Below are 116,570 nucleotides of genomic sequence, written 5' to 3' on the forward strand. Positions count from 1 at the left end.
TAGGCCAAAAGAAAGTCGCGTATTGATATGACATTCGTTTATTTGTTAATGATGAAAAAGGACATTCATTTTATAGTTCAACCTCAAATGGTTTCTTCATTTTATAAAACAAGATTAACTTTTTTACTCGAAATTTTTTCTCTTTTCAGGCCTACCGATAATTTTAAGCTGAAATTTTGCTTCAAGGCCTTATCTTTTCCATTTACTAAAAAAAAATGTTTGTAACAGCTTTTAAATAAGAAAACCATCAAATTTAAAACTGCTATCTAAAATAATATGTGTATAATTTAGTGATAAAAGGCAATCTTGAAAATTTTCACTTTTTCAAGTTACCAAAATCAATATCAAAAATGATATTTTTTGAAATTATGACAAAGAAAAGTAAATCCCACGAATATAAGCTTCTCTAGTCTTAAACGTGAGTTTCATATTTTCAAAAATTTTCATCTGCAACTATTATTAGAAGCAACTTCAGCATAGACTAGGACAAGCAGAAACAGGTAAGAGCTTTTACACGTTTCAGTCTGTCTTTATTTTTTATTAAATAGAATAGCTTTATCATGTCAATGTCATGATGCCCACAAAAATCAAACTCATGATCAACTACGACTAAGTGGAACTCGAACTCAAGTCGAGCTCTATAAAATAGGCTCAAACCTAGCTTGATGATACAGCATTGATCTCAATTACAACTCATTTAACATGTTTAATTGCTACCTGTTTTAACTATTTTCTCATATCATTTCACTATTCATTTATATAATTGAGCCGAGTCAAGTTTATACGAATTAAACAAGTCAAGATTTTTGAGGATCGAGTTCGAGCGGGGCAGATCAAAGCTTTGTCTGTGTCTGATCCTTCCTTCGTAGAACTCGCCAGTCTGCTGCTAACTTAATGATTTTGCTACACCATCTTCCCCCTCGTTGTTGCACGCCACCACCTCTACCCCACCATTCCCCCGTTCCGATCTTGTCGTTTTCCTCCCTCGTTTTCCTCTCCTCCTTCCATAGCCCTCTGTCCCTCTCACTCTCTCATTCTTCGAGCCCTCTGAAATCAGCACGATGGCCGCCGCCGGAATCCCTGCACCCACCAACACCGCCTCCCCTTACATCGGCCTGAAAGCCGCTCCTCAAAACCTCCTCCCCCTCAAAGACTCCCTTCATTGGAGCCGGAAAACCGTCTCCAATGGTGCAAGAGCCCACTGCATGAAGGTACTGTTACCCTCCCTCTCTCTCTCTCTCTCTCTCTCTCTCTCTCTCTCTCTCTCTCTCTCTTTCTCTTTTTGTGACTCTGTTCTCTTTTCCTGATCCTCTTTAGTTTTCAATTCCAGACATGGAACCCGATCAACAACAAGAAGTTTGAGACCTTCTCCTACCTCCCCCCTCTGTCTGACGAATCCATCGCTAAGGAGATCGAGTTCATTCTCGCAAAGGGATGGGTACCGTGTTTGGAGTTCGACGAGGTAAAACTCTTTCAAAAGACAGACCACCCATCTCCTCTTTCACATCCATTTCTTTGATTTTCCTTTACATCTCTAACACGATCCAGTGATGGCTTTGTCGGGATTGTTGTTTTTCTTTTCTCCCTCTATCTCGCCCTCTTGTAAAGGTTGGGCATGTTCATAGGACCAACAGCAGGCGCCCCGGCTACTACGATGGTAGGTACTGGACTCTGTGGAAGCTGCCCATGTTTGGTTGCACAGAGTCATCTCAGGTGTTGGATGAGATCCGGCAGTGCAAGGAGATGTTCCCCGGCGCCTACATCCGATGCATCGCCTTTGACAGTGAGCATCAGGGACAGTGCATGTCCTTCCTCATTCACAAACCCCAAAACGCATGAGGCTCTTCAAGTAAGATTCCCCTTTCCGCTTTCTGCCTGGAGTCCTCGCCTCTGCTGCTTCTGCTGCCGCTTCCTTTTGCTGTTGTCTTGCCAACTTACCACTTTTAGTTTTGTTCTTGCGTGTACCGCCATGGCTCGCTACGGCCAGTTTTTGAAGCTTTCAATAAAGATTCAAGACCTTGGTGTCTGTTATTATGATCATTTGAGTTCTGCCCAAGTGAAATCGGCTTATTATAGTTGTTAATGCCTAATGGCTTTCCTCCATTAACATTCTTTTCCGCTTTTGATTGTATTTGGGAGGGGCGTCCTGTTTTTTTGCCATTGTTGGTGTCTCTGTTGCGCCCAGTGGAATAATGTGGGCATCCTCGGAACGACAGCACATGCATCTCCATGACCTCCATCGCAGCTGTACCAAAACAACTTTAATCACTGATCATGTGCTTCTGACCTGTGAGCCCCTGGTTTTCGTTTTTGCCGGCAAGGCTATAGAATCAGAGGAGGCTGGTTCGGATCTAAGAACTAGAGAGGGAGGATCTCAATGGAAAACAATGTGCACTCAAAAATCAAAATCTGATAGCTAGGGGCCCATGGCAAAGTTTTGGTTTGCACAGAGATTCTTTGAAACTGTGGGCCTACTGCTTCTATGGACCTGTAGATGTCTTTGTTCTAGGTGCCCAAAGAAGAGGAGGACAGTCCTGGGTTTCAGTCACTATCAAAGTGTCTTTGGTGCTGGGGACAGTTCCGAATCCCTTCGTGCTTTAGTCCCTGTCCGTGAATGAGCCAAGTTCGGCTCGCATAGAAAGGAGCTAACAGAGGTGCCCGCTTATAAAAAAGTAACAGAAGAAAAAGGAAAGTTGCGGTTTACTTAGAACATAATCTGCTTGCTTGTGTGAAGGTTTGGGCGTTGAACTCGGCTCCTTCGTTTTTGATATTGGGTTACTGAACTTTTGACCTTCATATAGATATTTTTTTAATTCAAAGAGACTCTAAGAGACAGTAGTTAGGTAAGATGTTGGCAGCTAGGAGTCAAATTCATACTTAATTAAGTGCAAACGGACATGCGTTTGAGTCTTTTATGTTCTGCAGATTTTTAGATATAAGTGGCAATTGGTGAGAGGTGAATGCCACCTTCTTTCCTCCAATTTTTTAGGGTTTAGGGTTTTGTGAACCTTGGCAGTTCTACTGTATACTACTGTTTAATTGTTTATAATTTAGAAGAATAGTACACACGAGAATTGAATTAATGACCAAACTCTATTATACTATTAAGAAAATAAAATCAATTAACAAATAGGAACTCACTAATTGTGAAGAATATGCAGAAAGAGTATGTCACGATTGAGAACGGGGAAGGCTGACCTTGGGTTGTAACAAAAATCTCACAAACGAAAACGAAAAGCACTAATTTCTTGTTAGACTAATCTTTCTATTTCACCTTAAAAATAGAAGATTGGTCAGTTTCGACAAAAGAACTGGAGATGGGAGCTCAACGGAAAACAACATACACTAAGAAATCAAGATCTAATCAATTGGTGGGCCGTCCCAAAGTTTTGGTTTGTACAGACGTTCTTGGGAACCATGGGCGGCAGATCTGCTGTGACTTGTAGCTATCGTTGTTCTGCATGTCCAAAAAATGAAGAGGAGACTGCAATGTTTCATTCATTGTTGCTCCAAGTTTGCCTTGTGTCGAGGGGCGGAGGGAGGGGGGGTCCGCTCGGGCCATGGCCCGGGTGAGCCCAGGAATTTTTTTTTTATGTTGAAAAAATCGAATTTTTTTAGTTTGGTCCGACCGGTCACTCCTCGTCGCTCCTCTTGGCCCGACCCTGGCCTGACCCGCAAATCGTCTTGGCCTGACCCGCAAATCGTCTTGGTCAGACCCCTAGAAAAAATCCTGGCTCCGCCCCTACTTGTGTCTACCTCACATAGATACCGTTGCTATGAGTGCAGCAGTTTTGAAAAATATCAGGACGATACAAAATCTCACAAAAATTGAAAACAAAAACAGTTTAATGCATTTTGAATAAGGTCTAATGTATATCACAAAAAATTCATGTGGATAGCTGGTTAGATTAGATAAGCGCTATGCTTATGGATTGTAATCTTCTCACCTACCACAAACTCTTGAGCTCGAACTCCAAGAAAGAAATGTTGGCAGCGATGAGTCACATGCATCCATCACATGTGATACCACAAGGCCAGGTAAGAAGTGGTGAGCCACATGCATACTTAATTAAGAGTGCAAACAGAAACCTGCCAGGGTTGGATCTTGAATTGCAATAAAGAATATCTCACAAATGAAAAAAAAAAAAGAAAAAACTAATGGAATGTAACTAAGATTTTTTTTTTTTTTGTAGCTATGAAAAGGATAAATGCCAACTAGTATTAGATTAATCTTTTCTCCTGTTTGTCCCTTACAAAAGAAGGAAAAAAAAAAAAGCCAACTTGTCTGAGACTCTGAGGAGCCTTAACACCCACAGGAATGTCAATTCCATCAGCTTCGTTAAATCTTTTAGAGCATCTCATTGAAGACATATAATATATATATATATATATATATATATATATTTTTCAGTTCTAATTAATTATTATAAATTGTAAAAAATGTATTTGCATATCTGCCATCCGAGTGATCAAGTTATGCATAAGTTCACATTCGTATAAACGAACGCCAAAAGTGACACTGTAGATTTGCGGTAAGGCGATGTCATTTAGAAATTTCTTATAAAAAAAAAAAAAAGGTGTCATCAGCTGGTTTTGGAATCGAATCAGCGAAGTGAATTGGCCGAATCAATTATGAATTAGCAAAAAGACATTTGAAATTTTATTTTTGAAAAAGAAAGGGAAAAATATATTTAAAAAAGAATTTAAAACAAAAATATTCTCAAAAAATCTTAAAAAATAGTTAAAAATGACACATGGCACTTTTGGATCGGCCAGCGAATCAGCTTGAAATATCATTGTGGCAACATATTGGTTTCAAAATAATAAACTCATTTGTTTTTCATTCTCCATGTCGTTCACTCTTTTGACATGTTGGATCTGTGTTTGTGGATCATGAAACCCCGATCATACGTTTGCACATCAGGTGGGATTGGTTCCCAGAATTCCAGCTGATTAGGGTTCCAAAATAGGTCCCCGATCCAGATCCAAAATAGCTAAATGCATCAGAGCTTAGGCTACAATCCAATTTAATCAAATAAACAATTGTGAAATCCTTAAACAGATCTGAAACCATTTGCACCGGATTCATTACCGGATGGTGCAGGCACCGTAGTTCAAAAGTGCATCTCTTAGCCCCTTAGAAAAAAAAAAAAAAATCGACCTTCTTAACTAGAACTTAAAGGGCATGCACATTAGAAAGATGGAAAAACAAATGCTCGAAAATCTTTATGAGATGGTAACAAGTATCTGGATATGAAATGTATGTGTTCCATCTCAAAGGATTCTACGAGTCATTGGACGTGATTGGATGCACGCCCGAAACAATCCTTTGGAACCAAAACATCGTTTTTTGGTGTGTTTGCAAACAGAGTTTGAGGGAAAACAAATTTCCTCGAGAAAAAACTTTTTTCTCTTGAGAGTGAAAAACTTGGTTGGGGGCAGGCTTTTCACTTAAAAACCAGTTTTGAGATACATGGACGACAGCCTAGCTCGTTGAGCAGCGCCAAAGGCAGAGCTAAAAATTTTTCATGAGGCATGTCGAATTAAAGTTTTTAAATTTTGATTAAGGCTGAAATATCATTTTTCAAAATTTTTATATAAAACAAGTAAAATTTTTTAAAATTTACATGTAAATTTGTTAAAAAAATTTGAGGTAGGTTTAGGCCCATGCAGGCCCTTCCTTGGCTCAACCCCTATGCAGGGCGCAGCCACGTAGAAGGCAAGTCATCAGTTCAATTTTCATAGGTGCTACTCCCTCAAACTTTAAACGGTGTGATCGCAAGACTTTAGTTAACATGTGTATCGTACCCCACCCAAGTCCCTGTGCAACCCAAGACTGTAAAGGCAGGAAAATAAACTTTAAATTAACTGTCATTTAGCTTTAATGAGTTTCTAAAAGCACCTTCCAAAACCCATTTTTGTTGTCCAAAGAGAAACCAGGTTTCAAAGAGTGAAAGCAGGGCTTTGTTATATGTCATTCAAATACACAAACCAGATTTTAAAACTCACTAAAATCAATGGCAGAGACATATGGGGGCTACTGCCCACACCATCCCATTAAAAATTTCACTATCACTGCTCGTGTGCACAGGTGCGTGTGTGTGTTGATGCACCCATTCCATTACTATGAGCTGTTAATCTTACACTGCCATCAATGATATCAATGGATTGGATTGCAGTGGATTGGATTCCAACATGTATACCAAATCCAAACCACATTAAAATATTTTAAGAACAGACTTTTAAATGGATTGCCATAGGATATTTATCTAAAGCTTATAAGTTGGATCCAAACCCAAATATGATAGGCTATTTGTTTTGGTCGGAAACCAATTGGCCCTGTAATAAACTATTATGTTAAGTAGTTATTTTAATTCTAGAAAAAAAAATTGGACTTGTAAATAACTAAATAGTTTTGAGTATTTTCGGCATATTTTATTATAAAATTTGATTTTGTGAAAATTCGAACCCCCTTGCAAGCGCTTATGCTTTCCCATGGGCTTGAGATCCAACTAGTTCATCATCAAAGGGCTTTAAATAGAAGTTCATAAGGACCAGAGTGTCTCCCCCATTAGTCCACTCTCAACTCAAATCTAGTCTTAGTTTGAAAGGTGAAACATTCTTTACTCGACCTAGACGGTCAATCCTGAACTCGGTCTAGACCTGACTGAGCCTACCATTTGTCCTCCAGAAACCTCAGGAAATATGTGATCGCAATGTTCAAAAGTTGAACGCCATAATGATTCTCAAGTAACAAAGTCTTGGTTAATTTGGGGCTCTGCAGGGAAAGGCTTAAAATGAACTGGGCTCGAGCCATTATCCAATTCATTAGTATCATGCCTTAAGGGCAACCAGGCAGTTTACACTCAAAAGATCTAAAGTTCGAATCCCGTGATTGCTGTAAAAGGTGGCAAGCATGACGGAATCAGTGTAAGTGCAATCACTAGTTCAAGTAAGGTTGCATGTACCGGATCCCAAGCAATTTTGAGAAACTTTAAAGGCTGGCACTCGACCATGTGTGTGTCAACATATAACAACAACAAGATTGTAATCTGGTGCATGTATTCATTATTTATGTTTATAAATTATTAAATTATTTAGAAGTACTAAAGTAAACCAAATGTAATTTTGCTAGTTCTCGCACTACCTGTTCATAAAGTCCAGCCGTATTGGCATCTCGGCGCGTTCGTGTGACACATGTGTTTCATAGGGCCAAGAACTTTGTTCGGGTACTCGGCCCATAACGAGTCCGACTTAAGCCAGCTATTCAACCCATGAGCCAACCCGGCCCACTGGCCATTGTTGAGGGCTTGAGTCAACCCAATACACTTTTGGATTCGGTTTCTTTAGGTTAGCGCAATCGGTTGGGTTGAGTGGCGCATTATAGCTAAGTTTTGAGTTCAAATCTTGAAGAGTGCTATTTTGATGATATTGCGAGATGTTGAAATTGAGATTAGAGATGTTTTTTTGGAGGCTAAGTAGACTGATTCTTGTCCCTTACTCTTCCCATCATTTCTTCTCTCTTTCTTTCTTTCTCTCTCTTATCCTCCTCTACAAGATGCCGTCTTGGTCTCCAACTTTCGCCTGTCATCAGCGGGCACCCATTTGGATCTTTCTTTCTTTGAAAAAAAGAAACTTTCGGTGGATTGTCAAAAGTCTTTAGTATAATAAAAAGGGAAAATATACACATAAAGGTTGGCATGAGGCTAGGTGTGTCATGGACACCAAGTTGGTGGTCAAGCTAGGAGCTGGACATGGGCTGACAAGAACTCTAAACCTGCTCAAACCCACATTTGTCGAGCCTTATTAAAACCTGTTTCTGCTTAGAGCAAAAAAGTTTTAGCTAATCCATCTTCTTGTTGCAATTGATTGGATGTTTGTAATGCTACACAACATTGACCTATGTTTAGTGTGAAGTTTTAGCGAAGGGGCACCGATCCTTCTTATTGTTGCAATTGATTGGATGTTTGTAATGCTACGAAACATTGGCCTATGTCTAGTGTGAAGTTTTCGCTAAGGGGCACCGATCCTTCTTATTGTTGCAATTGACAGAACATTGGCCTATGTTCTAGTGTGGGCACCTCATTTGGCTAGACCTAAACGTATCACATGATAAATAAAAATTTTATAAAGGTTTACTCATGTTGGGAATTTATAAACGTTTACTCGCCCACACCAGCCCCATGGTAGCTCTGCTGACCCAACATTGAACATCGGGATTCTCCACTTTCATGGAATTTTTTATTTTTTTTTTTCACTTTTACCAATTTTTTCCTCATAGCTGGGCTTGTTTTGTCATGGTTATTGAATTGGATGGCTTGAAGATGGAGAAGTGTGAGGAGACGGCATCTTCTGTTGCCAAAACCCCATTGGGGTCTCTTGCCTCGCAAGTTGGCATCTTCTTTTGCCAAAGGTGATCGCCGGAGCAAGGAAAGGAAAGAATATAGCTGCATTTATAGATGAGGATGGCGCTTTCTATCCGTGCTGTTGCTTAATTCAAAGAGAACCAACAATGGATGCTCTGCTCATGAAGCTGTCTTCCATAGCAGAGGCCGCACTCGCAGACAAGAAGTTTGACCCCAACAGAGTGGAAGAGCTGATGAAGGAGTTCGAGAGAGAATCCATGGCGTCTTTGGCTGCAATGGAAGAGCAGGCAATGCAGGCCAGCAAAGACGCAGAAGCTTCAGTCAGAAAGGCCCATGCGTCGTGCATCAAGTCATCAATGTCCAGTACATCTGATTGATTACTGAAATGGGTTTTCTTACATGATTAATCTATCCTTCACCCTCTGCAAACTGTTCAGCTGTGAAAAGAAATATGTGCATGCTTGAACATTTCGTGAATCAAATACGTCAATTATTTATACATGTAAAGAGAAAATGCATGCCCAACCAAATGTATGTACGGTTTACACGGTTATATTTTGAATTCCATAATATTTCGAGTTTAATGAGGCATTCTGCCTTGTACATTCTTGTGTTCATGTACTCTTCTACTATTTAATGGGCGATTAGATCGAAAACTCTAATCTCTGACTAGGGATGATGATACAGACGCAGGAACAAGCGAAAAGGACCATATGGTGCTTTTATAATAAGCAAAAATGAATGGCTCTCATACAATCAACATTTTGGTAAAAAAAAAAAAACATTTTTCATAAAAATAAGTTATGTTTATAAAGATTTATAAGCATATTAGGATGTTTATATGTTCTTTAAAATAATTCTTTTAGAAAAAATTTAAAGGGACTGGTTTCTATCCCTGACCTAAGTGCCTGGTTTTACCAATTTCTCTCTCTCTCTCTATATATATATATATATATATATATATACCGGCCACCATCTATTGGATGAGTTGTTTTAAATTTTGCGATGCTAAAAACTGGTGCCAATGGTGCATTTTGTTGTATATGACAAATGATTTGTTGCTGTTGAATGCATCATTTGTGATACTTTTGACCATTCAAAATTTAAATAACTCATCTCATAATGAATGTTGGGCATGTATATATATATATATATATATATACACTCACTTAACTTTTGATGGCAGCAGCTTAAATATCTTTATTTGACTGCCTAAATTACATAGATGAAAAAAACCAAGCTTATTCATGTGCGTGATGTCACCACAAATTTATCATGCTTGTGAAAATCATATATGCAACTCACCGACTTGTGGTTGCTGAAATTAATTATGCGATGCAGAAGACCAACTTAGCACGGAATGTGAACGACAACTATTCAAGTCACGTCTGCAACAAACACGCAATTTTAGTGGCTTCTCACCAACATTGGGTGCTGCAAAGGCGCGTGGATTGTGCAACTCATTTTCTAAGGGTTGACTTCTTTCCCCACATCTAGTCACAAAATTTCAATAAAAAAGTGACGGGTATATATATATATATATAGAGAGAGATATATATATATATATAGAGAGTGAGAAAAAAAAAAGAAAGAGGTGGACGAAGTTAGAATACTGAGTAGAATTAAAGGTTCTAAATTTTAAGTAGGGTTAAAATATTATTTTTTAAAATTTATATATATGAAATTTTGAAAATTTACATATAAATTAAAAAAAAATAAAATGAGTCCAGAGGGCTCAAAGGGGCCGTGGCCCCGTATTGGCTCTGCCCCTATACATATCCATGTGGTGAGGTCATGATTGGAGGGAGGGCAGGATGGCTGACGGATTTCACCTTAATCCATATATACACAGGCACATAGTTTAGTGCTTAAATTTAAAAATTTAAAAGTCAATTATGCCATGTGGTGGACAGTTCAAATTTAAAATTTTATTGCTAAAAAACTATAAATCATGAGTAAAATCACACTAAATTGTTCGTTGCTATATTTCTTAGCGATAAATTTTTAAATTTTAACCCACTTGCAATATCCAACAACATTGAACTTATATATATGTGTGTGAAAAATCAATGATGCTATGTGCCACAAAGTTGTTGGATGGCACAAAAAAAAAAACTATAAATAACTAAAGCGGCCAAAACTATCGCCGTACTATAGACTATAGCTAATATCAATTTAGTAATTGGTCTTTACTAACAAATTTTTTTATTTTATTCATCCAAATAACATTTGGTACATAACAACATTGAATTCCTGCACATATATATATATATATATATATAACTTCAAATTGCGCAACATGCAATTGTAAAAGCAAAAATATTATAAACTGAAAAACACACAATGCACAAGTTGGCGCGAACTTTTCCTTTTAACGATCATATGGCAAATTTTGTAAGATATACTGCAGCCTTGTCCACGCTTGCTGCTTTTGCCATGAAATTGCTCAAAATTTTCACATTTAAAAAGTTGAACGTCCAGAAGAGATGGTTAAAGCCCATAAAACGATATTATTAACTTATATTCATACATTCTTTTTCAGATCACTTGTTATTCGAATCGGCATTTTGTGTCCAAATCCGAATCTAATTAGAAGAACCCAGAAAAGACTCAATTGGACCTCAACCCTAACCGTTTGAATGTCTAGACGTTAACATCTGGCCCCTTGTTTTTCACCAGATTATTCTACCTGAAAAGGATTTGAAGATGTAAGGTTTTCAAATCTTTGATATAATCCTTGTATATCTTAAGCATAGGATTTTTAAATCCTTATTGAAAATCAATAATCTAAAATCTTTGAATTTAAGATCTTATGATCTTAGATCATCTCATATTATTAAAAATCAAGAATCTAAAATCTTAGAGTTCAATATCTTATGATCTTAGATCATGTCATGTTAATTAAAAATCAAGAATCTAAAATCTTAGAGTTTAAGACCTTATGATCTTAGATCATCTCATATTATTAAGAATCAAGAATCTAAAATCTTCGGCTTTAAGATCTTACGATCATCTCATACCTAAGGTCCAAGGTAATCAAGAACCTTTTGAATTTCTCTAAGGGTGACGTGAATTGATTGCTGAAGAGGTTTCCCTACAATCACGTCACGACATTCTTCTCGCTTTCTTTCCAAAGTTTTATTTTAGGAAATAACCCTTTGCTTTTGTTCAAAAATGAGTTCCCTATTTCCAGATTGCCAATAAGCCACTTCTATTAAAAGACACTTAAACTATATATATATATATATATATATATATATATATATATATATATGTTTTGCCCATCTGAATAAAAGAAAAACACAGAACCAGCCGAATGAAAAGAAGAAAATGTAGGAAATGCATAAACCATGCAAAAACTTTTCCAATTTAGCGATAAGAGTTTATTTTTGAAAGAAAACTTATGAACCAAGTTATTTGTTGTGGCCCGCAAGGCGGTCATGAAAGTGGGACCCACAAACCACCCCCCAAAAAAGGTAAAACGAGCCCAATATGCGGGTCGGCTGTACTTAGGGGCAGAGGGAGAGGGGAGCCCGCAGGGGCCTTGGCAATTTAAAAGGTTTTAGATTAATATATATATAAATTTTGAAAATTTTTTATTTTGGTTCCTGTTAAATTTTAAAACTATAATTCGGCTCCTGCGACAAAAAAGTTTTAGCTCTGCCCCCGGCTGTACTACGTGTCAATAGGAAGGGGTCTGCTTTATGGGCATAACATGAAATATACCAGGAAAGATTAGGGCCATTTTAGACATATAATTTTTTTTAGAGTTTTTCATACTGCCTTTTATCATACTCTGGCAAAAGAAAAAAAGGGATAATACAATTGTTTGCCCAATTTAACTGAGTTCTTTGATTTGAGTTAGCGGATTGTGTGTGTGTATAGAAATAGTCAACAAAGTTTTCCGAAATATTAAGCTCATTTTTGGCTCTCAACTGAAGAATCTCTTTTGTTTTTGCAGGTCAATGCAGGGAACCAGGGGTATTTGTTTTGACATATGAAAAAGACTATAAATACAGAAAGCCACTGAATTCATATATTTGAGCCTTTTTATTTAAATTCATTGTTCGTTCTTGCATCGCATTGCTGACACTAGTATCTTCCAAATAGTATTTAGGAGATGTGACATGAAGTTCATTACCACGTCTATCATCATCTATATTATTTTTAACGTCGGCAGCATTCAATTTTAAATGTTACAAAACATCATCAATAGAATTGTCAACATCTTTTGATGATGGCCTTTTCTTTAGTTTTACTGCTCGTTTGTTGTAGTTATTCCTGATATTTCCTCTTGCTGCTTTCTTTGGGTATCTTTCACTTGCCTCTATCATCTCTTTGTTTCAACTGTCAATCTCCCAATTGATTCTTTTTGTTCAAGGATTTGAATTTCATAAGAGTCTTTTTAGTGAAGCTACAACAATGGTTAATCTTCTGCGTGTAATAGTGATTGTATAGCAAAGAAATTGCCTTTCAAAACTCTATTGATCTATGCCATTGTAAACCTGTTCATTCATAGCATTAGGAAACCTACCATGCTGCTAAGAGCTTTATTGAATGAAATTGCTAAATGTGTTTCTTGTTGATTACTTGGCGATTAATGTCATGAATTATAGGTTTTCATGCTGTCAATGCTAATATATATATATATATATATGCATATATATATTAATTTTGTTAAAGATATTAAAAACCCATATGTTGGCAAGCTGCATTAAAATTTTGACAATAAGCAATTCGATGCAAGTCAAGCAAGACACGTGAATCGAAGGGTGAAACTCAAAAGCATGTGCTAGCAGCTTAAAAAAGGAGCGCGGCAGCTCGATCCACGCTTGTTCCTTTTTCTCGAACCGATCTCTGACAAGCTTCCTCTGAGCCGAATCGATCAAGGAGCTGCATGGTTTGTTTAGGACCGCCGCTAGATGTACCCAATAAAACCAACAAAAAGGCCTCTTTGGTATAGGGCGGCAGATTCGTTGGCTGTTCAACTGAAACCAGAGCTTTTCTTCTCTGCCAATTTGGTCCACCGTCGCCAGGCCCATTTGCTTCCACTTCTCTTTGGATGGGGGAAGGTGGCTGAACCCCAATCGCCAACTCCATCGGCACGATGATGTCATCCTGACGCGTCCTCCTCATGTGATGTGAAGAATTGCTGCCCATCGAAACTTTCTTCTTGTGAGAGAGGGAGAGAGAATATGCCATCCTAGTTCCCTCCCGAATAACTGAGATGCTGAAGCCGGTCCCATGATCATTCTCTTTACAAAAACCGAAGCCTCTCTCTCTCTCTCTCTCTCTCTCTGTGCTTTGCGTTTCAGGTTAGCACTTCTTTCGCTCTTTCTCTCTTTGATTTCACATGGGTTTTGGTCTTTGTTTATGTGCATGTTGCAGTGCTTGGGAATTTCCTTTCATGTTTCTGCTGCTGTTCTTGTTTGATGTTATTTGAGAGGTTCAAATTTGTGGGGAATAAAGACGAGATGAGGTGGGAACATATGGGTCGAATATATTCCAATTTTGTTGTCCTCAAAAAGGGTTTTCGGTTGTTGCTTTGATATTGCCGTTCTTGATTTCAAAAACGAAGGTGGGTGGTTTTTTAATTCTTTGTTCAGAGGATTCTACTGTCGCAAAAGTGGAATGCTTAAGAGGGAAATTCCTTTTGCTCTCCTTAATGGTGTCTGAGTGGTCATCATGGTAGGAAGGAGGGTAAGGGAGGTTTCGCTGGACTCAAGGGTCGTGCTTCGCTTTGTTAACGATGACAGTCTCTTTGTACTGATTTAGGGTGCTTGTTGTCGTCAGGGAATGGTTAGTTTCTGTCAGCTTTGTCTCTCCTCAGGTCCTTCTTCTTTCCTTTTCACTTTCTCCTAATATTTTGGTGCTCATCAAATGGAAAGAATTCGATGAACTCATGCTTTTTCTTTTTGTTTCACAAGAATTAGTCGAAGAGGGGTTAGGAGTCTCTAATGATAAAGTCACACTTGTGTTCTGAAATGCGCCTGATAAGGTGGTGTTTACCGGGGTGTTTCTCTCTTATTTTGGTTTAATTTGCATGTCCATTGGTGTTTTTAGTTTGAACTTACACGCGCTTAAAGGTACTATGTTAAAAGCTGGGGGTCGTGGAAGAAAAGTTTCTTCTCATCTAGTTAGTGTCGTTTCATATGAAACCAAGTTATTTATACAAACTGTCACTTCTATGTTATCAGATCTTTCTATATACTTGCTTAGCAACTCGACAAGCTGTTGTTTCTGTTTTTCCGGGGCATTAGTGCTTTTCCTAGAATGCTAAGTAGGCATGTTTTTAAAACTGAAGTGCAAATTGATCGCTGCTGCTTTCTATTGTTCAATTTCCTTCCAAATATCATTTGACACCTTTTTGAAATTGTTACTTTTTTCCTTATTTCTTCTCATTTACTCATACATCTTTTGGTCCTTGGCCGCACTTTGATTAAAACCTGGACATGTCGTTTCTTGCAGATAGTTTACCAAGAAAGGAGCACATGCTTCTAAGTTTACTTTATGGTGGATGATCTCCCTTCCAACAACAGTTCAAGTGTTGGAAGTTGCATGAGCTGATTCAAGAAGACATTATATCCATGAAGCCGCCAATGGCTCCTTTGTTGGATACCCTCAAAATGGAGCGGGTCCGGACAATTTTGAATTACAGATATCCTTATCCACATGAACATTCACAGCATGCGATGATCGCTGTGTTTGTGGGTTGCCTATTTTTCATCTCCTCAGATAACATGCATACACTAATACAGAAGCTGGACAACAACATCAAGTGGTGGTCAATATACGCATCTTTAATTGGATTCTTTTATTTCTTTTCAACACCATTTGTCAGGAAAACTATTAAGCCGAGTTACTCCAATTTTAGCCGTTGGTAAGTATTCAATCAGTAATGTCTTTATATGATTCTCATGATCGATTGGTTAATCTACTTCCTGAAGGAACTCAGTAATTAATTCCAGGTTGGAACTGCATTTGCATGAGCAGAAGTAATCTTTTGCTGTAAACATATTATTTTGCAGGTATGTTGCATGGATAGGTATTGCTGCTCTATACCATCTCCCCAGTTTTCAGTCAATGGGAGTCGATATGAGGATGAACCTCTCTCTCTTTTTAACAATATACTTCTCATCTGTGTTGTTTCTCGTTATTTTCCACATCATTTTTTTGGGCCTATGGTATGTTGGACTTGTGGCCCGTGTTGCGGGAAAACGGCCAGAAATCTTGACAATAATCCAAAATTGTACGGTAAGCACTGCACAGAATCTTCTGATTAGGAGGTACAATATATAAACTTTACTCATTTGATCTGTGTGCCTTCTGAAGAAGTGATGATTTTTTGTTCTTGCATGCAGGTTATAAGTATAGCATGCTGTGTTTTTTATAGTCATTGTGGTAATAGGGCTCTTCTACGGGAGAAATCTTTGGGAAGAAAGAACTCTGGCTGGTTTTCTCTTCCCTTTTGGAAGAGCGAAGAGAAACATACTTGGTTATCACAGTTTGTGCATATGCATGAATTGAAAGATCGAGTTTGTTCATCATGGTTTGCACCTGTGGGGTCTGCAAGCGATTACCCTCTTTTATCCAAATGGGTCTTCTACGGAGAGGTATATGGTGCTACTGTCCTTTCTTCTAAGAACGTTATGCCTGCTGCATGGTGCTTAGCTATGCAGTAATCATGCACTTTTCGTTTAGGTTTCTCATCTGTTTTTGAAGTTGATAATTATCCTGTCCTTTTCAGTTAGTCTGCAGTGGTTCCTGCACTGATCCATCAGATGAGATTTCCCCCATTTATTCATTGTGGGCTACATTCATAGGAATGTACATTGCTAATTATGTAGTGGAGAGATCAACTGGGTATGTGGCACTTGTAACTTTCAAATGCTGCTCTGCAGTTTCATTTACTAATGTTTTTTAGTTAAATATGCATAAATACCTCAGCATAGGAGAACTGTGGATGTGCATCTCCTGTCTGTGCCCGTCCACTGACATGGATTTGTTACCTCATGAAGCTTCCTTAATTGTCTCAAGTTAATCTGTATGAACTGGTTCATGTAATTGCTGAGCTCTGGGTTTGTTTTCTGCTTTATGTTATGGGTTCTCAGTCAAAATATTTTTCTGACCTTGTCTCTCTCTCTCCTTTTTCCCTACTTTTTTGGGTGCAATTGCAGCTGGGCATTAACACATCCCTTGTCGATGTCAGAATATGAAAAGTTGAAGAAACAAATGAAACCAGATTTCTTGGATATGGTTCCTTGGTACTCTGGGTAGGTGTTGTATATAGTTATGCTGTTATCCTAGTCAATTTAAAGACAGCTTTTATGATATGATAACTTAATTTTGTAGGACATCTACTGATCTGTTCAAGACAGTTTTTGATCTCATGGTATCTGTAACACTTTTCGTTGGTCGTTTCGATATGCGTATGATGCAGGTATTCTCTGTTTAACTGGATTAGGAAATATGTATTGTCATCAACTTTCATAATAACTGAACATTAGTACATCATTGGTGTTTCTATGGAAGTTTATGCTACTGTTGAATATGGATGAATCATCTTTACAACCGGTCATTTCTTGTTGTTCACTGCTTTAATGGTTTGATTGATGTTGCTTAACATGTTAGATTAACCCTTGACTTTCTCTTGTATTTTGGGAGCTACGACCATATCTTGCCGCCCATGTCACGTAGGTGCTGGGTGAGGGCACAGGTGCAGCGACTTTCAGAACAGGCTTGGTTGCAGATGCAGCAGGGGTGGGGGTGTGTGTGTGTGGGTGTTAATAATTAGAATAAAATTCAATTAATCACATTTTGATATTTCATAACAATTAATATTTGAACAGAAATATAGCTTAGCCCTGGAACCTTAAAAGGCAAAAAGGTGCATATATATAATCAAATGTTTAAATGTATTGAAAAAAACCATATGTATTGAGAAATATTTATATATACAACATATAATCTGCTTTATGCTTTTAGCTTTTTGGTTGAGAACCTAAAAGGCTAAAACAGACCATGTGAGTAATTAAACCATTTAGTTAAAACTGATTATGAGATTAATATTGAGTGATATCAATGTTATCAAAACATTCAAAACAGTAAATGAGATAAATATTGGATATTTAGTATATGTATAACAAAGGTTGAACATAAAGCTGATTATGTGATACGAATGAGTAAATATGTATAAACAAAAAAAGAAAATTGAATAGGAACAACTGAGAGGTGACAGTAAACACACAATCTACTGAATGGAACTTTTGATAAATACTCAATGCTACAATCACTGAATGGAAAGCCAGCATTAAGGGTTCACAGTTCACACCACACTGGAGTTAGAGAGTTGGCCACCAGTTTCCCAAAGACCTGAAGACAAAGCGGCATGAGAAGGAATAGAGACAAGCTGCTGGTTTCGACCTCACCGTTGTTGGGGTCACCCACAGACAAAGGCCAGAAAGAAATGGCCAAGTGCTACCTCAACCAAGGGATTGGTAGTCATTGGTTGTCAATCACCAAAGACAGACTAAAGAGAGAATAAAACTCAAACAGAATTGTTGCTAGTTTTTTGGTGCTTGATGGCCAGTTGCTGCCTCACCTACCCCATGGCTGGCTAGTTAATGATTGTCACTGGTCCTTGCCATTGCCAGTTTTTGCCTTTGGTCGCCCAAAGTTGAGGGATGAGAAGGACAAAGTTAGAACTACCGTTGAAACCAAGAGATCAAAAAAGAGATCAAACCTTAAAAGGGTTCATTTCTTATTTTTCAAAAAAAAAAGAAAAGAAAAAGATTCCACATAAGGACAACTTTAGCCTTATCTGGACTATGACCTCAACTGGCTTGCTATTGAATCAAGTCTGGTGCGAACCTACTTTGGACAAGACAAGGTAGGTGCAGTCAGCCACACTCGAGTTGCACTGATCGACTTGGGTACCAAACCTGGATTGCACCTGTAACTCAGTCATGGACTCTTGGCGCCTTTTTTTTGCATGCCCATGTTACATAAGTTGCTGTGATAGCTCAAATCTGTCAGAAATTATCCTATCTTGCTTTGTCTTATATAGTTCCAATTGATTGTTGACCTTGTAGGTATGCATCACTAAATTTCTTCTCCTCATTAGCACTTCACCAAATTTCAGTTGCCAGTTATCTCCAGCTTGATATATGAATAAATCTCTTTCAATGTTCATATGCATTTTTTGTTTACTGGCTTGCTTAACCAGGCTGCAATGAGCAAGGTCAATGACCAAAAAGGAGACCTTTTGTATGATCACTTCAGGGAAAAGGATGACTTCTGGTTTGATTTCATGTGTGATACTGGGGATGGTGGGAACTCTTCTTATGCCGTAGCTCGCCTACTTGCACAACCTTCAATTAAAGCTAAAGGCACTGGTCTTAAGTGTTCTCTACAACGGGGGAAGTTGCTTCTTATAGGAGGTGATCTTGCGTAAGTTGACACTGCCTCAAGCACCCAGAAGAACAGCAAGTCTGTGTCCAGATTAAGCAAAAAAATTGTGCAAGCATGACCTAAGTAGTCAAGAGCATGACCAGGCCAATGACCTAGTCCGTCGGTGGAGACAACCAGACTTTTTGTTTCTCTTATTGTTTAATATTTTAAATTTAAATTTTGAAATTCATTAGTAATTTTCAGTTTTTTAACATTTACATGAACCTTTGGACTGTTCTAATTTTCAAAATTAATTGTATAAATATTAAGTTTAAATTTTACAGCTTTTTTCTGTAACAATTAGGCAGTTAATCAACTATGGTGCAACCAGGACAAGGGTTCCTAATCCCTGACTTGGCCTTTTGGGGGTGTGTACATGCCAAAAATGCTTCTCTGTGTAGTTGAGTATAACCTTTTGAACAGGCATACCTACAATTTGCTTAGATTTTGAAAAATTAATGACATTTGTGAATATATTTATGCCCACATACTTCATGTGCTAAATTTTTAGGAAAGGTTATCCTTCTTCAAATGTATTTGATCTTTTGTGAAATGTATTTTAACAGGAGGTGTGATTGTTGTGGATCTGTTCTGCTTTTTATTTTAGGTATCCAAATCCATCTTCATTTTCCTATGAGAGACGTTTCTTTCTCCCTTTTGAGTATGCTTTGCAACCTCCACCTTGGTACAAGCCCGAGCACATAGCAGTGAACAAGCCAGAGATTCCTTGTGGCTTATCAGATCTGAAGCAATATGATGGTCCTCAGTGCTTTATTATTCCTGGAAACCATGGTTTGCTTCTCTTATGTTTCATAATCGTGCTAGTGCTAATTTTGATGCATACTTGGTTTTGGTTAAAATTTTCATGTCTAACATTTATAGAAGATTTCTGCAGAATCAACAATCCTTTCTATAATGTCATAATTTGACTTTTAAGTTTTTTACAATTTAGCATTTATATGACAGATTGGTTCGATGGATTACACACTTTCATGAGGTATATATGTCATAAAAGCTGGCTAGGTGGATGGTTTCTACCACAGAAAAAGAGCTATTTTGCGCTGCAACTTCCTCATGGCTGGTGGATTTTTGGCCTCGATCAAGCTCTCCATTGTGATATTGATGTCTACCAGTTTAAATTTTTTGCAGAATTGATAAAAAATGAGGTCTGCTCATAAATTTTCATTTTTTTTATGCTGTTTCTGAATCCTTATTTTTTAAAGCCTTTCAAGCAAGCACGTCACTTGGTCCATATGTCCGTTCTTTGATATGACATGTAATCTGACATCTCCTAAGCTTTTATGCTCATTTTTAAACCTGTGATAGACATGGTCAACATTGTGCTTGTACCTACAGCCTTCTCTAATGTGCCACTAATGATGGCATCTTCTTCTTCAAAAAAAAAAATAATGTTAATGACCTTATATACTCGGTTTCAGATTCTCTTTTTACCATTGGAACATTAATTCTTTCCACTTAGAAGTCATCTGTATTATCTTTTTTATTAAAAAGATATGAGAAATTGTCCTTGACTCCTTGTCATTTAAATGTAAATTTCTGATACAAGGTTGTTTAGGAAATAACTGAACAGCAAAACCAGGCATAAGATCCTTTAATCCAGGTGTTAAGCTGGATTTGCATAAAACCAGGTCTCTTCGGCATGCGTTCAATTCAGACACAAGTTTTGAAGCATAATGTTAATTTAAATGCTATTCTTGTCTTTCCTTTGAAACCTTGTAAGTGACACCAAACGTTTGTGCATATTTCAAGATGATTTGTGGCATTTTGCTGTTTTATTGTAAATTGCTTATTAGGTGTAGTAGTTCAAGCTCTCTTGGTCCTTGCAGAGCTAAATATGCACAGCAGGGGAAAAGAACTGCAGTTCTATAAGTTTCATATGAAGAATTTTTTGGAATTTAAAATATGAAACCGCCAATACCATTCTTAGAAGCACTCTTAAAAGTGTAAAAGCTCGTGCTCCATCTTGAACAAGTTGTGTTGCCTTCATATTATTATCCTTTACCAACTTGATTGTCTGTTGCGACATGATTAAGTTTTCCAGTCTCAAACAAATTAAGGATTATTGAGTTATTAACAAAAGCTACCCTGTTTGGTATGAACTTGCTAGCAGGTTGGAGAACACGACTCTGTGATTGTTGTCACACATGAACCAAACTGGCTTCTTGATTGGTACTGGAAAGAGACAAGTGGCAAGAACGTATCACACTTAATTTGTGACTATTTGAAGGGAAGATGTAAACTTAGAATGGCAGGGGACTTGCATCACTATATGCGGCATTCTTTTGTTCCTGGTGATAATCCTGTAAACGTTCAACATCTGCTTGTCAATGGTTGCGGTGGTGCATTTTTGCATCCTACCCATGTTTTTTCTAATTTCAAGAAATTCTGTGGAACCACCTATGAATGCAAGGCTGCTTATCCTTCTTGTGAAGATTCAAGTAGAGTAAGTATTTTATTTTGGTTCATCTTTGTTAAATTTATTATGCTGTAGCTTTTTCAAACTGTTAATCTCTTTCTTTTTTCTCTTCTCTAGATTGCATTGGGTAACATATTGAAGTTTCGGAGAAAAAACTGGCAATTTGATGTCATTGGCGGCATTGTTTATTTTATATTGGTGTTTTCCATGTTTCCACAGGTGATTCTTTCTCTTTTTATGCAATTTGCTTTGCAGTAAGTTCGTCAAAACTACTGTGACGGAAATGTTCTGACTAGTGTCGGACGTGTGGATTCTCTTTCGGTTTAAGTTTCATTTTTACATTCTGAATTAGTATGTTCTGCAGATTTTCATGAAGTAACTACACTGGTTTCAACTTTGTGCTCCTTAACTTTCCTGTAAAAAAGTTTACTGCTTTCCTGTAACTTTCTGCTCATTAAACTGCTCATTAAACTGTAACTTGATTTGATTTGGTATCAGTGTCCTGAACAATTACTACTGATAAGAGAATAGCAACATAATAGTTCCATGGTTTAGTCTTCATTGTCAAACATGTCCATTCATAGTTGAAATTGTCAAACTAGGACAGGGTCTGTGAAGTGGGAAATAAGTCCTTGAGTGAAGCTTAATTTATGAAGCAACCATTAAAAGCATGTTGAAGGGCTTGAGGTAGCAAACGAGAAGAATTAAGAAAGGCAAGCAGTTAAGAGCAATGCTTGAGCTTTTTTCTTTGTTCCGGGAGGGGTGGGTGGCCAACCCTGAATGACCATCTTGACTGGATTTTGATTTTGTAAATAGAAATATGACTTTTTATCAGAGATATTATGCTGCCCGTATCAAACCAGCTTCTCTAATACTTAGATACTTTATATGTAGCGTGCTGGAGGATGCGTCTGGTAAACATTGTCTTTAGTATAGGAGGAAGTACTCCTATTATGCAAGCTTTTAAATGTCTTCAGTCATGTTTAACTTCAAACCTATGAACCAGACCTGAATTCCTTGACTTGACTTTTTCCATGAACTTTTTTCATTATTCAACCATTTAAGACCATTTGGAAGATATAGACCCTCCTTTTTTCAAAATTATATCATAATGGGATTCTATTTGGGCGCTTGTCGTTGTCTTCCTCCTTTTCTCATGTTTACCAGAAGCGTGCTCCAATACTCATGTCTTCTATGTAAGAAACTTTATCTTTCTCTAGAAAATATGGGAAATGGTAGTAATATATTGAGAATATGTATGCAACTTCATTCTTAAGTCTTTACATGTTGAATCATTCTCCATTGCCCGTTCATTTTCCTTGATAACATGTCTATCATTATTTACCTCTATGGTTAGTTTTTTATATTCCTTCTTTTTGGGAGAAGAAAGTACTTTGTTGAGTTGTTCAGGATCTGAGATATATTGTGCATTTCCAGTGCAATCTCGATCATATGTTGCGGGAGGATACTTGGTCGGGTCACCTTAAGAACTTCTTCAGTATAATGTGGCAATCCTTCACAGACATGCTGGAGCACTCATATGTTTCACCAATGGGAATCCTGGCATTGTTAATAACTGCTTTTCTATTTATTCCTTCCAAAATGTCAAAAAAGAGGCGTGTTATTCTTGGGGTTCTCCACGTTTCTGTTCATGTGACTGCAGCAGTTCTTCTCATGTTGCTACTGGAACTTGGTATTGAGACCTGCGTACGCCACCGGCTACTTGGAACAGCAGGTATGCATCTGTCTGCTGTTTATAGCCGTAACGTAATAGCCTTATAAATGATCATTTTCTAGTCACGGTATGTTATCATCAGTTCAGAATCTCTCATTAGTAAAATAAGTGACATTTATATGATGAACATCATATGAACATTCTGGAAATATTGCATTATTTCCTTCATATTGAAATTGATTGAAGAAACTAAATACTTACGAAAGAAAAGCTATCTGTTTGCTTCACTGTCAACTTCTTCCTCTACGATTGAAAGCTTGTTATAAGTGAAGGACAAATAAAAGAGTATGCAGCTATATGAACCCTTGAATTTGACTGTAGCTCGGTCAAGGCATCTTGCATGCTGTGAATGTGGTTTGGCGTTCACTCATTCACCTGTTACTAATTCATGTCTGTTACTAAAGTGGAAAAAAAGAGTCCATATGTTGTATCAAGTCCTGAAAATAAGCTCTTGCTAGAACCATTTCAATAATGGTGTATCTATGTGGCTTAATGGATACTTGAGTGAAAATGTTGATGGGCATGTCATTCATAATATATATATATATATATACACGCATTGTGATGACAGAGATGCATTTGTGCAAGGATCAAGCACAATGTTTGATAAAAAAAGATTTATAGGCTAATTAGTGGATGCATTGATTTATTGCTGATAATTACAGATACCTGATATCATTACAAAAGATCAACATTAAGATATTTCTCAATTTAAGGTACACCTGTCTACACATGCTCTGTGATGAAGGATGTTAAGAAGGGTGTTTAATATTAGAGATGCTATCATCCAAGAGGTGTCCTGCTATCCAACAGACGTTCTGCAGTGGTCTTCTTAGACTATGGAGGAAGGGGTGCCTGTATATGGGGCCTCATAGCTACAAATTTTGCCAAAAGTTTATCAATATGACCATCCGATATTACTTGAGTTATTCTTTCCAAAAATAGTCCTCCTTTCATGTAGAAGATAATTTCCACCAATAAAATGTCTCAAATTCACATTGTGCTTCATGTATTAAAAGGGAGAAAACTGGAATTCCTACTTTCTTTTTACAAGAAATAACAGTTTAAGTTTGTGTAATATTCCTTTTTCAATGATGTAAATTTGAATGCAAATTTTCAATCTTCAAGCAAATGTCACATGGACAAACTCACCCCATGTACGGTGCATTCACTGGGCTGCAAGGGTAGGCAACAGTTTATGCATCCACTTCAATGTTCTGTAAGAGGAAACAAAAGTCAATCCACAAATTCTGACTTGATGATTCCTCAAAATTTTAGTCGCTGCTGCCTGTCCAGTATGCATGCCCTGCATCATATATTGTCAGATCAGCTCTTAATGTGGCTGACACAATTATGTTACCTATTTCTTTATTATCTTTATCACTTTGAGCTGAAATGCAATCTAACACTTTTTATCAGTTCCACTAATCTCATATTCGACTTGGTTTCTGAGGAAAATAATGGTCTAGACTCTAAAATTGTTATTCAAGACCTTTGCTTGCAAGGATATTCACATTTTATTTCTTTCTGCTAATAATTATGAGTTATGGCTTTCAGCTTTATAACTATGTAAATGTGCAGCCGACCAAATCTTTGCATCTTAATTTTTTGTACTTTTGTAACAAGGATATCCACATCCTCCCCTGTTTCAAAAACCATGCCCATGTGATTTAAAAGAATGACTTGAACAAGGTCTTAAGTTAACTGGCAGATTCTGAATTTGTGTCAGCAATCAATGAAAGGTGCTTAAAGAGGACCTTTAATCTGATCATATGAACCTTATCTATGACCTTGAATTACCACGAATGTAGTAATCGTGTGAAAAAACATGAAAACTCTTGCACAGTAGCATTATCCATGCAGAAATTCTCTTTTAGTTTTAATCCATTTCAACCTTTTAATGCATCAATGGTTTAAGCAGTTCCATTTTTGTTTATTTGCCCATGGTTGGCCTTATGGGTTCTCAGATCTACTTCTATCTCCCTGTTTCAGGTTATCATACTTTATATGAATGGTACCGGTCTGTGGAAAACGAGCATTTCCCCGACCCCACGGGCCTTAGAAGACGGATGGAAGAGTGGACTTTTGGTTTCTATCCTGCTTGCATAAAGTATTTGATGTCTGCCTTTGATGTACCAGAGGTAAGCCATGTATCCAGTTCCTCAACAGAGTTCTTTTGTAACAAATTTGAAATGGATGAATATTGCAGGTGATGGCTGTCACCAGAAATAGCATCTGTAGGGCTGGAATGGAGTCCATATCCAGAGGTCAGGCAATTATATATTACTCTTCCATCTTCCTCTATTTCTGGGTCTTCTCCACCCCTGTAGTTTCACTCGTATTTGGAAGCTACTTGTATTTATGCATTAATTGGCTGCATATCCATTTTGATGAGGCATTCTCATCACTCCGAATCGCAAATTACAAGGCCTTCACTCGCTTCCATATCACCAAAGATGGTGATCTTAACGTTTACACGCTTGCAGTCGACAAGGTAAAACTTCATTTGCATTTTGTCTCATTCATGATCCATTTAGAATTGGCATTTTCCTCATTTTTAAGTTGTATCTTACTTTTCATTACATTACATAAATAGGTACCAAAGGAATGGGAGCTGGATCCCCAGTGGGAGAGTGAATCCAAACAGCCATTGGCTCATCACAGGAAGTTTCCAAGCAAATGGTGTGCACCTGCACCTAACCAAGATCCAGTTAGCACCGCTCGCATTGTAGACCACTTTGTGATAAAAAGAACATGTTCAAAACCCATCTAAGGCAATTTTATTAGGTCTGACTAGTTTGTATATTGTTAGGTGGAAATTCCTGTAAAACAGTGGAACAGCACCACTTTCTACCATTGGGGAAAGGAATTAGAATCACAAGCTTCTGCTACTGAATAGCACCATTCTGAGTAATCAAATGTTGACATAAATTTCTTGTGTTCGCAAAAATTTTGAAACAGAACTTGAGACAGCTAACGAATGAATTGACCAACGTTAGTTGGGAAGATGCATGAAATGCCCTGTGATGGCCAGAACTTTCGTTGCTTCGTTCTGCAGAACGAATAGGACTGGTCAGGCAAATTGGATCTCGATAAAGAAAAGACGGTGGTTATGTACACTTTTTCACTGCTCAAGAAAATCTTGGTAGCGAGTCCCTTTGAGGGTGTTATACACATCGCTCCAGTTCTCAACCTGATGAGAGAGGGGCCTGGTGTGGATCTTGACCTGGCGGCTAGTAAGGTTCATTACTGGCACTCCAAGGAACTCCTGTACATCGATCAGCCTCTGGTGAAATAAGACGTTCGCTTTCATCATAAACATGCATTTGAGCTGGGATGATTAGTAATATATTTACAGAAAAACACGCATACCGTTTGGTTGCTGACAATGTCCTCGTAGTACAGGATAATATGGCGGGTGCTCTTAAAGTACTTCAAAGCTTCAGCAGCCGTCTCCTCCGTCTGCTGTAGATGGGTCAATAGTAGAGTTGAATTTATGCTGGGCTTGTATTTTGACAGAAGGTCTGCCTGCAGTGTCCACAGCAAGAATTCAACCATTGGTCGGGGTTGGAGAGAGAGAGAGAGAGGTTGTGCGCATTGTAGAAACCAATGTGAGAAAGGTTCGGCTAACGGCTGACCTGCGGCTCCTAGCTTTTTGTAAAGAACTCCCCTTTAGGATAGCTTGTTTACATAACGTTTTTCTCTTTGACTATTTTAATAATTTCTATCGATGCTATGGGGAATGCAAGGCAGTATTGTGGTAGAATGAGAATTACATCCTTGCTTTCATTGCAACCAGATAGCTGTTTCTCGCTCATGCACATCAGACAACCGGAAAAATGAGATTGCTGCTACCTGCCCTAACATTTACTTACGTGGAAAAGAAATCATGAAACGTAGGATGACTGATGCAAATGCAATTGATTAACATAAAAATTCAAAAAGGAAAACCTTTTAACTGAACTTATGGACTACGGGGTGACTGGGTTGTGTCCATCATGCATCTAGACTTCGAAAACTGAACTCTGCAGATGAATATTCAGCTCAAGCTGCCCAATTAGTTAGTGGTTAATCAAGGTACAATATTTACCTCTATCTGTGAATGCACGTGGGATCTATGCGTGCCATTGATCTGCTTTGCACTTTGGTCGTAAGTATTTGCAAGAACCGACACCATTCTATGCAGAAGGTTTTTCCGGAAGAGGAATATCACTGAAACCTGTCTTCGATTGAAGTATGAAACGATTTCCTCATGATACTTCATTAAGCCCTGCATACATTGTACCATTCTGTGAGCTTGCCCCTGAAGATAATGGTAGACAAACTTATCCAGCACAGAGGAATCAATTTTCACAAAAGTGTGGAATGTTTTGCTTTAGTCAATAGCATTCTAATTCTAACTACTACATGTTGCACCACTGTATATTGTTACACAATGAAACTCCCTGTTACAAGGCTGAACTGCTGTGCTGGAGGTCATGGACATATACAATATTCCAAAGCTGATAAACAGCACTTGTGGTATACACTAATGATCAAAATTCTGAAAATCATGATCAAGACCAACAAAAACGGCCCCATGTCCCATTGGACAAGCACAGACAAAGATGTTCAGCAGGAAAATAACGAGTATTGTCTTAATGGAATGTCAAAACTAGTCTTAAACATGAACAGTAAGCATCTTTCGCAGAAGTCTTAACAGTTTTTTGTATTTAAAAGCGTCTAAATAGTTCTATGATTAATTTGTTATTGATTCTTATGCTTCCAGAAACAAAACATGGCAGAAAAGAAAGCTTCCACATGGTACATCAGATGAAATTACAAGTAGCAAACTTGAGATGTATAAAACAGACAGACTTCCTTGGCTGGCTTTATTGCTTATAAGTAGTTAAGTACTGTTTAGTCTTGGTCCATTATGTAGACACTTTTGCCATGTTTCTTTTGTTACTTTTCCATTGTAAGTGTAGCTGTAGTGGTACTAGGCTACTAGCCTCTTTTTCCTTGTATCATTGGCTAGGAAAATCTCAAGCACCATATTTTCAGCTGAAGATCTCATAAAAATTTCACTCACTTAGTGGACATCTCCTCATTTCCAGCATTTTTTTTTTGTGTATGTATTTAGATTCTGTGTGAACGCTCATATCACCAGTTCAGGTGAACCATAGGGCAGTTTGTGTTGCTAACCTGATCTCTGCCACTTGGATACTGTCAACCACATTATATCGCTTATAACAATTAGTGCACACATCAATTCCTCTTAGTTTGATGCCAGTGAGCTCTCGTTCATATGAATACATGATTGTTCTAACTTTTTGCTTACTGCTTTCTCTTTCTTCTTCAACTTCTGACTTTCCCTCAACAACTTGAAGTTATCTTGAATTCAGCATCCATGCAGCAGGAAGTTTTAGGATGGAAATTTATCACAATAAGATGCTAATGCTTTATACTTGTCAGCATGTAACTAATCAAAATCAACAAGCATCAAGATTTTTCTCACAAAATGGTCATATTACAACAATTTTTTTCTCTACAAGAAAACACGAAAGGTTTAGCACTGGCAGCATAACCTCTAAACATTCAGCTCAATATCGGGATGTCTTAACTTTTATTACTTTTCTAAACTGTTGCCACTGTGTGATAGCTTCCAATATTTTTTCCCCATAAGCAACTTCAGCTGCATTGCCTCATACTGATCAGCTGAAGATTTCATCTGGTGAAACATTACTTCCTTTCAGGTGACAATTGTCGAAAGTTCAAGAAGCATACGACGAGACACAAAGACCCTTTCAAGATTCACTGTAAATAAGGACATCAGGAACATTCACGTTTTATTGAGCATTCTCTACCAATAATGAGTTCTATAAGCACACTGTCTGAATCTATCCATCTAAATCCTTACCGCAAGCAACCAAAACTTTCTCACCTGATTCAGCATCCACTTGAGACCAACCGCAGCTGAGCATGAGTTTTTGGCTGCACTACTATACCAGTCAAGATTGTAAACCTGATCTAATGTCATAAAAACTGATGAAACATTGCTACGCCTTGGAAATGAAGAAAATATCTCCCCATTAGAGCTGATATTGAGATGGCTATTCAGTAAAGTTTCAAACCATCCACTTCCAGATCTTTGCATTGACAGAATTGCAAAGAAACGGACAGGATTGCAAAGGCATTCTCCCCTGTTCAAGAATAGAAGAGTCACATAAGCAAGAAACATGATATTCATTAAAAAGTATCGTAAAATCCAGTAACAATGCAAACCTGCTGAAATTTTTTGGCTTTGGGTAGTGCAAATAAGCTCTCTCCTTGGGATCAAATCCAGAAGCGTTACAGTGGTGCCTTCTGAACACCTGAACCGTTGCTAGATTATAACTAGGATCTGCATGAGGACTTATTTGCTTCAGACACACGAAGCAGATATAAGCTCCAAAGACAAAAGCAAAAATAAGGAGTGTCCTCATCACGAACTGTGACTTCTTGAACGTTTTCACACCAAGTACATCCTGAAAAACGAAGATCACCCAGAGATTACACATCAGAAAAGTAAATACACAAGCAACAAGCAACGACACAGCAGATGCACTACCATCTACTTGGTGCATTTATAAAAGCTCTATAATGCTATGAACTTTGCTCGGTTCTTAATATTTTTCCCGATAATTTTTTTTCTTACTGACCTGGTAGCAATCCTAGAAATACTGCAGGAAAGCATGTTCGCCGATTCTTTGTATGGCAAAAGCACCCAGAGTTGATCTCCCTCATTATAATTTGCCTAATATGCATTAGCAATGTTCTATGGGTACAAACCAGCATTCGAAAAGGTCAAAAAGAAAAAATTATGTGCATCCGCGGCAGTATTTCTGTGTGTGTTTCATTTCAGTGGCTATTCGTGAACATTAATTTCAGGAATCCTCGGACCTCGCATCTTTTACATGAAAGTACTAACAAAATCTCAGTCAGTCGCATGAAACACGTCTTCCGTTTTCTTCTGTCAAACCTAAGATTGCGTCGGTCATTCCACCGCCAGAAAAAGAAATAAAAAAGGAATTTAAAAAGAAAAAGGGCAGCCCGCAACATAAGATTCGATTATTCAGTAAAGAATATTGTGGTACCAAAAAACGGCGACCCAAGGCTTGATGAACCTTAGGATGCATGCCATTATAAACCAATCTGTAAGTTTATTTAGAGTTTATCGACTCAATCTAAATGCAGATACCTACGGCGTAGTTTATCTACTGCCCATCAAACTTCAGGTCACGTGGCTCACAAAGTTTTTCCACATCGTTGGCAGTCGACTTCTTAAACATTCTCTTTATATGATTCCAAATGAATGTATTTCCTACAGGGTACGGTGACAGACTCATAGTTCCCAAGCTAGGGGCTGCAGTGATCTCTCACTAAGTGAAACAACTCGTATGGGATGACGGCACGGTATCTCGCTACTGTTTACATTTTTTATTTGAATACCTACGTCTTGCTACTGCTTCTTCTGATCAAGGGGATTGGTGAAGCAGTCTCTTGCTCCGCTCCAGACAGAGCAGAGAGCCTATCCTGTGTAGGGTTTTTGAAACTTGCTTCTGTCAGAATCCATGGAAACGCAGAAGCATGATTCTGTATCATTCTCTTGTTTATGCTTTTTCTTTTCGTTTTCTCCTTTTGTCTCATGAAAATATGGTTGCAGTTCTTGCTGACTATTGACCTCTTGACCTCTGGGAAGTAAGCAATCCGCACCTTTGATTGCTTTTTTCTTCTACTATCAATATTGTGGTAGAGGACTTGATGATAGTACTTCATATAGCATGTTCATTGTTTAGTTCTTTTCAGCATGCTTACTGCCATGACTAAGGCTCAGTCTTCGTGGAGAATATGCAAACGGTAGGTTGGAGGCTGCGAAACTCAAGATCAAACACTAAAAGATAACTGTAAAAATATAAAAAGAAAAGCAATTTTTTTAGTTTTTACCAACAAATCTTCGCCTTGGTTACTGTTTCAGATTTGTACGTTGTCAGTGTAAAGCACAATGATAATCAAGACTAACTGTGTCAACAATGTAAACAGGGGGCTACTAGGCTGATGGAGACGTATGTTCAATGAAATAAAATGACGGGGACTTGATTTCACATCTACCAGAAACGTAAATTAAGAAACCGAAGAAAGTACAAAAACGGGATAAATTTATCCGGTGATCGTTCTCAGAGAGAGAGAGAGAGAGAGAGTTTCACGGTTCACCGCACCTTGAGAAGATCGTCCGTCATGTTGTGAGAACTCAACTCCCCTTGTTCAGGAAATCGGAGACGGCCTTCTTCTCCAGTAAGCGGATTCCGGAACATGGGACTAACAGCATCTTCACAGAAAGCAGGCGATCTCAACGGGAAAATCCAGGAAGTATAAAGTTATAAACAGAGAGTCGTGCGCGTTGAGAAGAGTGTTAATGGCGATGGTGATGGCGGAGAAGCTGTCCATGTGAGAAAGAGAAGTGGGGAGGAGAGCGTCGGAGCGGGTGGTGGGGGGCATGAGTTCTCGTGTACCTCCGCTCTCGAACGCATCTATCTCCACCTCCATCATTAAAATGACTCCATCTCCGCCTCCCCTGCTCTGCTACTTCCGTGGGTCTTCATTCTTGCCGCCTTTTTCGAATTTGCCTACACGTTGCGAGATTTTCCTGTAATACGAGCACTCTCCCTCTTAACAACTTTTCTTTAGATGGCAGGACGGACCATTGATTATAATAAATGAAGCATCAGAAAAGGGAATTGAAGAGATTGGCAACTTGCGAATAAAGTAAGACTCTGTTGGAGGGGAGTGACTAAACTTTGGCTTCACCATTCGAGATCACCAACATTTTAGATTTATGGATTTACGGTCTGATATTCTTCCATTGGATATTAAATTTAAGGTTTCTTAATAAGTTTTTTACCTGTAACGTCAAATTAAGATTCACGTTGCTATTAAGATTCTCAATTTGTTTAAACTGAAAATTTTTAGTGCCCACCTTTTAATGCAGTATGGGATCTCTGAATTGCTTGGGGATCCTCTCTCCCCATGTCCCCATGTATAGACAGTATGAGCCCAGGTGATCTGTACCTTCACCTCTACATCACTCCTCGATTTTCATCCTGTGTACCGGTCGGTCAGCAAGACAATCCAAAGCCAGTGCTACGCGGGAAGCATGTATGTACTGTAGAACACTACACCCAAAATCTTTCTCTCTCTCTCTCTCTAACCTTTCGTTTTCATGCCAAATGTTATTAGGTCTAGGTGCTTAGTTTGTTTATATTTTGTCCTTATGCAGTTATACTAATGAGGATGGCTAGTATGGATTTGGGTTTTTTCTTAATTTTTAAATCAATTTAAAATATTTGCAATCATATTTAATAAAATAATGAAAAAATAGGACAATATAAATTTAAATGCATATTGGCAGATCGATATCCATATTGATGAGCAAATCGAAGCGATGCAGTTCCCCTCGAGGATTCCATCCCATCTTGAGCACTAACGCATTACCAACTTCGGCATGCTTGAATTTTTTTGGTAATTGATTATCTGACTGTCGTGATTTGTTAGTTCAACTGTCCTAACTTTTTAGAGATATTTTGAACAGACCAAATCTTTTCCTTTTTTTCCCTCATTTTTAGGGTTTAAGGCTGTTTTTAGATTTAGATAAAAAGCGATACATCTATCAACTAAAATATCACTCATCTACTGTTCTACCGTTTGCAGTTTAAATGAATAGATGTAACATGTGACTACCCTGGGGGCTTGTATCTTAAGGGTTTATGCTTTTCAATTCTAGTGTCGTGAAATAAATGTAAAAAAAATAATACAAAAAACACCAAAATATAAAAGCTGTCGTTGAAGCATTCAATCATCATCCAATTGATTTTCCGGAACTCACTTTGGAATGGAAGCTCACATCATTTTTATTCTCTTGAATAAAATTTCTCATTTGATTCATAACAAGCATTGTGTTACTATCTCATGGATCTGTTTAAAAAATAAAACTAATTCATAAAACATTTGTTATGCTGTTCAATGAATTTGCCTTATTAGTTAGGATATGTTCATGAAACAAGAACAAAGTGTTACCATTACCAAACAGTTTCTAAAGTTCTTTCAATGTTGGGACAGATGGGCGTTTTGTGCGTGCATGTGCATGGGGGGAGACATCTCAGCTTTTCCACAGATCATGTCCTGAGCTTCAAACATGTTCCTGTCCCGCCACCTGACGCCGTCTGAAGGGCGCATGTGGAATGAGGAAACTTTTTCATAGATTCTAACAAACGGAGCTTGATCGACCTCTCCTTTTGAAAAGGTTCGCACGACCTTTTCTTTTTTACTTGGGAGTTGGATAAGCGTTGGGGCTTCAAAGAGTAGGAGCATCCTCTTCCCATGCGAAGCTGCACCAAAACATAAGGAAGCCAGATACAACCACGAGTGTGTTGGAGTTTTTGTTGAGATCGTCGATGAAGAAGGAAAGCAAGTAACTACCGTATGCTAAACTTAACGGAAATCATTTGGGCAATGGATTCCAAAGAGATTAGATACTAGAGATTAAGTTGTCAATATAGAAACCAAACTGATTTTTCAAGAGTTTGAAATACCTTTCAAAGAACATAATGTTTCGTCTCGTTTATTTCGTTCTATCCTTGGCCTCATTTGAATTGTATTTCGAACTCTTTAAAAAATAGTTTGATTTTCGTATTTGCAACTTTAAATGTATATTGTTTAATCTCTTAGAATCGATCGTCCATATGATTTCCATCAAGTCTGATTATACATACACACGCATCCTACCACTATGGTCGACCCACTAAAATAAAATATTGAAAAGCGTTCATTTTTTGTAATTTAATCTTGTAGATTTGAACTTAAGAATGATTTGATGAGGAACATCCATTAAGTTACTCTTTTTTTTTTACTTTAATAATGTTTTCTTAATCTTATTGTATCAAAATTACGATAGTAGAAAAATCGTTTTTATATATATATAACTTGAACTAAAATAAGATTTGTAGTAAATTGATGTTTACACTGACACACAATATATATATATATATACACCATTCGCTGTTGTTGTCAAGATATAGAATTCAAAAGTTCCAGAATTTATTAAAAATGCAAAAAAGCATGCAAAACCCCCATCGGCAAGGAGCCGATACGGCCGGCACGGTCCGATACGAATTGATATTAATAACAATTTCATGTTAAACTGATTATAAAAGCTAAAGAACTTGGAGGGAAATCACCTGAGAGTACATGGAGAGAAAACAGAAACTAGTTGGGTTGGATAAGGTAAGCACGAACCTCATTTTAGTTCCTGCAAGGGTGTAAAGTGACTTCAATCAATTTGTCATTCATCCGCATTGTCACGCTTCAATGGGAAAGCAATAATTTCAAGTGTTAAGGGGACCAAGTTATCAATTATATTTGCTTCAATGTTGAGATTCCGTATTTTCAATGATTTTTCCTCCTTTTCTCTTTTTGTTTTTTAATTCTTCTTTGGTCCTGTCTAACTCAATTCGATGACTTTTGAGTGATATTATACGTTGAAATTAGTGTCCTAATTATCTCACATCATTGCTAAATGCACAAAAGCTTGCATCCAACTGAAAGGCATAAAGAAACCTACCAAGAGACTGAAGGGGATTATTCTGCATCCAATTGGATGCTTTAGCTGTAGGGATGCAAGGGCTCCTGTAATCCAAATACAGGAGACTTGCAACAAGGCCCTCTCTCTCTCTCTCTCTCTCTCTCTACACACACACACACATACACACACACACATATATATATATATATATCCTCTCTCTCTCTCTCTCTACATATACACACACACACACACATACACACACACACATATATATATGTATATATATATATATATATATATATTCGGCGACCAAAAGTTATCCTATGTCCACGGCCACATGGGGATTTTCATTAACTCGGAATTAAGAATGCAAGAGATATTCATGCCTCTTAAACATAGGAATTAGGGCAGACTGCAAAACAGCAAATTGGAGAAGTATATTAAGTAGAGATTAGGCTCCACACTTTTAACAAATTATACCACCAAACAAGATCCTAACTTTTACATTTTTATTGTTGTTGTTAGGAGCTCAAATTTTGGGGTATGACTATGGTAGACTACCATGAGGAATTTGGGACAATTTGGTGACTCTAGGAAACAAATTGACTCCAATTGAGCTTATCTTTCTGTAGAACCAAAACCCAACTACATGTTTCAAACTAAGAAGTCAATGGACAGGACCAGCGTCTAACCTAGTTCTGATCTATACCTGTAAAAAGCTTTTTCTTTTTCCTTGATGCAATCAAGAGCACACCTAGCTAGGAAGTTGGAACTAAAGAACTTCAAGTTGATGGAGGTAAGAGGGATAAATATTGGGTGCAATTTTTTATAACATCCACCCAACCACACCATGCCTGTAGAAAACCCTAATGAAAATATCTTTCTTTACCTTTCCATAATTGAATCTCACCAACCTGACCTGGCTTTGTATATCGACAACCCAAACCTTGATACTAGTTGGACCTTCCTCGTTCCCGAAAGCACATCCACTAAAGTTATGTATGATCAGGCCTTCCTTTTGAGACATATGTATCGTACTTCACTCGAGAAGAATACGGATCAAAGAATTAAAAGCAAACCTGAGTATTATACATAATGACCTTCCCATTGAATATGAGGTTAATAACCCACCACCCAAAACAGATGCTCAAACGCCTCCCATTCCCCCCACCCCTTGGATTGTATCGAAACTTGGATAGGGTATGGTACAACAGTCAACTAGAGCACCTCATCCTTTACATTTCAAAATAATAGCAACCACAAGAATCAAACCAACAAAGTACTCTCTACACAACCACCTGCCCCACCAGCTATCCTATGCCCTTTGAAGCTATATACCCATCTTCATTCTTATTTCATCATAATGGCCATGGAAAACACCAATGCAACTAGGTTTGCAAACAGGTGGGATAAGGAAACTAGTACAAAAAAAGAACTTCACCTAGGTAGCTATAGCAGGATTCAGGGTTCCGGATTCACCAAATCAGGAAATATGGCATGTAAATTGTGAAGCTTAATTATGTCTTTTCAGTTAGAATCTGGATACACGTAAGTTAGCTCAAATTTAGATTCATACCCGTGTATAAAATTTGAAACCACGGCATTTTAGTTCGCTAATACCTTGCTCTGACCATTAATTCCCAAAATAGCAAAACAAGTCATCACTACTACCACCAAAACCACCAATCAATCACCACCGAATTTTATCCCAACTATGTTAGATGAAGTGGAGACAGTTCACCTCCAATCTCACCCTTTCAACTATAAAGAGATCTGGAGAAAGCTATATAAACTGTGGCCTCTGGTTTAGTCAGAACCAAATCATCGTCAAGTAACTTTTCGCAAAAATGAATACTTGCGATGTGCAAGTAATAGCTATAGAAGTGGAGCAATCGTATCGCATAGAATACATTTTTCAGCATTAGATGAGCAGCATTTTGTCTTTGAGTCACAAGCCTGTATAATTACCTCCTCCATGTTGTTGGAATCCTCATCAGAGACAGATAGACCGTGCAGCAGAATCGTGTAACTTCTCTCTGTGAATGTCATGCACTACCAGACAAAACCTAACGTGCTTAAAATACCACCGTGCTCCTCCTCTTCTGCATGGGTTTGCAGCACCAGCTTGTTTGACCAGCCTGGCAGGTACCAAAAGCTCAAGAACCTACTGGCAATTTTGTAAAAATGTTGAAACTATGTAATAATCAATCGAATGATCTGTCCAGAAAACTTGAATGATTTTGCTGCTTCTCTTAGGCATTTGTTTTTCTCATCTCTAGTCCATTGCTGCACCAAAAGAGATTAATTAGCCACATAAAGACCAAGATCACTTGAGTTTATAGTGTAGTCAAAGGGATCTAATAACCTTACCTCTCCAAGCTTATTAAGCTTTTCTCTTAGAGTTTTCAACAATACAGGCACATCATCTTCCCACTTGTAGAACTCCAGTTCCTTATTTTCAAGAATGTTCTCAGATACCTACGTGTAAGGAAACCCATATGTGACTAAAAAGGTCGAGGCAGATAATGAAATTTGTACCTTTCCAAATCAACGAAGACAATAGAAATAAGGCAACAGAGAAAGGAAAAAGGAAAAGGCTTTCTCATTTCTATTTTACAAGGATTTATGCTCTAGTGTACCCCTTTTATCATAACAAAAGAAGTACTGAAGTCTACAACACATAAGATCTGCCAGGATACGCATGTTTATCATGGTCTATCCTAGTTGCCCTTTACCAGCAAAGAGAATCTTGCCAGTGCTTCCAGGTCATAGAAAGGATGGAGAAACCTGAATATTCAGGTGAAGGAGAGCCATTGTCGGCTTCTGTCCTATTCCTTTATAAACTATTACAAACAAGAATGTGCACAATAAAAGGCATGTGAAAACCTGTGTGACAGTTTCTACTGTATTTATTCATAAGAACAACCACAGCTCATGAAAATACATACTTGAGAATTATTCAACATGGAACTTAAGTACATAGAGGCCAAAGCTTTAAAGTTTTAAAAGGAGTAGACCAACAATGAGCATCATATTTCAGTGCTAAAATCTAGAAAAAACTATGCTTCGAATATAGGAAATTGCACATGTTGACATGGATCATCTCTCAAGCCTAAAAAATGTGAACACTATGCAAAACCTCTTTAAGTATGATAGGAGAACAAAGTTGTATTTCACATGGCAATCTTCTCCATTGGTTTTCAGTAACTAAACAATTTTTTCCTGTGCTCTAGCTATTGCACCACCACCACACATCGTTAAATTTATCTAGAGGTAAATAATTTGCTGCCATTCTCCCAGCCACCAGCAGGTGTTTAACAGGTGCATCTCTAGATTGAGATGGTTTCAGTTTTACACTCATATGACGGGAATTATTTGGTAGCCACATGGACAGTATTTTGCACTGACCATCTGTCCCTTAATATTTCAGGAATGTTTCCATGCCGTGGATATATTCACCATAAAATCACTCTTGCTAGGACCAACTGTAAATTCAGTTACATAGCCTCATTCACTTTCACAGAGCATCAGAGTCCAAAACTGAAACCAAGCACGGACGTCATTGTAACAGTTGTGTGCGATGATGAAAACATTGCAACAAGTTGCACCTTCACTATCATTCTTTTCCCATTCCAAATGCCCAAAAGAGAACATTTGTCACACTTTTGTCCAAAGCGAGCTTGCTGATTGATGATTGTGAATACTCAAAGCTTGTCTCAGCTGAGTTAGCAAAAGAAAATGATAGCAAAATAGTAATGGGAATGTTGAACAAGAACATAGGATCAAAAGCCTTAAAAGGAAATCTGGATGTTTAAGGCCTTCTAATGCATTGAATTATGAATCATGCTTAGCTAAAGGCACTGGAGCAGAGTATGTCCTCAGGTGGCAAAGGTAGTTGCCGGTGTTCTAGGTTGCTGTCATGTTGTGCATACAAGGTCAATCTATGCACACCTTGTAACAGAATTTATCAGTTTTTCTAATCTTCCTAAAGACAAAGCAAAAGATACAAATGTTACACACGTGAAACAAAAAGATGACCTTCCAGGAGCATCTGATTTCAGTCAACTGTGCCCACCACACAATGGCATCCCCAGTACTCCTGCTTCAGAATACTACGTGGCTTCCAGCAGGATAATAAATAAGAAAGTTTCCTTCTCTTAGTTGTTAAAGGATTCAGGATGCATGGTTGGAGCTATTAGCTTATTACCATTTATTACTAAATATATTCCTGATGTTTTGTTCTGCAACAAACATGTCCAAGCTGTAGCATGAAACACTCATTGCCCTATATCAAACCTTGAGGCTTGAGCAAAGAAATCTGCACAAGTTCTTGAATTTATGATAAATCAGAAGCTTAAATCCTGCCACATAGGTATGGCTACTGATTAAGGACGACAGCCATCTTTGTGAAGTTTCCAGTAAAACAAAGGGAGATGTGCTACAGGAGTCAGAGTATCAGCACCATAGGCCCAAAATTATGATCAGTTATCATGTTTCCGTCTGAAATATAAAGGCATTATTTATCATGCAGAAAGCATTCTATTGAAGGCACATCCAATACAAATTGTGCAAAACAAAGAGAAGCAAAGAAGTGATACATTTACCTGCTTCCCTATCACCTGGCCACCACTTATATGTGCGAAATATATGTTATAGAAATGAGATAAGAATGCTGGCAGACTGGTTTCTGAAATTTCACGCAGATATTTAGCGTAAGAAACACCAGGAGAACTCGGTTCTGGAATCAAGTAGCCCTGTTGGCTAAACCACTCTATATCTTTTGAAAGAGCATCTGATCGCTCCAAACCAAGTTTCCTGAAGTCAGCATCTGCAGAGAATTCATCCGTGTCATTTATATGCTCATAATTATGATCAATGCCTCTTACTGGATGCAGCATCCCAATTAAAACCAACATTCATGCTTTGTCTCAACCACCGAGCAGAAAGGGTTCAGATAAAATAAGAATACAGATACATGCTCCACAAACAAACTACTCAAAATTAAAGAATGTGGGGAGGTTAAGATAATTAAAAAAATATGACTTTCTGAAAACAATTCCTTGGGTTCCCAAGTACGTGGAGGAGATCGTTATTGATGTTTGAAGAAGCCACCAATAATCAACATTGCAACTGGGTACCAAGATTTCCAGGAGAGAAAACCAAATTGGAAGCGGGGAACGTTTACAGCCTTCGAGGAAAGGTCAAATATAAAGGATTTTCGCTCTGTGGTAATGGGCTTACTGTCAAGCAGACTCTTCACGACCAGTACCGTCATCAACCTCAAATAAAAATTGCTTCACATGGTTCTATGTCTACACGGATATATATTAAGTATGCGGGCACCTGGGTTTGATGCTTCCCCATTCTAATCAGCATGACTTGATCCTCTTTCTACAACCATCACATGCTTACTTTGAGAGCCAACGGAATGCAACAGATCATGGTAGCAAAAAGAAATGACATTCGCGTCACAGTTTAATCACATATCAGCTTCCGTGTTACTCTTGAACTAATTGTTCAAATCAACCGAAAATTGGTATGTATGAGAAACCGGAAGAAAGAAACAAATGAATAACGTGAGAGAGAGACAGAGAGCGGACATACATGCGACATGAGTGGCCTCATCCACAATTTTATCGAGGGTGTCGAAGACGAGCTTGCTGTCCACCAAGTATTTGAGATAGCCCTCGACGCTGGGCTGCCATGTCTCCTCTGCATTATTGCCGCCGTCACATTCCAACTCCTGCTCTCCTTCCTCGTCCTCTTCCTTCGTCTCCTCGTCCTCTTCCTTACTCTCTTCCTTCTCTCCTTCGTCATCCTCTTCCTCCCACGCTTCCTCCTCTTCTTCGTCCCCCTCCTTCTCTCCTTCGTCATCCTCTTCCTCCTCTTCTTCCTCGTCGTTGTCATCGTCGCCGTCCATCTCCTCCTCCTCCTCCTCCTCCACTTCCTGCTGCTGCTGTTTCTGCTTACGCCGTCGCTGCTTCACCTTGGTGGTGCCTTTATTTCTAAGCCTCATAGCCACAAATCTCATCTCCTCGACAATGCCCTTCGCTTCACCTGGATATGGTTTCCTATACCTCTTCCTCTTCTTTGCAGTCGCCACGCGCAAGACGGCGAAGGACCCGCTTGCTGCTGCCCGCAGTCCTTCCCGGCTGGGCACACGCAAGGCGCTCGGCAAAGCTGCATGAAACGGGATAACTACGCAGGAAGCGACAGCCAGAGAAGGCCCCGATTTTGGTAGCATACAGGAAGCCGAGCAATGCAGCATTCTGCAACTAAAATTTCCAGATACGAACACTATGTGAAGGAAATGGCATTTTTTTCAAATTTGACAATGTCGGGATAAGCTTTTCTATGCACTGTTAGTCGGTATCGCAGAACGACGAGAGAGAAGCAAAGAAATAGACACCTCACCGGAGGTCTAGTCGGAGGAGCCCATGTTTGAATGGAAACAATGAGAAGGCAAAAACGACGGAATGCGACCCTACTTTCTTAGGAAAATAGGGCAATTCCCAAAAAGTCACAAGCCGCAATGCATGCACGTTTACATGCAAAGGATCCTCTGGCAACCTTAATCTGCATCTTTTCGCAATTAAGCATCCACAACGAGTTGAGCCAACTGGGGTTCCAAAAAATTTCGTCTTCATGTCCAATGTAAATTTATAGTCAAAATGTTAAAATAGTAAAGGAGTTGAATTCCAATTGTTTAAACCCGTATTGGCTCAACTAAGTAGAACTGGTTTATCATAATTGAATTAGTTAATGAATTAACAAGTTAAACGAATTGACAAGTTAAATGAGTTTAAAAACAAGACAGGTTAACATAAACGAGTTCGAACAAGTCGAGCTCGAGCTATACAGTCGAGTCAAGCTGGAGTCTGTTCTATGGAGCAAATTATAACCCCACTTGTACTAATGCATAGCTTCCACCCTACGAAAATCATCATAACCTATTCAGTTGGTATCGGTATTCAAATCTTTAAAACCAATATATGCATGTGTAAACAGCAGATGGCCGAAATCTTTTTAAGACAAATAAGGGCCTATGGTCTAGTAAACCAGTCAGAGAACCCATCCAGATTGATCCCGCCTTGACAAATAAGGTCCTATGGTTTAGTAAGCCAGTTAGAGATCCCAACCCGATTAATCCCGTCTTAACATTTCAATTTTCTTGAAAAAATCATATTTTGCATGTTAACTTAAGAACTTAAGGGTAAGGTATGAGGAAATCCCTCTCCAAACCACATGGACTTGGAAGAGTTACTTGCGTTCAGGAATTCGTGATTATGTAGGAGAATAAAACAGAGTTTCACAGATCTCGTTTGGCAAATAGAACAGTTGTACTTGTTCCATGAATATGGTTCAAAAGTTGAAGTAGATTTAGAAGACACATTTTAATGTATTTTATGAATCTGCCCCAACTTTTAAACTATATTTATGAAACAATTACATACTGATACAGACCCAAATCATGATTGTGAAGAGTACCCTAGTGTTCTGCACTGATATGATTGGATGAGCCTAAATCGTCCACAGTTCTTTCATTTTCAACAAAAGTGGTGATTTCACTCATGTTGAAAGAATTGATTATGTAGATTCACATGCTGAAGGAATGCTTATATACAGATGTACATGTATGCCAGCATCGCATACTATAAATATAGATTAATAAAGAATGAATATTTCATATACACAACATGACTACAACAATACAAGCTTGGCGCCAATGCTTCCGCCTTTTATCCACTCGTGACCTTCTCCTTTAACTTCAGAAGAAATTCTAGAGTCTCCATATAGGACGGATCGGAACGACTTACTGGTTTGCAAGAATTGATGTGATCAGTGGCATCTAATACCTGAATCATTCACCAGAAACGAAAGAATATATGTGAAGTCTTTGCAGAAGAAAAGATGAAAATTCCTGTACTAATTCAAATTTCTTTTTCTCCTCCGATAGAGACATGCAAACTACACAGAGTAGAAGAGAACTAATGCATACGCGGATGCAGCCTCCAGGAAACGGATTCTGCTTTTAACTAGACGGATGCCTTTTTATAGGAAATACAGATTACGTCTAATGCTTGGCCAGTTCTAACTCTCATACGAACTCGAACTCAAGCTGTCAAGACCCAAAGCATGCTGACTATTGCCTCCTCTCGTATTTGATGTTTTGCAAATTCAAAATCACAATAAGACCCAAACTAAGCTACAATGGCCTCCAGATGAGCTTAATTCAGCTTTTTTAAAGAAAATGAAAAGTAACTTCTTGACGTACTACAAGGAATTTTAAACTCATAAAGGCTTCTGCCCATTTACCAAACCATATGTTTGTAATGCAAGTTTAGCTCATTAAGCATGACATGCTCATAAAATAAACTAGTTGAACTACATATCAATGAAAATGAGTTTTTACTGATCCAACCCGAGTATGAAAAGCTTGGGAACTTATCATCCCTATCCACCAAGCACCCCAAACGGTGCATTAGCCTCAGTCCCCAAGAATTAGACTCAAAACTTTTACATCAGACGTGGATAGCCAAAATCAGTATCAAGGCTCAAGAATCCACATAAAGATACACAAATATGTTAAAGGCAACTTGGAAAGTTGATCTACCTAATCATCATGAATAACCATGAACTTATCCACCATGAACTTATCCAGTAAGTGTCCAATGGAGGCACATGTACATCTAAAACCTACAGATTCTATGCAGGCAAAAACTTTCAAGAAAAGTCTTCCACAAGCTGGTTTTTGAAGTCACACAAGTTATTGTCCCTTAATTTCAAACTTCATTGCTACAAAATCCAGTGAACCATGAAGGAACAGAACATGGTGAAGGTACGACTATTGGGAGTAGATGTACAAGGCCCAACTTAAGGGAACATATGTAGGAGTTTCTTTTTCTATGTTCTTTTTTTCGATCATACTTCTCTTTTTTAACATTTTTTTATAAAAAATTGACCTGTTAAGAGTGTTGTAAATCTTCATCGCAAAGGAAGAAAAGCCATTTACAACCCTAAGAATAGCTCCTCCTTATCATCTCTTCATGTTTTGTCTCCGACATCCTTTTCCTGTTCTTCTGCTCCAAAACTTGTTCTACTTTGTAACTTTTTTTTTTAACATGCTTCATGCCATCATCTATGTCACATGGGTACGGGTACGGGTGCCGGTACTGGTAACTGGTACGGACCATTTTCAAAAAACTTGGGTACGGGAGTACGGCCGTACACACACAGACATATATATATATATATATATATATATATATATATATATCAAAAAATTGCAAACAGAATAACATATTCAGTATTCACACATATATATCAAAAAATTGGATACAATGGTAAAAGATAATTTATTCTAACGACACAACCACACAAATTTATTTTGATATTCAAGAAAAAATAAAATTGCATGCCATTCAGCCAAGCTTCAACGGAGTGTTGACCCATTCAGCCATTCGGTAGCATGTAAAACCATAGAACATCATAAGAAGAAAAATAAAAAGTAGCATATGTATAAGTAGGCTGGTGGCGATACACAAGAAGAACAATAAATCAATCAATCAAAGTAACCAAACACACGGTCTGACACGATATTGCAACAATCAAACAACTACAAAGAAAAAAAAAAGGTAGATGAAGAGGATGACCAAAAAAAGCCACTGTGCAGTCGTGCTTGCACTGAAACTGAGACGAGAGAAAAAAATCGACTGCAAAACTACTTATTTTTATACACAATCACATTGACTACTTGTTAGAAACTTAGAATATCTCTTCTTCCATTGACGATGAAACCCTCTCGGGTAGAGAAAGGGCGAGCCAGAGGGAGAGGTGATGGGTTTTCAGGCGATGGGTTTTCTGCACACTGTCTCCGTCGCCAGTCGCCGTCGCCGGTCACAGTCGGTGGAGCCGATGAAAATGAAAACAAAAAATGAAAAAAAACAAAGTCACAGTCACCTCCTGTCGCCGCCGCTGTCGTCGCCTGCGTTCGCCGCCCCTGCCGTCGCCTGTGTTTGCCGCTGCTTCGTCGCCGGAGAGAGACGAGAGGTAACAGTCGTAAGAGGTAAGACGCAAGGGTTTCGACGCTTTACGTTTTTTTTTTAAACGTCAAAATGATTTTTAACGTTAAAATGAAATAAACGTTAGAAAAAAAATGGACAAAATTGGACTCGGTCAATGTTGACCGTGTCCAATTTTGGACGGATACGGCCTCCGGTACGTTGACCGTACCCAGTACGGTCAACACGTACCAGAGTACCCAGGCCCGTACCGGTACCGGTAGGGTACGCCTCCATAAGAGGCGTACCCATGTTCATCATAAAAAGATCGATCTCAGTCAACTGAGAATCCAAAATCTATCTAGGATATTCTCACACCTAACCATGCAGCACACATATGAACAGTTCTAAAATCATCCAAAGATTCAAGTACTATCACTGAAGCAGCAAATTTTAAGAATCATGAAAACTTACTACAAGTTCACCAAAGCCAGGATATGCTGACTCTATTGGCACAATTTCCATCCGGAAGGCCCATCCACCATAACCTTCAACTATGGGAGTCACTTTGGTCTGCAAAAATAGTTTAGTTAGAAGCACTTAGAACTTTCACAAATATATGATAAGCTTGAAAAGATAACCATGATTCATATTGCATAGTACTACTGCCCTACCTCACTAAAGCTAAGGACCTCAAGTCCTTCTCGGTTATGTAGATGACGGATGAAATCATTAAGCTCAACAAGCCTTGGAGATCCACTTCTTAGCTCTCCAATCTGAAAAGACAGGACGTCTACAAGCATGTCAAATGGATTTTCATCACGATCACAATAAGAGTTATTCACAAAGTCTCAGTTTTGAGTTGCTAAAAGTGTTACCGATGGAGCTGGTCGAAACACAAGGCCCATACGGCAGGGAACATCTGCAAGCTTGCTGCCAAAATGCGGACAGCTGTAGAAGACCTGAAGTATGAAAGTGGTTAAGTGCATGTTATAGTTCACTTCAAAGCTAATGGAAACTATAAGGAGTGGGAGCTTCAATAATAAATCGCTTACAATTCCACGAGTGTTCTTAACAAGCTCAGTAATATTCTCATTCTTTGCCTGATATAACATCTGCTTGACCACCAAACCTCCCATGCTGCAACCAAATGCAGTCACATTTAAAGAACCTATATATGATTATGAGGATACTGTTGAACACATTGCAACACCATGGGATACTGTTGAACACATTGCAACACCATGGCATCTGGTTTCTTATTTTCATGCTGCTTTAGCACATGAGTGCAAATATTTTGCTAGTTAGGACTATTTCAGTGATTTACTTTTGCTGCTGTATATTAATCTTACTAAAGAGGAAGGAACTGTCTTCCTCATAATGCTGCAAGCACATTGAGTATCATTTGCCTCATTCCCCATTCTCAAAATCACCTGCACTCTTAACAGCAAAAATTACATTTTATGTAGTTTCAACCGTGAGCCACAAGTTGATTAAAGAGATACTCTACAGCATTTATCTGATCACAACCATAGAGGTGAGCCACAGAAGGTGATGATACTAGACTTGCACACCCTATTCTGAAACTAAATGTTGCTGATCATGTGTCACATTAAGTTTCTATGCAATATATATATATATATATATATATATATATATATATATATATATATATATATATATATATAGCAATGAAGCGTGACCACTTAGCAAACGATGTCATGCATCCTATACTTCTTAAGTAAATCTGACTGCATCAACTGATTTATCATGCATAATTTTCTACATAACATACTTTGAATCAACATAAATACATTAGGACAAAGAAAAAACGGAAGGTCTGGAAGGCCTTCTATAATTATATTATTAGGTAAACATGGTTCTAGTAGATAAACGATGTGAGGCTCACCTGTGTAATTCAATGACATAAATCACTTGAAAAAGAGTGACATGAAAAAGAGTGACATTATATTGAACTCATAATACCGTGTGCACATTTATGTGTGCCTAAAGTGGGTGATTACGTGTTATTTAGGAGGAAACAAACCTGTGAGTCACAAAGACGACTGGATGACTTCCAATTCCAGCAGCAACCAATTTCCTCAGCAAAATTGCACTAACTTCCTAAGCAATGTTTAATGTATCCTCCCAATCATTAAAATGTATAACAGAATACGAGCAACTCAAGAAACATGATTCCGATTAAGAAAAAACATGGAGCACATAAAGCATAAAAAAGGCACTCAAATAGTTCTATTTTTTGCTAGAACACCATATAGTTAAAAATAATAACTCCATAAAACTTGTAGAGAGATCTATCTTCTGTATCCCACTCATATCAAATTTTTTCAAAGCAACTCAAAAAGAAGCATGTGTTCTTAGACATCACCTACAAATCCCAGTTGCTTTTTATTAAAATGCAGTCCTCTGTTTGGTAGAGGACCTTGACAAACAGAAGACAAATAAACAAGAAAAACAGCACATTGAAATATGAAGATTTGATGTCTACATGTGCAATATTTATGGCACCAGCCAGACAAAGCCTACTTAGGCCCAATCTATTGCCTTCATTCTTAGAAGAAGCAATCACATAAGAGAAAAAGATAACAATACAGATCATTAACATGACAATCTAGGTTGGGCCAAGGACATCCTATCCATGTGACACTGCACCAGTTCAATGCAACACCAGGAGGCTGGACATTGCACATATGTCCGATGGTTGTGACAAACTGAGCCTGCACACTTGCATCAACAACTATGTCACATGGGTGCAGGGTGTGAGTGCGGGTGCGGGTGCAGGTGCGGGGAGGATGTATATATACATGTCTGTATATATGTACATAAATAATTTATTACATAGTTATTTAACGGTTTAGTAACCTTATTTATCTATATTTACATATAAACTTTTTGTATTAGAGATAGTTTAGTTATGTACACATTTAAAATGGTCAGTTTCGGCCTGGTTTGGCTGACTGAACCAGATGTACTATGTTGCAGGTGCGGGGAGGATGTATATATACATGTCTGTATATATGTACATAAATAATTTATTACATAGTTATTTAACGGTTTAGTAACCTTATTTATCTATATTTACATATAAACTTTTTGTATTAGAGATAGTTTAGTTATGTGCACATTTAACATGGTCAGTTTCGGCCTGGTTTGGCTGACTGAACCAGATGTACTATGTTGGAGAAGAACCAGAACCAGAACCAGCACCTGCATTGACACGGGTGTGGCAGCTATTTAGAAGCACTCCTGTGATGTAGATCAACAACGTATTATGATGTCTACTATATATAGTGTCATATATGCTTTATATTTTAACTCAACTAAGTCAATTCTTTTACACATACATATAACTCATGAATGTGTTATTTTTTATGAATTATTATTTTATGTTATATATATATATATATATATACACACAGCCGTATCCCATACCCAAGTTTTTTTAAAATAGTCTGAACCCATACCCGTATCAGCACCCATACCCATACTTATGTTATGTGACATAGCATATATGCTTATTTTGCATATATGACTTCACCACATACATGTCCACTCACCACAATGATGTGACATAGCACCATAGAGTTCCACCTAAGTCCACAGGTAATCTCAAAGTTCTAGTCCATGGGGAGTTAGACTTTCAATTCAATTGCCCAGATATCTCCATGTGGCATATGTAGGACTATGAGTCTGAAAATCTAGAAAGTGCTTTAGTTATCTATGCCCAAAGATATTTGAAATTGAAATTACTGATGTTAGACAAGGATACTGCATAGAACAATACAACCCAGTCCAAAAAACAAAAAAAACAGCAGAAGGGAAAAGGGAAAGAAGGATCATTAGTTTGAATGTTTCTCTGCTTCAATTATTTAACAATGCGAGCACACCAAACAGCATGCTTATGAAACTCAAATATTTCAACATGTGAATATTTTTCTTCCTTTCCACTTCTCTGAGAGTAAAAATAAATTATAATTTTTTTTTTATGCACCATAAACCATAGAAGCTTTTCAAGATCCCTTCTTTCTTCAAAAGTAGTTATATCGCTATTATGATATTTGTCATTTAAATGCCATTATTTGGTCATATCCTTATCTCACGGATATTTGCAATTATGGAAAATTGAAATCTGCCGGCTACCAGATGTTGCTAAATATTTAAAAACCATGGCTAAATTGCTAAGTAAGAACATTATAAAGTATAAACCGTTGTTATACCATAATCCATTGCTAGTGCTTCGTTGCATGGTGTTTTTAGCAATGGTTTTTATAATTTTTTTATCATTCGACAGTTAGCTGATTTCAGTTCCACTTATTATTACAGCTAATACGCAGTCGGCATTTCAAGATCTCCATTCATCTACATACAAAATAAACAATATCACTTACAATTTCTAGCTTCTATATGCACAATCCCCGTCCAAACCATGGTTTCCACTTTCCTTCAATCCTTGCGTTACATTTTGAATTTCTTCTAATATCAACTATTGAGCATTAACAAGCATTTATTATGATCTCCTAATTTTTTTTCATTTCAGAGCCCACCTTAACATGTTGCATCTCAAATGTGCACTCTTCTATTTTTTGTTAGTTCACACCAACGTGCTGGACAAAATATAAATGACTCATTGTTTCTGCTACACCAAACCATGCCCAATAGCCCCCCATCATAAAATCCAAGACATACATGGAGTCATGGACAAAAACCACCAGACCTTTATCATAAGAGAAATAATTAGCAACTTTTGTTTTGGAAAGGAAGAAAAAGAGCCAAAGAATGAAATCTGCACACCTGGAGAGGAAGACTAGCTCCAGACCACTGGGTCAAATTTGTCTGCATGAATCATTCAATTAGATTGTATGGTTGTAGGAATGGCCCCAACCTGGAGATGGCCTGGAAAAATTAAAACTACTAGTGCTTCTGTGGAAGTGAGTAAAAGCACACCATAAAAGTGAAATAAGCACCTGTAGGTGGTCCAAAACACTAGCACGATTACCTTGTACTTCACGGCAAATAAGCGAGCATGAGGTAGATCAGTTGCAAGCCATTCCTGTGGCCAACACGTTCCTTCTTTTCCTGCCTCCTGGTCAATCTTCTCTACAAGGCCAGATTTACTAGTTGTCGAAGACTTATTTTCTGCTATGCGCCAAGTTTTAAAAGGTCCTCCACGTAAGCCATGGACGAAAACAACATCAATTGATGAAACCACATCCTTTGAACACTCATCTGATACCCTACCACATGACGTGCTACAATCCAGATTTTCAATTTTTTTGTCATCGAAACATTCAGGGGTGGCAACAGATATACTCTGCTGGCTATTAGTTGCAATTGCACCTGGTCCATCCTCGTGAGAGCCACCCTGACCAAACATGTCTGAACATTTCCAATGTGGTAATTCGGGATTAATTAAAAATATCATGTCATCATATTGAGGGCACATTCTCTTGTGGATCCCTCCCTCTTTGCTAAGACCATCCTGCCCACCGGAATCATGTGGGCCAGCCTGGCCAGGGCAAAGAATGTTTAGAAGAGTTGCTCGAGCATAACTTTGAATTTTTTGATCATTGCAGCCAGAAATCCTCCCATTGGCACAATCATCAAGCCACTTGCACCAAATCTTGTCCGCTAAAATTAATTTCTGTACCTTTGGAAGAAGAGAAAGGATTGTAAGTAACCTAGCAGCATGCCTTCGGATATGAGCTGTAGGAGGCACCCGAATGCTTGAAGAATCATTTGCAACTGATATAGGGGATTCATCAGGATTTGGAACTCGTTCCTGTGCCTCCCGGATTCTAGATGCATCATATGCCTCATTTGCAGCTAGTCGCTCATAGTCATCACATAACAAGAGACGTCGCAACAAACACAAAATTCCAGAATCTACAATCATGTTCTGAGATGATAAATCATCATAACACAAACCGGTCAATGCCTTAACACCCTTCAGTGTAGCTATTGCAGAATCAGCAGCATCGAACTTGGGCAAATTCTCAACTTTCTTGTTTTTGAGCTGACCAGCAAAGGGTTCTAGTGAAAGGAGGCTCGCAAGAGGCAACGCATCAAATGAGTCATCTGTGCTTTCTGATTGACTAATTGCTAAGTTAATAACAGCATTGGCCAAGATAGTGGAAACCTCAGCGGCTGTTTGAACATTTGACTGATCAATTTGAGTCTGTAATGATTAAAAGAAATGACATCAAGTATGAGCACCGAAGCCAGCACCAAATATATGCATACACATGCCAAAAAAAAATATGTCAATGAGTAAACATACAAATTCATGCTCACAGCAAAGAAAAGAAGAAGAATATGTCCTAACCTTCACTTTGTCACCTTTTTTGGAAGCATTTCCTTTGACAGCAGTCCTCTTACTAACAATTAAAATTTCCGAGAGCAGTATGGCTAACCACCCTTGAGATATAGATATTGACCCTGGCCCATAATCCTCAAGAATGCATGCAAGCACCTTTATTGCAGAAAGTCGTGTGGACTCTGAGATGTGCTTACCACAAACCCATGGCAAAAGAATGCCAGACCATTTTTGGCCCTCCTCAAGAGATATACATTTGCCCCCAGAACAGAGAAGTTCCAAGGCTTTTGCAAGTGACTCTTGGACTTGCCCATTTTTTTTAGTATACTTAGCAACTTCTCGCATTAGATAAAGGCCCTTTTCCATTACTAATGTCCTTGCAGCTTGACATCTTTCAAGTGAAACCAAGAAAGCTGAGAGTGCCACATTAGTCAGTGGAATGTCCTCCAACTTGCTAGCTTGAGAAGCAGTGTAGAGAAGACAAGAACTCCAGTCAGGAACAGTGCCTGTCACTGCCAAATCCTTATCCTCTAAGATCATCCGAGCAACCAGACTTCCATGCCATTTTACAGTCCTTTCTGGTGCCATCAAAGCTGTCATGATTGCACGCCCGTCTCTGTCAAGCTCCTGGATATGACCGCGATTAACTTGTGACGCTGATGCCCAGTTCGCTAATGCCCATGTTGCAAAAGGAACAGCGACATGCCTACAGTGCAAATCATCCCAGAGGCCATGAAAGTCGATTCCTTTTCCTGAATCAACTAGTTCAGATGAATTAGAAACTGAAAGGGAACCCGATTCTCCTTTACTTGATGGCTGGAACTGGCGATTTTCATGCAAGATTGTACTCGATCGAGAATTCCCCGACTTCTCTAAATGGCCAGTATCAGAAAGCTTGAAATCTAAATCACCATGCACTCTCGACAGCCCAAGGATGCCAGTACCACCAAATATTTTTATCCCAATGCCCTTTATTCCATTATCATTGCCATCTTCATCTTCACTATCATGTGGTTCATCCAACCGCATCCCACCTTCCTCAACCACCTCCAGGGCAGCAGCAATATCTCGCATATCAGCATGTGCCGGAAGACATGGTCTAAATTGTGGTTTATCCGTGCCGCTGCAATTTGAAGTAACTATATCCATGATAGCAGCAACAAGCATGCTCCTTCCTTTCAAGATTTCAGCATCGTCCAAGGACATGCGTTTAGTCTGCTGCATTAGTTGCAATATGCAGAATGGATTAAACATACCGCGAAATGATAAATGTACATTTTCTTAGCGACAAAATAAGGGAGAAGTTTTATCGAATTGGACAAAGAACACTCAAAAATGGAAAATGGAAAAGCTGTTCTGTTCACGATCAAATGATGACGGCAGAAAACACCAACAGACGAACTTCTCGTGTGCTTTTGTTTGTAATGGTTATGCCTACGATATAAGACACGACTCATCCCCAATATATCAGAAACCCCGGAAGGAGTTTTCTTTTTCATGTTAAAACGCAAAGAAGTCACGCCTTATATCGACAACGCAAGTCCAGCTGACGGAAATTCAAGAAGACACGGTTAAACCAAGTCGAAGTATCGAAGAACCAATGCAGAAGAGGGTCTAGAAAAGGGCGACCTTTACTGACCACGAGATCCTAGAACTAAGGATGACATGGTTTCTAGGGAATTCGTGAATGCCCAAGGCTAAACATTCACCTTCTTTGCACGCTGAGGTTGTCCCGAAAAGATGAAGCGGAGGAGGTTCGGAATCGCCTGAGGCCTCCCGAGCACCGCCTCACAGACGCCAGGATCCGAGATTAGGTGAGCCAACGCCCTGGCCGACTCGGCCTGCGTGGCCCTGGACGCAGCGTCCGCACAAGCCACCGTCTCGAGAAGCCAATCGACTACGGCGCCACTACCGGCACCCACGATTGCGGCCCTCCGGCTCTCGTTCGCAGCCGTTATGTCTGCCAGGAGTGCCGCCACCCTCAACCCGAATCCCGACCGCACCTCCTGGTTTGCCGAAGACAAGACAGAGCAGAGGGACTTCCACAGGACGGAAGCGGCAACACCTGTCTGCACGATCCGATCATAGAACGCCGACGTGGCAGAGGAAACCCGGCGGAGGGATTCTCTGTGCCTACCAATCGCCTCCTCGAGGTCGGAATACAACCGCTGGGACCGATCATGAAGCGACCCATCGGTGTCGCCAGATGAGAGGAGAAATGCCGCGGTGGCGGTGGAAACTAGGGCGCCAGAACCAACGGCGAGAAGGAAGAAGGTGCCCCGGCGAGAAGGAGGCGGAGAGGAAGCGATAGGGACGGTTTCCGAGACGCGAGCGGGGGCTAGGGTCTTGGAGTCCTGCTTGGCCTGGAGGGTGGGGCGGCTGGAATCGGTGAAGCACGAGCGAAGCAGCGGTTTCCGGCCGGTATACGGCGGAAAACGGCGTCGCCTCCCGACGAGTCGAAGCATTGGCGCTTCCCCGTGCGGTCCGTCGCGGTCTCCGGTCTCCTCCCGCTTTCAGAAGAGACGTCGGCCTCCTGGCTCGGTTGCTTTCCTTGGGCGGCGAGACTTGTGGGCGCATACGTGGGGATTCGCGGGTGGCGGGGAAGTTTCGAATTGGCCGCGTTCCCTTGCCGCCAAGCCTCGCACAGGGAAAGGACATCCTCGAGTCTCGCAGAGGGAAAGAATATACTCGACATTCGATTCGGATTACCGAATCGGATCGGACATATAATAGCCGCTTGTGATCCTCAAAACAATTAAATTTACAAATTCGTGCTTAAAATATATTTAATAAGATGTTTAGGATGTTTTTCACAGGTAAAAATCCTAAACTATTGATCTCACTGATTGGACTGGTTAATTCCATATATATATATATATATATATAAGGAGAGAGGTAGGGAACTTATATTTGTTAGACACTTAAATATTAGATAGATAAATAAAACAATTACAGCCTTTGATTTTTTCCAAAACAATAGTTCCAAAAAAAAAATGTGTCAACTAAATGACCAAAACCACTTATTTGAAAAAGATCAAGAGTTCAAATTATTTCTTTAGTTAGTGTCTAGACTTACAAGTTTTTGCTCTCTCTCTCTCTCTCTCTCTCTATATATATATATATATATATATATATATATATATTGTTCATAGCTTATAAGCAGTTACTAAACTATTGCCAAACATTCTGTACAATAGAAAATCAGATGAATTCATAAGAAGAATACATAAAACAATCAAAAGTTTAATAATCAGAAAAGAAAATTAGAAAAATTATGGGTTTTATCATAGCAGATTACCTGGACACACAACGGCACACTATGATGAAAATTAGAATCTCACAAGAGAAAAAATACGTTATGTCAAAAGCAAGAATATCAAGAAAGAAACTAATTTATTTAACAATATGTTAGAAAAGAGAGAGAGAGAGAGAGAGAGAGAGAGAAAGAAAGGCAACCGGTGCTAGTTTGTTGATGCGTGCGGATCAGGACCGCTTCACCCAAACGCTTTGAAGCATTTTGCTGGGTGAAGCGCATGAGGCGTGCACCTCTAATAACAATGATTAAGAGTACATTCCACTACATCTTAATCCAAACCTGAAATAAACCAGTATATCTAGAGCAGCGCCCAAAAAAGAATCTGATTAATGAAATCTCGATATGAGACTGTCTTGTTGCCATATTTGACACAAACTGCCGAAAACATAGTAGATGACAAAAAGTGGCAACAATAATAAAAAATTGAGATGTCAATATATCCGGCTTGGATCAGACATCCAAATGAACAGTTCCGAACGGATATGGCAAAAAATTGAATTAAATTTGGATTTAAGAAATGACAGCCAATTAGATTCAGATTCAGACATACAAAAATTTCTCATCAGATTCAAATCTAAATTTAGTTTTAAACAAATATCCTATATCTAATGCTCTCACATTTTGAAAATCAGTCAGATTCAATTCAAATTTAGGATACGGATTCACATATAAATGTGAAAATCAGATTCGAATCTGATTTAGATTGTGAAATCAAATTTAGGATTCAGATTTTGATAATTTTTTATATCCGAAAAAGCAGATATAATTAAGTATATATGTAATTGGAATCCCATCTCTTGAGATCCCTAGCAAAAGATGCTCCCATGGCAGTAAGTTTTTTCACATAATCCGAATTATGCACTATGAGCTTCTACTGTTTTCTGTATATAGAAGCAAAAAGAAAAGAAAAAAAAAAAGAAGAGAGAGAGAAAGGATTAAATAATCTATAAAAAGAACCCATAGCATCAACACCGAGCAAAACAATTCGATTTTCGAAGATGTATGAGACTCAATTTTCACAGAGAAGAAAATATATTTATCAGATCACAGTGATGTGCAATCAAAAATCTATTTGGTAAACGCAAATTTTTCCTTGTTATAAGATGCTTCTCCCTAAGAGTGGAGCAACATATGAACCTGACCTCTGACTGAAATAAAAGTAACGGGTCAGTCCAGGGATGCATTCTGGAGCAGATGTAGATGGCTCAGATTTGATTCGATTCCATCACAAATTGGACTCAATCAGGCCTGGATCTGAAGTTGAAATCAAACTATATTTTTTAGAATCCAATTTAGATTCAACTGGCATGAGATCCGACATTTATATGTAACAAGGTTGGATATTTATCAAATCTTCATCAGATATTGAACTCAAATTTAGATTCCATCACCAAACTAGCCCAAATTTCTTAAACAGATCCAATTAAACGAACTCAAAATTGAATATTTAATCAAGAAAGTCACATGCATTTATATCTTTATTCGATCCGGACCCTGTATCCGCTGAGTGCCACCCACTTGAATAAGGAAAGCCTCTCGAAATTTCTCACCAGCGTTGCCCCTTCCTCATCTCCTCATGCACCGTGCCAGTGTGCTCCTCTTGGAAATTATTTCCTGCTTTCTTTCTGTTCAGAGTTTCTCTACTGCAGGAGACAATGTGCTTTTATGCGTTTATGTAATTCTGATTGGTTCGGTTTTGAAGTATCTACATGGTCGGTGTGAAAGTTTGCTTACTCAATTCAATGTCCGTCTCTTGATTACCAATCAGCTTCGGAGCCATAAATTTTTATTTTTATGGAGGGGGCCAAATTAAAGTCGCTAAACTTTGACAGAGGTTGAAATATCATTTTTCAAATTGTTTATATAGGACAAATGAAATTTTCTAAAATTTACATGCAACTTTAAAAAAAAAAAATTGAGGAGGGCCAGGCTTCCGCCCCCTCTACCAATTACAATCATATCCATCACAGAGTTACGATATTGGCCATGAGGGGTGTAGCTTAGTTGGTCGGATTGGTGGATAGGTGAAAGTGCGATTGTCACTTCGAATCTCATAAGTGTTATTCCTTTTGACGTAAGACAGTAGATGCGTGACATTTTAATTGACAAGTGCACCGCTCTCCACCTAAAAGTCCGGAAGCAGCTCTTGGTGCTTGGGGTGATCTCCTTATGGAGTTTTACAATGTTGTGGATGTCTCTCACTACCAACCAGCACCTGTGGTCATTAATAGTGATTTGAACTAGTAACCCTTTCTAGCTTTTCTACGTTGGCTTCTGCTTGGTTACTGGAGAAGAGGCAAGCAATGTGATGATGGAGGATCACATTGCTACCAAATGTATCAGCTGGCTTTCATTTATCTTTTCATTTCTTGCATTTCTGCTTCTGGCTTCCACTTGATTAATGAAGAAGAAGCAAGCAATTTGATGATTCGAGGGTCACTTTTCTACCAAATGTATCAGGTGGCTTTCATTTATCTTTTCTCGATATGTAAGTGCGCTATACCAAATCTATGCATATGTGGGATTGAAGTGATTTACGGTAGAGGCTGAGTTATGACATTATGTTTACCGAAAGCCATTTAATAACAAGTCCTTACAGGGTTGTTGTGCATGAAGTATGGAATAAAATGACTCAGTTGTGAATGATTTGCAAGTAGAGTTTAGGAGTGTTAAATAGATGTGGAGAAGTCATTGATATGTCGCCCAAATCAATAAACATTTCCTTTTGCTATTGAGACAGGACAAGGTAGGCAAGTGCAGATCGTCACTTAATTGAAAGCTCAAAGATGTGACCTTTTACAAGGTTATATGCTGGAGGTCTGTATTAACCTTGGTAATGTTGGTGTCATGGGGTGGCGTACTATGATTCAACTTGTATCGATCTTCCTTCTTGCAGCAAAGAGGTTTGATGTTCTAGGAGTTTGAAACAAAGAATGGCCACCTATCAGCCCCCACCCCGATCATTGCACCAACGCCCTCAAGGACCCTTTTTCTCCTCCTTTTTCCCATTTTCCAACACTAGACTAGCATAAGAGTTTAACATAATTATGATTACAAAAGATAGAAGTAGAATACATCGATTGTTTTAGGAATAAAGAGCGAATATATATATGTATGTGTGTGTGTGTGTGAATTGAAATTAGTCGGCTGTCAGATATTAACAGATGACAAAATATTTGAAAAATGTCTCCAAAAACGCCATGCGAAAGAAGTACTAGTAACAATTTGTGGTATGTTTAGCGACGATTTATGTTGCATTTAACCACAATTTTTAGTTTATTTTTAATCATCAACCTACATCCAGCAATCAGCACATTTCCAGTTTCCATATATATATATATATATATATATATATATATATATACATCCGATATTTGTCAGATAATGAAATTTTAAAAATGCATTGCTCACCGCTTCTCTCTAAATATTGTCTATCAATAGTAGGGAAGTCATTTGAAACATGCTAAATTTGCAGACTTACGAAGGTACACATTAGGATGCCTTGTCCTACTTCAGTCTACAACATCATGGAAAGTTGCTTTGGGCATTAGCTCGAGAATCTGATCAAATCAAAGCACAAACCCACCAAACTAATTAAGTATGGGGCGCAGGGCCTTGGAGCGCCAAAGCAATTGCACTTCCCTTTCATATCTTATATAAGAACCAACGCCACTTTATTAGCAGTCCATACACTTGCTGTAGAAGAACTCCACCGAAAATACAACCACTGCAGGGGCACCATCGTCTGCTGTTATAACTAGCAGAACCCATTTTTGTTAGCACTAAAACAATGCAATCTAAATGCAAGCCAAAGAAAGTGTCTATAGAACAAAGAGAACAAGGAAATTCAATAAGAAATGTTTTTCTCCATGACGACTGTTAAAGAGTGCATGCAATTTCGCATCCCAGTTTTCATCAGTGTTTGTACTCGACGAACATGGAGCGAGTTTTTTGTGATCACTTTCGCGAACCTGCAAAAGATTGAAAATTTCCATCTTTCTGTTTCCATGCAAAATTAGACTCCTAGCTGGTTGTAAATGATGCTGATCTTTGAGTGCATTTGCTCCCTTTTCCATTCAACCAGGACAGTTCAGCTAGCCAGGGGTGGAGACAGATGTGGACTAAGTGTGGGCAATTGCCCACACAGACCCAAAAAAAGGTTCTTATTTTGATACTGATGTTTTAGAGCAAATTTTTCTCATTTATATATTGGTGCGCCTTAAAAATTTGAGAAGAAGAAAAAGAGAACCTAACAAATTGTCCCTGCTTCTTTAGTCTGGGCAAACAGGGTCACAACTGAACCCACTCTCGGTCTTTTGGTCGGTAGATCCTAATCTGCTCCCTATCAGTTTCAGATTTAACCCTAAAAATGGTAAGAATAATGACTACTAATCACTTAATAACCCTCTTTATAAAATTTTCAAAATTCTTGACAATGTGAAACTAAACTTTGAGAATGTTACAAACAAAACTCATGATAATTGAATTCGAGACCTTCTTCAAATTAGAGACCTTAATTTGATCCACTCGACTTCATGTGTGGAGTTTTTGCATCACCTCTAACAATAAACAGACCCATGGATTTGACATGGCATGCTTTTGTTGATATAACATAAGATCTACACGAACATATTGATACATCAATCTAATATATTATGTCTAATCTAGAATCTACACATCAAATCTCCATTTTACTCTCCATTCTAACAGAAGGTCTTGATCTAAAATCAGAAAGGGGAATATTTGAACTTAGTCCATAAAAATTCAGATCATATGGATCTAAGATCGAATTAGATCAGAAGTAATCAAGTGTTACATAAAAGAAACGTTCCTTTTGCATGTGATTGGACCACTATTTTTCGGCTTCTATTACTTGGGTAGCAGGTGTCGGCAGGCATTATTACTATGCTTCCGGTCTTCTGAATTAACCTTACTAAACTAAACACCCAAAGTTCCCTTCACGCATCACACAAGAAGTAGTGGGATGGGCTGGTTAAGCTCAACAAAAGGAAAGGTTATATGTAAAGGACAAGTCTGTTTTCCATCAAACTCAACAAAGGTGCAACAGACAACTTCTTAGTTTGCAAAAGTATAAAAGCTAGCCCATCCAAATATTTTTCTATATATGCACCCACCCACAGACCTAGTCTTTTGATTTCAACCAAACCATGTAACTAAAATATATAGACACACTTCTTAGACAAGGTTAAGTTTTCCTTCGAGGTACCCATTTCTGCAATGCAACTACTTTTCATAACATAGTTGTTCTGGTAAAAAGGAAAATTATAAATGTTACAATTATACTTTAGTTGACAAGTATACACAGGTCAACTACTTTTCATGACGTCATAACCTGGACTTCCAGCCTATTTCCGCCCGAAACTTCCTGCTGCCTTCCGACCTCAGCTGCCCGTCATCCGCTCCAATGAATTTTGAAGGGAGGCCCATGGACGCTGCAACATTGAAGGTCCAGAAGGTCTACAGGAGTTACAGGACCAGACGTCAGCTTGCCGACTCTGCTGTCATCGCCGAAGTGCTATGGTTGTTCTCTTTCCTCATGCCTCCCTTCTCTTTCAACCTTCTTCACTCCGCTCCCACATCCCCCTTTCTTGTCCACTCTTTCGTTTCATTCGGACATTTTAAACAAGTTATTCAAATTTTCAGGTGGCAGGCCATCAATTTCGTCCGCCTAAACCACAGCACGATCTCCTTCTTCAATTATAGCAAGCCGGAAACCCCTGCTGCCAAATGGAGTCGAGTTAGCGGAAACGCATCGAAGGTCCGGTTTTTTTTTTTTGTGCTTTTGTTGTGACTTTTTCGTCCTTTTGTGGTCCTTTTGGGTAGTACCTGGAAATTAGCTGAGATGATGCAGCAACTCATCAACCCTGCTCACCGGCTGCCTGAAAAAACGGTTTCATTGGAATATTGATTTTAAAATGGGTTTACTAAACAGTGACTTCGAATTCAATCTTAGTTATTGTTTTTATGTTGTGTATCGCTCACGCACTAGAGAACCGCCTTATTGAGCATCTGAAAGAACTCTTCTTCTTTGCTGCTTCATCTTGAACCTTTTCTTGCTTATAATGATTTACTTCAAAATAGATACATGTAGATCTAGATCTTATCAACTTAGCTCTGGGCACCATTTCTTTCTTTTTCATCTATAACGTTGGAGGAGAAGTGGTGTTAGGGGCCCAGGGGGGATGGGACAACAGTGGATTGTTTCTTGTGGTTTACAGAATGATACAGAACAAGGAAAAAACCTTGTCTTTTGTGTGCATGCTCAGCATGTTTGCATGCATCTACAGATGCAGCATATCTCCTTTAGCTTTGCTGCATGCCATGCTAAGTTATGATTTATGTTGTGAGTACACCCTATTGCCAGACCACCCTCTCTCTCCACAAAATTGTGTTGAACTTCTTGCACCTCGGCTTGAGGAAAGCATTTTGAATACCTAGAGGGATGGTAGGAATATGCAACCAATAGTTAAACTTACCAATATGTTGGGCATCAAAGAACAAATAAATGGTGGTAATGATTTGGCCCGTAACACTTTGAATCTGAGCCCTGAGGTGGGTATGGGGACAGAGTTGAGCATCTTGCAAGATGGACAAGATTTGCAAGTGCAATGGGCAGATGTAACTGTTGTGCAAGGGCAAGGGCTATCTTTGAGTCTCAGCACGCACATACCATCTGCAATTACAGTTTCTTCTTTCCAATTTCATCATGAAAAATACTGATGTTGCATTCGTAGATTTGCAGATTTTTTTTTTGAGAATGAAGCTCACAGAAATGATGGATTCAGTTGTAAGCAGCCAAGTGGCAACAAATGTTTCTTACTTTTACAATTTGTATTATCACAAGTGCGTGAGATATACTGTAATTTGCTAATGAAATGTTTTTGCAGGCATGTGATTTCCTTGAACAAGGCTATAGGCCCACGATTACCATTATTACAACAAGGATTTTTTTTCAGAATTCACATGACAATGTTCTGCCCGGTAGGTGTCTTGAACAATCATGGTTCAATTTTTATTTTATCCTGCTAGAGGCTAATTTCAGTTTAAACTAGTATACTTTTTCTTTCATTTCGCATCCACCTATATTGTTGAATTTTTAAAGTATTGTAAAACAATGAATTCCAAATAAGGTTTCAAGTCATTCCGCGTATCATTTTGCATATTATATCCAACAACATGCATGTGTGGTAATGACCTTTTTTTCGGGCTTATTCTCTAGAAATCAAGGGGACAACGGTGCATTGAATGAATGGTAACCAAGAGGACAACAAAGATAAAGGTAGAAATTGGATCTGCTGGTGCACTGGATGAAACACTCTCTCTCTGTCTCTCATATGATACACACTGATGGGAAGGTCAGTTTAACCTAACAAGAAGTCAGTTTTGTTGTTTAGGTGCTTGTCCATATGTGTAAGGAACGGTTGCACCATTCGTGAGGGATAGTTTCTTTCTTTTTAAAAAACATTGAGTACCTAGGGGAAAGGGATAAAAGTTCACCAAATACCATGATTAAATTCGTGCAGTCCCACCTCATCAACAGCCGAACCAATCTGTGTTCATAATTATGGCAAGGGAATTTGTCAATAATATAATAGAAAGAGATAGTGCGATTGTGTGGGTGAGAGTCCATGTGCTTGAATCTGCCCACGGTTGAGCCGGAACCGACAGAAGTCCTTGGCATGGATGGACCGGTTCAATGGCAGACGCTAGCGGTTCTTTAGTTGATGCATGGGTTAGAGTTGTAGAAAACTAGCTAGTTTCCAGCTTGTGTGCCTGAATTGAGTAGTATAACTCTCTTCCTCATAGATTCCAATTTTCTCAAGCCTGGGCTATTAAATTTGTTTTACACTTGCCTTTTTTGTACACTAGTCAAAAAGAGCTATTAAATTTGTTTTACGCTTGCCTTTTTTGTACACTAGTCAAAAAGAGAAAATGATTGTACATGTACATTGTATCCAATGGTGTGCTGAGGACTGAAGATTTTCAGTCTAAACTTAGATTAGAAAAATCTGTAAATTTTATATATATAAAAGATTTTCAAACCAAACTTGATTGGAGAAATTGTAAATTCTATATATATATATATATATATATATATATATATATATATATATATATATATATATATATATATATATATATATATATATATATATATATATATATACACACACACACACGTGTGTGAGAAGGATTCCTCTCATGAGAGCTGGAGGAATCCATGTTATTTATATAATAGAAAGAGAGTGCGAGTGTGTGGGTGTGGTTGAGAGTTCGCATCCTGTGGTTGAAGCTGCCTACCGTTCTTTTCTTGTTGCCTGAGTCGAAACCGACAAAAGTCCTTGGATGGACCGGTTCAATGGCAGACCGCCGGTTGAAAGTGGTTTTGGTTGAAATAAAAAAGATGGTTGAAATCAACAAGACCTGATAAGATCTGTGGGTTAGAAACATATTCGGATGGGCTAGCTTCAATACTTTTGCAAACTAAGAAGTTGTCGGTTGCACCTCTTTTGAGTTTGATGAAAAACAGGCTTGTCCTTTACATATAACCTTTCCTTTTGTTGAGATTAATCAGTGCGTCCAACTACTTCTTGTGTGATGCGTGAAGGGAACTTTGGGTGTTTAGTTTAGTAAGGTTGATCTCTCCGCTCTACGGAAAAAGGAACTCGACGAAAGCAATGGAGCTTACAAGCACAAACTCAATTGCAGAATTGTTGTTTATGACTATAAAGTTTACTCTCAAACACCCAAACTCCATTGTTTTCCATAGAGCGACCTTACTAAACTAAACACCCAAAGTTCCCTTCACGCATCACACAAGAAGTAGTGGGATGCACTGGTTAATCTCAACAAAAGGAAAGGTTATATGTAAAGGACAAGTCTGTTTTCCATCAAACTCAAAAGAGGTGCAACCGAAAACTTCTTAGTTTGCAAAAGTATAGAAGCTAGCCCATCCAAATATTTTTCTATATAGCACCCACCCACAGACCTTGTCAGGTCTTTTGATTTCAACCAAATATAGACACACTTCTTATAAGTTTTCCTTCCTTCCTTGTTAGACAAGGTTAAGTTTTCCTTCCTTCGTAAAGCAAGAGGTAACCCATTTCTGCAATGCAACTACTTTTCATAACATAGTTGTTCTGGTAAAAAGGAAAATTATAAATGTTATAATTATACTTTAGTTGACAAGTATACACAGATCAACTACTTTTCATGACATGTCATAACCTGGACTTACAACCTATTTCCGCCCAAAACTTCCCGCTGCCTTCCGACCTCAGCTGCCGGTCATCCGCTCCAATGAATAAGGAAGCGAGGCCCATGGACGCTGCAACATTGAAGGTCTAGAAGGTCTACAGGAGTTACAGGACCAGACGTCAGCTTGCTGACTCCGCTGTCGTCGCCGAAGTGCTATGATTGTTCTCTTTCCTCATGCCTCCTTTCTCTTTCAATTCGGACATTTTAAACAAGATGTTCAAATTTACAGGTGGCAGGCCATCGATTTCGTCCGCCTAAACCACAGCACGATCTCCTTCTTCAATTACAGCAAGCCGGAAGCCCCTGCTGCCAAATGGAGTCGAGCTAGCGAAAACGCATCGAAGGTCTGGTTTTTTGGTGCTTTTGTTGCGACTTTTTCGTCCTTTGGTGGTCCTTTTGGGTATTATCTGAAAATTAGCCGAGATGATGCAGCAACTCATCAACCCTGCTCACTGGCTGCCTGAAAACGGTTTCATTGGAATCTTAATTTAAAAATTGGTTTACTAAACAGTGACTTCGAATTCAATCTTAGTTACTGTTTTTATGTTGTGTATCGCTCACGCACTAGAGAATCGCCTTATTGAGTATAATGTTGCAGATGTAGATACTACGACTGATTTGTGGGTTAAATTAGAAAAATTGTACTTGTCGAAGTCTCTCACAAATAAGTTGTATTTGAAAAAATAGTGACTGATGGATCAAATCTGTTTGAGCATCTGAATGCCTTCAATAGGTTAATTACTCAACTTCAAAGTGTTAAAGTAGATGAAGAAGACGAGGTCCTTCTTCTTCTTTCATGTATGCCTAAAGTGTATGACCAGCAAAGACACTTTAAAGCTTGAAGAAGTCGGAACTATTTTGCTTTCAAATGAAGCCAAGCATAAGCCAAATCGTGGAGAAAATTTGGCGAGAGGTCGTCAAAAGCATAAATTCAGCAAAAATTTAGATCTCGATCCAAGTCAAAAGGTAGAGACAACAGATGTAGGTATTGCAAAGAAGAGGGTCATTGGAAGGTTGATTGTCCAAAGCTTAAGGAAAAATATAAACAGAAAAAGAAATCAGCCAAAGAAGCAAGTGTAGTATCAGACGTCGAGATGTGCTGGCCATTTTTTCAGGTAATAATCTCCAACCTGATGTATGGATTTTAGATTCTGGATGTCCATACCATATGTGTCCTCATAAGTTATAAGTTATGGTTTGATTCTTATACATCATGTGATAATGGAAAAGTGTTAATGAGAAATAATATAGAATGTAAATCAGTTGGAATTGGAACCATAAAAATAAAAATGTTTCATGGTGTCATTAGAACTTTAACAAAAGTTAGACACGTTCCAGATTTAAGAAAAAGTCTTTATTTCTATTGGTACACTTGATGTTAATGGTTTTACTTTTAGTGGTGCTAATGGCATATAGTGAAGCTGTTTTTTAGTAAATAGATCTCCTTCTACAACATTAAATTTGAAAGTGCCAGAGCCAGATTACTCTGACATACATATTTTTTGTTGTCCTATTTATGTGTTATTGCAGGAAGGAGAAAGAAGCAAACTTGATACTAAATCAAAGAAATGTATCTTTCGTGGATACAAAGCAGGTGTGAAAGCGTATAAATACTATAAAGTATGGAACCCCAACACACAAAAAGTGGAAATTAGCATAAATGTAGTCTTTGATGAAGATTCATTGTTAAAGAAAGTCCCAGATTGTGATAAAGACATTGGCAAGAAACACAATCCAATTCAGCTAGAGTAGAGTAATGACAAGATCAACCAAATTTTAGAAGAACCATCACAAAAAAGTGAGGAAGAGGAACAACCACTTGATGAACCTTATTCTATTGCAAAGGGTAGAGAAAGAAGGGAAGTTAAATTACCTTTAAAATTTCAAGATACAATAGCATATGCATTTTCAGTTATGTCTACTGAATCTTTGACTTTTCAAGAAGTAATAGAAAGCAAGGATAGTGAAAGATGGATGATTGCAATGGAAGATGAAATGAAGTCCCTTCAAAAGGATGAGATGTGAGAATTGGTAAGTCTTCCCAAAAGAAAGAAAAGAGGCAGTAAAATGGATTTTGCGATATTTGAAGGGCTCATCAGATTTTGGTTTTCTATTTCAGGCAGGTACAAATATTTCTGATGCTCTTATCGGCTATGTTGATTCAGACTACGCAGGTGACTTGGACAAAAGAAGATCAACAACATGGTATATATTTACTCTAGGTGGAGGCCCAATTAGTTGGAAAGTTGCATTACAGGATATTGTTGCTTTATCAACAACTGAATAAGAGTATATTGCTGCAGTAGAAGCTGCTAAAGAAGTAGTTTGGTTAAGAGGACTTGTTAACGAATTGGGTATTATGCAGGAAAATGCCAAATTACATTGTGATAGTCAAAGCGCAATATGTTTGGCTAAATATTCAATTTATCATGTAAGAACTAAACATATAGATGTCAGATATCATAAAATCAAGGAGTTTGTGGCGAATGGTGAAATTCAACTGCAAAAAAGGTGGAGTCGCAACATAGTGTGGTAGACATGTTGACAAAACCTCTCACTACAACTAAATTTCACCGTTGTCTGAGGTTGGCTCAGATTTGTGCATGTTAACATGTTTGGAGTCATATTGAGCACGATTGATCTTATATATTTTTTGGATTATGACCAAGCCAATAAGGTGGAGTGTTGTTATTATTTTTGACTTGGTCATATGCAAGTCAACAGTGGGCATTTGTGTCTTTTTTCAAACACCTTACTTTTGCTTTATGTAAGGGTTCAACTTCTTTCCCCTTTTTTTGCCTCTTGCCTTCATTTTGTGGTATGCGACTTTGGTGGAGTGTCTCAAGGAGTGGCCTGCGACTTTGGTGGAGCCTCTCAAGGAGTGGCCGTAAACATGGAGCCTCCACTACCAACTCTCTCACTTGCTGCAATTTTTTTTTGGGCAGTTATTTTTCTATTGCATTAAAAACATGTATGTTTTTCAGTTTTTCAAGAGAGGATGAACACACAGAAGAAAGAGGGTTTTGGGGGGCTGAATGTCACAACATAGCATTGTTCTTGGATCTCACTGTATTTTGATGCTTCATATAATATGAATCTTGCTGGTTTCTCCCCGTGGATGTAGGAAGGCAAACAGTATATCCGAACCACGTAATTTGAGTGTCTTTTGTGTGATTTGGTTTCTCTGTTTTTTCCATCTGTCAGTTTATTTTTCTAGTGACTCTCTTGATATCACAGACACATATTTGTTTACAGAGTGACTGTTTACACTTTACTCTATTTTTGCTTGCAATCTGGACCTCTCTTTTACAACAGGAAGGTTGGGTGGAAATCTCGATAAACACTTCAACTTCTGTCAATGGTTGTACTGTTGTAGGTTTTTCTAAGAGAATTGGACTGTTTGATGCCAACAACACTATCTTCTCTACGTTTCTTCACTTTCAAGAATTTATTGATGGGCATGCTCTGATTTCAGATATCCTGTAATAACTGACAAGTTTCATGGGGTGGTAGATTTTCCAGGTTAGTTTTTTAGAGTTTATCATATAAACCTGCCAAATGCTTGAACATTAGCCTTCTGTATTTGCTTGATGCACTGCACAATGATCTTATAACCCCATGTTTTTCTTGATCCGTGGAAAGAGAATCTATTAGTTGTAATAAACTAAAGGACCATCTTTCTATAAATAACTGATAATGGGTTAAGTTTTTCAACCAATGCATTTTTTTGCAGTGGCGCACATTTACAAGTTATGTTTGGTTTCCTTTTTCATAAACTTCTTGATAAGAAGGTGGTTGAGTGAAATCTCAGATTGATATAAAGACCCCACCTAGAGTTGGTATGCGAGATTCCAAACCGTCCAACTACTTTAGCAGTATAACCAACAGCTTATAAACTTGTCGAGATCTCGTATATTTCCTTGTCCTTTACGTGCATGAGGCTCTTCAGCATCACACGATATAACGTTTTGTTTCTTAATTCGCAAATGGAGTCTAGGGGATCTTTACATCCTTGTATGCTCAAATATGGTAATTCGACCTCATCCAACTTCACGGTCAAGGGATTAAGCTCCTAATTTCCCAGGCGGACTGGCAAAGCTGCATAATTGCAACTCTAATTGACAAGACAATATATGAAATGAACCATAAGAGTTCTGAGCAAATTAATTTTTGAGAAATGATTCATTTATTCAAATTTGTTTTCGTACAAAATATGGATTTTATGACCAAGGGCCAGGCAGCTTTTAAATTAATTTGTTTGACACTAGTCAAAAAGAGAAAATGAGTGATCATGTATATTGTATCGAGTGGTGTGCTGAAGACTGAAAATTTTCAGTCCAAACTTAGATTGGAGAAATCTGTAAATTCTATATATATGTAGCTAACCTTGATGAAAAAATCTATAAATACTTTATATATTTATATAGCCATTAAGATTTCTATTGCATAGGGCTGCTAACATGAGAGGCACTTTAGGGGGCTGGGTTATATATATATATAGGGGGCTGAGTTATATATATATATATATCTAAAGCACTGGATTCTCATGGCCATCCCGCCTCATTAGCACAGCCCCAAAAAAAAAAAGACATTGGGCTGCGTGTGTGAGAGAGATTTCTCTCGCAGCTGCAGGAATCCATGTTATTTATATAATAGAAAGAGAGAGTGCGAGTGTGTGGGTGAGAGTTCGCGCCGTGCCGTTGAATCTGCCCTCCCTTATTTTCTTGTTGCCTGAGGCGGAACCGACAAAAGTCCTTGGATGGAATGGATGGACCGGTTCAATGGCAGACACTAGCGGTCTGCCAGTATTCTGAGTTGTAGAAAATTGGCTAGTTTTCAGCTTTTGTGCCTGACTTGTACAACCAACTAGCAACCCAAAGATCTTTTTGTTGTTGAACGTTCTATCATGGGTCAATTCAACAAGGGAAACCAAATGAAAAGCTCCTCCCAAATATCAGACCTCCAGTCGAAGAAAAAAAAGGAAAAATAGAATATCACCTGAATTCTTCCCTGAAGAAACCATACCACCTTGATTCTGTCGATTCCGCTGATTTGCTCGGCGCTTCTTCCGTTTTTCCTTCTCGCCTTCTTCGAACCTCTCAGCGACTAAGTCTATAAGACCCCGTCATTCCTTCGTTCCCCTTCATAACTCTACCAAACAAATTTGCACAAAAGATCTCGGAGCAAGAAGAAAAAGAACAAAGCAACAAGATAAGCGAAAAGGAACTGGGACCCTAATCTATGGTTCTTTTCACACGCTTCGATCAGTCTCATCCCAACAAAAAACACAGACGAAACCGGTGCGGGAGACTCTTCCTCCTTCTGGAACTCAAAAGGGCATACGGCATGTGGAAATGAGGCTCCTATTCCCATGATAAAGCCTTTCCCTCTTCCCTCCTCCCTCTTTTCTCTATTTTTTCCAGGAGGTCTCTCTATGCAATTTCTCATTTCCCTGTGCATACGGCATGTGGAAATGTTTCAAAGAAATGAGAAATTGCACAGAGAGACCTCCTCGGAAAATAGGGAAAAGAGGGAGGAGGGAAGAGGGAAAGGCTTTATCGTGGGAAGAGAAGGTTGCCGTCGTTTCCACATGCCTTGTGCCCTTTTGAGTTCCAGAGGGAGAGGAAGAGTCTCCCATGCCGGTTTCGTCTGTGTTTTCTGTTTGGACGAGACGGATGGAAGCGTGTGGACAGAACCGTAAATTAGGTTCTCATTTCCCTTTCGCTTCTCTTTGGTTTTAGTTCCAAGAGGAGTTGCTTTGTTCATTTTCTTCTTGCTTTGAGATTTTCTCTTTCGCCTTCTTTTCTGTGGATTTGTTTGGGACGTCCTCAATTTGGATAGCAGGCTTTTTATAGCAATTCCAGCAAGGGAGTAGACTGTGGAACATGGACTCCTCAGTCCTTTGGAAATTTGACCACAGGATTTTGTGTTTCATGTAGAATTTTGGGCAGTAATTCCGTGGACACTTTATTTTTCATGAATGTTGGTTGTTAGGATCTACCTACAAGTGTTAAAGAACATTTTTTACACTAAGGCTGTATATCATTACTTACCTGTGCTCCTTTAGCATTACTGTGATTATTTAGTTTATCCTGGTCTTGTTTGCTTGAACCAGTTTCACTTAATCTGTATGGACTGATGATCTGCAATGCTCAGGCTGATCGAAGTTTACAACAAGAACAAGATGTGATTCTAGAATGCTTAAGGATTGGCAGTAAGATCATGTTATTCTACTATGCCAAATAATTTTTTGAAGGGCAACTATTTATGTTTGTAAGTTGGTTGTGGTCAATAAATTATTTGGCTTTTGATATGCTTGATAGAAATAGACATGCAGCAGTGGGTTCATATGATGTCTTGAAGAGTTTATAAATGCTTACGACTTTATGTGGCTTTGAGTTGACAGTTGCATGGCTCATTGTTATTGTGTTTGGCTGTTTATCCCCCTCTGTTATATATTGCTGACATTTTGATTTATTACCGGATCATGTTTAATCTTGCATTCTTGGCTAAAGAATTCATTTTGGTGGCTCTAACTTCATTTGTAACAAATTTTCTCCACCATGGACGCTAGTCTCTCTAGATGGTTCGACAATCTAAACACTATAGGAAAACAGACTAGTGGCTTAATCACTAAAAGCTTTGGCCTGTTCAAATAACTGGTTTTGTCCTTTCTGTAGTTATTTAGTTCAAAGTTCCATATATCACTATCCTTTCCAAGTGATATTCTGACTAAAATTACTCAGTGTATTTTGATTTGAAATTTCTAGCATCAGATAACTTTGTGGCTATCTCTCAGAAAAAATCAAGCATCAGTAGGATGGAAAGTTGACTGTCCTCGCAAAGTGAAGCATCTTTTGGAAAAGCTCTCAGACAATTTTCTATTTAGAGAAAGCTCAACCTGAAATTGAAAACTTTTATTGAACTTCACGGTATCGGGAATCCCTGTGTATTCTAGTTTGGGGAGAAACATGGACCCCTTTTCTTTATGGGGTAAAGTTCCTCTTACGAATGGTTCCCTTTATGTAACAGCCTTGGAAGTTACAATAGTTTCTTTGTTCTCCTGTGCACAAGACCTCCTTTCATTGCTCAAGTTTTGGTTCTTTCTGTGCAATTAACACAGCTGTACTTCCCTTAAATATTTAAATATTTAGGTACTGATGATAGACATTTCTTCTATGCACTTGTCCATATGTCACTATTACCCTTTCCATTTTTAAATTTGAGTGGTGTTCCTCCTGTGGAATTAAATCATTTTTGCTTCTTCCTCTTCCAGCCGCTTCTCCTATGTCTTGGCAGCAATGAGACATTGAGACGGACTAAGGATGTCTAACTTTTATCAAGAGGTTCTGCAAGATAACTATTTCAAATGGCCAAGAAAGAGGGTCTATTTTCTGTTTAATCTGCTATTTTCTGCTTCGCATGAAATATATTTTCTGTTTCAAAAATTTTGCTTGTTGACCATAGGCTTGTCATTGTTTAGAAAGAAGCTTGAGATTTTTGTAAGAGGTAAAGATTAGATTGATCACTTTCTCTGCAATTGTGTGACTACCTGATGGAGTTCAGAAGATGAAACTTGACTCATGTCTGAACTCTGGAAGTTATGAGGGCATATTTGCTTTTAGTCATGCAATGAGCGTCGTTTGAAATTGTGAGGGATCAAGTTTACCAGTTACTTGAGCAGTTTGTACTTTTTCATGAGACATTTGACATCGAAGAATTTTTCTTGTCCTTAAGCCAAATGTTTGTACTCCTAGCTATCTAAACATGTCAATAATTTAACTTATTTGCAGTTGAGGATTTGAATTCTAGCATGATGGGTTAATTTTCGAAACTATTGGGAAACATGATAGAGATTTGATGCAGTTAAGAAGGTTTAGAACCGTTGTTGCGAACATGTGGCACATGCTATTATCGATGTGCATATTGCATTGTTGGTTGGGAAAAGATATATAAGTTGGGAAGCATAATTACTAGAAAGACGCCTCAACTAAGAAAGCAAGTGAGAAACATATTAGTGATTGATTGAATCGAAAGCTCGGAGCTTAAGCCGTTTAGTCACAACCTCAAAGAGTTAGGAAGGCACCTATTGGAGGGTTTTGTGGGTTGATACTACCTATCGGCACCCTCTTGAGGCGATAACCTACAAAGGGATTTACAAAGGAAAAAAAGTTCAGCTGTCAAATGCAGTTCCAGACTTCCAGGAAGAGTAACCATCTCAAAGAAAAAATTACCACCCTCTCCTGCCTTGTCAAAGCAAATATCATAAAGAGTAACAAGGCACAAAATACTTCCTAGATGGAGCATGTATCAAGACAAGCTGCTTCAGGCCCATAGTCTGTCCAGCTCAAAAGAATTATGGAACTCATGAAACAGGCTTGGCAGCCTAATATGAACAAACACCGAGCTTGACTTGCATAGACTATAAACTAGTCACGTACAATATCATAGAACTCGTAATGTAAGAATCTTATTATTTTAGCTTTGGAAAAAGTCAACGAGGCAGCTTTACCTATTACTTTCAGCTGGTGAGACTGTTAGTAATGTCTGAAATTCCCAACAGCACAGAGATTGGTGACCTGAAGAAAAAGGCATCAAGCTAGGATGGTAATGAGTAGCACCGTAGAAGCAACATAAACTAACATATTTCCATTGGAACATAAAATAACATATATTACTCACCCAACTCGATTTCTTGGGTTTGATCTTCCACATCACCCTCATCTATGGTAGTTACATCAACATTTCCTGAAGTTGCTTGTTCATATCTCTCCAAGAACTCTTCCTCTGTTTCTTCATCATCATCATTAGAATCCTACGAAAAAAGTGAAAACAACAAAAGGCCCTGGGAAATATTAAGAATATGACAGACACAACATTATGCAATCACAAATCTTGACGTAGTGACTTGTAAAACCTCATCTGTGTCAGTTTCTTCATCTTCCTCAGTCACATCATCCGTACCACTTTCACCATTATTATCTTCAACTTCTTTTAAATAAATAAGGGCTTCTGTCAGAGATGCAAAGCATTTTCCTACAATCCCAGCATCTTGTTCTGATGAGGACATCCATCTCTCAAGAAAAGCTGGTCAACCCTGCACATAAAGTCAAGATGTAAATGTCAGCAAATATAGAAGATTGCATTCTTATGGCCTTTGGCTTCTATGCTGATATAGCTTCCTGCACCCACAAAACCTTGCGTCCATTTTCATTGTCACGTACTAATAAAACTTGAGGGGTACAAACTAAAAGCTTCAAAACTTTAAAGCTGAAATTGCAGAAGACTGAAAAAGCAGGGAGCTAGGAGGTTTCCTATCATGCTGACAGAAAAGAAAACTGCCTTATTTCATCATCGATACAAGAAAGGCAGATAGAAATTGTTATGGAACATAGCACTTCAGTTATACCAAAGTATATGTGCTTTGACTGTACAAATAAATTGGTGTTTCTTCTGAGAGGTCAATCTAATGCACACATTTATCAAAGCACACACCCAAACAAAAGCAATACTACAGAAAAACAAAGTGTTAAACTGAGGGAACAAATTAAAACTATATCTAATAGAAATTTTGAAATGCACACTTAATTTTTGTAAAAAATGCAATTTTCTGGGCAGTGACAATTCTGAAATTTATAAGACTTTAGTTTTTTTATACTTTAAGAATTTAGATCGTTGATCATTTTTGTGGGGGTTTACTTACATGTAATATCTTAAGGCAATAAAGAGTCAAACTAAAACCACTACGAATGCTTTATTTACATTTAGTTAACATATCTTTGCAATAAATGGAACATTTTAGGTAGAAGAAAATAACTGAGGCACCACGTGATTTTAAACATATAACAATTACCTGAATGCTCAAATTTTAGAAAATCACTTAGGGCAACAGACCAAATCACCCACCTCAATTAATTAGCTTAAAGGCTGAGAAGAAGAAAGGACAGCAAACGGATAAGATTCAAACACTCCGGTAGTTAGGTACAGCTTTATAAGTTTGGAACTTTGGATACATTTTCCAACATAATTTTGAGTTTTAGCCTATCAGGTAACCAACTATAGTTTTAAGCATATTAATCAGTTTTATAATAATAAAACTAAGCAGTTATAGCTTGTACAGCCAGCATAGCATTTTCTTGTATTAGATTTGTGAACCATAGCAAATTTAATGCCAATCTTAAATAATTAAATTAACCTATTTTAATACTGTTTCCAGTTAATGAAAATTAATATTTACATAGTTGGTGTTTCACGAGCCAGAAAATTTTGTTACCGGTAAATTTTGATGACAATCTGGACCAAGCTGTCAACTGGGTTGCAACTGAAATGCAACCAAACTTTTTTGGTCTATCGGTTAAAGCCAACAGCAGTGATTAAACATCGTAAGTTGCAGTTAAGGGTGCTGATATGAAGCATCACGCACTCGCAAGATAGAGTTGGACAAGAAGTCTAGAAAAAGAGAGCAGAAGAACAGGAGCATCATCAAAAAAAGAATTTTGCATATCAACTCTAATTTGCACACCCAAAACCCAGAAAAGTTCAGGAAGCTCACCAGCTAACTTAATCTCAGACCTAGATGAAAGACTTGGATCAAACGACATGGAAGAGATACATGCCATCCCTGACGCCCAAATCGTACATCCATTTTCCACATCCTTTTCCAATATTCTCTCAACATAATCAGGATCAGATACATAACATGCCCCAATAAGTATCAAAAGAGGTTTCCACAAAGCAAAGGGCTTATGCTGAATGCCCTTGAAATGTGAAAAAGATGCATGGGTGAAGCTGAAAATAAGTGCTTTTTTCACATCTTCAGTTTGGAGTGATAAACTGGGCAAGTGCAGCAACATATGTGCACATGAGCATGCTCTCCATGTTGCAGAAGGATATGCTGAAATGGCCTTAGCAAGGAAAGCTCCAATGCGTATTATAGAACATGGAGGAGCAGGTGGTGAAGGTGGAGGTAGAGGCGTTCTCACCAAAAATGATTTCAACTCATACTTCTTAACAACGACAACGACTTCCTCAATAGCAGCAAAGACAGCCATGTCCTCCATTTCCTTCCAAGCGTCCCACTCTGCTATCAGCTGTGACCATATCACTAGCAGCTCTTCAATTCTCAAATGAAATAACTGAGACTTGTCTATAATAAGCTTCATCAGAGCGCCAAGTATTGAAGAAACTGCATCTAAGCATGACGATGGTGGAAGGGAAATGTCAATCCCTCTGTTCTGAATGCAGCACGAAATGGACAGATCAAGAAAAAGAAAATCCCAAATAGTTTTCAAATGCAAAATCAAAATTTGCAGTCTTAATTTCTGAATTATTAGTTTATAACTTTCAATAATAAATAGTACATCCCTATACAGTCTCCTAGTTCTGTGAACAACGGGCTTTATCCATCCCCTGCCTCGGACATGGACCTATAGCCTGAAGGTCCTCCTTAAAGAAGGATGTAGACATGGCTTCGAAGACCCTCTGACTGGCTAATTGAACAATGCCATCACAAGAGTTCGTGAGGGTCTTTTCCTACCATCACTTGCTCAGTTCCCGAGAAGAATTGCAAAGAGACTATCCCATAGATTTCCAAATACCATTGGAAATCCAAATCCGGTATACCACACGTCCTGATTTCCTTAAAATGTTCATAAGACCTTGTATTGACATGGACCTTTGCTAGTTTGGCTTCCTTCTTTTCACAGCTACAAGACTGATGTAATGCATTGAGTCGTCAAAATATCTTCTCAAGCAACATAAAGCTAGAGATACGCAAGGAAGGACTCAAATTGTATTAGGGTTTTGGTAACAAGAATAACCATAGAATTTCAAGGTCAAATCAGTTATTGTTTCTTTGGAATCTATTACTTAGGGCATAGTTCTCAACATCAGCTTAACTTTGACTGCAATTAGCAGCATAGTATCTGGTTGAATCAAGAATGCATTGCAAAGCAACTCACTGATGCTTGTACAGGTGACAGCCAAACTTTTTGTAGTAAACAAGCCAACGCTCCAACCACAGTAGCCGTACCAGTCTTCCATTCATGGGCAGTTTCATTTGGATCTTCCTCTTCAGGAACTGAATCAACCCAAGTACGACTAGTTGCTGCTAAAGCAGCAAATGCTGGTTCAAAAACCTGCACAAAGTTCCAAGTTGTTGTAAAAAGCAATGCTCAGATGGAAAAACCACAGCACTATAATTTTTTTCTGAAGAAATGGAGATTCATCAAATATAATGGGCCAAACAGAAAGTAAGCTTATTAGTTTCATATGAAAATCCAACCATTTGAAATCCAAGAGCAAATTTTGAAGAGGAAGAAAGTCAGATATAACTTAGGGTGCTTGTATGAGAGGAACCGATAATAAAGAATAAACATTACAGAAAGGTACCTGTGGCCATGGTTCTGGACTAGGTGGCACGTGCTTTGGAATAGCAGCAGATATTGCTGACACTAGCATAGGTATATGACATGTAATCTTATGATCGCCTAAAGTCACTACATTCATCAAAAGATGGAACATAAGAGAGGCTATGTTTTCATCATCTTCATTCACCACTCCAACCAATATTTTCAGAAGCGGCAACCATTTAGGTGGCCCATAGAAAGAACCTAAAAGATGTAAAATCAAAAATAAATGTAAGTAAACAGGAAGATGGAAATGAGACCAGCAATACCTCAAGCAATTCTCCAATAGCAGCAGCAGCAGACGTACGGACTGGATAGCAATTTATATCATCTTCATCAGGCATCACCATTGCCTTGAGAAGCGCATTATACATATCTGCATTCATTTGCTGAACAAAGCAACAAAGGCAGGAAGCATAAAAAAAAGATCCACAAATAAATGTGTTAGAATATCACGTAATAGGGAACCGGGTCCGGATATGGACCCGGTACCCATGGGCATGGGAACCGAGGATGGCTCGGTGCCCTAGGCAGGTTTCCTCTCCCTCTTATTTTCTGATCAAGAATTGTAATCAGTTGATTAAGTGATAATAGACTCTCTCTCCTAGGGTTGCGGTTTTGCCCTTAGGTTAGAGCTTCTCCGTGTTTTTTTTCCTCTTTCCTGAGGTTTTCCACGTATATCTTGTGTTGCTTCTTCGTTTCTTCTTCCGTTGCGTGTGGGGTTCAGTCTGTGATCGTGGAGTTTCCGCCGTTCTTGTGCCGCTGCCATCATTTCCGTCGTCGCCACCGGTGTTGTCTTTTCCGCCGCCGCCTGCGATGCCGTCGTCGCATCCGTCATCGCCCTTTGCTTCGCCGCCTCTTGCACCGCCGCCGTCTCCTGTGCACCGTCGTCGCTGCTCTTGAGCCGTCACTGCCTCTCTTACGCAGTACTCCCTCTCGTGTTTTCTGGTGGTGGATATTGTTTGTCTTTGGTGCTCGTGATGGCCGCAGAGATGACTCCCAAGATCGATGTTGCCTTTGACACGGGCAGCAATACCAAGAGCGAGAATGTATCTGTTCAAGTCACCTCTATTCGGCTGAACAAAGACAACTATTTCTCTTGGTCTGCTGCGCTGGAAATTGGAATCACGAGTCGCGGTCGTCTGCCCTACATCACTGGGGAGAAACCCGCGCCTAGTAAAACCGATCTTAGTTGGGCGACTTGGGCGTTGGAGGATAGTCAAGTTAAGGTATGGATTATTAGTTCTGTTTCTGCTGATATTCAGCCCCTTATTTTGCGAAAGTCAACCTCATATGACATGTGGACTGTGCTTGCGAGGATGTATGGCTGTAAAAAGAGAGTCCTGCATACGTACCAAACCAAACGCAGCATATATTCCCTTAAACATGGTGACTTGTCTTTGGCATCCTTTTATGCAGCCCTGAAGACTAAATGGGAGGAACTGGATTATCATGTGAATGATGACTGGTACTGTGGTTCTGATCATGCCCTGTACTGGCAGAAGGAGTGGATGGACCGGACGTTTATTTTTTTGGGAGGTCTGCGTGATGAATTTAACTCTATTAGGAGTCAAATTCTCAACTGTTACGAGACTCCTGGGATTGAGGAGGTGTATGCTCGGGTGGAATCTGAGGAACAATGCCGTCATGTGATGCATATCGACTCTAGTCATGGGAGTTCACCCTCAGCCTTTGTTAGCCGTGCTCCAGGGACTGGGCAGCGTCCTGTTCGGCGTTGTAGTCATTGTAACAAGTTGGGGCATTCTGTTGATTTCTGTTGGGATATTCATCCTGAGAAGAAGCTCTCCCGTGGTCGTCCCCCTTCTGGTCGGCGAGGTCCTTCTGTGCCCGACTCCAGTCATGGTAGCTCTTCTAGTGTTGAAAAATCAAAGCTTTCCTCTGACCAAATCAAGGAACTGCAAGCTTATATCAGCCGGCTTTCTACTACTCAGGAGGATGCCTCCACGTCTGAGGGTGCTCAGTTAGCCCAAGCTCTTGTTGCCACAAGCGATCAAGGTAATCCCTCACTTGGTGATTGGATTGTTGACAGTGGAGCTACGCATCATATGACAAGGGACCCTAAGATGTTTCAAGAGTACAAATTGTCTTCAGGGCAGCAACACGTGTCTATGGCTGATGGGTCTTCCATATCTGTGGTTGGAAAAGGGAGTTTGTCCTTGTTAAATAAATATCGTCTTCATAATGCTCTTCATGTTCCCAATATCCCTGTGAATTTTTTATCTGTCAGCAATATTACAAAAGAACTCAATTGCAATCTAATCTTTTCTGCTAATCATTGTTCCCTGCAGGACTTGGTGACGGGGAAGAAGATTGGGATTGGTTCGGTCATTGATGGTCTCTACAGACTGCCCGTGCAGGTTGCTTCTGCTCTCATTTCAGCCACTAGTGGACAGTTGTCGGGCGTGGAGGACAGGTCTACCATTATGCGATGGCACGAGCGTCTTGGACATCTCCCATTCCAGTTGATTAAGAAGTTGTTCCCTAGTTTTTTTACTTCTGTTTTCATGGACTCCTTCACTCACTCTGATGTTTGGGGTCCTTCGGGAGTACCCACCTGTCGTGGTTTTCATTACTTTATGACTCTTATTGATGACTACTCCCGGTGTACGTTCGTGTACCTGTTGAAAGAACGTAGTGAAGTCCCAATCATTGTTAAAAATTTTGTTGCATTTGTTGAGAATCAATTTCAGACGTCTGTTCAGACTTTCCGCACTGATAATGCTAGAGAGTATGTCTCCCAATCCCTGGATGACTTCTTGAGGAGCAAGGGTATTGTTCATGGGACGTCCTGTAGCTACACTCCTCCACAGAATGTATAACAACCCGACCCACTCCCGGGCTCGGGCCCCTGGTTCGATGGATCCCAACCCGCCCCCTAGCAGTTTCGGTTCCAATTCTAAAAAGGCTAGGAACCAGGACAATCATCTCATTAAAGCCTCCCTTTATAAGCCCTTGAAGATCCCTCACAATCTTCGATACGGGACTAAACTTCTGGGGTGTTACAATCCACCCCCCTTAAGGCACACGCGTCCGCGCGTGTGGGACCCCAGGTCCGAGTGTTGAAACTGCTCTGATACCACTATAACAACCCGACCCACTCCCGGGCTCGGGCCCCTGGTTCGACGGATCCCAACCCGCCCCCTAGCAGTTTCGGTTCCAATCCTAAAAAGGCTAGGAACCAGGACAATCATCTCATTAAAGCCTCCCTTTATAAGCCCTTGAAGATCCCTCACAATCTTCGATACGGGACTAAACTTCTGGGGTGTTACAGAATGGCGTGGCCAAACGAAAAATGTCACCCGTGCTATTATGTTCCACAGGCACGTTCCTAAGCGCTACTAGAGTGATGCTCTTTTCACCAGTGCCCATCTTATTAACCGTATGCCTACTCGTGTGTTGAATGGTCGTACTCCTTACTCTGTGCTCAGGCCCACTCATAACCCCTGGTCTCTTACTCCTCGGATGTTTGGGTGTATTTGCTTTGTTCATAACCATAGTCCAACCATCAAGAAACTTGACCCTCGGTCTGTCAAGAAACTTAAATACAAATACCCGAATTAATAATATACGCACACTTTAACATGGCACAATTTCATATGCCTATATGATAAAACTTCATCAATCAAAGCCACTAAATCATTCTTTGGTTGGATTATTGATTTAAGTCTTTGCTTATAGATCAAGCTATTGAGGAAATGATGATTCTAACAAGAACAAGGACTGAACAAACTTAACCTGGATGGTGCAGAAAGAAAAGGATGAAATGCTGGCATAAACAGCATACAAAACTTTTTTTTCTCTTTTTCCTACCCTCACACAAATCCTTCCTAATTTATCTTGATTTTTCTCCCATACCACTTTTTTTTTTTCACAAACACTCGCTATTTCATAAGATGAAAGGAGATGGGTTTTACCACCCCCACCAAAAAAAAAAGGGAAAGAACACCCAGGGGTTCTCCTGTTGCACAGTCTATAAAAAGTCAACCCACCTGAGGTAAGTAGGATACAAGTTCTCCAAGAAGCCAATTTGCAGTATCAAGCAAATAAGGTGAACAAGATGCAGATGAATATAGTGGCATCACATTATTTTGGACCATTTTTTCTGTGTAGTCTGGATTTTTGTCTTTCAGAAACTGTAAACCAAAGAAAAAGAAAAAAATAGTAACCAACGAAAATCAGCAGTGGGGGTTATACAAGATAACGCACATCTTGAAGACCTCCATATGCCATCAGAACACCATAATACATGCAGTTCGTGTTTAAAAAGTATTTGTAATAGATAAACAAAGAAAGCAGGTCAGCTTCCATCAAATCTATTTTCTAGAACATATAACTCCATTAATACTCACTCACTAATGCCCGTTGAAGTGGTCATGGCATCTAAGGGAATGGAATACTTTGACAAAAATGGCATTACCAGTGAATCCCCAAAAGCAAAAGCCTTCCTTTCCTTTAATATGCTTGGCACCTTTTTACGCTTCCCAGAAATCGCAGGACCTGCATTGCGCGAGTTTGACAAAGGGGGGCCCTGCAGATTCATAAGGTGAAGCATTTATATATGTATCAGGCTTCTTCTTTCCTTACCTGAATCTGGGAGAGCAGGTTGAGATAAAAATAGACATCAAAAGACAATGAAAATAGCACCTTTGACTTTGCCATAACACCCAGTAAATTTATTGCACTTTTTCTTGCAGTAAAAAGCTCTTCCCTCCATCGAGAACATTCGCCCTAAAAACAGTATGTACGAAACAGCTAACAAATATGGCAACAGCAAGAAGAGAACAGGGGAGTGAAAATTACTGGAAAGCAATATCACATACAAGTTCTGATGGAAGATTCTTTCTTATATACTCTTCTGGATCCTCCTCCCACTTGGATACATCCTTTACAAGAGATTAAATTAGCTATACATGTCACAAAATTCACTAACAATTAACAACATACATCATGCAGTTCTGTTTTAAAATGTTAACATATAATTTTGATATTTTTTTGCAGTACAACTGTACAAGAATCTAGAATTAAAGCCCCAAAGAGAAACAAAAGTGTTGCCAACCATACTGACTAACTACATATTGCAGAACTTGGAGAAAAGGGAGAGGAATGAGTACATTTAAAAGCCAACCAGAAACAGACTAAAGCCTCACTTTACCAAACTGATCAGTAAGAAGGCAATAACATCCTCTCAGTAGGGAAAAAAAAAAAGCAAACCAAATAACCAACCTTGTTATTCATCACCAAAGCAGGAAATATTGCATACTCCAGAAGCGGCAGAAAATATGGTGAAACTATTCTCCACCCTTGAAAGTAAGATTGAAAATAAACATTATTAAGATATATAAAAAGAAATTGGTGGTAGGCCAGGAAGAGGGCAAAGGGATGAAAAGACCTAGTTCACTTCAACCAAGTCATCAAACGTCCGAAATAATCACTTGACTAACAAAAATGTTACCCTCCACGACTGTGATAAGCCAAAATCACTATGATGTACTACATCAGAAGTAAATAATTCAAGACGGGTCTAAATGACCAGGCATCACATCAAATAAGCCAATGCCTTTAACAGATTTGAGTAGGTTCAATACACTAGCTTGCAATAAAAGGAGAAAGATAATATTACTGCCGGGAGCATTGCAGCAGTTTGGACTCTAAGAGTGGGGTAAGCGAGGCCTAATCGAGCCTAAATTACCTAATATCTTCTATTAGGTCTTGTATAATTATTAATTGAGCATGCTATATTTAAGCTTTGATGATTTATAATGCATGTTAGCGACGTTGCTCTTTTTTAGAAAGTTTAAGACTATTTTGAGAAGGACGATAATCTACGTGTATAAATATCTTTCTAGCAAAAAACTAGCAGATGTAACTGTTGTGGAAGGGGGCTATCTTAGAGCCTCGGCACACACATACCATCTGCAATTACAGTTTCTTCTTTCCAATTTCGTCATGAAAATACTGATGTTGCAGTTGTAGGCTTGCAGATTTTTTTTGGAGAATGAAGCTTGCAGAAATGATGGATTCAGTTGTAAGCAGCCAAGTGTCAACAAATTTCCACCTGCCTTTTCATGGAAAAAGGGGGATACTGTAAACAAATTTCAACCACCCCTAGTGGTAAAACAGATGCATATGGGTGGGTCTTCGTACGGATTGATAAGCTGTTGATGAATGATGAGATAAAAAGGAAGAATCCACCTGTTTTGATATTTTTGTACAGAGAAACCCTCCTTAGGAGATATTTAACCATATTAGAGTGCAAATATTCTCATGCATCTCTCTTTCATGTTCTCATAAAAGGAAGACTGACATTGAATCCTCCTGTCAAACTTTGTTTGACATTTACTTCATTAACAATTCATGATGTGGTGAGTAGCTAAAAATACTCCAGCATGCTTGAGTGACTTGTTTTTTTAACATTATAGTGGTAGGTGTTAAACTCTTTGATCGACAAACTTTGCCATGTTTACACATTATGCAAATGGCAATATGCTGCAGGCAGCAGCAACTGGTAGCTGGCGGGAATGGGGGGTAGTGCTTTCTAGGACTTTTGCTGCCGGCCGAACTAATGTCTCTCCCAAACCAGCGCATGCCCAAGGCTGGTGGGGTGCTGGGAGAGTGCACTTATTAAACACTGGGAAAGGCTATAAGTGCTGCAGTGTAATTGTTGTTTTTCTCGTTACTAGTCCCTTATTTACTTGTTATTTTGTTATGGTTATGCAATTCACGTGCATAGATAGATTCTTTTTTCCTTGTATTTTTGTTCTTAGTGTTTTATTAAAAAGTAAGTTAGTGTTCAAGATTGTTCAGTTTCACTTTCCTTTTAGAGTTTAGAATTTTTTCATTTGCCTTGAACATTGGTGGAAAGGTTTGTAGTTTTGGTGGCCTTATTAATTTGATTTTCTTTTTCAGTGTGAGATTCACTATATTCCCTAATAAATAGGGTTGCGGATGGCATTTAGGATTTTTTTATCACGTCTGAGTGGCCTTTGAGAGAGTAACCCTTATCGAGGATTAGGGTGTCATATGTGTGTTTAAAGGGTTTGGATTAGGGTGTTACATGTGTGTCTCAAGGGTTTCGTAGGGTTTTGCCTGATTTCAAATTTATGACTTGAAAATCATTTTTGAGGTACTGCAGTCATTGGGAGAGATTCCCAAGGGCTATATGCTTTTCAAACTTGGTTCTAAAGTATGTAGGGGATTGGGATTGTCAACCGTCGCCAAAACCTCATGCTGCAGGGTAAAGTTCAGAGCCAACGAAATGGAGCAGTTGCTTTAGGGTTTGCAGTTTTGCTTGTTATGCCGCTTGGAAAATCACTTCAACCGATGGTTGATTGGTGGAGCAGCAAGAAGTCCTCCAAGTATTTTGATGATATTGTTCATATCTTGAGAAGAATGTTTGGGGATGCACGGGTGCCTAGTTCCTCCTTGACCATTGTGACCAGTTCTTCAATAGAAGGTTGACAAAACTACTATTTGAAGGGTTTACAAGTCAAGGCAAACAGGAAATTAAGCTAAAGGTTAGAGAGAAAACACTTTCAAACTTAAAGGGTGGTTGCTGTTCTAGTATCCCTAGATCAAGGATCAATGAAGCCGTTTAACATTGATCCCAGTTGAAAACAGAACTAGCATGGCCAATAAAATGCAGCATATAGATTCATGGGTATTGACAGCTGTAAGTCCAGCGAAGACAGTCTGACTTGACTAAAGGGTTTGTCCATATGGAGGAGCAACTATATTACTTGTTGGAAAGAATGAATCTCTTATTGTTGGTGGCAGGAAATAAATTCACTAACCATCGTTGTCCTACTGGTGGTGAGGCTTTCGAAGCTCGTGGCAGACCGAGTAATCTTCAAAAATGCAATGCAAGTCCTGTTGTGACTAATGGTCTCCTTTTTAATGGACAGGTTTCACAAGGTAAGCAAAGTGAATGGGCATGCTTTTCACCATGCGAGATTAGCTGCAATTATCAAGTGTTTCATTTTTGACTTTCAAAGAACAGAGATATGTATAAATATTTTTTTGTGGTTCTGAATCAGTTCAATCAAAGGATTGTAGATATCCAGTTACAAGAGAAACGACCCAGGTGTCTACTTTTTGCTTTCACATTTCACTGGAGGGTAATATAAAAAATTCAAAGAAAAGCTGCAAACTTAATATTTGTGGTCACTCACGGCAGTGGATATGGGTTGGTGTGTAACTCAATGTTTCTTATTTCTAAATATTTGCTTGACATGGAAATGTGTGAATGTGTGAAAGTATCCACGACTCTAAAACATTTAGCTTCTTAATAGTTTTGTTTCTTAACATATTTGGTAAACTTTAACGGCTGCAAAATACCATACGTTCATGCTATTTTTGTTGTAGTAGTTGGAGGAGCATTCAATTCAAATGCTACTAAAATAGCATGAAAAACTAGTATTTGTGGCCGTTAAAATTTACCAAGGATGTTAGATATGAAACTATTAAGAAGCTAAATGTTTTTGAGTCAACGTGACAAAAAAATAAATAAATAAAAGTACCCAAAATAAATTTAAAGAAAATAAAGTGTTGAGATTGCTAACATTAGTCGAGTCATATTGAGACAGTTGACCGGAAGCCCAAAGCTTTCTGGAAGGAGGTCGAAATATGATGGATATCTGAATTCTTGGGTCCATGTTATGGATATTTGAATTCTTGCCACCACTTCTCGGTAGAAATGTTTGCAAGACATATTTCACTGCAAAATTCATTTTTGAAGGCGAATTGTTTGTTTGTGTTCTTACTTGAATTGAGCAGGAGCTGTTTGTTATTGGTGATCAAAGAGGGACTCTCGTTGCCTTCATTGATGGGGGAAAACCTTATGCAATCTGCTGTAGATGGTTGAGTTAACGAAAATAGCAAACAAGGTATTTCCATTCCCTCATTTCAAGTTGTTAGAATTGAAGATGGACTTATTCTCGTATTGTTGGTGATACTCCAGAAGTGAGCAACAATCGCTTGTGGCTCTATGTCAAGGATGTTCTAGGGAGTGAGGACTCTACAAAAAGTATCTTTGGCCTGTTAAGACCATCAGCGCCGCCCCCAACCCCCACACTCTCATTTCTACTAATAGCGATAGAATCTTGTGGGAGGCGAAATAAAATTTGGCATAATGTGTTAAATATTGTTAAAGTCAAAGGTGTGCCTGCTTCTTGGATGAGGGACGGCTACCCAACAGCATTCTTCACACTCTACATTGCCCAAAACTCATTCTCACGTAGTGGAGGTGAGCCATTTATTTTTTGAATGCCCAGTTGCAAGCATTCCATTTCCTTTGATGCCCATTCGACGACTGTGGATGTTACCCTTAACTGACGGATGATGCAAATGACAAAGGTCTCAGGATTGAAATGAGGTAACCTGTTTTATGTTGCTGATATCCATCAGCAGCAAAAGATTGGCACTCCACTTCCTGCAGCTGGGAAAGCTATTATTGAGGTTGGAGTAGATGGAATAATTGTTTCGAATCATGGTGGTCGCCAACTTGACTGTGCACCTGCTGCAATTTCTGCCCTTGAGGAGGTAACATTGATTCACCTCAAATAATTCTGAAATTGCTATTCCTTCACAAAGACAAGCTCTTCTTTTTCCTTCTCAAAACGGATTGCAAGAAATCTTCTATCATTTTCGTCGTTCCCCTGATAAGTTGTTGACACATTTGAGAGATGCTTGATTCCCCTCCTCGTTGGTCTTCCAATTTGAAGCATAGGTTGTTCAAGCTGTCGCTCTTAAAGTTCAAGTTCTGCTGATGGAGGAATTAGGCGTGGGACATCCGCCATGCTGCAAGCAAGGGGAAACATGCTGCCCGACTGTGGAAATGTGAATTTGTATATTAAAAAAATTGGTGGAAAAATAAAAAGTGACATCAGAAAAGTCGAAATCACGGGGAAGAGCAGGCATGGCACAGCAAGCAACGGGTTTAGGTGACTTCTCCACCTTGACTAAGCACATCCCTGCTTAGTGGACGTTTGAATCGACAGAACCATCAAAACAGGAATGCCCCTGTTTTAGCAACTCATGCAGTGCCAAAAACAGTGGACCTTGGCCATGCCGTCGACAGCAGCGGAAAGAAGCATGAATTGTCTCTTGTAGGTTATTTTCTTTGTCATTGAATGCTTTCTTGAGTTGCTAAGTTGCCAGGCTTCATCATGCACATGGAAAGGCCATGAAGATACCACTGCTATCTACTAGTAATGAATGATATTACAAAATAAAGATTTTTCCAGGTGCTATAACTTTGTGAGGTAGTGCTCTACTTACATCGTCTGAACCTGTTTGGTATCCTTTACACTATTTCTTGTTAAACAGGACCAAGACCCAATATGAAATTTAATAAAATGAGTCGGATCACTCGCACATGGCAGCACTCTAGATGGTGCAGAGATACTATGTTCCCGTCAGGAAAGGAAATGGGAGAAAAGTAATACCCAAGCAATCCCGCTGTCAACACGTCTCACATACAAATAGGAGCACTCACCGTGTTGTGGTAGGGTGTGGTGCTCGGGCAATCCATCGAGAGAGAGGGATGTAGAGAAAAAGGAGAAGAGAAAGGAAAAGAGGAAGCTTCCCGTCTTGGCCTAGAAGGCGCTGTGACCGGGCTCGAGAATAGTCGGGCTTGGCAGCCAAGTGATCTAGGGTAGCAGGTGGGTCCCTAGGCCTTAAGCCTCAAATTGGTCCACTTTGGATGCTCCTACCACTCTAGAGGGAAGTTTGGCCAGCAGCTGAGGTAGGCTAGACCAAGTCAAGCTAGGTCTAGAGGGTGGGGGTTCGGCCAGCAACTAGTCTGTAGCCGAGGAAGGAGAGAGGGAAGGGGCTTCCTGCGGCTGGCTCCCGAAAAGACCTTAGGGCCTGGCCAGGGCTCAGGCAGACCAAGAGGAGTTTGTGGCCTGTGCTCAGACCTAGACCTAGTCCTTAGACCGGTCTTGGGCTGGGATTGGCTCATGAATAGGTTGAGGAAGGCCTGTCCGACTGAGAGCTAGAGGGGGCTGGGCTCAACATACCACCGGAGAGCTACACATCCAAGGTGTAGTTGCTGCTTTAGATCTCCTCTAAGCGGGAGAGCTACACGTCTAAGCATAGTTGCTGCGCAATGACCCTCCTACATGGCCGGGGACGGCTGGACCTTGTGGCTGGAATTGGACAGGTGTGCGAGTGCCCAATTGGAGAGGAGTTCACCAACGATAGATCTTCATGATGGCTCCAAGGAAGAACCTCGTTGGGGCTCCGAACTCCAGTCGTTCCACACACTTCACAAGCTTTCCTCACGTGATCCAAGAACACTTGCGCTCAACGCTGTGAAGCAATTGAAACCAAGTTTGAGCTGACTCATTGTCGCACAGAACACAATGTTTCAACAAAAACAATAGTAGACTTTGAGCTTGAAGCATATTAAGCCAATCCCAAATTAATTCTTGATCTAAAACTGCTTACTTGCAAACAAAGGCTTGAAGGAATAAGTTTCAAAAACACAACGTTCTATGTTGCTCTGCTTAGTGGTAGATGCTTACATGGGAGACGCTTGACAATAGTTGGCAAACCCCATGATTGGGACTTAGTCAGAGGGAAACTCAAATTTATGATAACTGAAAATTTAAATATTTCAAAGTGATTTTGAACATACGAAAACAGAAAAAATCATAAGCGCTAGATAAAGGACACGTTGCCTTTCCACAAACATTTTTTCTTTTTTCTTTTTTTTTCTTTTTTTTTAGAATAAACGCTTTAAATTTGATTTGCTACGAGTCCGAATTGAGGGGGAGGGGGAAGATCTACAGGGGCTTTGGGTCTTGGGTTCTTGATATCTTCATCTCTTGTTTGTCTAAATCAATACAAGAACGCTTTGTTTGACATCCTATGGCCATGTGGGATCATATATGTCATTATGAAAAAAATTTGTATTTCTTTTTGTTGACTTCGTGAAAAGAAAAAAGGTTGATTCAAATTAACTGAAAATTTTAACCTCAATAACGAATTTCAGAGACTTGAGTAAATTAATTTGAAGAAGCATTTGAGCATGTATATATAACTAGTAGCTGGGGATGGATTTGCTAATTGGCTTGTAACTCATGGATGTATTTGGAAAAGAGAAAACAAAAGTAAAATAAACAACACCATTGATTCGTGTTCTCACAGAAATAGAAAAATAAATTATAAACCTGTCTGTTGGTATTTATAATTAATACTGAAGATAGACAAGTGATTTTATCTAATTACGGTCAAATTTATGAACAGATTTTACCGTAAAATGCCATGCATTAATTCTTTTATTTTATTATAGAGGCTTATCAGGTCTCGAGAGGGATCATATTTTTGAAGCCCAATCTAATTGATTATTATCAAGCTGGGAGTGAATAAAAAAGCCATATGTGCAACAAAATAAGTTAAAACTTTTACAGTTTACTTTTTCAACTCTATTTATTTTTTTTTTAAATAAAAAAATATTGTCATGCATACCGGGCCCGCCAATGGGCTGACTGTCAGATTGTCAGGCTAGGCCTGACTCGGGCTCAGCTGGGTACCTGGTACCCATCAGCGCTCAGTCCAGTAACCAGCGTTATCGACCAGCATGGGACATATCTGACAAAAAAAATATAAAATATTATATTTTTATAGATAATTAAGAAAAAAAATCTTGGCAACTTTTAAAAGTAAATAATAATATTAACCGTGTGTGCGTGACATGTGGGACTCTTGTATATCAACCAATGAACTGATGCTTTGGCATCAATCCGAACCAAATCGGTGGATTGAGGTGGATTTTTATAACAATACTGGTGCATCTTCTCAAAGTGCAAATTAATGATGAAACTAGTGTCTAGCTTCTTAGGAAAGAAAAAGCACATATTTTAGGTCGCATCTAAGATGGCCGCGTCTCACTGTCTTGGAACTGAAAGTTCAACTGATACTCCTTTTAAAAAGATTAATATAATTTGAGCACATATACTAGCAAACATTTAAATGTCAGGTACCCTTATTGAATCATGCTTTATCATTTTTTTTAATCTGTCAATACAACGTATTGGGTTTGAAAATTGTAATCAACCAATGAACATACGCAAATTGTATTATCAAAATATTTCATTTCATTTGATTTTGATGAACCCAATATTACTACAAAGGGATTTTTTCGTTCAGATATAACTTCATAGAAGGGGATTCGACCTGCAGACCACCTCCCTGGTGAGAGGTCCGGTGCTCACGTTGACTTTAGTTTCTGGTGTTGATGTTTGTAAAGATAGATTTTTGCTTCTTTTATGTGGGGGTTACAGTGTAATTTGACCATCGAGGATGTTTGGGCAGGGGTTTGATTTTTTTTTGTTTGTCTATTTCTTTAGATGGCGATGGTTCTCTTCCTTAATTTTTTCTCTGTTATTTTAGCAATAATATACTGTTTAAGAAGTGCTTTGGAGGGTTTAGGCTATCTTATGCCCAAGGTGCAAGTATATTTCTTAATCAGCGTGCCCTGCATAGTTTTTCTTGTTAGATCATGTTGAACTTGGTTCAAATGCTTGTGTACGTGGTTTCATGTTCCTCTCTTGTGAATCTAGAAAAATATTTCCTTATTATAGAACTCAGAATTATTTTTTTGAAAATCTGGAAATATATTTCTTCATTATCAAACTCAGAAATATATTTTTGGAAATATATTTCCGAGTTATCGCACACACATCAAAATGAGAATCGGAAAGATTTTTCCCATTTATTTTTTCTAAGAAATATGTTTTCAGAAATATATTTTCAATTCCAGATTTCCAGGCCATCAAAGGTATGACATTTTTGTTCGTTTTGTTGCCCAGAATTGATTTTTTTTTTCTTTTGATATTTTCACTGTTTGATCGAATTTAGTCTTTGATGATACTTTGGGAGTTCTTTTTGAATGTTATTCATGAAGCACCTGTAACGACCGCAGCAGTGATGTTTTGTGAATATGTATTTACTATGTATATGTGTGTATAGGGATAGTATGTATTTTTATATTTGATTTTTTTGTATTTTTCCAGCTTGTTTGGCTAGGATAGCCCCAACGGCTCCTTTTAGAACCAAACTCTGCTGGCCTGAAAGAGGGCTGGGCTGCCACCCTTTTTTATTGTATATTGAGAAGAAAAAAGGAAAACACTAAGGAACCTCTCTCTATCTGTCTCTCTTTATCTCTTTCCAGCATGATCCCCATTCAAAGCCACAATGATTCCCGTAAGATTAAGAAACAAAGAAAGAAAGAAAAGCTCATTTTTTTGGCTTCTTTGATCTAAACCATTATGTATTATGTATGCATTTGAAGAACTTTAGCCAGCTTGTTGAATTTTACGAGCTTGAAAGGAAATGAGTTCCCCGAGTCTCCATTTAAACCCACAAGCATATGTGCTTAAGAAGATCTAATTAAGTATGGCTTGGTGAAGTAGAAATTGATGTCAACCATCGACATCTTTTGTCAGAATGAAGCAAATGATAAACCAGAAACAAGTTTGAAATAATTAAATAGAAAAAATTCTTTGACAAGACCGAAGCTAAGTATTGCCCTACTAAGATTGTGTTAAGTGTTAACTTTTAACACATAGGGTTCGGGGCAATTTTTATTCTTATTCTGTACGAGGGTATTTTTATCCTTACGCCAATCCAGCTCTTTCCAACCCCCTGATATCAGAAGATTCTCCTTTTTCTTATTTTTGGTTCGTTATAGCTTGCTCGAACACCACCGACCTCGACGGTGAGTCTCTTTGTTACGCCCGTAAGTTTTTCAAAAAGGCAGTTTATGAAATTTTTAAAATTAAAGAGTGTTTTTGAAATACTACTTAATATTTGGGTCGATGTTGAATGTTTGGTAAGGGGAGGGTTTATCGAGCCTGAACCACCTCTTTCCATCTTCTTTTCTAAAATCCAAGAGCCCGAACAAAATTTCTGCCCGTTGGGGCATAATTTCCTTTTTTTGTCCTTGCTCGAATGCTCGTGGAGAAGGCTCGTCTTCCTCTCGCAGAAGCTCTCTGCATGCAGTTGGTCATTCTCATAGCGCACGTCCTCTCCGCATCTTTATCGAGGTAAGCCGCAGGCTTGCCTCTTATTATTGCGTTTTATTTCCAAACGCCTGTGCTTTCTGTATGCCTTTCCCCAAATCGCTGCCCTAGTCGTCTTATTCGCCGTTTTAACATAGGGAGGGTCCTTTTGGATATACTTTATGTTTGAAAATGTGTTTAATTGGATCATAACTTTGCAAAGGACTGCTTACAACATGGATGTTATATGAATATCGGACATTCATGCGTTGTCGTTTTTCTTTGTTGGTTGCTAAATGCTTTTATCGGTTTAGTTATATTTGGGCCTGTCCATTGCACTTCCGAGCATTCATGGCATTATTGGCTTTTGCTTCAAACTGTGTATAGTTTCTTCTCCTATTCTTGCGTAGTTTCAAATATTGCTTAGATCTTTCCTATAATTCTGTTTTTCTTGTATTTGCAGTTATGACTTGTGACCTATTTTTGCTGGTGGCTGGTCAAGTTTGTCGTGAGAAAGGGAAGGCAGAATTTGGCAGCCCATTGTTGTAGTCTGGCTTTAGCAGTCGTTGTCTGGTATGCATTTTTATTCGTTTTCTTCTTCCTTTCCTTCTTAATTTATGGATTGTGCTTGTCTAAGACCGTCTTATTGTCAAAAAATGTTTCCCCTTAATGCAGCCCCAATTAATTGTCATTGTAACATTTGGGAATATGATGAAGGTTCATGGTCCATTACAAGAAGTGTGTTGCTTTGAAGAAGAAATATGTTTTCTATAAATTCTATAGAATAACATAGTTTGATTTCTTTGCTAATGTATTTCACATTTGTTCTTTTTTTATTTGTATTATTCTTGCCCTGTGTGCTGAGTGTTGTACGTTCATCTTGGTTGCAAGCATTTTCTGTTTTGATCTTCTTGCATGTGATTATAGTTTTCTGAACTTTTTGTGATTTTTACTGATCTTTAATAGTTTAATTAGGAAACATTGTTTTTGAGAACTTTTATTCTGTTATACTTTGTATAGAAACTGGGCAGAATAAAAAGAAATACAACACAAATGCCAAAATTGTTCAGAAAATTTTGTATTTTGGTTTTCTAAAATCCTCTCCTTCTGTACAGAAAAGAATCCTTAGTTTTGGTATCAGCTCTTTATAATACAATGTCTTTTTAAACCAGATTTGTGAACCTGTCAGAACTGAAAAAGTCTGCCTCTGTTCTACATCCGGACACTTTTTTTTTTGCTTTTGCTTTCTGCTATAGTCAGAGTCTAACAATGTCCATTCTCATAGTTGTCATTATCATTTCCCTAATGATTTTACAAAAGTCGCTGCATAGGACTGGTTTATCCTGGGCTTCGTTCAAGGGCAAAGAAGAGTTTAACCTAAACTTCTTGCAAAGCTTTCGATCAATGACCTAACATTTATGCGAACTCGTCACCCTTAAACCAATCTTTTATGTAAAATATCATACTTTTATGGGATAGTTGGTTAAGTTCATTTTTCTACCCAGTCTACCCATCTTGTTTTGCATTCACCCATCCCTTTAGGGACTAGAGTTCATGCCTCCTGGTGATATACCATTTGATGTCAAGAACTTTTGCAAACAATTTTTTTTTTAAATTTTGTTTAAAAACATTTTAAAGATGCTTTCTCACACAATGATATGTCTTTGCCTTACCCTTAGTATCCTCCCGAGTATGAGAAAATTTCAAGTTTTTGATGTCAATCAATGGAAGAGGCAAGTTGAAAAAATTCTGGATATGAACATTAAGGAAAATTCTTATGAAGCTGAGAAAGTTAAGACTAGGAAATGCTATTGACTCTAGTGTTCAAACATTTACAAGGATTTAGCATGAAATATACTAAGAGAGAAGCCACAATGTTCTGTAAGATCTTGGCAGGTAGCAAAATGAGAGCTGAGAGATGGGCTTGGGGCTTGTGTAATTGTTCCTCTGAGTCAGTAATCAAGAGTACCAGATAGACATATAGTTGATTTATGTTTATTTCGCAAAGATAATGATTTACTAACCTTTAGCTCGTCAAAAACCCGTAAGGTGAAGCGGGTTGGACATGTGATAAAACTACACATAACCACGAAAGCGATGGAGCTTCGTAGTAGCCTTTGATGTGGTGAGGTATTCCCTCAAAGGTGAAGGTCGACCTAAAAAAAGAAAAAATCAAAGGAAAAAAAAACATCAAAAGTCAAAAAGCTGAATGCAAAAGAAAGAAAAACAAAAGAAACTAAGGAAAAAAAAAAGCAAAAGGTGCCTACCAATAGACGAAAGATATGGAGGTTGAACTCGCAGGAATTGAATGTGACAATCTTTCGTGGATGTGCAATTTTAGGGTCAATATCTGCTCCTCTTTTTTATTACCTAAGATGTCGAGGACGATTCTTTTATGTTCACATTTTGGAAATTGAAAGATACCTCTTCTAGAGGTTTGGCGACATTGATGTAGAATGAATTCTAATGCTCGTACGGTACTATGGGTAAATGAATGACATATTATGTGCACAACACGAGCACTCATGCTTATGTGTTAAATTGATAATTTGAACTATTTCAAAGTAAAAACTTGACATCTCTTGTTATGTTTCGAGGTTTTCTAGTCATTAACCAATCCCCTTTAGTCTTGAAAGGTGTTTGCTGTTTCATTAACAAACCACTAGTCCGTACATGGAATAAATGAAGCTCCTCAAACTTAGTCCACTTATGTTGAATGTGACAAATTGTCCATCTTTTCCTCTGGTGTAGGAGAGGCAAAACATTTAAGAACTGACCTATTATTCCATCTTGACCGAGTGTCTTCAACCTGTTGAAATGTCTTCAACATGTTTTTCAATGACATAACTAAGACTTAGGGTTGACGCTATCATGGAAGATCTCTTATAAGTTTTCAAAAGAACCAGTCGATTTTTTGAACTGTGACATTTTTGAAAAGTTTGTCCTTTGAGGTTGCATGAGTTTTGTTCCTGGCTTCATCTAAAATTTGTCTTGGCTTGCAATACATGGTTTTGCAAAATGGTGTGGAGTTATTCTTCATTGTCACCAACTACCCACCCATGCCTTTGCTTTGACAACTGGGCGCTTCATAGTTTTTGACCATGTTAGTATTCAGTTTCTTCTTGTGTCTTGTTAGTTGAGCGTTATGGGTATTTTGACTAGTATGTGTTTGTTTATCCATAAATCGGGACAATATCCTACATTGGGAAAAAATTATGATATTATTGAATTCTTTCTCATTGATTTTGTTTATGATGCTTCACTCATTTAAGGCTGGCTGTTGAACCTGTTACCCATCAATTCAGGCAATTGCTTTTAATCCAGTTCTTCCCCTTCCCATAACCGAGATGTTTTTCCAACATTGGAGGAGAAGGTGGGCCGAGGTTGATCCAAAATTATGTCAGAATGTTAGTTTTTTAGGCATGAAAATGACACTACTAACGCTTATTTCAGAATGTCGTGGAAAGCTTATTTTTAGATTTGTTATTGGTCTTGAATTTTTTGATGTTCTTATCCAAATGTTGTTGCTGCAGGTAAGGCCAGGATCATGAACTAGAAGGTCAACTAGAGGAGGCTGTAGAATTGGTTGAAGGCATCCTTTGGAAGTGTTATTGGTTGGCTGACCATGAAATAATGGCTTTTCTTTAGATAAGATGGTCGGTGCTACATATTTCTCTGGTTCTAGTAGTCAAAGTGATGTTATGTCTACCTTATGTCTTAAGGATGGTAGTCAAAATCGCTTCCTAGATTAGGCCCTATGATGTATATGAAATATTCAACTGCCAGTACACAAGGGTGGAGCCAAGATTTTTTTCAGAGGTGGGCCAAACGGTTCGTGGGTCGGGCCAAGATGAGCGATGGGTCGGGCCAAACTAAAAAAAATTAATTTTTTCAATATAATTTTTTTTTTCTCCTGCGCTCACCCGAGCCATGGCCTAGGTGGGCCACCCCCTCCCTCTGCCCCTGCCACCTTGCTAGACCACTGTCTCTCTCCACAAAATTGTGTTGAACTTCTTGCACCTCGCATTGAGGAAAGCATTTTGAATACCTGGGGGGATGGTAGGAATATGCAACCAACAGTTAAACTTACCAATATGTTGGGCATCAAAGAACAAATAAATGGTGGTAATGGTTTGGCCCGTAACACCTTGAATCTGAGCCCTGAGGTGGGTATGGGACAAAGTTGAGCATCTTGCAAGATGGACAAGATTTGCAAGTGCAATGGATTCAGCACGCACATACCATCTCTGCAATTATAGTTTCTTCTTTCCAATTTCGTCATGAAAAATACTGATGTTGCATTCGTAGGTTTGCAGATTTTTTTTTTGAGAATGAAGCTCACAGAATTGATGGATTCAGTTGTAAGCAGCCAAGTGGCAACAAATGTTTCTTACTTTTACATTTGTATTATCACAAGTGCGTGAGATATATTGTAATTTGTTAATGAAATGTTTTTGCAGGCGTGTGATTTCCTTGAACAAGGCTATAGGCCCACGATTACCATTATTACAACAAGGATTTTTTTCAGAATTCACATGACAATGTTCTGCCTGGTAGGTGTCTTGAACAATCGTGGTTCAATTTTTATTTTATCCTGCTAGAGGCTGATTTCAGTTTAAACTAGTATACTTAAGTTTTTTCTTTCATCTCGCATCCACCTATATTGTTGAATTTTTAAATGTATTGTAAAACAATGACTTCTAAGTAAGGTTTCAAGTCATTCTGCATATCATTTTGCATATTATATCCAACAACATGCATGTGTGGTAATGACATTTTTCTCGGGCTTATTCTCTAGAAATCAAGGGGAGAATGGTGCATTGGATGAATGGTAACCAAGAGGACAACAAAGATAGAGGTAGAAATTGGATCTGCTGGTGCACTGGATGAAACACTCTCTCTCTCTCTCTCATATGATACACACTGATGGGAAGGTCAGTTTAACCGAACAAGAAGTCAGTTTTGTTGTTTAGGTACTTGTCCATTGGTGTAAGGAACGGTTGCACCATTCGTGGGGGATGGTTTTTTTCTTTTTGTATTAGTCACTCTTAAAAAACATTGAGTACCTAGTGAAAAGGGATAAAACTTCACCAAATACCATGAATAAATTCATGCAGTCCCACCTCATCAACAGCCGAACCAATCCGCATTCATAATTATGGCTAGGGAACTTGTTTGAATCACCCATTGCCACCTTCGTCGTTTATGTTACTTCAATAATATAATAGAAAGAGAGAGTGTGAGTGTGTGGGAGTCCATGTGCTTGAATCTGCCCACGGCTGAGCCGAAACTGATAGAAGTCCTTGGCATGGATGGACCGTTTCAATGGCAGACGCTAGCGGTTCTTCAGTTTATGCATGGGTCTGAATTGTAGAAAACTAGCTTGTGTGCTTGAGTTGAGTAGTGTAACTCTCCTCCTCATAGATTCCAATTTTCTCAAGCATGGGCTATTAAATTTGTTTTACACTTGCCTTTTTTTGTACACTAGTCAAAAAGAGAGAGAAAATGAGTGTACATGTACATTGTATCCAGTGGTGTGCTGAGGACTGAAGATTGTAAATTCTACATAATATATATATATATATATATATATATACACACACACACACACACGTGTGTGTGAAAAGGATTCCTCTCATGAGAGCTGGAGGAATCCATGTTATTTATATAATAGAAAGAGAATGCGAGTGTGTGGGTGTGGGTGAGAGTTCGCTCTTTGTGGTTGAAGCTGCCCACCCTTCTTTTCTTGTTGCTTGAGTCGAAACCGACAAAAGTCTTGGATGGACCGGTTCAATGGCAGACCGCCGGTTGAACGTGGTTTTGGTTGAAATCAAAAAGACCTGAGAAACAGGCTTGTCCTTTACATATAACTTTTTTTTTGTTGAGATTATTCTTGTGTGATGCGTGAAGGGAACTTTGGGTGTTTACTTTAGTAAGGTTGATCTCTCTCGATCTGCTGAAAAAGGAACTCGACGAAAGCAATGGAGCTTACAAGCACAAACTCAATTGCAGAATTGTTGTTTATGACTATAAAGTTTACTTTGAAACACCTTAACTCCATTGCTTTCCAAGGGAGAACAATGGCTGACTAATTACAAAATAAACTTTCCCTAAGAAATGTATCCCCAGTTGGTCAAAGTGAGGCCACTAACTAATGGCTGATTAGAGCACCAATGCGCCCTTTGAATTTATCTTTTCCAAAATAATTTTTCCTTGAAGAGAATGAACCAATTAACAAAAGCTTAAATTGCCAAAAAATGGAAAATTTTTGCAATATGTTGCCCATAAGGTAGGTCTTTTTTCTCTTAAGCACACTTGGTACCCTAAACACTGTTGTGAATCTACTGTTTAAAGTCATTGTCACAGATATTGTGAGAGATAAACAATTAAGCAAAAATATCGGAAAAATCTTGACGAAAAATGAATATCTTGCAATTTTTTATGATTTTTTTCAGTCATTTTCACATTTTTATTTTATTCTCTCATTTATTTTATTTTTCTGATTTTTAGATTTTTTAAAAGATTTATTGAGATTTTTCTGAAATTTTCCTCAAAAAATAGCTTCAGCAAAAAATACCTCTGAAAATCCTTGCCGATATTTTCCCAAGAACAATGATTGTAACAATGGTTTGAACAAATAGTGTGTTTTACTGTAGACATTTCAGATCTGTGAATGAATACAAAACCATGGGTTCATAGTTGAACCTCAAAGGGGAAGAATGAAAAGAATTATGGAACTGTGGATTTGAGAGCAGTAGAGATTTTAGCTACCCATCTGTTAGTGCCAAGGCCAACTGGTTTAGGGACAACACTAAATTTGTGCCTGTATGGACTTGTATTTTGGGAGTTTGAATGAGCTGAGAACAGTGGCAGAGCTAAAAATTTTGGTTGAGGAGCACTAACAGATCTCTTGTTGTTTAGGAGGATGAGTGTTTGCAGGGAACAGACTTGGGTCTGCTGGGGGCACCATATGTGGCTGGACCTTGCTGAACATAGGTCCAGCTTAGTTCACAATTCATGATTTCAGGGGCTGGCATGGGCAATGGCCGACAATAGTCACACAATAGCTCCACTACTGGCTGAGTGTAACATTAATCACTTATGTAATTAAGTTGCTTAATTTTAAGCTTGAGTCCATGGTCGTATAGCCAATTTATGACACTCCATTTTGCTGCCATTTTCGTGCTATACTTCATTTCAACCTTGGCCGAGCCTGTGCCCAGAGAGATGACTAGAAACCTGTTAACACACAATCTGATGACAGTTACACAAATGATGGGGAAGATCACGATGGAGTTGACAAATCAATTCAGCATAATCCTATCAAAAAGAAAACTACATCCGCTGGACCTGATTTGATAAATCAAGAAAGAGCATATCATAAGGAAGGAATCTAAGCAAACAACGTGGCAATAAATCCTCATTGAGAAGAGAGAAACAGTTACAAAGAATAGAGATTTAAGGAAGGATTCTTCAAAATTTAAATAAACGTATAAAATCCATCCAAAAATCTTGTATAAATATTGGATGTATGATTTTATATCTGAACCACTTAAAATTCCTTTTTGTCTTGCTTATTTCATTCATGGTATCAGAGCTATATCTGTGAGGAATTTTTTTTGGGCTATCTTCTTCATGGCTTCGGGTGCGTCTTCTTCTTCCATAATGGCAGCTAAGTATCCATAGCCTTCCACAGTTAATGTTGCAAATTTTATCTCTATCAAACTTTCTCATAAGAGTTACTTCCTTTGGAAAACCCGGGCTCATTGAAAGCCAAGACATGATGGGATTTATTGATGGACAAGTTTCCAAGCCGACCTCCACCATTGAAATCGTTGAAAATGGTGAGGCCCACTCTGCTCCAAATTTAGATTTCTTTGCTTAGAAAAAATCAAATTGACTTCTTAGGGGGTGGATATTGAATCACTCTCTGAAGAAGTTCTAGGCCTGACTCCAAAGCTCTGCCGATGTTTGGAATGCTCTTATAATGGCAGCTAAGTATCCATAGCCTTCCACAGTTAATGTTGCAAATTTTATCTCTATCAAACTTTCTCATAAGAGTTACTTCCTTTGGAAAACCCGGGCTCATTGAAAGCCAAGACATGATGGGATTTATTGATGGACAAGTTTCCAAGCCGACCTCCACCATTGAAATCGTTGAAAATGGTGAGGCCCACTCTGCTCCAAATTTAGATTTCTTTGCTTAGAAAAAATCAAATTGACTTCTTAGGGGGTGGATATTGAATCACTCTCTGAAGAAGTTCTAGGCCTGACTCCAAAGCTCTGCCGATGTTTGGAATGCTCTTATAAAGGTCTTTGTTAGATAATCAAAAGACCAAGAGTTTTTTTTAAACAAAAAATTACAGACGTTTCAAAAGCATGACAAAACTATCACTGAGTATATAAGAGCGTTCAAAACCATATGTGATGAGTTGGCAGCCATTGAGAAACCCTTGTTGGATCAAGACAAAGTATTTTGATTCATAAATGGTCTTGGATTAGGTTATGAATCATTTATGACGTCCATACTTCAACCTCCTATTCCGACTTATATTGATGTTGTCTCATTGCTTGAAAGCCAAGACAACATGAAAAACCTCCATGGTCTTCAACTCAATCCTAATGTAGTCAATGTAGGTCAGCAGGTTCAATCTTCCAACTCTTACTACTATAGAGGATGTGACAACTACAATAAGAAGAATAATAACTCTCGCTTCAACTTTTGAGGATGAGGATTTACGCCTGCCTCTCAATCACGTCCCAACAATGTTCCAGCTAATACAAGGTAGAATAATTCTCAGCCTCAAGTAAAAACTCCATGTCAGATTTGTGGCTTAAGTAACCACACAGCCTTTAAGTGTTATCACATATTCAATCAGGCGTACCAGCCGAAAGACCATCTGTTTTCCACTATGCAAGTTCCTGACCCAAATGACGAAGACTAGTATTCTGACACTAGAGCAACGACTCATGTGATAGATGACCCAGGTAAACTCAAAAATCTTATTAAATACAATGGAACTGATCCTGTAATGGTTAGAAGTTGGCAGCATTTGCCTATAACTCGTATTGGTTCTGCTAATCTTGATCTTGGACATGAATCACTTTCTCTTGATAATGTGCTAGTAGTTCCTGATATTAAAAAAAATCTTATTTATGTGAGTCAGCTTACTTTTTCTATGCCATATGTGTTTGATTTCACATCTGATTCATTTGTGATTAAGGACAAGGAAATAAGTCAGGTAATTGTAAAGGGAACTAGAGAATGAGACTTATACGCACTCAAGGCCAGACCAAAGTTAGTGTTTTTTTCTGATCATTTTAGGACAGCAACTTCAAAAGTATGACATAGTCGACTTGGGCATCCATATGCTAAGATCATTGATTCTTGTCTTGAAAGGGTAAAATAAGTTTAATGACAAAAACTTCTACTTTTTCAATTTGTCAAAGCTGTCAATTGGATAAAGCAACACATTTGTCTCTTTTTCCATTAGATGATGAATATTATGAACCTCTTGAAAAAATACACTGTGATCTTTGGGGCCCAACGCCTATTGATTCTTGTCAAAAGGTTTGATATTATGTTTTTTTTTGTTGATCAGCACTCTAGATATTCTTGGATCTATCCATTAAAAACAAAGTCTAATTTTTTCACAAAGTTTATTGAATTTCATAAGATGGTGACGACGCAATTTGGAAGATCTATAAAAAAATTTCAAAGTGAAGAGGGTGGCAAATTTAATAGCTCTGCATTTCTCTCTTATTTAAGAGAACATAGAATCAAACATCTCAAGGCTTGTCCAAAAACACCGCAACAGAATGGGATGGTAGAGCGAAAACATAGGTCAGTTACCAAACTTGGATTAACTCCACTTTTTCATAGTAATCTACCAGCAAACTATTGGGTAGAAGCTTTTTCAATAGCTGTCTGGCTTATAAATCGGCTGCCTACATCTTCGCTACAAATGCAAAGCCCATATGAGAGCCTATTTAAAAAACCAGCAGACTATTATTGCCTACAGACATTTGGTTGTAGATGCTTTCCCTACATTAAGAGTTACAACAAACAGAACCCAAATCTTTACCATGTGTCTTTATAGGGTATAGTGACTACCACAAGGATATTGTTGCCTTTTACCCTTTGACAAAGTGTTTATATTTCAAAACACGTTGTGTTTAATGAAAAATGTTTTCCTTTTAATCAAGGTTCTGCTAGAACACCACTAAATTATAGTTTTGCTCATGACCTTGTATCATTTTCTCCCATCGCTACTCAAACCGAAAACCGAAACGCCTGCACTACCCAATGTGGACCCACATGATCTTGCCCAACTACATAATAGTGAACCAGCACCTCATCCTATTGATCATACTGATTCACAATCTCAACTTCAGCCATTAGCCCCCGCTCCTTTATTTCCCTCCCTACTAGTCTTGCCTCCACTAAGCTCACCATCACCTAGCTCACCTCCACCTGTACTAGGTACCTCTACTGGACTCTCTCATCCCATGGTTACACGTTCTCAAAATGGTATTATTAAACCCAACCCTAAATACCTATTAACTACCTATGTTCCCACCAAACCAAAAAAAAATTCCATTGCCCTTAAACACCCTGGTTGGAGAAGAGCTATGGAAGATGAAACGGCAGCCTTGATAAAAAATGAGACATGGACATTAGTATCTAAAGATCCCTCAATGCACATTATTGGAAGCCGATGGGTTTACAAGACTAAATTAAAGAGTGATGGCCAAGTTGACAGACTCAAAGCATGGCTAGTAGTGCAGGGCTATAATCAGGTTGCAGACATGGATTTTCTTGAAACTTTTTCACCAGTTGTAAAACCAGCAACTATACAGATCGTTCTTTCTATCGCTCTCATGAACGGTTGGACTCTTGGACTCTTAAATAATTAGATGTCAAGAATGCATTCTTGAATGGTTATTTGACTAAAACTATCTTCATTGAGTAGCCACCTGGGTTTAAAGACAAACAATTTCCTCATCACGTTTGCAAATTAAACTGAGCACTCTACGGACTTAAACAGACTCCACAAGCATGGTATGATCTTTTCACTCAGTTTTTGTTCTCTCAAAATTTTCAATCCAGCTCCGCTGATTCCTCAGTATTTGTTCGACTTCAAGATTCCACGCTGACTACACTTTTATTATATATGGATGATATTATTCTAATGGCGGCTGCCCAAACTTTCTTGCTTCCTTCCAAAAGCAAGTGTCTCATACCTTTGCCATGAATGATCTTGGGGAATTACACTATTTTTTGGGCATTTAAGTTCAATGAAATGCCTCAAGACTTTTTCTCAACTAGCAACGCTATGCTATGGAAATTCTAAAGTGAGCACAAATGCAATCATGTAAACCAACTGCTACACCCATGGTTGCTAATGTTTCTAGCATAAGCACTTCAGAGACAGCTTATCCCAGTGCTACTATGTATCACAGTCTTATTGGCGCCTTGCAATATCTTACATTTATGCGACCAGACATTACTTATGCCGTCAATTATGTCTCACAGTTTATGCACGCCCATTCTATAAGACATTTTCAGCTGCTTAAACAAATTCTTTGCTATTTTCAGGGAAGTATATCTCATGGGATGCAATTTTTTAAGCCCAAATAGTTATCCGTTCGAGCATATTTTGATGCAGATTGGGATGATTGCCCCAACACTCATAGGTCTACAACAGGCTAATGTACCATTTTGGGACGCATATTTTGGCTTCTAAGAAACAACATAGTGTTGCTCGAGCATCTTGCGAAGCTGAATATCGTGCTCTTGCAACAATAGCAGCAGAACTAACTTGGATAACCTTTATCCTTAGATATCTTGGTCTTTTTCTATCACAACCTCCACTTCTCTTATGTGACAACCTTTCTACTTTGCAATCCACCATCAAAACAGCCAATCACTCCCAGATGAAGCATATTGAGCTTGATTTTCATTTTGTAAGTGAAAAGGTGGCTCTTGGATCCTTAGTCACTCAATTCGCACTTGACAACATTGGGTTACAATCTCGGTCTTTGACAAGATTTACGCTCGAGATTGAGAGGGAATGTTAATGCACAATCCAGTGACAATTACACAAATGATGGGGAAGATCACGATGGAGTTGACAAATCAATTCAGCATAATCCTATCAAAAAGGAAACTACATTCGCTGGACCTGATTTGAGAAATCAAGAAAGAACTTATCATACGGAAAGAAATCTAGGCAACCTGGCAATAAATCCTCATTGAGAATGAGAGAAACAGTTACAGATAATAGAGATTTAAGGAAGGATTGTTCAAATTTCAAACAAACGTGTAAGAATCCCTCCAAAAAATCTTGTATAAATATTGGAATCAAGGAAACCTCACACCATTGAGTTTTGTCTGTGAGAGATAGTGGACGTAGGATTTTATATCCGAACCACTTAAAATTCTTTTTTGTCTTGCTTATTTCATTTCAAAACCTTCCATAATCCATGTGCTTGATTGGGAAGAAGTTGAGGTTGCCGTTGAAGATGTCTTTGGAGATGTGCCAATAGCTAACAAACACTTGAAGACGATACATATATCCGAGTAAAATTAATTAGTTCAGTTCTTGAGTTTTCTTTTACACAACAAAAGGTTTGAGATCGTGAAGATGCAGGAAGTAACAAGATTGTTTGCTGCCACACCACCATCTGATAGGTTTTAATGCCTTGTTGTGCCTTGGGAGTCCTTTGTTTATAAGTAATGAGCAGGCAGGTAAGTTGGTGCAGCAGAGGTGCTGATGCATATATCATAGAGGGCGGCATCCTTTGAAACATTGTTCTTTGTCTGCTTGAAAATGAACATGATTATGAGCAATAGTTTTTTTTTCTGGACAAGCAGGAGGATGGTTCCAATTGCCCGAGAGCTGTGTTGGTACTAGGTGGTGAGATCTCATGTGCTTCAACTTTCACATAAAACCGTAGTCAAGGTTGTATGCACAGTTATGCTTACGTGCACAGTAAAAGAAGGAGGATGTTTTTGTAATTAAAAAAATATGTCCTTTGTAGTCATTTCACTTTTTTTTATTTTTATCCTACCAAAACTTGTCTTTTTCTGTGTGGACAAGGGGTATTTTTGTCATTAACTAATATAGTGCATTAAACCCACCTCCTTTTAGGGTATTGGAGCATAGTTCCCCACGAGACAAACTGGAGACTCACTGTTACAACGCGTCCCAGCCCATTCATTTGAGTTATGCCCCTCTGACACAGCAATAACTGATTTGTTACAATTAATTTTGGAAAAGAAAAGCAGACCAACAAAAGAGTAGTATCAATTTAGGAACAAATGGCGCTTTGAAAAATCAAAAGTTTGAAAAACATACGTTTAGAAATGGGGATACATTAGGTCATAACTAAGGGTAGAGCCAAAACTTTTTTCCGGTGGAGTACTAAATATATGGTTTATAAATTTTCAATTGACGATGGACAGTGACCCAAATCTTATAAGACTACCCTATATAACTGGACCCAAATAATGGGCTTGTGGGGGCATACTCCCCATGGAGACCCCTCTGCCTCCACCTCTGGTCATAACTTGTCTGTTATTGTTGTCTCTCGTATTAATTTGGCGTAGGGTCATTCATATAATGGGTACGACGGCGGTATCACCGCCGTTTCGAGGACATCGCCTCCCTATTTTGCACTTAGGGCCTCTCCTCCGTGGTGCCGGTATTGGCCTCCCCTACATGATGACCACATGGCTCGAGCAAATGCTTAGTTTTTTTTTTCTAATTTTTTTCTTTTTAAATTAGAAGGACTGCGCACTCCCTGGTTGGTTTGGTTTTTTGGCAATGTTGAATGATCTCTCTCTCTGTCTTTCTCTCTTGAGATATTGATCATGACCATACCGACATGATATTGACAGTTTTGCTGGGAAACAAATATTATTTAATCATTTTTCGGGTCTAATAACCTTCAAACTAATAGAAAATGAGCAGCTATTATAACATCAAAAATTTACTAGTAGAAAGTTCAATACTTCTTTATAAAAACAAATTCAACTAAGATAAGTTTTATGTTAAATTAGTGTTTGTAGACATTCTAGGATGTTTATATTTTATTGAAACAGGAAGAAGAATTTATCAACTTTAAAAGATTTTGAACAGAGAGAAGTTAGCACCAAGAAACAGGGAAGATGGGCCATTACGTGTAGTGGGGGAAGATTTTAGGATAGTTTTCGAGGTAGAAGGGAACGATATCATTGGCAGCAAAGAGTGGGCGTCTATTTTCATCTCGGGCGGTTAACATGGCCGTCACCAGGCCTCCTGTGCTTGCTCGGCTCCTGCAATGACATCAAAGTAGTCTGCTAGCCTTGGTCCATCCAGCTCCTACATAGAAACTGTGATGTTAGTTCATAAAAAATAACAGCAATTGGAAGCAGATAAGAGAGTTCCTAAAGTGAGTGAAGGGTCGTCAAATTGAAGGAGCTTCAAGAGTTTGATACCTAGGCAGCAATCAGCAAAGAATTAAAAGAGGTAACATATGGCAAATAATGCTGGACTGTGGTGATTTGATTAGGGGTCGATGCTGCCCTTTTTTTTCCCCACCATCTGGACCAGGGTTGCATGGGAACCTTGGTGGGAAGCAAGACACTAGTAAACTAGAATGCAGTACTTTCCACCATTTGCAAGATTGTGACTGGGCCTTAGTGTCAAACTTCTCCATTAAGCACTACTATGCTGTACAACTTTCACAAACAGGCTATGGCGCCCCTTGTCCTTTCCTTTTCTTCCCAAGTGTTTCTTTAAAATTCGCTTAGAACTTTCTCTCTCTTGTGGGCGTGTCCTGGTAGTTGAGACCTTTTGCAACTGAACGTGGTTATATGCACCATACTGGTGTATGAAAGTTTGGTACACCAATATGGTTAATGAGGAAAAATATCTCTCCCGGTTCATTGAAAAAGTAAACTTTTTGTTAAGACAAAAAAAAAGAAAAAAATAAAATGAATAGAAAGGACATTTCTTTTTAAAAATGACCAAAATATCCTCCCTGCTCTTAGGGCGTATATGTCACTCCCTCTTGCAACACTTCTTAAATTGAAGGACAAGGTTGCATGCATTCTGTATTTTTGGTTTTCCATAGATATTGATACTCGTTATGTAAGTATATATGTGGAGACATCGAAGCAAGAGGTTTGGCTTCTTAACAAATTTATGCATTCTAAACGTTGCAAATTAGGTAAGGATTACGCATCGCCATGTTAATCTCGTGTAGAATGTTTTGAATGCATGAATTCGCTTAGAAACCAAGCGTCGTGGTCGACATACGTCTCCTGAGTATCGATCCCTGTGACAAATGAAGAACACAGAACGCACTTATATCGTCCAACTTTTGGTTTTACAGATATTACGAAAGGCCAAGTTATACAGTTAGAAGCACTGAACAAGAGAGAGAGAGAGAGAGAGAGAGAGAGAGAGAGAGAGTCTTCGTTGCATCATCGGCACAACTAGTCTAAAGTTGGCCTTGTAATAATATGATCAATGAAGCATGGAAAACCTGAAGGAAACAAAGGGGTTGCTGCATGGATTATTTTTCCGTTCATCTAAGGTGATGGAGGTATATATTTTGTAACATAAAATGAACCAAAATAACTGCATCTGCTCCCCACCTGCAGCTGTTTCTCAAGAAACGCAAGGATCGTTCCAAGGATGATGCCTCTGATACCACCACCACCTATGCTGAGAATTGGAACCAGATTACAGTAAGTTGATGGTTGAATCTGCACAACTAATCACATGACTGTTTCTATGTATTGGGCAGGCACATAGAACGAAGCTCAAAAGGTACAGATGGTTGTATAGGTTACTAAAATTTAAAAGTTCATCGCTAAAAGAACTATTTATTTCTGGTGCCTCTGCCACCGCTTCTTCCTAAATATTTTCCATCAATAGTAGGGGACTTGAAAGAAGGTACATATTAAGATGCCTTGTTCTACTTCAGTCTACAACATCATGTACAACGTTGCTTCGGGTATAGAGTTCGAAAATCCGGCCAAATAAAAGGCTACACACAAGCCCACCAAGCTAATTAAGTATGGGCTCAGGGCCTTAGTGAGCCAAAACAATTGCACTTCCCTTGCATATCTTATTTAAAAGCCAAAGTCACTTTATTAGCAATTTATACACTTGCTATAGAAGAACTCCACTGAAAGTACAACCACTGCAGGGGCACCATCGTCTGCTGTTGTAACTGGCAGAACCCATCTTTATCTAAATGCAAACCAAAGAAAGTGTCCATAGAACAAAGAGAACAAGGAGATTAAATAGGAAATATTTTTCTCCATGAGGACTGTAAGAGTGCATGCAAGTTAGCATCCTAGTTTTCATCCGTGTTTGTACTTGACGAACATGGAGTGAGTGCTTGGTGATCTTTGAAGACGAACAGCCCTTTCATCAGATAACACTTTCGCGAATCTGCAAAAGATTGAAAATTTCCATCCATCATTCTGTGGGAAATTGCCCACGCAGACCCAAAAAAGTTCTTATCAGAGCAAATTTTCTCATTTATATATTGCTGCTTCTTAAAAATTTTAAATTTTACGCCTAGTGTGACAGTGTCCCTTAAACAGAATCTTCTCAGCCCCTGCCGCTAGCATATCATAATATGACAAATTGCCTCCTCATGGAAATCTACAATCTCCCACTTCCACTTCTCACAATGGTGTCAAGATTATAAATGTTAATAGCACAATACTTTTAGCAGGACCCAACCTTTGCATTGTAAATGGTTCAACGAGACAAACCGACAGTGGGGTTTAAATTACTGATCTGAAAGTTGGGATGAGTTGCACGATGAAAATGAATATTTTTGTTGAAGAATAAAGAGGAAATGGGCAGGTTAGATCTCTGTATCAGTGATTTGGAGGGTCTTTTAGTAATGACAAGGTCAGTCTCTTCTAGCATATGCCCTTTTCTTCACCAGCAAGGCTTATGTTTACATTGATGGGTTGTCCCTGGGTAGGTTCATGTTACCATTGGCATAAAAAAGCAGAGACAGGAAGTCTACTTTTCTGGTAGGGAGCAATTGTGATGTGACATCCTTCTTGTTGTAAAGTCATATCAGAACGACTGTGGGGAGCCCAAGGGTTTTACCCATGAAATTAAGCCTGTTATTGTCTGGATTGTGATAGGAGTGACACATCAAATCTTATTTAAAAAGAAGAAAAAGATGCAGCAGCAGCTTGGTAATTAAGTTGCATTAAGATTATTTTTTTTCCCCAATGAATAGAGAAATCATTCGAATTTTTGGGCATGTCAAATTTGCTGAGCTCGAGATCACGTGCATATTTATCGTGCATTATTTCAATTGTCTCAATCAGAAGTGCACCGCTCGGTACACAAAAAATAATGCACCTCAAGCGTCTCATAAAAGAAATGTCCGTATTGCATTTGGAGCTCTTATTACTCTAGTGTCGGCAGGCGTGACTATGCTTTTGGTCTTCTGAATTAAAGAATATTTCAATTGGATGGCTGTTCAGACCTGTTATTCTGGTCCTAATTAGTTCTATAATGACTGACTAATTACCAAACAAATTTTCCCCGAGAAGTGTATCCCACCTTTGCCAAAATGGGGCCACTCACTAATGGCTGATTAGATCACCAAGGTGATCTTTGAATTCGACTTTTCCAAAATATATTTTCCTTGAGCAGACTGCCCAAATTAACAAAAGCTTAAGGGGGCGTTTGGATGACACCCTCGTCTAAACCAGTTTTGTGAAGACTTGGTTTTACAAAACCAAGTTATTGATGAGTTTTAGAGATAACACTAATTTGTGCCTATCTGGAGTCATATTTTGGGATTTTAAATGAGCTAAGCGTGACTTTAACATTAATTCTTTATCTAATTAAGCTGCTTAATCGTGTGATGAAGACTACTTACTTAATGAGAGCTTCTTCATTGGTGCCTTCATCCACTGGTTCAAAGAGACCTGTTTCAAGGTTCACCCTGGAGACTGGTTTCTTCAACAGTTGTTCTCCTACCTTCACAAGGTTGGCCAGATTTTCTTCAGTTGCTACGTCCACCGAAGCCAACGTCCCAGTTAAACAGTCGTCCTGTGCCACGCAAAGTAGAGGTGCACCTCTAGTTATTATCCCTATCAACCAGGCTTTGGGTTGAATAAATTTGTAAAGCCTCTACTCTTAACCGTCAAATTTTTGTTCTTGATATGAGTTTTTTATTATTCCTTGCTTGATTAAAAGACAAGTATAAGCGGGGAAATTCTCATTCTTAATTATCTTCTCTACTAAATCAGTTATAAGATCATATCTAATTGGTTTTATAAATTTAAAACGTTCTACTTATCTGGCATACACCCAGTGGCTGAGACAGAAAATTCTGGCAGATGGGCAGTAATACATCATCTATCTTTTAAAACGCAACCACATGTAAATAATTAAATGGCTATAAGGTATGAATATAGGCATAGGTAAATTACTCATACCAGCCTACATGTGTCTTGGCCATTGGGTACACCTTTCTTTCTCTCTCTCTCTCTCTCTCTCTCAATATATATATACCTTTTCTCTATCATGGCAATGACAATGACATACTGTGAAAGAGGGAATAAGAAACTAGACTTGTGAGGACTGATAGCTGTACCAACCATTTGATATCTAACGTAGAACTTCTGGAGGCTACCAGCAGTTTGATAATGTTAGCCTTTCGTCATTAGATAAAGGAAATATGTGTGGCCGAAATACTTCCATTAAAAGAGGAAAAAGAGGCTAGCAACTGGTAACTTTATGGAAGTTTAAATGCACCAAAAAAGAAAGCAAGATTCCTTCATGTGGGTAGCTCAGTCATAAATATTTCTAATTCAATAAAATATAAGTTAGTTGACGAAGTCTAGGAACTCATATGTATACTCCAAGAGTTAATTTACACAATTAATACAACTTAAGGACTCATATATGTACTTTTATTCATTAATATAAAAACAAAATAGTAATGAAACTCACTAGATCTGCTGCGGGATTTCCATTAATGAATATGCTTAAACGTTAATATCAATGACCATGTTTAGAATCTAAAATCGTCGTCTAGAAACACTTTTGACAAGTACGTAAATTATCCACTTGGCTTAAAGTGGTTTTCGTAAGTTTTCGTTTCTTCTCATATTTCAAAGCAACTGTATGTGAGTTTCTGGTGCATGGGGATCACCTGAATTCTGAGGTAGTTTTGTTCAGATCGGAGAGCTTGAAAAACTACAGAAATATGGAGGTCCACCATGTCCGCGCTGGCCTGAGAAAAAACATCAACCAGTGGAGTGCGGCCATTGTCGTATAGCCAATTTATGACGCTCCATTTTGCTGCCTTCTTCGCGCTATACTTCCTTTCAACCTTGGACGAGCCTGTACCCAGAGAGATGACCAGAAATCTTCCATAATCCATGGGCTTGATTGGGAAGAAGTCCGGGTTGCCACTGAAGATCTCTTTGGTGATGTCCCCAATAGCTAACAAACACTTGAAGAAGATATACATATCCGGGTAAAATTAGTTAGTTCAGTTCTTGAAACTTTTCTTTTACTTGACAAAAGATTCGAGACCGTCAAGAAGAAGGACGTTACAGGATTGTTTGCTGCCACACCACCATCTGATAGGTTGTAATGCCTTGTTGTGCCTTGGGAGTCCTTTGTTTCGAAGTAATGAGCAGGCAGGTACGTTGGTGCAGCAGAGGTGCTGATGCATATATCAGAAAGGGAGGCATCCTTTGAGACATTGGTCTTTGCCTGCATGCAAATGAACATAAATGTGGCCAATCGCTCCAACGAAAGTCGAAGTCTCTCTTCCTAAAACTGTGTTGGTACCAGGTGGTGAGATCTAATGAGCTTCACCTTGCACATAAGACCCACCTCCTTTTACAGTATTGGAGCATAGTTTCCCGCGAGTCAAACTTGTGACTCACTGTTATAATGGGTCTCAGCCCACTCATTTGAGTTATGCCCCTCGAAGCTAGCAACATTGTTACTACTTAATTTTGAAAAAGAAAAGCAGACAAACAAAAGAGTAGTATCAGTTTAGGAACAAGTAGCGGTTTGAAGAACTGGAAGTTTGAAAAGTATACATTTAGAAAGAGGTGTCTCTTATTTTTTTCTGTGGTATTAGTTCAGGTGTAGGGGTTTAAATCCAATATCTTCTTCTCTTCTTTCATATGTTACAAATGCCCTTGTCTTTCTTCTTCTTTCATCAGTTACAATTGCCGTTGCTTTCGTCTGGTTGTTATTTTCTTCCTTTTTTCTTTTTTGTTTTTTTGCTTTTTTCTTGTTGCACCTTTCTTTTTGAGTTCGGGTTGAGTTAGAGATCAAAAACGGTTGGGGTGCTTGTTCATGCTTATCCCTATCGATCTCAATGCTTTATGGTACTCAAACCAAGCAATTCTAGTATCCTCACTGCAACTTTTAAAGTATTAAAACTACAGTTATCGTTTAATTATTGGTTATAAATGACAAGGGTTTTTTCTTAGATTTAATACTGCAAATTTGCTTTCTTCAAGAAAATATCGGTAAATTAGAAAAAAGTCATTTAAGAAATCCTAAAAGTAAGATGAAAAAAATTGCAAACTTAAAAATTCATTAATAGAAAATGAAAAAAAAGAAGCCAAAAACCACAAAAAGGGTATTTTTTCGTGTTTTTTGGAGTTTTTTTTTCATTTTGTCTTTTTTTTTTTCAAAAAGAAGGGTCTTTACAGTTTTATACCGCGGACGCAATCATTCTGGACGTGCAAGCTGCGCGTAAAGGTTGCGTACGTATGCAATTGTCGTTATTTTAATTGCAGAGTTCACATGGAAAAATTTGAATATGACATGTTGGTAGCAAGTCTTTGTTCTTTAATTTCCCTTCAGTCAAATGAACAAATGCAAGATACAATTCATTACTCTAAGTATATATTAAGCAAAGGTTTTCAATTAGAAAAACATACTATTGAAGTCAATTATATATATATATATATATATATATATATATATATATATATATATATATATATATATATATATAATTAGTAAATCGTGGACGACTTGGTCAACACCGTATGGATATGATATTGACAACGTTTTGGTGGGAAACAAGTATTAAGTTCATCCTTTCGAGTCAAATACTGTTCTTAATTAGTCTAATAGAAAATGAACAGTTGTTATAACATCAGCATTTACTAGTAGAAAGTTCAATAATTTTTTATAAAAACAACTTGTGAACTAAGATTCGTTTTATGTTAAATTAGTGTTTGTAGACATTCTAGGATGTTTATATTTTATTTAAAATATATTTTATTAAGAATTTAAGAAGTCTTTTTTTATATCTCAATTTTCTTTTATATATATATATATATATATACATAGATATATATATATATATATAGTATTGAAATATAATGTTATTGGTGCATTGGGACATGGGCACAAAAAAGCAAAACTTCGAAGGGCTAAGGAGAACAGATAGAAAAGCTGGTAGTTGTGAAAGGTAGTTGAAGAATCACCTCACCTCATACGTGGAGAACACAACGGGCTGTAGCAATCTGATGTCAAAAGTCGGAATGACCACGTTGGTGAGTGTCTCCAGCAGCTTTCTTTTCCCTAGTTTCTCTTTCACAATTTTGTGCAAGTTATGGCCACTGTACTTAGGCCCTCTCATTGCCCTGTACATCTTCATCAGTGAAGCAAATTTACCTCTGACATATGCATCCACATAAAACAGGAAGAAGAATTTATCAACTTTAAAAGATTTTGAACAGAGAGAAGTTAGCACCAAGAAACAGGGAAGATGGGCATTACGTGTACTGGGGGAAGATTTTAGGACAGTTTTCGAGGTAGAAGGGAACGATATCTTTGGCAGCAAAGAGTGGACGTCTATTTTCATCTGGGGCGGTTAACATGGCAGTCACCAGGCCTCCTGTGCTTGTTCCTGCAATGACATCGAAGTAGTCTGCTAGCCTCACGTTTGGTCCATCCAGTTCCTACACAAAGACTATGATGTTAATTCATAAAAAATAACAGCAATTGAGAGCAGGCAAGAGAGTTCCTAAAGTGAGTCAAGAGTCTTAAATTGAAGGAGATTCAAACTTCTCCACGAAGTGGGACACAAGCTGTGCTGTCAACTTAATTTCACTAACATTAAGATCTTCCAAGCAATGGCACCCAGTGTTCTTTGCTAATTCTTCTCAAATTTTTCTTAGAACTCTCTCTCTCTCTCTCTCTCTCTCTCTCTCTCTCTCCCTCGTCCTGGTAGTTGAGACCTCTTGAATTAATACTTCTTAAATTGGAGGGCAAGGTTTCATGCATTCCGTATTCTTGGTTTTCCATAGACATTGAAACTTGTTTTATAAGTATTTAGACTCGAAGCAAGAGGCTTGGTTTCTTAAGAAATTTATGCATTATATACATTGCAAATTATGTAATGAACTATAGTTGCATCATCATGCTTTTGCAATATCATATAGAAGGTTTAGAATGCATGAATTCGTTCAGAAGCCAACCCTCAGAACATAGAACGCAGCCACTTATATCCTCGAAAACTTAATGATTTACAGATATTCCGAAAGGCCAAGTTATACAGTTAGAAGAACTGGCAAGAGAGGGAGAGAGAGAGAGAGAGTCTTCGCTGCAACACCAGCGCAAGTAATAATATTCTGAAGTTAATAACACGGTGAATGAAGCATGGAAAACCTGAAGAAACGAAGGTTGGCTGCATGGATTATGTTTCCGCTATCTAACGCAATGGAGATATATATTTTCTAAGATAAAATGAACCAAAATAACTGCACCTGCTCCCCACCTGCAGCTGTTTCTCAAGAAATGCAAGGATCGTTCCAGGGATGATGCCTCTGATACCACCACCATCTATGCTGAGAATCGTAACCAGATTACCATAAGTTGGTGGCTGAATCTGCACAACCGATCCCATGACTGTATCTATGTGCTGCGCAGGCACATACAACGAAGCCCAAAAGAGTAGCAGTAGTCGCTGTTCCTGGAGGGGACTCTAAGCTTCAACGAGCAATGACCAAATTGTCTATATGTACAGAAAACACGGATTCTTTCTGTATTCCTCAAGTCAAGATGAGGGCAACCTGTAGCAACGACATGTGGCAGGTAAATGAAGTTATATGACAAGAACGACTCCGACGCATGTGTACCGATGAAAACATATTATCGTATTTTATGATCGATCCATGACAGTGAAATAGCTCAATTTGTTAATATTTTTAACACCATGCTGGTGAATTTGGATGCAGATATTTCCCGCTGCATATTATTCTAACCGCTAGATTATATAATTAGATAAATGAATTAAATGACAAAACGTATGGCGTATGTAAACAATCGTACAAAAAGTTGGAAAGCGCATGGTAGGCAAGAGTGATCAATATTGTATTGCTATAGCTACCATTCAACTGCCCAAATTAATGATGGCAAGGAATTGCAATAAGATTGGCAGCAACCGGTCATTGGGGTCGAAAGAATCACGCTACTGGGGAACTGAACACCAACAACATCTTCTGATGTAAGGAATTGTCAGAGTTACTGGTTGCAGATGCAAAAAATTCACCTTTCTGGTACTTCCTGGCCGCTGTGAATCCAGACCAGATTTGTATGAGGATACCTTAACTGTGGGGCACACTTTTCTTCTTGAGCTGTTAAAGGGGATGCGACGGCGTATGCCTTGAGTTCATGAGATCAGGGCGGTCGCCTTTGTTTTACTACCTGGCAAAATGTAGGCCATAACATCAACTAGAAAAGGTAACGATGATCCTTCTGCAAGGTATTTACTTAGTGACCTGACACTACAACAGCTCTGAGTTTCACTGATGCAGTTTTGGCTGTAGCGTTGAATATATATAGTCTCTGAACACGGACTCCACTTTTACCTATACATCTAATTTGAGCGGTCCATCTAAAATTGAACGGTCCAAATTTTCAACCCCATGCTCCCTCCCTCCCCTCCCTTCTCTCTTCCCGATCCCTCTCTTCTCCCCTCCCCTCCCCTCTATTTCGGTCTCCGGCGGCTTCCCCTGCCGTCGACGGTTTTGTCACCGCCGACCGGAGGCTGCCTTGCGGTGGCCGGTGGACCTGGTGGTAAAGCGACGGCAGGCCACCGGGCGATGAGGGACAGGAAACCAACATTTTATTTTTTATTTTTTATCAATGTAAGAAATAAAGGATAGGGAGGTTGTTGCCTCTGCCGGGCGGTGACCTCCCACTACAGCCTTCCCAAGGGGCATTTCAAACGGGCGTGGACGCTACACAGCAGCTGAGCATATTTGCTCGGCTGGTTTTTGCGTAACATAGGATGTCATACATATATATATATATATATATATATATATATATTAAAAAGATGGATTTATGGGTTGTTAATTGAAAGGGCTAAAATTGCTACATGGAATAGCAAAACCGGTCACTAGCCCGACCGCACTCCTAGAGCCACTACTTTTGCCATATTCACGAACTATTTTGTCATTTTACTGCAGTACTTGAGTACATTCAACTAATACGCTATAGCCTCAAGGCATAACACGGTGGCAAGGATGCTAACACTCACAGGTTCGACGTATCTTGTCCTCTCATGTGTTATGTTTTTGAGCAGCAAGCATGACGTCCAAGTTAAAAGGATTTATAATATATTTACTCAAACCTAAAGTCAGCTAAAACCTTGGAAATATATGGGTTCAGTCTTTAGATTTTACACTAAAGGTAGTTTCTTTTAAGTAAACATTAAAAAAAATAATCAAGTTCATATACTATTTATATACTATTAAGTGGATTGAATAAGGTTACATGTTCCACGTGGACAAGGTCTAATGTGTTTGAGGACTGCCTTATGTATAAAACATGCATCCCATCATGTCAGACATAACAAAGCAAATAACTATATAATGACTGTATAAACTCTACACACAAGAAAACACACCAACTGACTCCATTAAATCTCCCTTTGAAATGAGTCGGCAGCTGGGGTTTTTGAAAAGCAGGCAAATTCATGCATCTATGTTAATGAAAAAAGGCATTAATGTCCTCCACATTGACAGGAAAATAAAACAATCTTTTTTCTTTGTCCCTGTTACTGCGATCATTGATTATGTACGGTTGTCTCTCTTTTTTCTTTTTCTTTTTGACCAGCTTATATCTTTTTACCAGCTTATATCAATGCATGAGTATGAATGGGCATGAATGATTTAAACGAAAAAAGTTCGTCCTATACTTGCAGGAGCTGTCGGTTCTGGGTATGTTCTACATGAAGTTTATGCGTGTATACATGATTAAATGAATGAAATTAGTGTGCTAGTTGCAGTTGCATGCATGTATGCACTTTGAGTTTGGTAGAATTCTAAAAGTGTCCTTGGATGAGTTTTGTGGCATTTTTTAATCTTTGCATCTAACGTTTACCGTTCACATTATGGTGATAGTAGCTCTATGAAAAAAAAAAAAAATTATAAATGGAGCTCTCTGATTCTCTGTATTGATCGAGCGAGGACCACAGGCCTTCGGTCCGTTTCTGCCCCGTCAACTCTGTCTCATCAGTGAGAATAGAACACATCTTTATTTGGTTTATTATGTGAAGGAGAGAGAGGGAGTGAGCTCACCATGGCCTCAGC

At 38.5% G+C, this 116,570-nt stretch overlaps 8 protein-coding genes, 1 long non-coding RNA gene and 1 pseudogene across 21 annotated transcripts; 3 read left to right on the forward strand and 7 right to left on the reverse strand.

Moving 5' to 3' along the window:
- Positions 1-936: 936 nt before the first annotated feature.
- On the forward strand, positions 937-2,040 carry LOC116262853 (ribulose bisphosphate carboxylase small subunit, chloroplastic 3-like). Its single transcript, XM_031642374.2, has 3 exons — positions 937-1,211; positions 1,331-1,462; positions 1,609-2,040. The coding sequence occupies exons 1-3, from the start codon at positions 1,062-1,064 to the stop codon at positions 1,837-1,839; spliced, it is 513 nt and encodes a 170-aa protein (XP_031498234.1). The 5' UTR covers positions 937-1,061; the 3' UTR covers positions 1,840-2,040.
- Positions 2,041-13,234: 11,194 nt separating this feature from the next.
- LOC116262149 (uncharacterized) lies at positions 13,235-25,888 on the forward strand. 3 transcript variants are annotated; one of them, XM_031641265.2, is made up of 16 exons: positions 13,235-13,681; positions 14,835-15,246; positions 15,395-15,620; positions 15,728-15,979; positions 16,114-16,229; positions 16,544-16,639; positions 16,719-16,806; positions 18,592-18,815; positions 19,423-19,607; positions 19,782-19,981; positions 20,947-21,279; positions 21,370-21,471; positions 22,690-22,987; positions 24,980-25,128; positions 25,197-25,481; positions 25,584-25,888. In XM_031641265.2, the coding sequence occupies exons 2-16, from the start codon at positions 14,954-14,956 to the stop codon at positions 25,758-25,760; spliced, it is 3,024 nt and encodes a 1,007-aa protein (XP_031497125.1). In that variant the 5' UTR covers positions 13,235-13,681; positions 14,835-14,953; the 3' UTR covers positions 25,761-25,888. The 3 variants fall into 3 exon arrangements, with proteins under 3 accessions (XP_031497125.1, XP_031497127.1, XP_031497126.1); XM_031641267.2 differs by lacking the exon at positions 13,235-13,681 and adding an exon at positions 14,049-14,165; XM_031641266.2 differs by lacking the exon at positions 13,235-13,681 and adding an exon at positions 14,173-14,196.
- Positions 25,889-26,010: 122 nt separating this feature from the next.
- On the reverse strand, positions 26,011-31,647 carry LOC116262150 (uncharacterized). Of its 2 annotated transcripts, none has more exons than XM_031641269.2 (6): positions 31,225-31,647; positions 29,252-29,493; positions 28,911-29,169; positions 27,078-27,257; positions 26,360-26,515; positions 26,011-26,273 (listed from the first exon to the last, which is right to left on the reverse strand). In XM_031641269.2, exons 1-6 carry the CDS (start codon positions 31,318-31,320, stop codon positions 26,112-26,114), a joined length of 1,095 nt encoding a protein of 364 aa, XP_031497129.1. In that variant the 5' UTR covers positions 31,321-31,647; the 3' UTR covers positions 26,011-26,111. The 2 variants fall into 2 exon arrangements, with proteins under 2 accessions (XP_031497129.1, XP_031497128.1); XM_031641268.2 differs by having other exon boundaries at positions 28,887-29,169.
- A 4,479-nt stretch (positions 31,648-36,126) lies between these two features.
- On the reverse strand, positions 36,127-41,052 carry LOC116261702 (probable inactive heme oxygenase 2, chloroplastic). Its single transcript, XM_031640505.2, has 4 exons — positions 40,188-41,052; positions 39,188-39,411; positions 36,954-37,061; positions 36,127-36,869 (listed from the first exon to the last, which is right to left on the reverse strand). Exons 1-4 carry the CDS (start codon positions 40,849-40,851, stop codon positions 36,777-36,779), a joined length of 1,089 nt encoding a protein of 362 aa, XP_031496365.1. The 5' UTR covers positions 40,852-41,052; the 3' UTR covers positions 36,127-36,776.
- A 1,105-nt stretch (positions 41,053-42,157) lies between these two features.
- On the reverse strand, positions 42,158-53,544 carry LOC116262310 (uncharacterized). 5 transcript variants are annotated; one of them, XM_031641552.2, is made up of 10 exons: positions 52,628-53,544; positions 50,928-52,133; positions 49,602-50,780; positions 49,397-49,438; positions 46,632-46,708; positions 45,640-45,724; positions 45,463-45,546; positions 45,259-45,360; positions 45,059-45,157; positions 42,158-42,439 (listed from the first exon to the last, which is right to left on the reverse strand). In XM_031641552.2, the coding sequence occupies exons 1-10, from the start codon at positions 53,381-53,383 to the stop codon at positions 42,323-42,325; spliced, it is 3,747 nt and encodes a 1,248-aa protein (XP_031497412.1). In that variant the 5' UTR covers positions 53,384-53,544; the 3' UTR covers positions 42,158-42,322. The 5 variants fall into 5 exon arrangements, 2 of the variants coding, with proteins under 2 accessions (XP_031497412.1, XP_031497411.1); XM_031641551.2 differs by having other exon boundaries at positions 50,928-52,136; XR_004174445.1 differs by lacking the exon at positions 42,158-42,439 and having other exon boundaries at positions 45,259-45,377; positions 50,928-52,136.
- A 6,105-nt stretch (positions 53,545-59,649) lies between these two features.
- LOC116263420 (uncharacterized) lies at positions 59,650-68,866 on the forward strand. 6 transcript variants are annotated; one of them, XR_004174656.1, is made up of 6 exons: positions 59,650-59,775; positions 59,899-60,013; positions 60,998-61,042; positions 61,143-61,236; positions 61,475-61,610; positions 63,743-68,866. It is a non-coding gene; the product is annotated as an uncharacterized LOC116263420 (long non-coding RNA). The 6 variants fall into 6 exon arrangements; XR_004174655.1 differs by having other exon boundaries at positions 59,899-61,236; positions 63,743-65,544; positions 65,633-68,866; XR_004174652.1 differs by having other exon boundaries at positions 59,899-61,236; positions 63,743-63,857; positions 65,044-68,866.
- Positions 68,867-71,532: 2,666 nt separating this feature from the next.
- Positions 71,533-80,321, reverse strand: LOC116262182 (uncharacterized). Its single transcript, XM_031641320.2, has 10 exons — positions 80,148-80,321; positions 79,931-80,074; positions 76,190-76,309; positions 75,904-76,122; positions 75,474-75,650; positions 74,066-74,747; positions 72,431-72,610; positions 72,196-72,328; positions 72,026-72,092; positions 71,533-71,656 (listed from the first exon to the last, which is right to left on the reverse strand). The coding sequence occupies exons 1-7, from the start codon at positions 80,247-80,249 to the stop codon at positions 72,591-72,593; spliced, it is 1,464 nt and encodes a 487-aa protein (XP_031497180.2). The 5' UTR covers positions 80,250-80,321; the 3' UTR covers positions 71,533-71,656; positions 72,026-72,092; positions 72,196-72,328; positions 72,431-72,590.
- On the reverse strand, positions 80,287-81,236 carry LOC116263270 (uncharacterized). The gene is made up of 4 exons (XM_050079966.1): positions 81,165-81,236; positions 80,762-80,824; positions 80,586-80,669; positions 80,287-80,469 (listed from the first exon to the last, which is right to left on the reverse strand). The coding sequence occupies exons 1-4, from the start codon at positions 81,174-81,176 to the stop codon at positions 80,287-80,289; spliced, it is 342 nt and encodes a 113-aa protein (XP_049935923.1). The 5' UTR covers positions 81,177-81,236.
- A 23,861-nt stretch (positions 81,237-105,097) lies between these two features.
- Positions 105,098-107,155, reverse strand: LOC116262183 (patatin-like protein 1; annotated as a pseudogene).
- LOC116262715 (patatin-like protein 2) lies at positions 107,033-114,047 on the reverse strand. Its single transcript, XM_031642202.2, has 7 exons — positions 113,750-114,047; positions 112,750-112,931; positions 112,460-112,646; positions 110,548-110,709; positions 110,141-110,443; positions 108,860-109,032; positions 107,033-107,394 (listed from the first exon to the last, which is right to left on the reverse strand). Exons 1-7 carry the CDS (start codon positions 113,876-113,878, stop codon positions 107,304-107,306), a joined length of 1,227 nt encoding a protein of 408 aa, XP_031498062.1. The 5' UTR covers positions 113,879-114,047; the 3' UTR covers positions 107,033-107,303.
- Positions 114,048-116,570: the final 2,523 nt, after the last annotated feature.

Source organism: Nymphaea colorata, chromosome 10 (assembly GCF_008831285.2).
Source record: "Nymphaea colorata isolate Beijing-Zhang1983 chromosome 10, ASM883128v2, whole genome shotgun sequence".
NCBI lineage: Eukaryota > Viridiplantae > Streptophyta > Magnoliopsida > Nymphaeales > Nymphaeaceae > Nymphaea > Nymphaea colorata.

Bases quoted from the DNA above. Each gene is read 5' to 3' on its own strand.
- LOC116262150 (XM_031641268.2), bottom strand. From the start codon at position 31,320: ATGTTCCGGAATCCGCTTACTGGAGAAGAAGGCCGTCTCCGATTTCCT. The intron at 27,258-28,886 runs GTAAGGATTTAG...CAATGTATGCAG, and splicing joins GAAAGTTTTGGTTGCTTGCG to GGCTTAATGAAGTATCATGA. The intron at 26,516-27,077 runs GTAAATATTGTA...TGGACACTGCAG, and splicing joins ACGTGCATTCACAGATAGAG to GCAGACCTTCTGTCAAAATA.
- LOC116261702 (XM_031640505.2), bottom strand. From the start codon at position 40,851: ATGCTGCATTGCTCGGCTTCCTGTATGCTACCAAAATCGGGGCCTTCT. The intron at 39,412-40,187 runs GTATGTCCGCTC...AATTCTCTGCAG, and splicing joins TGAGGCCACTCATGTCGCAT to ATGCTGACTTCAGGAAACTT. The intron at 36,870-36,953 runs GTAAGGTTATTA...CTTTTGGTGCAG, and splicing joins AGCTTAATAAGCTTGGAGAG to CAATGGACTAGAGATGAGAA.
- LOC116262310 (XM_031641551.2), bottom strand. From the start codon at position 53,383: ATGCTTCGACTCGTCGGGAGGCGACGCCGTTTTCCGCCGTATACCGGC. The intron at 45,547-45,639 runs GTAAGCGATTTA...TTCATACTTCAG, and splicing joins TTAAGAACACTCGTGGAATT to GTCTTCTACAGCTGTCCGCA. The intron at 45,361-45,462 runs GTAACACTTTTA...CTGTCTTTTCAG, and splicing joins TGTTTCGACCAGCTCCATCG to ATTGGAGAGCTAAGAAGTGG.
- LOC116262149 (XM_031641265.2), top strand. From the start codon at position 14,954: ATGAAGCCGCCAATGGCTCCTTTGTTGGATACCCTCAAAATGGAGCGG. The intron at 16,640-16,718 runs GTAGGTGTTGTA...TTAATTTTGTAG, and splicing joins ATGGTTCCTTGGTACTCTGG to GACATCTACTGATCTGTTCA. The intron at 22,988-24,979 runs GTATGCATCTGT...TCCCTGTTTCAG, and splicing joins CCGGCTACTTGGAACAGCAG to GTTATCATACTTTATATGAA.
- LOC116262182 (XM_031641320.2), bottom strand. From the start codon at position 80,249: ATGGAAGCTGACCTGCTTTCTTTGTTTATCTATTACAAATACTTTTTA. The intron at 75,651-75,903 runs GTACCTTTCTGT...AACTTTGTGCAG, and splicing joins GTCCAGAACCATGGCCACAG to GTTTTTGAACCAGCATTTGC. The intron at 72,611-74,065 runs GTGAGCTTCCTG...CTTTATGTGCAG, and splicing joins GTCTGAGATTAAGTTAGCTG to GGTTGACCAGCTTTTCTTGA.
- LOC116262853 (XM_031642374.2), top strand. From the start codon at position 1,062: ATGGCCGCCGCCGGAATCCCTGCACCCACCAACACCGCCTCCCCTTAC. The intron at 1,212-1,330 runs GTACTGTTACCC...TTTCAATTCCAG, and splicing joins CAAGAGCCCACTGCATGAAG to ACATGGAACCCGATCAACAA. The intron at 1,463-1,608 runs GTAAAACTCTTT...CCTCTTGTAAAG, and splicing joins CGTGTTTGGAGTTCGACGAG to GTTGGGCATGTTCATAGGAC.
- LOC116262715 (XM_031642202.2), bottom strand. From the start codon at position 113,878: ATGGGATCGGTTGTGCAGATTCAGCCACCAACTTATGGTAATCTGGTT. The intron at 112,932-113,749 runs GTGGGGAGCAGG...GTCTTTGTGTAG, and splicing joins TTCTTGAGAAACAGCTGCAG to GAACTGGATGGACCAAACGT. The intron at 110,710-112,459 runs GTGAGGTGATTC...ATTTGCATGCAG, and splicing joins TTGTGTTCTCCACGTATGAG to GCAAAGACCAATGTCTCAAA.
- LOC116263270 (XM_050079966.1), bottom strand. The intron at 80,670-80,761 runs GTATGTGATATT...TACTGTTTTTAG, and splicing joins AGAATCTTCCATCAGAACTT to GGCGAATGTTCTCGATGGAG. The intron at 80,470-80,585 runs GTGCTATTTTCA...ATGAATCTGCAG, and splicing joins GTGTTATGGCAAAGTCAAAG to GGCCCCCCTTTGTCAAACTC.